Here is a 144,179-nt window from a genome sequence, read left to right as displayed (position 1 = left end):
AAAATATAAACTGTATATCCTGTTCCTATCATTTTACTTTGTGCATTGCTTGAAAGGAAAAAGCCCTGCAGAAACACACATGGGTATTTTTTCCTATCAACACACCAGGCAGTCTCCAGAGCATAAAGGGACTGCTACTCCATTTCACCCCTGGAGATAAACAAAAAGGCCATCTGCTTCTGGCTTTGAGTCACTGAACTCCAGGAGCTGCAGTGAGTCATATGTTCCCTGTATTTGCTGTGGGGCTGTCCCAGTAATGATCCCTGTCTGTCATTTTTCACTTTTCTCATGGCTCCATCGAATGAACTGTGCTTAGCTCAGCATGGGTAAGTACATGTGTAAGTAGTAGGCAAGGGAATGGTGTTGCAATTTTTGCTTTTCCCCCTCACTCCAATAGAAAGCAGCCTTCCACTCACATGGAATGTGAATGTTAGAACAGCATTAGACCTCCTGAACGAAGAGAGCCAGTTACTACAGGCACATTGGCCAGCCCAAAGCAAAAGAGAAAATCCAGCTTGCTGGGACACAATCAATTTATACACCCACCCTCAAAAAAGGTGCAATACCCAATTTATACTCAGTTGTTTTCTTACATATTTCAAAGTGACTTCATACTTACCTATAGGCATAATTTCCTGATTGTCTTTTGCTTTTTTAGCCTCAAAACTGCTGAGGATGGTGTTAGTCACACCTTCACTGTAGCTCAGGGCCTTGCATGAATTGACTTGCTCACCGAAAACAGTGATACAGGTTCAAGATATTTTCTAGCACCATATTTTCATTTTTCCTGTACAGAAAGCCTTGGAAGGAGCACAGGGACAATGCCTGGCAGAATCCACACTCATGGTTAGCTCTTTCAGCACTTCAGTATGCTGGCTCTGGCAGACTTCTCTTAGCCCCTAACTTTCTCATCTTGGATTGCCCAGAACATTCTTATCCTAAAGTAGGTGGCCTGGGCATAAATGCTCTGAAGAAAAAAAAAAAAAAGGAGCTTCAGGTAGGTTTGCCTGGAGCCAGATTTTGACCAAAGGAAAACATTTAACCAAAGCAAATTCTGTGCTCAGCAGCAGACAATTTTTCTGTGAGCTCCCTCTAGTGAAGCTGCCTGGTTTAAATCTAGAATAAGTTCCAGATCAAGGGCTCACTGTTCACAACCTTTTATTTTCTTAGCCTGATCTCATCTGACCGATTAAAATAAATAAATAAATAATGTATTATTTTTTTCTCGTGCTAAGTCTGCTTGATTTTATCCGAAAGAGTTGTGAAATTCCTGTATCAGTACAGAAAACACCAGGGCAAAGTTAGAGAAACATAAGAAAAATGAGTTTAGTTACTGAAGGACACAGTCACATATTTCAGGAAAAGAAAGGGCCTTCTGGGCCATATAGCTCATATCCCTAGACAGCAGGATGGTTGCTGCGTGGTCTCTAATGCATTTTCATTGATTTTTCTCGTTTTTTAATACTCCAGAGAGACAGCATCTCATCACACCACCCATGATAAACTCCTCTTTGTCCACTTAATTTACTGCAGAGCTGGAAACCTTTTCTTTGTGTCTGCAAACTTTCCCTTCATTTTCTATGCAACCTTTAAAACTATTTAAGTAAAGCTCCTTTCTCTTCTGGGCACTGGTTCATAAACTGAAAACCACAGTTTCTTAGTCACCTACAGTCAGCAATTAACCCAGTATAATTATGACACGACTATTAGTAATAATGGTACTAGAAGTAAAAACAGAAAAGGTGTCATTAGCAGGGTCAAGTCATCTCTTCAGGCAAAAGGACACCAAGTTTCCACCCTTAAGAAACCAGGTGTGATTCACTGTGACTTTTAGATGATCATGTGTTAAATTGTAGTTGCATACAGACATAAATCAGATTTTACAATCCATCCAATTTTGAAATTGACTGTTATTAACAAATGAAAAAGCACAGAAAATGGTAATGTGCACAAGGTCTACAACAGAAAGGAATGAAAAAGCATAAGAAAAGCAAATAGCACTAAATTATTCAAACTTACAATCAGAATATGCATGCATCATATCAGATGAAGCTTTCCTAACTTACACTATAAAAGTCTTTGCATCTTGCTATTGAGTCAGGAGATACCATCTCCAGACTTTTGAAAAGATTTCTGCCATTCCAGTAGCACAGTTCCCAAATAGAATTACAGGAATCTTTGAAGATTAAGAGTTTGTGGATCCAGAACCCCAATATTACACATAAAAGTATAGGCAGCAAATATAGATGGACTTTATTCAAAAGCCTTCAACAACAGGAAAAAACAATAAAAAACCAAATCAACACACACACTTGCTAGTGTGCACCTATTGTATTTTAGCATGCAATTAATTGGTTTTTTAATTGCCCATTCACATGAGAAACTTTTACTCAGTTTTGAAAACACAGCCACTTCTGTGTGCAGTGTTCAGGAGATACTGCAGTTGGCATGTTTGTAGCCCCCAGTGCAAAGTGTTCCTTCTCTGCTGACTGAAATTAATGCCACAAACATGGAACCATTACTTTTTCTTTGCTTCCTACATTATTCAAGTATCAAATTGAAACCTTAGAAAATCTGGCATGCTATTAGACTCAGACACAATAAATGATGACACAAAATGGTTTTGAGACATAATCCCCCAAAGGCAAGTATTCCACATAAAACCCCATGGTCCAAATTTCAGAATTAATTACTTTTTTAATTTGTGACAGGCATTATGACTCTGAATTAATTATATTAGGAATATCTGTAAATAGAATAGTGGCTTGAAGGAAGTAAATCTTTTGATAGAATTTGCCATGCATTTTGGATGCTGAAACACAGGATGTGGTTGAGGAACTAAGCTAAATTTACCAAGAAAGTTAATTGTATAATATCCTGTCCACTGGAGAATATCTTTAAATGATGGGCTTGTAACAGACTGTCATGAGAACAGTGACCTTTCCAACTGACAACAGTAGCACAAGCAACATCACTATCTTAAGAAAACATATGAGCATGAGTCCTCAAGGAATGAATTCCCTGTTTCCCAGGGGCAGGCAGGAGTTCAGCCACCTCCAGGAGAGCAGGATCCCATCCCAGGTCATGGTGGCTTGGGAAGAAATATGTCATCACTTCAAATGTCCCCTCTTCCTCCTTCATCCCCCTTTATACACTGAGCATGACACCCCGTGGTCTGGAATGTCCCTTTGGTCAGGTGGGCTCACCTGTCCTGGCTGTGTCCCCTCCCACCCTCCCAGGCAGCCCCAGCTCCTCCCCAGCGTGGCTTTACAAAAAGCAGAGAAGGCCTTGGCTCTGTGCAAGCCCTGCTCAGCAACAACAAAAACATCTCTGTGTTCTCAGCCCTGTGCTCAGCACAAACCCAAACACAGCCCTGCTCCAGGCACCATGGACCAAATTAACCCAGCTGAAACCAGCACACCTACCTTTGATGATTGGACTGTTCCTGTATGCCAAAATGCTCCTGGTAGATTCTTAATTTGTATTAAACAAAGTAGCATCATTCAAAGTCAATGATAACTATTTGAAGTGTTTGGCTTTGGTGTGTTAGAAAAACCTTGTGATTTTTTTACTCAGTTCATTCCTAATAAGAATATATGGAGAACATTTCCAAGCCTGTTTTATTCTGCTCTGGAACTCTTCAAGGATTTCATAAAGCATTTTAAAATCCTTTGTATACGAAAAGTCAGGATTTTTTCACAGATAAGATACAAAAAAATCCACTCAGTACACAAGCTCTTTTTGAAGTGAAGATGTTAAAAATGTAATTACAGTATATACACATTAGCAAATCAGTTTGGAATCCACCTTGAAATCCCCATAGGATGCATGTTGGCTCTATTTTTATGGTTTGATGTGTAAGGATCAAATAAATGTTTGGACAAGATCTGGTCCCTTTTGCTCTTGGAAGATGAAATGGTACACCAGTACAAACAGATATCTGCATGCAAACCTTTAAGCCCTCCACATAGCTAGGAAGAGCTAGAGGAAAAAGGACAACTAGAGGGAAAAAGTGTGACTGAGTTTGCAAAGAAAGCTGGGAGGGAAAGATGTTAAACAGAGTCAGCCTGCCTTCTCTCTCAGTTGCTGAGGATGAAAATCAGTGCCTACTCATCTGGTTTCTCTGTGCAGAAAGTATAAAACTACAAATCTCATGAATACACTTTCCATGAGGCAGCAAGCAAAGCAGCTGAGGAAACAGCAGAGAAGTACACTGATTCTGTAAGTTATAACAGGTCTTGCTTTGTGAACCTGGAAGCACTACAATGGAGTGTGTATCTCTCAAGTCAGTAACCTTTTTCCACTGTTTTCTTCTCCAAAGATGAGCTATTAATCCCTGGCTGCTGTCAGAAAGATTCTCTCCCCTTTGTTTTGGTTTGCTTTTGCAATATTTCACAAGCAGATACCTGAGACAGCCCACTGAGCAGCCTTACTCAGCAAGATTTTCAAGTACCAAAGATAAACTTCTGCTCTCTCAGCAGCAGGAGTTAATTGTCTTGGCTGTGCCTCGGTGACAAGAAATACATATGTAAAACAGGACAGAAAAAATTTAGAAGATATATATATAAATATGCTTCAGTGTTGGCTGTTAGTCCTAGTAGCTTCTTTCACAGCTGCTAACTTTGTCTTCAAAACACAAAATAATGACTCAATCATGCAAATTTTATAATTCACATCCATTTGTATCCATTTAACAAGGAATTATCCGTGGGTGAAATGTCCATGTAAGGTCCAGACTTGTATTCCAGAGCGTTGCTGCTGCTTCACATTATAGCCAGAAATGATCGATCTCAGCTATTGGATCCACCTTCAAATTAAGATTTGAACATTTTTGGTTTCCAGAAAGAAGGCTGAGGCCCCACCAGCTGCACCCAGCACTCTACTGAACACTGCATTAGTAAGTATGCACCAATTTACCGAATTGTTTACAGTTATTTGTACACTATTAACGTGGCAGAGGTTAATTGAACAAATTAGTGAGTGCTAAAGCACCCATCTTACAGGATTATAGAGGAGAGTTTAGTGTCTCATGTGAACACACAGCATGGTCAGAGAGGTGGTGAGCCATGCTCAGTTAGCAAACCATCACACTGCACTCGGAACTTTGGAAAAAACAACCAAAAAGGGACACCAGAACAGTTTATTTGCCAGCTCACTAATGCTCACCTGGTGTGGGTTTGCCATGGTTTCTGTGAAGCTGTTTGGATCAGTACTGGTGTTGGCTCTTCTTGTTTGTGTTTTCATTTAAGGAGTAAAGAAAGATCAGCATTCTCCCACTTGGTGCTTTCACTAATTTCCTTCAATTTGTGACTTTTATACTTCCTATACAAGGGCACAGACAGTAACAGAAATATTCAAAATCAGGTACTTGAACTATTTCCTTCTTCTGCTGCCTCAAGCACTGTGCTCAACAAATTAACCTCGTTGATTAAATCAAAGAGTTCAAATCATCTCCACATCAGATGAACACATATGTAAGAAGAGGTCATCAAGAAGGTGGCACCAAGCTCTTCACAAGGATGCATAGCACTTTGTTTTCTACATTTCATGTGCACTCAATTTCACTGTTTTATTGCCACGATCAATAATTTAATTTCTTCTTCAAATATAAATATCTCAGAGCATAGGGGAAAAAAATATGCATCACCAAAGTAAGATTTAAATATACAAGAGGTGTGGGTACCTATTGAATTGCTTTATATTGTTTTTAATTGGCTTATTTAATATTCCTTTCTCCTGGTTAGGACACAGGCCAAAATGCAATAGCTCAAATTCTGAATTTTTTCACTTTCTAATGAGTACTCTTTACTAATTAAATATCTTTAAAAAACATAAACATTTTCTATAGACTATATTCATTCTCTGAATATAGAGATCTCGGTGAAAATAAAATCTCTGAATCTGTAGAAGCTCAATTGCATCTCTTCAAATGATACAGACAAGCAGGCTAATCAACCAGCTAGCAGTAGATTTATTACTACTAAATGAAAAAACCCCAACAGTCATATTTTATTCTCTTACATATACTCTATCCTGTTACTCTGGTACACCATTAAAGTTCACCAGGCTTAAAGCAGCTATGAGAATTATAGTTCTGTAACTATGCATTACACTGGATTCTATAAATTCTTCTTAATTTTTAATTTTATTATCCTTGGGGGAGTCTATTTTTACAAATTTCAAGAAGTATGGCCTTCTACCTGACTAAAGCAGCCCATTTATCTAGATGTATTACCCAGAGGTTAGACTCCAGATTTTTCATTGAGTTAAAAGGGGTTTGCAATGCTCTAGCCACCTTCAAGTTCCACAATTACTTTTTCAGTGCATGGTTAGAAACCTATCAGGCAGCAGGGAATAAATTCCAAACAGACAGAAGCCTTTCACAGTCCAGAATTACATAATTCACTTTTACTCTGGTTTCATGCCTCCTACTTCTTTTCCTCTTAGAAACAGGATGTTGGTTAACTAGTCTTTGTTCTCATGATAAACTACAGACCTAATTTTTACTTTTAATTCTGAGCTAAACACTATTATGCTTTACACAAATCTATTCTCCCTTGAACTTTTCAATACAATTATAATCTCACTTACGTAGGCTGCTTACTTTTCTTTCTTTATCCTCCAGTTCCTGCCAGTGGAATCTCATTTTTACATAGCTTTCAAGATTGTATTTACTTTGTCCAGTCTCTACTGTCCATTTGTACTTCACCTATCTGCATATCCACAAATCCCCATTTTTCCAGGTCATAAAATATTATATGAGCTATATTGGGAAATAAGTCCCTGGATTAAAAATGCATAAAATAATATTTTGCAAGGGCAAGCCACCAGTACTTCTGCCTTTCCAGAACCTTCTGCTACATTTTAAACTCCAGTAATTAAAGCTGTGAGTATGAAAAATGTAATAGTAGTTACTAGATGGAATAAAGGGACTGGGACTGAATTGTCCAGGCTGCTTTTAATCAATGTACTTATCAATCTTCAGCACATAGTACCTTGTCCTATTGTGACAGAAGGGAAATCTTTACTCTGTCAGTGCTATTTACCTGAGTTTTACTTTACAAATAAACCACAAATGCCTCGTCTCTCTGTGCTCAAAGCCTAATCAATGTAGCTGTGAAATTTATTATACATTTTTAACCATAATTATTAGCCTACAGAGAAATCATGCAAGGTTTCTGGCTATTCTCACAGCATTAGTAGCTATCACTTGACAGAACTAACTCTGCAACATTCAGTATAATGTAAGAGCAAAATATTACTGTGTTGAACAATTATTTATTCTCATTATGGATCACATATATAGGCTACAGATACATTATTCTTTAGATGCCAAGAGACCACACTTGTTTAAGATAAATTGAAAGAAAAATCCTCCTTAAACTTGGCAGACTTAGGGAATTCAGACCCTAATGAGACTAACAAAACTTAGAGCTGTCTGTGAGTGACTCTTTAGCAAAAGAGATAGATGCTGATCACAAGGAAACAGTCTGGGGAAAGTTTTATTTTAAAGATCATGGGCTGAAGTTAATTGGATAAAAATCTTAATGATAATTCACACTTACCTCATCCCACAAGTTTAATACACAGATGCAAATATTAAATTGTGCTGGACCATGACTACTATTTCCAGTTCAAAAGTCAGCTAAAGCTGTTGCTTCTAGGACACCTTGTGGTAATGCAAGAAATGGTGAATCCCTATTATTTTGTATGACAGCTGCCATAAACAATTGTTTCCTATAACAGTATGCCAGTGTGCTTGCATGAGTGTAACAAGACTTATTCACTGTTGGAATTCTAACATTTGTTGGGCTGCACAAAAACCATATTATTGAAGATGATCGATAAGGATCCTGGACAGGGATTAGAAATTTACTGTCCTGGGGGCAGTGCTGCAATTGAGCTGTCAAAACGTTTTTGTATGTAGGAATGAACTGTCCCATTAAGACAAAACAATCCTTTCAGGGGATTTCACTGGGGAAAGGTGAAGAAAAATCACTGCTCTTCACTACATGGTCAGTCTCGGGTTGATCCACAGTCCCCACCCACCTCCAAAGAGCTAAATCACTTTTGTAAACAAATAAGAGTGTCATTGCTGACTTTATTACAGTGGCTTTTCATTTCCCCTGCCATCTAATGCTTCTGTCTATGTAAATATCTAAGGTTTATGTAAATATCTTCTCATCCTTTAAATCCATCATGAAGCTACCCAGGGACAGAATAACTCCCCTGCTTCAAAGGCTCACCTGTTCTGCATTTGCTGTCCCCACCCTCTGCCTGCACTGGCCGTGGTTTGTTTTGCAGCCAGCTCTGCACTTTGCCCCAGTGCACTGATATCCACTGCCTGCAGGACAGCAGGAGCACAGACCTCATTTCCATATGGAATTCTTTACCAAGGCAACCGAACAAAAGATTGGAGACAAAAATGTGCCCAAGCACATTGAGCTCACTGAAGTCTGAGCTCTGCCTGGATCATCAGGACAGTAATCAAAATAAATGATAACAACTCAAGTGATTTCTTCACTTCTCCACCCCATATCTCACACCCTTTGAAAAATGGTTCAGCTTATATAAAGACATGAGAACAGGTTAATAAAGATTAATTCTATAATGATCATTTCTTCAGGGCCTTAACATTGTCAGAATTGTTCACAATGACTAGTTCATTGCTTCAGAAAATTTCCCCTACAATTTCAATCAGTTGCTCAATGATCAAGTTAAATGATATGCAATAAATATGAGCTATGGTAGGTGAAACCTACGGGTATAGCTGTTCAAGAGGTACTTCAAATAATTCTAAGAAAATTTCCTAATGTTCATGTGGTCTGTAATCAAATTAAGTGACTCGCAAAGGGAATGATCTTTTAGTACATAAATTTAATAAAATTCTGTCCCTTTCTGACATGCCTACCATACAAACAGGCTGCTGATTAGGCACATTACATTTAGAATTACTTATATTGGTATTGCTTTTCAATCATGCAGCTCAGACTGGCTTATAGCACTATGAGCTCCCACAGTTCAAATTAACCTCAAATACAGGGATTAATTCTTCGACTCAGGATTGGTCTTTTTTTGTTAGCACAAAATTTCAGAAAATGCTAGCCAAAATTTTTCCTTTTTGTATAAAGACAACTTGCACCAAAAAAAATTTTCTGATAGCTCAAGTGCCTTCAGAATGAGATCTCACTTCATTCTCACAAAATAGCCAGGGTAAAGCAAAAGTACAGTAATTAAGAAAGAAACAAAAATAAAAATAGCATCTACAGTCTTCACCTAGTTCCTACAATCTTTTCCCAATCTTGATTCTGTCTATATACCCTATGTCTGTATTTTGTAACAGCTCTGAGGCTATTCTATGATGTGTTCTGCCAATTGTTATCCTTAATATAAAACAGCACAGGGAACACATCCATGCTCACTCTGGAATCCATGGGTTTTTCAAAAATCTGTCCAAGTTCCTGATTCCTTAACAGCTTTCCACTTGAAAACATGACAGATAACCACGATGGTTAAGAATCAATTTTGGCACGGTTGGGAAGCACCTCCAGTTTAACAGAAGAGTGAGCAGCATTTATGCAACATTTCTCTCAAAAGACATCCAGCAACCATGGATGTTTAACTCTTATGTGTCACTAATGTTCCCATCAAGTGTAATGATCCATGTTCCATATTGAGCCACATGGATGCAAAAAGGAGCAGCTTCCCTCAAATTAGTTTTTGAAAGCACTAATTTACTGACAAAATTAGCACAGGATAAGGAACTCATTTCTGATACTTCATAAGCAAGCAAAAAAGAGATTCAGGATATTTCCAAATATGTCAAAACACATCAAAAAGTTACCTGGATTATTATTGGCTGTTTTTTTAAGGCTCATTCCATCATAATTTATAACTAAGCAGATTTCTATTTCTCATGACAGTCAGTTGTAATGCAAACAGCATCATTATTGGCTCGGGAGAACTTACACAGAGGAAATAAATTAATTTAAGAAGTTTTACTCAGAATTCATGACCAAACTGTCCTACATCCTAGACTAGAAATGAAGCTCCCTACAGCTCATAACAAGCCCTTGTACCAGCCTCACATAATTCAGGAGATAAATGTCAGACTGTCCTTTATTTCTTATTTTGGCAGGTTTTGTTAAAATTTACTCTGTAACAAAGAGCCAGTATTCCAAAACCCATCATATGGTAAAAGTATTCATGAATAATAATCTATATATTCCTAAAACCTCCTTCTAGCCAATGGCAGATTTAACATAAATCTTAATAGAATCTATTTTCCTCTAAAAATCCAAATATATTTCAGTGTATTCAGTAATTATGAAGCAATGTTCAAGCTCTCTTCCTCATGATAAAGTGCACTGTTTCTATTTACTGTTGAGCTCACCAAAATCTTTCAAATTAGTTGCTGAAGAAAGCAGTGTTGGATAAACATGTTATTATTTGGGCAGATCAAGGTTTGTCTAAACACTCCTGCCAGGCAATATTTTCCTAAAAGGTCACAGAAAACTGTTATAAAACAGAACGTCAGATAAAATTTAATACAAAATTCTACATTTGCAAAATTAACCCCCACTCTTTCCACTCTACGTATAAAAGAAGGATTTTATGCAGTGTGTTCACACACTCAGAAAATGTCATTAATTTCTCCAATTTTAACTTTTTCCCCTTAGTTTAATTTTAATGTCTTCAATTACTTTCTTCACTGAAACAAATTAATGAGTCTTCCATCAATTCAGTGTATCACAGCATGGGTTCATAAAGAAACAGGACAGAGTTCAGAGAGATAAATTAGAATGTCTGAGCCTTCAGAAAAGAGCGTGAAAGACAATATCCCATAGACTTATCTAGTTCTAATACTATTAAGTTCAGAGGGTTTTGCCAGGTTCATCTTTTGCCTGTCTGACACTATGGTCCTTAGACAAAGAAAATCATTAATGGGAAAAAAAAATAAATCTTTACAAAGTCAACAATCCAGGAAAAATATCTGGATCTGCTGGCTCAAAGAGCAGCAAGAATTTACAGTGTCAGACACAGAAGATTAAATGTCTTCAAAAGAGGAATTTAATAATATTTTGAGATATGCATGGTAACTTTCATAATGTAAAAAGGAGATATTGAATTCTTTTTTTTTAATTTACAAAACTGCATGTTGCAAACCCCTATAACCCAACACAAAGACAAAAACCTGAATGTCTGGAAAAGATCTTTAAAATTGTTGAGTTCAACTGTGGGCCCAACATTGCCAAGTCCACCAGTAAACTGTGAACCCGAGGGCCACATCTGGACCTCTTCCAAGAATCTCCAGGAATGGGGGCTCAATCACTTCCCTGGGCAGCCTGTTCCAGTACCTGGCAAACCTTTCAGTGAAGAAGCATTTCGTAATATTCCATCTAAACCTTCCCACTGGAGGCTGTTTCATGTTGTCCTGTTTCCTGGGAGAAGAGGCCAATCCCCACCTGGCTACATCCTCCTGAATCGTTAAAAACCGGTATAATCACGGACAAAGACCCTCTAATTAATTAAAGTTAGACAATGGTATGTTTACTCACTGGTGGGATGCATGAGAAATGAATCATGGTTTTAAAGAGTTAAGATTTTTGCTAAGGGTGGAAGTAGTTTCCATGCCCAAGATGTAAGTTAGGTGGGTAAATGGTAGGTTAATAATTACTAGATGCTTAGGCAAGAGCTAATTGGTATAATTGTCTGCTATTATGAACTTACATATAGCAGAAAGTAAAATAAGTAAACCGTTAACCATGAAGCATGAAGCCTTGGATGGTGCCAGAGGGGCACAGAGACCTGATGAAGACTCTCCTGACTTCATCCTTTGGGTCCACTGACACATTTCGAGACCACCGACCCAAATTCCAGAGAACTGAGCACGTGTGAAGGACGAATGGGCTCATTTTGATATGGGATGGGGGTGGGAGGTGCTGGGGTTATGCAGATGTATTGTATGTAAGATCTTGGGCAATAAATAGAGGGCAAAGAACCTTGTTCGGGGCGGTCACGCCTTTGGGAGGTGACTCCCGTGCCGGTGAATAAACACACCACTTTGTAACTTTAATTAGTTACAGCGCCTTTGTCCGTGATTACACCGGTTTTTAACGACTCACTCCTTCCATGCAGCTGTGGGGAGGGATGAAGTGAGCCCTGAGCCTCCTTTTCTCCAGGCTGAACACCCCCAGGTGCTCCTCGTGTGCCTCAGTGCCTTCAGCAGCTCTGCAGCCTCTCCTTGGACAGGCTCCAACACCTCCGTGTCCTCCCTGTGCTGAGGGGCCCAAAACAGAGCACAGCATTGAGAGCTTGAACTGATTCTGATCAGAAGTTTTAAATGTGCTTGCTGATGTTTGATATAGGGTATGTAAATTAACCCTCCAAGCAAGAGCCATAATATGTGCAGAGATTTACGAAATGGGTATTTTGCACATTAATTATCACATCACACATCTTTTTTATCTTCAGTGATACACACACATATCATTAGCACATCACAGAAGACACATATATATGCCATATAACAAAGGTCAGAGTATTCACATACTCTCAGTCTCTCACACTAACTGCTGGTTTTGAGTGAAATATGAACATCTTGCTATGTGTCATTTCATATAACAAAAGATACCACCTTGCAAACAAATCATTTTCTTACTGCCTGTTCAATCACAGGCAACCACAGCTATAAGGAAAGGTAACATTACAGCAAGATGCACCTTGGCCAGTCTGACACCTCACCTTTCCATTCATTTTTTGCAGTTGTTCTCTGCATCATCTTTGGGTCAGGCACCGTGTGGTGTGAGGAGCAGGGTGTGACAGGTGGGGCTGTGACAGTCACTGCCCTTTCTATTAACCCAGAAAACAAATGTGCTGGGCTGTTTCCCAGCTGAGTCCCATCAACCTTGAAGGCATCTGTTGTTCTATGCCATTGGGAGGTGTCAAAAAGAAAGAAATCATCCAATACCTATCACCAAAAAACCATGGCATAGTCACACAACTTCTCTATTTTGGATGCTTGGAAAGCAGATAAAAACTGAAAAGGTTTATTTCATGGAATCTTTGAGAAAACACACTGAGCCACAACTGCATTCTCCTAGCAAAATGAACACCAGAAGTTCTGGATGCAAACTATTAAAATAAGGCTAAAGTAAAAGCCAGAACATAACAGGAGGTCCAGCTCCATCGGGTGCCAAATTGTGCTTGCTTTTAATTGTACTGCCCATTCACATTTTTGTGAAGTGCTATTTATCTACAGATTGCCTTCCTGGATTAGACCAAGTTAATTTTATTGATGCCAAATTCAGGCAGCTCACCTTTACTATTTACTTTTAATAGGTTTGATGCAATACATTTTTATTGCTGAGATAAGTATTGATTAAAGCCTCCGCCTTCACTTATTTTGATTGCCTTGTGTAATTAGGAAGCCTAAAGAGAGTGAGCATGAAGTACAAATAACATTTTACATTTGCATGTAGATCTTAACAAATTGAATGCACTTTGAAAAACATCTGCCCTTGAGGTGAACAACAGAAAATAAACAGGAAGGTATAAAAAAGGAGGATGCTATAAAGTGAAGTCACATGGTTATGTTCAAGGTCTGGACAGAATAGAAAGTCAAGTCTAACCTGCTCTGCCTAATGCAACCAAACAAAGTTTATGCTAATTAAGAGGATACATTTCTGATATTTAAAATTTGAAGTTTTTTAAGCAATGCAGAAATTCCAAAACAACAATCCTACCCAAAGCTCCAAGATGTGTGGGTGGGCAGTCACAGAGCCACACCAAAGTAGTCAAGGGTTTCTACAAGGGCAGAAACACAGAAAGACAGCAGCAAGGTCTGGGCCCAGGGCTCTCAAACAGGCACAGGAGGCTTGCCATGACTGACCAGACAATTCCTGTATGTGAGCCAGCATCCCACCAGCAGCAACTGCCAACTCTTGTTGACTCAGCTGGGACTGTGAACAAAAGGAATGCCTGATGCAAATTTTTTCCATATCTTCCAATAAACAAAAAATCAGATTTGCCACAGATAAAATCGTGTTTGCTGGATATCTTTCCAAGTGACACTACAACAACATTTAATGACATTTGGATTTTACAGAATGGCTGATAAGACTAAATCACAAAGAAGAAAACTTCAAAATACATTCTGTGAGTAGATGCAGAAGATATTTTCAAATAAAGTATTTTTATTTCTGAAAAACTGTTTTATTCCTTTTATAAAATGTGAGAAATCAAGTTTGGAAAGCACCAAGCAGGCCTATTTTCCTTCCCTTGCCTAGGGCAGGATGCATTACTCATTTACTGTACTATGTTTTCTAGCCCTGTCTCATTTTAAACACAACTTCAAAGATATGAAGCATCCCACACTTCCCATGGGAAACTACTCCAAAATAGAATGGAGCTTTATTTCTGACATTTAATGCAATCTCTTCTCCTCAGCTTCATCCCATTACACTCTATCTGTCACCTTCTAACAGAGCTTGTAAATAAGTAGACGTTTTTTCTGAAATCTTGTTTAAGTTTTGAACACTCTCATCCATATTCTGAAAAAAACATCTTGTGCCACCCCAAGCCTATGCTAACTTATTTCTCAAATGCCACCTCCTAAGCCACACAGCCAGACAGACTTACAGTCACCTTCTTCTCTCAAGGGACTCCACGGAAAAAGGAAATTTACAGCTTTTTTCCTACAGCCACAGCTGGAAAAGGCTAGAGAAATACAATCACAGTCAAGACATTTCTCCATAGCCCTTCATCAACCCTAGGGAAATTCACCTATTAGACACCTCTGCTGATCCATAACAGCAGAGGAAAGGTTAGTGTCTATTTCTCACATGAAAATGAGGTATCCTACTTTTTTCCAAAAGAAGCCTGACATATCATGTATCCTATAACATAGATTTATTTGAAAATGGGGTCAAATTTTAATAATAAAATTATAATTTCAATGAAACAAAGGTGAAACAGGTGAGATCTGCTGCAAAGAGCTGAGTTTTCCAGCTCCCTGACTGCAGAGCTGCTGCATATCCTACCACATTATACAGCAAAAATTCTGCTTTCCACATCTGATGGACAAGAAAATGGTATCATTCCCTTCAAATTGGAAGTACAAAAAGATCAGAAGGTAAAAGAATTTTAATGATATCAGAATATTTGCTAATTATATACCTATTACTAATTATATATATTTATATATATACACAAGGAGCTAATCCACCATGCTACCAGCTAATCCAAAATGCCACCTTTAAAGCAGCAGATGGACTCGAGGATACCTGTGCAAATGCTCAAGGAAAACAGAAATGGAAAGGAGAAGCTCTTTATTATGTAAGTCTTGATGTGCCCCAGGGGGAAGCACAGCTTCTGCTCTCCCTGTTTGGTGACTGTGAACCTCAAAGGGGGTTTGAGGGCACTGCAGCACTCCAAGAGCTGCACAAAAGGACCCTGCAGCAAAATGCAACATTTAATTACAAAACTACAAACCCATCAGATAAATTAACAGCAGTTTGTGAAGGCTGGCCAGCCCGTGTATAACCTGACCCAAAGTAAATGATCTCTGTGTTGTTGTTCATGGAGCAGCTAGGAATGAGTGATGATCTGAGCATGGGGCAGAAGAGCATCAGTCAGAGCTGCATCAGGAGTGTAGGCTTTCATCTTACTTTCCCTAATGGAATCTGTTTCCAATTAATATCTCTTTCCCACAGTGAAAATAATCTGATGAGATCTATAACAAGGTTTTCTTTGTCCAAAGCATAGCCTTTTAAATTTTGTCAGCACTACCACTGAGATCAGAAAACGTTCAAAAGGAATGACTGTAAATTTTCTGAATCATTATGGAGTCAAAAGGAGAACTGGTACCAGATTAGGGGTGAATGGATGGCCCACTAAACTTTTAGATAAATTTTTGCTGAAAGCGAGACTTTCACTTAAAAAAAAAATTATTTAAAAAAAAATCAAAGCAAAGGAAAACTGATAAAATTAAGACCTGTGAAAATTTCAATTACTCTTTTGTCTTAGCTGTCCATTGGATTTATCCTCCAATATTATTTTTTTTCCAAAAGATCAGCACAGAGCCTACCAGCAGCAGTAACCTCCTATGACACAAAAAATTATAGTGCTATTAGGAATTTCTTCAAGAGCTGCAGCCCAAACACATCTGTGGTTTCAAAGGAAACAGTGCAATTCAACTACCTACAGGTACTAAACAGAGGTGTGGGGTTTTAAGTGTGAGATAGTGTGATAGCAGGAATAAGACCTTTCTTATATGAAAGGAGATGAAAAAAGATACTGTTGAAAAAAAATGCTCATTAGCTCTTTGATAGATCAAGTTCTGAGTGGCTGTGGTATTTGAAAGCTTTATCAGAGCTATCCCTTCAGATATTCTGGAAAATCTTTGAGGCCTGATTATGGGCTGTGATACATTTATCTGAAATACACTGTCCAGACATTTTATACTGAAAAAATACTGATAAAAGTCATACCATGTAATGAAAACGGCATTGAAGAAGAAAATTGCAAAATCATCAGATATGTCACTGCAAAATACTGAGACAGTTCTCCAAGGTAAAAAACTTTAATGACATGGGACAAGAAAACCAACTTAAGTCAATTTTACACCCTTTAATGGTTTAAATTCAAAATTCAGAGTACAGGTTAGAAGATCGACTGAGAAAGTTCAAACTCCTCCTAGAGCTGAACAAGCACCTAAAGATTTTCAGCAATCCATCCACAGGTTTTGAAAACCAACCCATGGAGACTGAGAAACCCAGGGGCAAGTCTGTTCCAGTGTCTTTGCAGTGAAATTCATGGCAAGGCCAAAGGCCCAGGAAGATCCAATTATCAACCATCTAAAATTCACACCCTCGACTTGGAATTGCTCATTTCCCCAGAAATTGGGCTGATTTCTCTTCAGTGCAAGCACAGATAGTCATGGCAATGAAGTATTAAAGATAAGAATATCTCCCAAGGAGAGTCAGCACTGCAGAATTCCAGGGTGAGGAAGGTGTGCTGGTGAGCTGAGTCAGGCTGGCTGCTCTGCAGGGCTCTGTGACACAACCACAGCACAGCTCAGCAGGGACCTCAGCCCAGCTCCAGAGTGTGGACACACACATTTAGAGAGCCAGGAAATTACAGATTGAGAATTTTTCTCAGGCCTGGATTTCTCCTGACTCTCAGCTCCATTCCCAGGCTGACAAGCTGACTGCAGCTTCAGTTAGGGAGGAGTCTCCCAGGATGATAATATGGTGAAAAACAGAGTGGAATTCATCATAAAGAATAACACCTGGTGTCTTTCCCGTGGGACACATCCTGAGGTGCTGTCCCAAGGATGTTTTTCCCAATTGTCCAATGAGCTCCTGTCCTGTCCTGGCTGCACTGACACACTTTAAATCCAGGCTGTCCATACAATAAAGTTGGCCTTTTTTCCCCAAAGAGCTCCGTGTGTGTTGCTGTCCTTGTTCTCTCTCTCTCTCTCTTTCTAGGGCAGTGACCACAGCAGAGCACAGCAGGGCAGCTGTAAACCAGAGCAGGCTGCCCAGGGCTTTATCCAGCAAGGCCATGAGGAGCTCCAGGGATGGAGAGAGCACACCTGTGTGGCTGCCCTGCTGCAATGATTTGCTTTCTTTGTGGTGAACTTTATGAGGAGTCTGAACTGCTCTTATTCCTATTTATGCCCATTCAGTTATGTCCCCCAAGCCTCCATCTTAAACATAAGGTTTTAAAGAATTCATCTCTATCCGAAGTTACATTTGCATTTCAAAATGCAATACTTCACACAGTGTATAAGGAAGCATATTCCTTCAGTGGAGAATAATTTCCCTCTTCATACTGCTCCTAGGTCTTGTGGCTCAGCTGGTAGACTGAAGTGCTGCCAGAGTTCCAGTCTAGTTGCTGCTCAGGTCACCTATTTTCTCAAGAAACAGCTGGATGCTAATGCCAAGACATGAGCTAGAGTCACATGCAAAGTGCTGCAAAGGCAACTGAAGTCACTTAGTAACTTTCAGGTTAATAGAAACAAGAGTAGGGAAAATATTTTTCATTCAAGAATTGCTTCATGAAGAAGTCATTCTCTAATTTTACTAATATCTCTAGACACATGGATTGTCTTAACCCCTCATCCTCTTTCTCTGTGTTTAACATTCTGATTCTACCATCCTTTCTGAATTCTGACACAGATGATCTTGATACAAATTGCACACCTCAGATTCCACTGCCAAAATTGAGAGAACTGGTATGAAAATGTTTGTTTATTTTCCCACAACTAATTAAAATTTTGTAGTTTACATAACTGCTATCAAGTCCAGAGACAGAGATAAGCAGGAAAAAACATGGAAAGATCTGTATAAGACATGCATGGAATAACTTTAGAAGACAAGAGGGCAGAGCTAATAGTTGTTCTCAAATTGATAACAATCCTAAAATGCCAGCAGTGCTTTGCCTCTGCACCTAGGCACATCCTTTTATTTATATATCTGTAGCCTATAAAACAAAAGCTAATCTACATATCTAGTTGAGAATTTTTTTTAATTTCTTGAAGCCTGAGAAACTACCACTGCTTTCTGTCCCTCAGCCCAAGCAGTCCCAAAGAAGAAGTGTTCCCAGCAGGCTGGGATAGCACACATATACACTACATATACATGACAGGCATCGCCAGCAGCCACATCCTGCTCCTTTCTGTGGCTGGCAAGAGTGAGACTGGATGTTTACATGTGGGCAACCTGGGTCCCTCCAGCAGCTCACACACTCAGCCTGCCCAGTGACCCCACTGAATTCCAGTATTCGCAGTGTGCCAAGGCCACAGCACTACTCCGCTTGCTGGCACAGACCATCACACGCCTCCTAAATCAGTCAGGACTCCCCTGGTCCCACAGCCAGCACCCCACTTGCTCTCCCCCAGGCCACTGCCATTGTTCACCAACTTCTCCACTTTGATCTTTGCTGGTGCTCTCAACACTGGCACACCCAGATGTTCTGCAGCTGTTGTCTCCTGGTGGAAAGGACTTGTAAAGCCGTGTTTCCTAACAGGACTTCCACAACCTTTCAAAGCAACCTTTACTGGGGTATGAACAATCTCATTCAAATGTCAACATTTCTTTTCCCGTATGTGAAATCAGAATTTCCTTCTTCCGGGCATGCCCAAAACAAGGCACAAACTACATTGTGCCTTCTGTTTCACATGCTGAGTCGTTTGTAAACAATGCTAGGAGAATACCTGTTTTGATCCAAGCTAATCTCTGGCCCTTATAGTGCTTTCGGTAGTTAGTTTTGCTTTGTTATTTACTTGATGTCCCATTGAATTGTTGAATCATAAACAGACTACCTGTCTGTATAGCAGCATAGCAGTGATGAATAAATGCAAGAGAAGGAGCAAGGTGATTGTTTGCTAGACTCTTCCTAGAAACTGAGAAATCTGTTACTTAATGCTGACCACAGCAGATGGAGGAAGCATCCTACATGATGTCAAAGCAATGAAGCTGTAATCACTTTTATGATTACAGTCAAGGCACTGCTTTTGCCACCATAAGTGGAGTGCAGGGAATCTTAAAAGACGACACTCTAACTGTTGTCCATGCTCACTGAGAAAATAATGCTTTTACAGCAGAGCAGGTCTCACCGCAGCTAAATCATGGCTTCAACTGTACACCGCCTTCAAAAAGCCCACAAAAACACAAATGAAAGGATTTGGAACCCAAGGGAATCTCGGATTGTGACATCAGCTCACTTTGTGTTTTTTTTTTCCAAATTCTCAATTCCATTTACTTCTGAGCCAATTATCCCACCTAACCTGAGATGTAATTTATGGTTTTCCCATATCCAGTTTCCTTAGAATTTGATTGCCTTTATTTAAAAAGACAGAAACAAGCTGTTAATTTCAGACTGAAACCCACAGTGTTTAGAACATCAATACTTTGACTCAACTTTTCTTAATAAAACCAAAACTTTAAAGCCTTATCTATGTATTTTCGGAAGTGGAAAAAGTTTTTTATCCTTTAACAGGCAACAACAATATCTACTATGACACAAAAATTAACTGAGTCTCTAGATCTCAGAAAAGTCTTTCTTAAAGTCAATTTGTCTGTCAGTCCTTCAAGATTATTACTGAAAAAATGAGAAATAAATTAACAATTTCTGTATGTGATTTTTTTTTTTTTTAGTTTTGAAAGCAAAGACCAAAACAGAATCTGGATATAAATCAACAGTCTTCTTTAATATCAAGATATACAAAGATATCAGGGAGATAAGAGAGAGTGATCCTGATCCTGCAAGGCCAAGCTCTTGTGTGAGTAAGATATTTAAAGATATTTAAATATATTTAAATTATTAATATTTAAATATATTTAGATATTTAAATTATTAAAATTTAGTGCAAGTGCATGAATTTTTACTGCTAAAGAAACGTTTAGTATTTTGAAACTGAGAAGGCAGCAAGGAAATTTATCAGTGCATGTAAGCTTAAAAATATTCACGTCACTGTTGTATTACCCCACCATCCTCCCCACAAATGCTTTTGTGAATTTTCATTTTCACTTTTCTGTGTTGAATTACTCACGGGAAAAAAACAAAACCAAACAAACAGACTATCATTCTCTTCCCATAATAAGTAGCTCAGGATTTTAATAAGCTGATAAAAAAGTATTTGGCTGGAAGTAATATCGTGTGACTAACATGACCAACACAGCAACACAGTGCAGCCTGAGATGGACCATGGAATATCCTGTTTTAAGCAGTAAATTTGCAGACAGGTGCTTTTGTTTGCCGTTTCTCACCTCTGTAACCATGACACATGCTGAGACTCTAAATGGAAGACTTACAGATTAGCTGTAAAGAGTCATGAGTACTCTGTCTGTGATGGTGGATTGCATGCTGTGTAAAACCAGTCAATTTATTTATCAATGCAACAGAAATGAAGGGATTTTCTGACAAATTCAAGGCAAGTTTGCAGCATTGCTGGAGTGTGGAGGCTTCATCCATGCATGCTCAGCCCCCAGCTGCAGTGCCCGTGTGTGTGCACTCTGTTTTCTGCTGTGCACATGAATATATATATGTTCTTTGGAGCAGCATCCTGCAGGGCCTAAGAGGAAAGGTTTTTATGGCTTAAAGTCTAGTAATAAGCTCCTGCTTCTGAATGCTTCACATTTGCCACTTCTATTGTATTCAATCCCTTATTTCCAAGCTAGTGACTTAGTGGTGAGCTGAAGGAACTGTTGCTGATGCTGATGCTGGAGAGGTTTTTTGATTGGGGTCATTGATGCTGCAGAATGTGATTTACATTCAGATGACAACATCCCCATGAAGTGTTCATATTGGATGATGTGCAGCTGCTGAACAGGAGATTTCAGCAGGATGCAGTCACTACAATGCTCTGAACTGTTTTGAATTCAGGTTTAAGATAAAAGGAGGCTGCAGCCAGTGTGTGCCCCAGTGGACTCTCCCCTTTTATTTGAATAAAGTTGCAGGACTCCTCTGTCTCCTTTTTGTACATAAACCTCACGTGTTGTGAATAGTTTTCTGTACACAATATTTGAGATACAAACGCGTCCCTTGCTGTATCCAACAGATATGTTAAGGGTCATATCATGAAGGAGATAAAAAATTATTAAACTACACAGCAGAAGGGGTTAAATTATCAAATAGCCAAGGAAATAGATCATCTATCAGGTAGCAAGGCTAGATATCAGGGAATCAGAAGTACAAATCTCATAAATCCCAGGAATTTGGTAGTTTTCATCAAAAGGTGAAAGAGTAGAAAATTTTCAGATCAAATAATGCTCATGGATCAGGGCTATAAGGTTAGAGGCCATTTGGGCATTAAACGCCTCCAAAACTCCAGAGAAATGGACTGTGAATATGCAGCATTTGGGTACTTGACATACAGGTTTTCTAAGAGGCTGAACATACAATGACTGCTGAAAAGAGAAAATTATAGAGAAAATGTCATGGTGGGAAAAATTTCTAGGAGAGAGGTAAAAACATTTTGCCTGACTTTGTTAAGCAGGAACACATAAATTAGGTAAGGAAAGAAAGAAGCCACTAAGACTGAATTTTAGTGCTGCTTTGAGCAGAAACCTGTGTCTCAGAAATGTGTTGCAGGCTATACACCAGCTCAGTAACAATGGGTTTGATTAACTGAACCCAATCAAATTACAATTAGGGGAGAAAACTAATGTTTCATATACAGATTAAATACGAATTACTGCTGAAGCTGCTCCAATTTTCAAACAATCTAATTTTTAAAAAAAGGGTTAATGGTATCACAGATTTAATTTTAAGAAGTGGACAGTTTGTAGAAAAACTGATCATTTGATGTAAGAATAGATGAAATAAGTTGCATAGAGTTGTTTCTTTGGATTGTTTGGGTTTTTTGGTGTTTTTTTAAAGAATTTTTTAAACTCAAAAAGTCAGCCTTTGGGAGTTTCAAAGAATGAGTTGATGGAGGAAACTAAGGAGCTTAAAATTATATAGGATTTTTCATTTCCAGATACTTATTGCTTCTTTAATCTCATATAATGTACAACAGGGAAAACAATACAAAAAGGGACCCTGAATCTGGGGAGAGGAGTAACTCCTCCAATAATCTTAGGGGAAAATACGATACAATGATAAAATAAATGGCTAAAGAAAGATGTGCCTTAAAATCAAAAAGAGAAAGAGATTTTGTACATTGCTTCAATCAAGATAAACCAGTCTTTGGAAAAGGTGTTAAAACAGACAGGAAAAGATTATGTGGTCAATAAGGAATATGGTCAATAAGAAATAAGGAAGAAGGCAAGATGATCTGCTGTACAGTGGCATTTGAAAATGAAGCCATCCTTTAAAAAAGGCAGCTCCAAAATCAAACCATGGTTTAATGATCAGTAAGGAAGAGGTAATGGGGATGAGACTATGGTACTGACTCTAACTGGAATACCAGTTAAAGCTCTCATTGCATTCAATTAAGGGAACACAATCAAGGAACCTACACCCTCAAATTCTGAAAGAATTGATACGGGAAAACTTATTCTCCAAACAAGTTTTTAAACTTGGATTTTAAATAGGAGCCATTTCTGGGACGCTGATAAACCAATATCCTGTCTAAAAATACGTTGCTGTGTACTCCTAGAGCATGAGAAGCTTTGTTAAAGCAATGGAGTTCGTGTTTCCCTCGGAGTGTTGTGCAGAGAAGAGTGTGTTAGAAGGGGAAGAGCAGGGAAATAGTTTTGTTCTGGCCCTGTAATTTTGAGAACAGGGACGTTTGTTACTTGGCTCTGCGCTCGGGGCTTTCTGAGCAGAGCTGGGCTGGCTCTGCTTCCTTCTTTTGCAGGTCAGCAGCACCATCGTGTGGTTTTTTGGATGAGCTCTGTCACTTTTCTGTGTGATCAGCTGCTCAACGTGTAAGTCACGCACTGAGCTGCATCCACCTCCCTGGAGATACGCGCTTTCTCTTGAGCTCTGTGTACCATCCTACCCTCTCCGCTCGCAGACCCCGAACCCCTTCAAAACATCCCGCAGCCGCTTGCAAAAAAATAGAAAGTCCTACAACAAAAAGCCAGTGCTGGCTTTCACAGCCCCTTTGCAGTTTGTAAACTAGACAAAACACGCTGGTGATTCGCACTTTCCTTCTCAACTACATATATCAGCACAGTCGCAGAGTCCGTGGTTACAGGGAAGCGTTTCCAGCTGCAAGCTCAGACTGAGAGGATGTGTCAGGTCAGAAAGTGTTTGTAGCTTCACCTTCTTCCCTGTGAAATCCCATATCCGCAGCTCAGTCACTTTCACACACGTTCAGTGTGGCGGAGCCCAGGCAGCTCTCATCACACAGATGGAAGGGTCAGGACAGAAGGCGTTTTCCAAGTACCCCCTTCTCTTAGCAGCATTTAAGCTGAGCACGGTGCACCGCAGCTGTGTGTCTTCTTTTCCAGCGAGACCTGCTGTCACTTTTTCGCTGGCACATCTTCCTTCCAAACGCCCAGCAGCTGTGCTTATAGATAAAGGCTCCGGAGCTGAAAGCCAGTGCAGAGCTGTGCCTTCTCCTTGCCCCACGTTAGCCATATCAAACTCACGTGTGCACTCTGTCTGTCCTTTTCCCGCTGCAGCTATCATTGTGCTGTTTGGATCTTGGAGCCGGAAAGTTGTTTCCATAGAGGGCTGGAAGAAGAATAGGCAGCTCTCCTTGAACTGCCTCCTAACAACCACAACCATGAATTTTGCTGGCAGGCCAGTGGCAGCCAGGCTTGTGTTGCAGCTAGCGCACTGCACACACCAACCCCGTCCTCTGCTGGTACCCTGCACACACCAGCCCCATCCTCTGCGGATTTCTTCTTTGCCTTTTGTGTCCCATGGAGCTTTCATTCTCCTGGAGGAGAATCATCGTCTACTTCACGCACAGTTCACTGTGCCCGCAGCGAAGCGCTCCTAAAGCACTGCTTCTTTAGACAAAACACATCCAGAAGAAGCGGGAATTTGCTTTATTCAGTGCGCTGGGTGCGCGGGGATATCTCCTCCTAACAGCGCACACCAGAACACAGCTGATTACAACATAAGGTCATAGTTTACCAATATTCTTTTTTTTTTTTTCCTTAGAAAAAACGTGGTTATGCAAATTATTTCTTAAAACTCATTACTGTCATTAGCACACATGAAGTGCAGGTGCAGTGCACTCTGGTGCACTGAGGAAGGCTCTGCATCTTCCCCGGGGGTCCCTAGATGAAGGCTGGGCGTCTTCCTCGCCATGCACTTTTCACTTTCTCCTCCAGGCATGTGCAGTCTCTTGTTAACTGTTAACTGTTTAGTAAGCTCTGTCCCTCATTTTCCAAGTTCTGTTCCCTATTTCTTGCCAAGTTTCATCCTGTGTCTTTAGCTGGTTTCAATGTATTTTATTCTTACCAAGTATGCCTGGGCACAGTGCTTTTAACCCTTTAACTACACAACCATACTTTGTCTCTATGCTCTTCCCAGGTCACCTGTCCTAGCTTCTACCGTCTGAGAATTTGTTTCTTTCTCTTTAGTTTCAGCAGCAGGTGAACTGACTCAGCCATGTTGGTCTCTTGTCTTCCTTGTCTGCTTTCTTGCTTCTGAAGATTGTTTCGAACTTTGAACTTATATTCTTTGGTTTTTTCTTGCTTAATAGTCTTCTAAACTTCTTTGAATTAATCTCTTATCCTATCCATTTGTATCTATTCTCATGTGTCTTTGTAAGCATGCATACACATAAAGCTACACGTATATATATGAGTGTGGACATAGATTAAAAATTCTGGAGTGAAATCTCATCCACAGTCAGATATTACTTTGCCAAAATTTATAGTGGCAATCCAGTCCACATGCAAGTTTTACAAAGGACTGGACTTTTCTACTTAAACAAGAATCTCTATCAATATGAATGGAAGGAGGCTCTCACTGACTCTTGGAACATTAAACCTATGATACACTAAGTTCTGTGTCTGACCTGGTGGCTTTGGGAAAGCTGTCTCATTTCTGTAAGGATTTCAGGACAAATTATATAATACACTACTTTTTGTGATGTAAATATGTCAATATGGTCCAAGACAGTGTTTTAGTTTAAGGCAATTTACGGGGCAGAGACTCCAAAATTGGTTACCTACCCTACACCATATCAGCCCATGTGGAGAAAAGCTGGAAAAGCCATGAAAAGTGGGTCTGACTCCTCCTTGGAGTTGTCCAATCCCTCCTCGGCAGAGTGGCAGGCAGCAGGAGTGAAAGGTATTCTGAAATTCTCCGGAGCACACTGAGAACAAAAAACCCCCTCCTGCCTCACACTGCCTCACAGGAGACGACAGACGGCAGAAAAAAAGAGAAAACAAACATTGAAAATGTTGTAAAATCCCTTCGGAAGCAGTTTTGGATTGAGAAGTGCAGCTTCTCGGGTTGCAATACAGAGACGTGCCCAAGGCAATCCCCTTGGGAGCCTGGAGAGAGCAAGAGAGAGCTGGGAGCTCTGTGTGATATGAAATATATGATTTTTTTGGGTCACCTAGGTTACCTAGGACAGATAGTTTACTTTCATTTTTTTAAGTCAAACCTTCATATTAAAAGATACTATAGAAGCATGTGAACTGTTAGCACTATTTCTTATTGGATGAAAAGTTAAAATATGGTTTCTTAAAGAGAAATTCCAGAAATGGATGAATTTCTGGAAAAATCTCAAAGCAGTTAGTAATAGCTAGAAATACCTATTTTATTTGTGTGTTTTCTATTCTACATATTTTGAGAATTATTTTTTCTATATGTGTGTTTAAGGTGTCTTTGTGAAAAAAATCCCAATTTAATCAAGTTGAGGAGTATCAGGGAGTGAGAAAGTGAAATAAACTGGTGGGGGTCACACTCTTCCCCCTTGAGAGAAATGTAGTGGATGGAAGCTCAGCAAGAGTTGTGGGAGCCCTGATCCTCCTGCCATCAGACAGAAGGAGGGGAATGGAAACATGAGGGGAATGGAAAAAGGAGGTGGGAGAATCCCCTCCCAGCCTCTCTTCCTTTCCCGAGTACCCTTATGCAGCATGTGTGAGGTCTGAACATGAGGGTCAGGCAGATGATATTGGAGAAGAAGGTCTGTTGGGGGGTTTGTCTGGAACGGGCCAGTCAGCCAGATGGATCAGAACTACATGGGGAAAGAAAGAAAGAAAGGAAAAGGAAAGGGAAAGGAAAAGGGAAAGGAAAAGGAAAAGGAAAAGGAAAAGGGAAAGGGAAAGGGAAAGGGAAAGGGAAAGGGAAAGGGAAAGGAAAAGGGAAAGGAAAAGGAAAAGGAAAAGGAAAAGGGGGGAGGGAGGGAGAGAGGAGGGAGGGAAGGAAGGAAGGAAGGAAGGAAGGAAGGAAGGAAGGAAGGAAGGAAGGAAGGAAGGAAGGAAGGAAGGAAGGAAGGAAGGAAGGAAGGAAGGAAGGAAGGAAGGAAGGAAGGAAGGAAGGAAGGAAGGAAGGAAGGAAGGAAGGAAGGAAGGAAGGAAGGAAGGAAGGAAGGAAGGAAGGAAGGAAGGAAGGAAGGAAGGAAGGAAGGAAGGAAGGAAGGAAGGATGGTAGTTATGTTGGGCTGCTCTCTTCTGAGGGGAACTGGGAGGAAGGGAAGCCCTCTGCCTCCCTTGGGTGTGGGTATTGGGAGAACAAAATCACGAGAGACAGGGCAACTGGGAGACTTTTTAAAAGATGTTTTATTGCCTCGCGGCGTCAGTCTCATAGAAGGGTGAGACATTGAAGATATTACATTTAATGCCATAATATCAGAATCTGTCTAATTCTTAGTTACAATGCCTTATGTTAGTTTTTTAGCCAATCACATACTTCTATGAAACTTGGTAACATCTTTTTATACCAATCATTAATTGTTTTGCTTTTTGTGGCTTTGCCACAATGTGTAATTTTTAACCAATCATGTAACACTTCACAAACCTACGTTGATATATCTTAAGCTTCTAACTAACTTTATAGCAGCTTTTATTGCTAAACTTTAAAATCTTTTACTCTCTTACTTAACATATTGCTTTGCTTACATTATGCATATCTCTGCTTAAAACATATTTCTACTTAAACTACAAACTTATATTCTTTTTGATGTCTGCTTTACTTTAAATGTTCTAATTCTCCAAGGCCTTAGGTCAAACACTGCATCCATCTCCATCTCTGAGCCTGTATGCACAAGGCCCTGAGAGCTCTCTGTGCTTGCAATTCTCACAGGTAATGGATATTACCAGGAAACTCCCTGGAATGATCCAGCCCTCTGATTATTGCCCACTGCTTGTTGCCCAGGCTGGCAGTGCCAAGGCTGACGAGAGAAGTCCAAGCACAATCACAGGAACTTCAGAGCACTGGGGCAACTGGTTGGAGGAACAGGAGCACAGGTGGTGTTTTCTTCAAGTCCTGTAGTAGCAAGGAAGAATGCAAAAAGGAACAGGAGAATCTGCATGATCAATGTGTGGCTTAGAGACTGGTGGCATTGTTAGAATTTGCTTTTTTTAACCATGGAGTGATTTATATAGCATCAGACCTGATGGAGACAGATGTGGTTCACCTGTTTTAAAAGAGAAAAAGGATTCTAGCCCTGGAGTTAGCAGGGCTGATTGAGAGGCCTTTAAAATAGCTTTGAAGGGGAAAGGTGATAAAATCTTGATGGAAGAGATGTGCCTTGGGGGGGGCAAGCAAGTATTGGGGTAAATCTGATAGCCCACCCCCATGACTTTGAAGTGAGCCACGCTGGAATGCACTTGCAGTCCTATGGGGACAAGCTGGGGACTCCTAAGGTAACAAAAGCTGACAGGGAAAATTCCAGAAAATTATGTTGAAGGAAGAAAAGGGGTGTTCCTCTGGGAAGGTGACATGGCTGACAGACAAGCTGAGGTGCCTTTACATCAACACCTGCAGCGTGGGCAACAAACAGGAGGAGCTGGAGGCCACTGTGCTACCAGAAAGTTCTGACCTTGTTGCATTCCTGGAACTTGGTGGGATGAATGCCATGACTGGAGCATCACTGCTGATAGTTACAGCCTGCACAGAGCTGCAGTTCAGAAGGGAGGAAGGAGAGATGAGGGATTGCCCTCTAACATCAAGAAGTGGAGTGGGGAGATGTCTTTGAAGAACAGCCATGAGCAAGTCAAGAGCCTGTAGGTAAGAGTCAGTGACCAAGGCAGCAAAGGAACCTTGTGGCTGGTGTCTATTAGAGGCTGCCTGATGAACGGGATCCTGTTGACAAAAGCTGCTTTCTGAAACTACAGGAAGAACTGTGCTCACAGGCTTTTGTCCTGCTGGAGAGCTTCAGCCACTGTGCAGTGGAGATCCTTTCTTGACAGCTGACTCAAACAGTTTCAGTGACCTTTCCAGTGAAGGAGTGTCTTTTGCAAAGAAATGTTGCTTTTGGCATCACTAGAAATTAATGCCAGCTGTAGATATGACAAGATCACAAGTCTCTTGCTCACTGAAAATTTTGAAAGACAGCAGACTGTCTTCACCAAGATTTAGGATCAAATGCAAAAGCCATTTCTCTTTTCTGATTTATTTTGTGGCCACAATTTCACTTCTTTTGACCCTTAACATGGATAGACTTAAGCTGTACTTTGTCATCATTTGTTCAGCTCATTAGGTTTTTTTCTTTATAAAATTGTATTTTCTCAAGGCAGAGAAACCTACCATTCTGCAACTATCTGCCTTTGAGTAGAGGAGCATATACAAAGTGTCAGGATAAAAGATTATTCATACCAGCAAGGAAAAGGCAGATATTGATGGAGACTGTTGAAGGAGAGGTAAAAATCTTAAATGCTAAAACTGAAGACAGAGAACGACTAAGTCAAATAATAGATTTGTCTATTTGCTTTTAAACTTTTCTTAAATTTTGTTTTTAAACTTTAAACTTTGCTTTTTGATACAAAGCAAGAAAAAATAAATTAGTATAACTACTTTAAATCTAGTAAAAATGTGCTGCTGTATGCATTAAGACAAAGGTGGAAGTTTACAAGTTCCAACTGCTTAAAACACTTCTTGCATAGCATTGCATCAGGCAATTTACTGTTCCTACTGCTCCTGAAAGATTTGCATCTCAACAAGATATGGCATATGAATTCTTAAATTGGACAATAATGACCTACACACAAACAAACAAAACATTCTCTCTTCCTTCTCCTCCCTTTCTTTCTGCTTTCTTGTCACAGAATATGTGACTAAGGAAAACTGAAAGAATCCGTGGATGACAGAGCTTACTCCAATCGATATTCTTCTCCCTGATGGAGTGACCAAAGGCCAGTTGTGGTGGACAAAATAGGGCTTTACCCTTTAAAGTAAATTTTATCCAGTTGAGATCAGCACAAATATAAGATGAAACTGTCTTCCCATGGCTGCCATCCAAATTATGAAACTGTAACTCAGTAGCACTTGCGAATTTTTTTTGCTTGATTTCCCAGAGTAATGATTCTCTCTGTCTCCATCCCTTAAACTCCAATTCTGTCAGCTTTTCAGTGTTAAAAAATGGGCTAGTTAAAATAGAAGTGAGGAAAAAAAAAGAACAAAATAAACATATTTTATTGTGTAAATAAGTAGATTTGAAATAGAATTACTGAAATGTAAGTATACATGGACCCCCATGCACAGTTCTCTTTACAGTTGCACTTCAGGATTGTACTTCAAATGTGGTTACACAGATATTTCCCCACACACACTGACTGCCCCTTAATCTTAGAACCTAATCTGCACGAAATCACATGAAATAAAACAGACTGAGAAAATACTTGAGAATGCCTGTTTACAAAGAAGGTAATTTGTAGTATACAATTACTGATAAGGTAGAACAAGAGTTCAAAAACTGGACTGCATTACAAAGCATTTCTTCAAACATCCATTTTGGATTATTGCTGTAAGGTACTAATTGGTCTGTTCTAGACTAATTTACAGACATTCATAAAATAGTGAAAAATGCATGCTTTAGAAACCTGGGACATTTCATGCCTTTGTGCTAACAGAACATGCGGATGAAGTGGTTGGCATTTTTCAATGTAGATTAGTAGCATTTAGAGGTTTTTTCCTTGTGTGCTAACTGATTCTTCGTATTTTTTCTCATTTTTTTCAGGCGATTTTTTATCTTCAAGTTTAGTCCACGGAGGGCTGTGCAGCTTCTGTAGAGGTGAAAACATCATCAGGGTAAACATGGTGTATAGAATACATATATACATAAGCAAAAATTTTAAAAGTGTGTTAAAATTCCATGGCAATAGTGCACATAGAGCTTTATTTGTATTAAACTGATGCCCCACTCAAAAACCATTGCAGCAGAATATATTTGCCAACTGTCTCTAGAAAAGAGTCCTGATCTCTATTAAAGGAAGCATATTTAACAACCTTCACAGTGCAAAACCATACAAGTCTGATGCTGCATACAGCTTCATAGAATTGCATGTGATATATATAATATGTATATATAATTATTTTGGAAATCTCTCCCTATGCCTGTTTCCAGGGCTATAGGCATCACACTATCAAATTAAATCATTAAGTCACACTAGTTCTTCAAATGTTTAACAGTTTGTGAATTGTTACCAGCCAGAAAGCATTTTGAACAGAAGAATTGCAATCAGATGCAAAGTCTGAACTAAGTAGTCTTCTCTTTTGAGACAGAACTTGGTTAATAATGTGTAAGTATACTTCAAGTAATTGCATTTCACAAGCGCTTTTTGTAAAACCCCAACAATTACTCTGAAAGAAAATACCTGAAATCTTGTCTCTGTTTCTGCTGCCTTTGAACGAGATGTTGAATCATTATGATTCCCCAAACATGTCTTGGCAACCTGTCAATACAAATGTCAGAGACAACTACTTCATGTTTTTTCCTAAAATATTCAGTTAAAAAAATTTTAAAAAATAAAATCAATCAATCACCGGGTCTTCTTCTAAGCCTAGTTGATGGAATGGAACAAAGTTTTCATAGGTAAGCTTATCCCAGATTCCCATCATCCCTGTAATAGTTTTTAACAATATAATATTGTGGCAGCAAGTTTAACAACTTAATACTTATCCAGCTTTTTTTCTTCATGTTTAAATCTCATCACCAATAGTGAAGTTTACTTCTACAAGTGGTCCTAGAGAACAGAAAAGTAATTACAAGTGTCTTTTATGGAGGAAATAGTAACAAACAGTAGAAAATCAGCATTACAGTTAGAACTTCTCTATCACTATTCTCTTGTCTAACTCTAGATCTCTTAGGTATAATAATCCCTGAATGGGAATATAAAGTCACTGCGTGGGGAAGGCAGATGACTCTCAAGGTACACAGTCTTGTTGCATTAATTGCTGTCATTTTATTCAAGGAATAATGTTATATTCTTTGCCAATATGCTTTTTAATATCTGGGAAAACAAGAGTTGCACAGCATAAATAAAATTAATTACAAAGTAGATTTTTGAAACAAGGAGATCTCCAGATATGAAACCAGAGATTTCCTCAACATTGAAAATTCTACTATACTTAAATCAATGTCCCTTCAGAAGTAAGATTAAGGATGTCATAGGAAAAGGAGTTGAAACATTAAATACAGTCAAATATTTGTAATACTTGGTCACTAGCCACTTACTGTAAAATGAGTTCACATTGGAATTTGCCTATTTGTTTTGCTATTGAAACTGATACATTTAAATGGAGTGAAAATGACAGGGTTTTTAAAAGGTTTTAAGTAATCAAGACTCTTTCCAATGTAACAGTGGGGAGGTTTAGTAATATTTAAGCTACTGAAGTGAGCATCTGAGACGATGAGGATGGATTTGGTGTGGGTTTTCCCACTCTAGACAATAACAAATAAAAGTTGGATTAATATAGGGAATAATCAAGGCAGTATTGATTAAAATAAAGTCTATTGATAAAGCACCTACTCCTTTTATGACAAAAAGCAATCAAAACATCAATCAAACATGATTTATGTCTTAGATAAAGACTAAAAAGTCAGATGACAGAGTAGTAATTTTTAATAGACTTTTAATACTTCAAAATCTTATAAGTGTGGTCCTGCCAAAACTTCCATTTGAATTATTTACTATTAATTTAGATTTTAAAAAAATATTTCAAGCTGAATCATGTTCAGAAAAAAATGAGGGTTTGGGTGACTTCTAGGTGTGCAGTTCGAGGACAAAGACACTAGAGGTCAAACAATGAACAATATTGCAAAGTGTGTAATGAAGTGGACAGAAATAATGGTAATTGAATATAAGATAATTTACACATCCAGAATTTGCTCGACTGTACATACTAGGAGACTGCACATACATGAAATCAGGTTACATATTTCACCAACATAATTTATAGGAGATAGGAAGCAAAAGCTATTAATTGACCTTAATAAAGCTATATGTCAACTGCTTAAGACACATGCAAAGGAAGAAAAAATAACCCGGTCTGCCTTAGAGAAAATAAAAGTAAATGATAAAAACAATGCTTTATGAGTCTTGCATACCCTTTTCATAGACCAGATAACAGAGGCTATCTTGATAGGAAAAGAACAATAAAGACATGTCTGTAGTATTTCATATTTGTTCATTCAGAGCTCTTATCTTTTTAGTAGCACAGCATATGGATCACTGCTGGAGAAAGATAGTAGGGACTTTTTCTAAAGTATTTTTATGTTGTTAAAGCATAACATATCCATTATTGATTCCTTGTCACTGTGAGACATGTATAACATTAACAAATCGATTACAGATTGAACAACAGCAATGACTTTCAATATTCCATCAGTCAAGAGCAGTTCAATAGCAAGGATTGTAACCAGTTCCTATGGATGAGGTGTACACACACACACACACACACATATATATATATACATACATATATGTGCATACACACACACACACACACACACAGAGGTTGTGGCTTTTTATCAGTTTGGTTCCTAAACTGTGTCAGATGAGAATTAACAGAATCTTCTGCTATATCTGTAAACAGGGTTTAACAGAACCCAAACTGAATACCATCCACACAGGACCTCAGGCATATATAAACACATACACATATATATACACACACCTATGTGTGCATTCACATGCTTCTATATAAGCATATAAATATGCAAACACACACAATACATATATCTTTGTGTCCCTCAGCTAAAGACCAGTGGTATAATTTAAACCCAAAGTATAGAATATAGAATATCTTTCAAAGTCTTAGTTGATAGACAAAGAAAGTAAAATATTGAACTTCTGTTATTGTTGCTAGTTCCATCTATGCCAAGTAGTGGATTGTTTTTTATGTTCATCTGTGTGACTCTTTCTGTCTCTCACATTTCCTCCCGTGAGAGGTACACTAATTACAAAAGGACAGAATGAGAGCCTGACGTTGCAGAATCTATCAAAAAACAAAAATAATTTTCTGCATTGCTTGCATCAGTTTCGCATGCAGTCCTATTAACAAAGTATCTGTGTGTGAAATTCCAGCTATAAAATCTGCATTTTGATCAGTAATATACACAAAATTTGAGAAGTTACAGTATTCAATTCTCCTAGCAAGTAACACTGCAAAGCTGGAGAGCTTCATAGATGGATGTGTAAATGACAAAGGTGGATAAACTAAGTGTGCATCTTTATTTTAAAAAATTTCAACAAGCCAGTTAGAACTCAGCATGTCCATTGGCCATTAAACTGTGCAACTTTTATCTTCGAACAGCTGAACAATGTAAGTACTGCATCAACTCAGCAAGTAGGAACTGGCTTTATGGTAAAAAAATCATAATTTAAGGTCAAATAATCAAATCACAAGTGGACAGGAAATCAAGTTTAAATAAGTGGTATTATAACAGCTTTTGCAGTTAGAAAATAACTCTACTGCTCCTAAAATGCATCATAGAGATTTAGTTGAGCAGGCCTTGGAGCATCAGTGCTCCTTTGAATTGCCACTCCTTTTGTCTTCAGAGGGCACAAACAGCAGAGAGGGAAGCTGTTTGTAGAGCGTGATGGGGGAGAAAGTACTGAGTTAATTCTGAAGAAAATAAACCAGATACAGGAGAAAGGGATGGTGTGGTTAGGTCAACTGACAAACTCGTTATCTCAGTTGTCATTAACCAAGTTATGTTCACAGCTCATTCAAAGACATGTTTTATCAGATTTGCTCATGAATTTGTTACTGATCTGTACTGGAAGCTGCTTTAAACATTGTTTAGAAGAAAGATACAGAGAAGAAGTACGTGAAATGTGCATATACCCTTTCAGAAAACACCTCTGAAGTTTTTCATATCCTCCTCCTGTTTTAGATCACAATACTAAGGGGATGGTTAAATTCAGATGATGAAACTTCTTATGATCTTCCTGGTCCTCATTCAGAATCAAATTTACTTAAAGGATTTTATTTATTTGAAATTTTGTTAAAACAATTGTTACTTTTTTTTTCTCTTATTACTCCCTTTGGAAAACAATTGGAGAGTGCAATGTGATCAAAGCTCTGCAGCTGAAACTGATTTAAGAAAAAGAAACAAAATGCTGTGGTTGCTTAGAAATATGTACAATTTTGCCTCCAATACTCAATGTCCTTTGTCATTGAATGGTTAATGAACATATAGTGTTTGTTTACTGCAGGAAATTAAGGCAGTAAATAAAAGCACTATCACTTCTATTTACCAGAGAAGATCCTATAAAGACAAAGGAAAAAATCTAATATGACAACAGAGAAAAAAGAATAATTTTATAAATTCTTTGATGTTTTAGCAATACCAAATAGATAGTTTTAAGTGATATGTTAGATGCATACGAATCATTTGACATGAAAAGGGAACAAAGTAAATTCTGGTGGAAAAGCCAAAATTCCAAAAGCTTTTGGGAAGACTGAAAAAAGAAGGGATACAGGGGAAAAGCTCTGCAGAACTTCTGCAGAGACTTTCAGGAGCCAGACATAGGAAAACTCTGGATAAGGCTAAGAAAAAGTAGTATTGACCAGATGCCTCTAATAAAATACAAATAATTTAAATAATGGAAACTTTAGCAAGAATATTGAAGTTACTATTTTTTTGGTTTTTGATGAATTTCAGATTATGTATCACAGGGTATCCTACCTATTTCTGGTTATTACTGGTCCTATGTAAAATTTAATTACAGATAAATATCAGCAGTGTCTAATTTCCAAATGTGCTACTAAATACTGTGAACAGGCATAAACCCCATAAATAAAAAACTGCAGAAAGATCACAAATTTACCACAGAATTGCTTAGCCATACAGACTTAAAAACACCACTTGGGACCAGCAACCAACCATTTTGCTTTATTTTTTGCCTTAATAGCTGTAAGATTGTGTGCTCTTCTTTAGTTAGTCTTCGTTACCCTAATTCTTCCAAAATATAAATCACATTTTATGTATCAGAGACATTATAAAATGATCTTTGTAAAGTTCTGAGAAAGGATTGCTGAAATATTAGATTTCTAAGCAGCAGAGTTTTAAGTACATCTTCACTAATTTTCCTTAAACAATGTTGCATTGCAACCTGTCCTATGTTCTTAACCATCCAACCTTAATCTTCCTTCACTGGGAGTTAAGCAGCTGTAAAAACTTCAGAAAAAATTACACACAACTAAGTAATGACAAAAATACAATAAAAACTCTTCCCAAGTGTTGAATTTTCTCCAGCTGATAGTGTTCACAGGTATAAACTGCAGCCTTGTATTACTAAAGTAATATAATAATTTGGGAAAATAAATTCCTTCCAGATTTTCAGAACTTAAGGTGGCACCTCTAATGCCAATGTATGAAGGCTAATTGTGGAAAGAGACATTTTTAGTTCAGTTCTCAAAGCCAATAATTCCAATTCTTTTGTGTCTCTCTCTCTCTGTGTGTTAATATGAGCCTGTGTTCAGAGGGACAGTGTGTTTGTCTGCTGACTGATTAAACAGTTGCTGACTGACTGAACAGCTAAAATATTAGTTGCTAGAAGCACAAAAAGCAACCATCAGCTAATCTAAATAACTAAACCCATGATTTTATGGAAAAGTGAATCTTTTAGGCATCTTTCATTGCAGTACTTGATACAGAAATTGAATACTCTCTTGATTTTTTAAATACTTTAATGGTTATTTTCTTTTTCTTTCTCTTTTAATATATTCATTGTAAAAAAGCTGTTTAAACTTCTTTCACAACTATTTAGCCTAAATTAATTCAGTTTCTACTGAAAGCATTCTACATTTCATCAAACCTTCCATAACTTTTCCAAGGAGTAACTAACATCTATTCATAATCTAAACGGAGTTCACTTCAACTTCACAATTTTACATGTTTTACCTCTCCTCCTTCAATTTTTATTAACAAATGAAGTTTCCTTTACCTTTAGACTTTAAAAAATGTGCAAGAGCAAAGTATGTACTCTTAAAGATAGGAAATTTCTCCTTGTTCTGTAAAGGATGTGGCAGAAGGGAGGTAACTTATAACTGAAAAAACTTGTAACATCTTTGCAAAAAAATGGATACTGTGTAATTTTATTTAATTTATTGTATCCTGAATTAAATAAGATTTTCTTTTTCCCAGAATTTTCTTCACACTGCCATGATCACTAACAGCAAGCTACCCAGTTACCTCCACAAGATTTTGTTTTGTCTCACAATGTAACAATATATTCAATATATATTGAATATTTGATATATGTATTTCCCTACAAATTACCCAGAGTAATACTATATTTTTCGAACTATGGATCAGAAAATCCTCAATAGCCAGAGTAGACTCTCAACAAAATTTGTCTCACTCATTTTTTGTTTGTATTTCCTGTCCTATTTGTATCTTTAGAATTACAGCCACAATGCATGAATTTGAGATTGCTGTTTAGAGCTCATGCCATGCTGTTTGACTGAGTGCACTGTCTCAGTAAAAGTGACAGATTTAGCTTTCTGTCAGAGCTGTCATAAGAAAAACACAGCTTGCAGCTTTTCTAGACTGGCAGTGAACAATATCTCATCCTTTCAACTATTACCCTGTCATGTCTTACATCTCCTGAAAGGCTTTGCTTCATTAAATGAAGCACCTGTGAGGGCTGTGCATGATTAATAGAAATAAATAAATTGCTAATAAATAAAGATATGTAAACAAAGATTTTGTATCTCACTATAATGCATGCAACACTTCAACCAGGAACCAACTAATTCTTGAAGTGGTTAAACATAAAATAACACACTTTCTATCACTGCTCTTCCTGCAGCAGCTCTACCACTTCTATTCAGCAGTCTTTAAAAGGAACTTGGATAATATATATGCACAGATTGACAGCAAAGAGCATTTTCTCCTCAGCACCTGAATACAGAACATAGCTGGCTTATAAAATATGTCTACCATCTTGAATAGGAAAAGTCCCATTGACAGTTGCCTAAAGCATTCATGTTTTCATACAGCCTACATTAGGCCTTGTTTTTCAGGTGAGCTAATCTTACATCTTGAGAATCACACTCCTGGGTGCTTTGATTTTCTTCCTTTTTCAAGGCCACATGAAAATTCCCTTTCTCTGCTGAGACATTTTGCCAGACCTGAAAAATAAAAATATAAGTAACAATTTATAAACATTAATATATTTGAGATAAAATATCAAATAAGTCACACGTGAAAATTCAGGATAACAATGAAAAACCAAGATGTCATATACTGCAACTGTTAACTACTTTATATACTGCATTTTCAGCACATTTTATACAGAGAATGTCTAAATATGTATTCTCATTAAAGTACTCCCTTGTAAATTATTACCTCCATATACATAATCAAGATATTCTATCGAAATGCCAAAAGAGGAGGGAAAAAGCATTTTCAGAACTCGTATTGCTGTGACTCTTGTGGATTCTGGGACAGACTGAGGCAGTGAGCTGACATGTTTATGAACTGCTTATTTGACTTCAGCTGTCCACAGCCTCCCTTCTCTGCTGGCATCTCCCAAGCTGCAAGCTGGAAAAACATCTTCATTTTCATGCTTTTCACTCCTTACACACAAAACAGACTGCTGTATGGGGAAGGCACTCTGTTACTGCTTTATAAGCAGTGCATTTCCTTCCATTGAATTGTTGCTTGTTTGAAGCATCAGTTTCTCTATTTCCTGAAACTTTTAAGATTGAAAAGGACAAAAAAAGGAAGAACATGTACTAAAACTGTCCTGAAAGCACCAAATTGTCTGCAAGACATATTGAAACTCTTCATGGGGGTGGTGACAAGTAACAAAGCAAAATAACTTTTCTGTAAAGAAAAGTTAAAACTTCAGACACCATTTTTGAAACCTTTCTCATGTCACTTATACTGCATTGAATTACTAAGTAATACAAAGTTTTCAGAAATGATGGAGAACAGGCGGAACCAAACCAAGCAGGTCACTATTTACAATCTAACTCCAATCATGAAAAATAGTTCAATTCATAGTTGAAATAAAATAGTTTAAATACTCTCTGGTTAACAAGTCTCCGATGAAGATTTGTTAGTTTTATAGAGCAACTGAATACTGGAGGAAGTAATGTGGAGATTAAATTTAAAAGATCGAATATAAAGAATTGTTTTGTTAAATAATGAATGCCATTTAATACCTGTATTGAATGACCTGTCTGTTTGGACTGAAAGAAATTACAGTTCTGCAAACGTAAATTTCTTTGCATTGAATAAAATAGAAGTATGTTCAATAAATGATAAAATGTATGTTCACTTGATTTCTTGACTTCCTGACACAGTGAAATCCCATGGCATGCCAGCAAAACCAGACAGCTTTATGCTTTACTAACTGAGGAGAATAAATGCCTGTGCATAGTGCTTATTTCAGAATTCGATTCTTGCTTAAGAATGTACCTTATTAAATGATGCACAATTTCTCAGCATGTTGTACTCATTTCTACAGAACAATGGGAAGTTTGAGATTTTGGGTAAGCTGTCATCAAGAAAGTACTTTCCAAGTGTCACATTTTCAGAGTTTACAGCATTTCCTACTTCTAGGAAATCTTCAAGAGTAAAGTCCATTATTACATACTATTCTTCTTTTTTCTCTCCCATAACAAAAGATTCTATGAGGTTTTTCGATTTCTATATGATTGCCTTAGCCAGTAGGATCAGATTCTGTAACACATTTTTAAAATTCCTTACCAAAGCTGCACTGCTGAGACACCACCAAACCTGGGAGCAGTGAACTGGGCTCCTTCATTCCCTGTTTTCTAACTGATGGACATTGCATCCCTTCAGCTTTCACACAACCATCACCCCCAATTACTTTGCATACTGTTACCCTAATGTGACACTGATCTGCAAGTCTTATGTTTAAAACACCACCACACTGCTCACAGAGGCTAAAGGAGGAAAGCAGAACAGAGGGCAAGACCCTGGCTGGGTGCCTGTCATGGTTTGACACTGGCCAAACACCAGGCACCCACGAAAGTAATTTGCTTACCAAACTCTCCTGCTATAGCTGGTCAGAGGAAAGGGAAAAATTAACAAAGGGCTGGTGACTTGAGATAAGGACTGGAAGGAAAACACTCTAAGGGCAAAACATGCTCACATTTAAAGGTATAAAGTAAATTTATTATTAAGAGAGTCAGAGGAGGATAATGAAAAGTAAAATAAGCGTTTGGAACACCTTTTTTCCCCCCAGCCCCTCCCTGCTTCCCAACGACAGCGCAGAGAGGAGGTGTGGGGGTTTTGGTCAGTTCATCACTCGAGATCTGTTTGCTCAGGGAGAGGAGTCTGCTCTCTGCTATGTCCTGGTGTCCCTTTCCACAGGCAGCCTCCCAAAATTGCTGTGGCACGGGTCCCTCGTCCTTGGAGTGCAGTCTTCTAAGGACAGGCTGCTCCAGTTTGGAAGCAAGGGCTCTCTCTCTCCATCTCTGGAAGCAGGGGCACTCTCTCTTTATTTGGGTTTCCCACTGGATCACAGCCTTCTCTGGTATCCTCCTGCTCCAGCGGGAGCACTTTTCCATGGGCTGAGGGTGGATCTCTGCATTCCCTGTGGACTTCACACATTTCAGGGGCCCGTCTGTTCCACCACAGTCCTCACTATGGCTTGCAGAGGAATCTTGGCTCTGACACAGGGCATCTCCTCCTTTTCTTTTCCACTGGCCTTGGAGCCACCACGGTGTTTTCCCTCACATGTCCTCACTTCCTCCTCTTCTCTCACTAGAAGAAAAACTGATGCTTGTAGGTACCATTGCCAACAAGTTCCACTAATCCAAAGATTCCTGCAGGATCCCGCAGTGCTGAGAGGTTGATTTTGTTATAAATTCACGAGAAATTATGATCTCTCCAATGATTATTTATGAACAGAAAAAGCAGCAAGCAAACAGTGCTGGGTGTGCAGAGGAGTCACTGCCCCAACAGAACACTCACCACATAGCAGAAATCCAGCTTTTTTATACAGTCTGAGTTTCCATTTTCCTGATAACCTCCACCTGCTTTCATTTCCTTGATTCCACATTGAGAGTTGTCTTCTGCACAGGCCTTGGTTGTTGCTAGGGGGTCGTTTTGCCCTCTTTCAGTGGTCCTTTGGATGAAGGCTCGCTGTCTTCCTCAGTGCCTTTTCCTGACCTTTTCTTTCTGCATATGTAGTTATTGGCCATTTGTATAATTATAGTTACTTGCTTAATAGAATTTCCACAACTTCCTTATTTTTTGTTACCTGTAAGTGAATATAACCACAAGTTCCTCCTTTTCATGCCAGCAGACACAGCCACAAACAAACAGAGCTGCAACTTCTCTTAAGTAAGCATGTCTGTCTTCAGAGCCATCAGAGATTGGCACAGAAGCCACCCCTGTCCTCTGTCCCCTCCTCCCCACTCTTCATCCCCCTGGTATCAAAAACCCAGGCTGTGCAAAATCAACACAGTCCTTTAAATCTGAGTTCTGGCCAAAACACCAGAGGGCATACTGCATCTATTTTGGCAGTTTTATTCTATAAAATTATAGGACCAACACTGACTTTTTACATTAAAAAAAATAAAAATTAGAGGCTTATATACTTGCTGATGATGCGTGAGTCTTACAGGAAGACTTTGCAAACAGGGTGTTTTATTGTGAAAAATAAATTCTCATATTAAAATGAATATGCTATTACTTATCTGAGTGGGACCTATTTTCTAGACCAACACCTTATATAATCAAAATGACATCAAGTATTCCAGAGTGAAATTGTTTGGATAAAGATTATTAACTCCTTCCCAATTTACTTAAAGCTTTCTAAACAGTCCTCAAGTCTTTTCAATACAGGATTTAAAATGCAAATGTATTTTCAAGGAACATGAAATCTCCTATCTTGTTTTTGCCTTTGAAATAATTTAGAAGAATTTCCTGGTGAGACCTTACAAGCGTGACTAAAACCCAAGCTTTGCATTTCAGATCCTTGAAATAATAGTTTTAAATACATTGAAGATATGTGCTTGCAGAGGAAATTAGACTCCATTGATGAGTGCTTTACTTGCAGCAAAACTTGCAGAATACTTGAAGACAAGCAAACCAAACCCCTTATTTCTTTGAGATTTCTTCCAAAGTTTGCAGTGGAATAAATAAGACCCCAGTTCTCCTTCATACCTTTGAAATTTCCTTCAGTTATGCTTTATATATTATTCATTTCTAATACCAAACAGTTTTCTTCTGAAATGGTGCACTCTTGCTATAATACCCTCATCTTCACTGCTAAATAAAACTGCAAAATTAGGTCAACCATCTTTCAAAAGATTTTTTGACTTTGATATGTAGCTCAATTATTTGCTATATTATAAAAACTCTTACTGGCTCTTTCTTCTCACATGGCTCACATGCACAAGCCTTGCTCTGTAGTCAGCAGTTTTTCATGTGAGATGCCAGAGTGCTAGGGACAGAACTTGCCAGACAGCCTGCCAACACCAATATGGGTCACATAAATGCAATTTTTTCCTATTACTTAGACTGTCACAGATTAATCTTTTCTACACTAAAGGTTTTAGTGATAATCAATTTCCACATTAAAAAAAAATAAAATATGGGCCCTCATACTGATCTAACAGAAGGATTGCACAGCATTTTCAATGTAAGCAAACAAACTAAGCAGTTTCTGGCAGAGTGCAAGTTCATGATATCCAAGGACGAAAAATCCCCAATTCTATGATAGCTGTGGTGGCTTTCCTCTAATGATGTGCAATGTCTTGATGAACCTCAAATACTGAAATCACGGACTTTGTCCAGAAACACATTTTTTGCTACTGAGAGTTTCACAGACCCAAACTACAAACACTCAAAAACTACCTACAGCAAAGACTCACCAGCCTGTGCCTGGTGTGCCAGCTGCACCTGTCTGCACTTTGTGACATCTGTTTGGCATGTTGAGTGAGGCATTTTGTGACATCTGTTTGGCATGTTGAGTGAGCCAACCTGAGAGATCCCCCTGGACTGGGGTTGCTTCCCTTTACCAACCTCCACCAGGATTAATGACCAGATGGCTGCCAAGAGGCTGCAAATAGGGAACAGCTTAGGCAGGCTGTTCATGCCCACTTCTCAGGGCACTCAGTTTTGTATTCTCCTGGGACATCTTATTCTTTTGAGATGGAAGTGGCTTTTGTCATGCCTAGGATGTCACAAGTTGCTCAAGGATTTGTAGCATTTACTGTAAGAAACCGAGCAGTTTGTACATAGTAAGTGGACGAAGTTGTCAGAGCTTTCCTTGGCAAGGTGCACAGATTAAGAGCCAGAAATATCACATTTCAGGTCAGTTCTGACTGCTCGTGGAAACCAAGTCTGAACATTGCACATACACACACACACAGGCCAGCTGCCATGTTAATGCCTCATATATTAATTTTGGCCAAGGAAAAGGTGCTAAACCAATAACTTTTTCCTTCACTCTTCTTAGTTGAGTAGCATCATTTGCAATTACAAAAATTCACATAATTTTGAAGTATTTTATGGACTTTTGAGTTATCCTTCTAGCCCTGCAAGTTTCACAGAATCCTAGATGGCTTGGGTTGGATGGGACCTTAAAGAACACCTTATTCCAAATTAGAGACATTGTAAAGTAATTGAGTATCTATTCTATCTTTCCACAACCAAATTCACGACAAATATGCAATTAATAGGTATGTGTAAATATATATATAAAGAAAAAATAATTGTATTTGTTTTCTGTATATCCTGAATTAAAAATCTTCCAGAGCAACTCAAATGCAAAAATAAATGAGAAGTCAATACAAAAAAACAGTACTAAAACTACATATTTCTATAAATGATGGTCACTGGATATGTATAGACATATATTTGGCAGGTTTTACAGTAGAGATAACTGCTTTTCTCTACTGCATTGTCAATATTATTCAACAGTTAGTGCAAGAGACATACTTTAGTTCTTATATCTACTTAATGCACATCTGCAGAGATATAATTTTATAGGAAAATTCCTTTTAAAGGACTGCAAATCCTATAATGTACCAGATCTTTAAACTTCTACACAGTGTTTCTAAAGCAAACATGTTTGCCATTATAGTTATTTCTTTTTGTTCCAATTTGCACTGTATTCAACTACCTTTAATGTGGAAAATAGCTGCTTACTTTTATGCCAACACTCAGCATTGAGCAAAGCTCTAAGTTTTACAAATAACCTAGAAGAACTCCACTCCGATTAGAAGTGGAAATTGTTAAGATATATTCAACACAGATACTAAAAGATCACATTTAATTTTCTTCACATTTCACAGACGTTTGCATTGGTTATAAATGAGTTTCTCCAAGATGAACATCCACATTGAGCTCAAATAGCTGAACATCCATCAAAGTGAAAGGACTTTTCTTTCAAATAGATCATGTGGGATGATAGATGACATATCTCGATGTCAATGAATCATTCTTTTCATCTACGAGTGCAGAATTTTCCCTCATACATGCAACTGCCTCATAGCAGTATATTATGTTGGACATTATATTCATTCTTCATTTAAATTTTTGCTTTGTAGGTCTTCTGGGGTCCTTTATCTCTTGGAAAAAAAACCTATTCTAAAAGGAAAAAAGATTTAAAAGTTTTGTTTGCCAAGAGCTAGGGAAGATACTGAAGTTTTAAAACACTATTTTTAGAATTTCCTACTTAATAAGTCTTCTACTTAAAGTCTCCTTGGGGAAATAAACTAGTTCCTAACCACCTCAAACCACAGGATCTTATTTCTAACTGAACATCCTTTCTCTCTGAGAGCTAGTACATCTAGAAAGGATGAACAATCCCTGAAGTGCAGTGAGCTGGAGGATGATAGTGTCTGTCAGAGAGCAGAGCAAAGCATCCTTTCCAGGGTAGTCCAGCATGACATGCAGCAAACTCACAAAAGTGCTCAAAGATAAGAAAGTACCACAGAAACAGAAAATAAAAGTAACAATAGGTCACCTTCCATTAGTAATATACAGAATGTATTTGCATTTACAGTATGGAGTGGAAGTCTGTTAAGTGTTCTCAGGCAGCTAGTGCACCCAAAAGACACCCAAAGACCTCCAGGATAGCACGGGGCTGGTAAAGGAGAAAGGACTCACAGGAAAGGAGTGGCAATTCTAAAAATGCCCAGCTACACGCACAAAGAAGTTCCATATGTTTGTTACTGTGCTCTGGATTCGGCTGGTTTTTCTAATACAGCTTATTTTGAAAGCATAAATATTTGAGATAATTTCAGTTTTCTAATAGAACTTTAAACCAAGATTTTCAGTTGCCTCACTTGGAACAACTACAGTTTCTTATTTGTATTTTCATGCAGCTGAGGGTGTGAAAGCCCTTCTAAAAACGTATACAGCCATTTTTTCTGGATCAATAAGAGCAGCTCTGCTATGATTCATTGTACCTCCATTTTCAACCCTCAGAATGATGTATTTACTTCTATTTAACTGCAAAGAAAAGAAGAGAGAATATCTAAGTCACATGCTTAGAGAAAAATAAACAAAAGGAAACAAAGTTCTTGTAAGATTGCACAAGAGAAAGAGGTAAAATTACTTAAATGAAAACAGTTCTTTGTACTAACCTTGTGGAAGTCATAAATAATTTATATTAAACTGTAGACAAAATATCACTATCTTCTTGTTGCATATCATATGCTGGTATGAAATATATGAGACAATGAAAACCTGAAATTATTGGAGTCAGTTGTTTAGGTTGGCTGTTCAGGAAAATTCTCACTAAATAGAACCCCACATGTCACACAGTTTTGTAGCCTAGTGAGGTCAAACATTTACAGTCCAAATTATATTTTAATCAATAATGGTCAACATTAAAAAATCCAAGTTGTTCTAAGTACTGCTTCGTGAACTCATACCTGAAAGTGTTCCTCCTTACTACTTAAAAATAAACTAAGCAAAGAAAATAAATAATTTAAAGTGTGGATGGACACAGTGTGCAGATAAAAGAAGTAACCTATAAAGTCTGGAATTTATTAATAGCCTACCATGGAGAATATTCAGATGCATGCTGTGTGCAGGACAATTCTACTGCTACACACTTTTGAGTAGTTATCAGAAACATTCTTAATAAAAAAGGCATTTTTAATATTTTAATATTTTAATTTAATATTTTTACCCCCAACAATGAACATAAAATTATTTACAAATAATAACGTTAATTATAGAATCATGGAACCACAGAAATAACTATGTCAGAAAAGACCTTTGACATCATCACATCCAACCTATGACCTAATGTCACTTCATCAACTAAACCATGGCACTGAGTGCCCCACGCAGTCTTTTTTAAACACCTCCAGGAATGGTGACTCCACCACCTCCCTGGGCAGATGATTCTGGTGCCCAATCACTCGCTCTTTCAGTGAAGAAATTTTTTTGCTGTTCAGCCTAAAGTTCCCCTGGTGCAGCTTGAGACTGTGTTCTCTGGTTCTGGCTTGAGACAAGAAACGAGCCCCACCTGCCCACAGCCACCTTTCAGGAGCTGTAGAGAGTGACAAGGTCACCCCTGAGTCTCCTTTTCTCCAGGTTAAACAACCCCAGCTCCCTCAGCCCTTCCTCACAGGGTTTGTGTTCCAAGCCTCTGAGATCCCAGAGTGCTGCTCACTTTGCATGAAAGAAAAGTCTGTAGGCTTGTGTAGTGTACAGCTGTCCTGTATAGATCCAGTGAGCTTAATCTAAACCAGCACTATCATCCCCATGTGCTGCTACTATTTAATACAATGCTTTTTTTCCAGAGGTAATAATAATTTTTGGGAATGATGGTTTCTTCCTGTAAAACAGTTATTAAGGAACAGACAATCGTAATTTTAAGAGTAGCGATGTGATATCCAGTTTTATAATTATATTCTGCTTTCTGCAATTGTATTTTAATTTTAATTATATATAGAAAGATTACTAATTTTTGGCTTCAGCCTGTGCACTAACAGTGAATATCAACAGCTTCCATACACAAATTAGAAATTGGCTGTGAGTTAGCAATTCCTATTTTTATTTCAGTTTTGGAATGAAAGGAGGACATTGAAGTGTCCTTCAGTCATTCTTGTGTAAAACTTCCTTTTCACTGCAATTACAGATTTCTTCTAGATCTATCTAGTGAATCAGTTGAATTCATGAGCAAAATGCAACACTGAAGATGCAATTTACTAGGACAGTTGTTAATAATTGCAAATCTTCACTGTATTATAATGTTTGAATTTATTGACTCAAAACACTTTTCATCTTTGTTCTTTTCCTCATGCTTTCTCTGAAACTGCCCTTCTCATCTTGCAAGACTGGAATATTCCCTATGGCCTACTGTCAAGTTCATTGATCCATTTTGGCAATTTTGATTCGGGTGTCCCAGATTATGTTATGGTTTTTATATAATTTTTTTCCCACTGAAAGAAACCATGATAAGTAAACCTCATATTACTGGTTAGTGCTGTATTACCACAAATTCACTACGAGTGCCTGAAAGGTAAATAATCCTACGAATTATCACCCTCATTTATTGTAAAAGCAAACCCATCTTCATTGTAGATTTGTTGTGCAGACACGATCCATTTACCAAGTGATATAATTTTGTTACTCAGTCGAACGTAGCTGCTTCCCAACTAAAAAACCAATTTATTGACATCAGAAACAGTCTTAGAATTATCCTCAAATTTTTTCCTAATCTTCCAAGGAATTTGAAATCTTCCTTAGTTTCAGTCTGATGCTCTTATAGGACAAATTTTCAAAGATGTTAGAAAGAAACCCACCCTGGAGAGAAATCATACCTTGGTGCTTGCCACTTGAAATGGAACCTTGGAGCCCTTTGTGTTTGAGGAAGTCAGCTTCTCAGCTGGTTTTGAAGAGATTGGATTGATTGTGGGAGTCTGATTGTGCAGAACTGAAGACAGGCAAAGCTGCACAGTCTCCTTCAGAGCCTTCAGCTGTGACTCCTGGGGAAAATAAGAAACCATCACTTCTCTAAGATGTGCTGTGATGAACACAACTGCTTACTTTATCTGTATTAAAACAAACACTTATGAGGAGCTGCTGCATTTTCTCATTGATGGAAGGAACTCAGACTGTCTAAAGCAGTATTTTGCTGTGATTAGATTGCCATACATTAGACACCAAACTGCCTAGGGAGTCACTGCACTCTCTTCCCATCCCTTCATGTAGTTTTATCCACATTGATTATTGCAAATAATACTTTAATGTAATTTTTTTCTGAAAAGAAAAATACTATTTACAAAATATTGTACAGAGTCAGGCCTTTTATGCATAATATCTACAGAGAATTCATAAGTATTGCAAGACACAGACTTTGCATGGAGTTTAGTCTATAACATTTCAAATAACTGGTATTTTTCCACATTATAGATAGATTTTAATCCAGCTAAGATGGCTTCCCTCATGAGCATATTATACTTTTGCACTATGTACTAAAGAAACCATAACAGTTAAGAATATATTTGTCCAGACCCACTACTGTTCATTAAGCCAAAATAAAACTTCTAAGTGGTGAGGTGCTTGCAACTCATGTTAAAACATTTGTATTTTACTCCCAGACACACACATAGATATGTTAATGGAAACGGAAGTCTGTAATTGAAATAAGCTGAGAGAGCAAGAACAATGAGATAACTACAGCAGTGAGGAAATAATATTTCAAATCTTTGTTTCATCAAATCAAGATACATGTCAAATGTTAGCCACTGAGGTAACTTCTTACACTCATTTCAAGGGGAGGTTAGCAGCATTTGACATTTAAAAACACCTAGTTTCTAGTTTTTTTTCTTTTTATTAAAAATGCACCTCTAAATACAGAACACATTCACATTTCAATCATCATATATTTTTTTAAAGGTACATAAATCAAGGTATACCATGGCAAAAGCTGGTGGAAAATATATATATGTATGATGGAAAACGTGCATATAACATTACACACTACATATCAAGTATGTGAAATATTACATATAAAATATAAAAGTATTTCATAGTCATATTAATTCTAAGCAATGACATACACAGCATGTTTTAGTTTATTTTCTTAGCAAATATTTTAGAGAACATGACAAGTGCTCTGTTTTACATCAGATAAACTTCCCCTGAACTGAAAACAGGGATATATCTCATAACTGGAAAAAAAAATGACTGTTTCTTAAAAAAACGAACAAAACCAGTTAGTAAAGTGTATTTAAATAGTAGGACAAAAGACAATCATAGTAAGGTTATTAATCAGAGCACAATAGGGAAAATTAAAGAAATAGGAGATGAAATATGTTATGACCTTAATGCAAGGGTAACTCAGGTTCTTGTTAACAGATCCCTTGGAGCAGATTAGAGTGAAAAAACACAGAATTGTTTGTGTTTTGTATATATCTATATGTTTTATTTTAGAATAATTTGGTTGCAATGGAAAGCAAATTGTGGTTATTACTTAAAGTAACATATCAGTAGAAAAGCATAAAAATAACACAGGGAAGGGAAGGGAAGGGAAGGGAAGGGAAGGGAAGGGAAGGGAAGGGAAGGGAAGGGAAGGGAAGGGAAGGGAAGGGAAGGGAAGGGAAGGGAAGGGAAGGGAAGGGAAGGGAAGGGAAGGGAAGGGAAGGGAAGGGAAGGAATACATCACCCATGTATCCAGTTATGAGCCTTGATCATTGTAATTTAGATGTCCATTGGCCAAAGTGATCTTCACAGTCCTGTTTCCTCAGAGATGAGGGAAAGCCCACAAAACACAGAGTTCAATGTTCAGGCTAATGTGGGAGTGCCCAGGGCACCTCTCCTGAGGGAGCAGCTTACACTGTCTGGTGCAGCACTGGGGGTAATGCACAGTCCTCTGATGGAAGGTCCCAGAAAAGTCTGGGGACACTTTGACATCTTTGATGGTTTATTACCCCTTGTAAGACATGAGAGCTGCCTCTCACATCAGGGTGGCTGATCCTGCTATGCCCCATCAGGAGGGATGAATACCCTCAAGCCTGTGTGAACATCCCATGTCAATGTGAGTGTCCCACACCTTCCCCAGGGAGAGGAGTTTGACAACTGAGCCAGTTATGTCAGGGAGGACACTGGCACGATAAAAAGCACTGTCCCACTTCTGCAGGGTTTGCTTCTTGTCATCATCTTCCCTTATCTGGCCAAAGCCCAGCTTGTAGCCTCGTGGTGGGTGCTCACCCCTTCTGCCTTGTGTGGACCAGAGGTTTCTCCATCACACACCCAGAAACTCTCCTCTCTACCACAGGCTGGGGGTGCAAAACCCAGTCCCAGGAAAACACCCTTCCTGGCCCAAACAGCCTACTGCTTCAAGTCATTAACCATTAATGTTTCAGTCTCCCACAAAATGGAATTTGGTTTACTTGCAAACAGAGAAAATGGAATGTCTTTCCCTTAAGATGTGTGCAGTCAGATTGTATGTCTCTGAACTAATAGCAGAGTGAAAGGGAAAGGATTCCTTTATCCATTTGACTCAGGGACCCTTTAATTTCTAATTGACAGCAGAAGATACTTCTTTTCATGTAACATGTCTTTAGTCCTAACTTTTCAAGTTAGTGACTGCACAGACAGCAAAAATCACCATTTGTTATGGTTAAATGGGCAGAGGTAGCATACTGTCTAATTTTGCATGATGATATGGACTCAGTCTTGTCCTATATGACTCTAGTGCTTCCTGCAGATTGCACCAAACTGAAATCACCCTCCTCTCATCCAGAAATTTCTCAGGATAATTTCTCATCCTCTCATCTCTCAATCCTGCCATCCAGTGCTCATTCTGCCTTGGCTGCAGCCATTCCAATTTTGCCATTCCAAAGGTAAAAGAAAAACAAGTAAATTTGTTTCCATCCTGTAGATAGCATAATTCAATATTGACTGCTGACAGGAAATCTATAAATGAACATCATGAAAGGACAGGTGAAGGAAACACTATTGCAGCCAGGGATGTAATCTGACAAAGTTCTCTATAATCTTGCATAAATGTGACTGTGGTCAAAATAAGCTGCTTACTGGCCAAAATGCTGCCCATTTATGATGCATGTCTTAATATTTCCCTGATCCATTTGTACTCCTATCACATGATCCACAGAATCATCAAGGATGGAAGAGACCTTAAAGACCATCTGTCAATACAGCACCATTTTAATCTCCCCTAAACCCAAGTGCCACATCCAAATGCCTCTTTAACACTTCTGGAGGTGGTACCTCCACCACCTTCTTTGGTAGCTCATTCCAATGCCTAACCACTTCTGCAGTGAAAATAAAATTTCTGATTTCTAATCTGAACCTCCCCTGGCACAAGTTAAGGTAATTTCCTCTCATCCTTTCACTTGAGACGTGGCAGAAGAAACCAAGCCCTGCCTCATGATGGTTTCCTTTCAGACAGCTGTGGAGAGCAATGAGCCTGAGCCCCCTCTTCCTCACACTAACCAATGTCAGGTCCCTCAGATGCTCCTCAGAAAACATGTTTTCTAGGCTATTCACCACCTTTGTTTCCCTTCTCCAGCACTAAAATGTCATTATTTGAGTGGCCCAAAACTGAACACTATGTGAGGTGTGGCCTTGCCAATTCTGGTACAGGGAAACAATCACTTTCCTGGTCCTACTGCCCATACTGTTCTTGATATTTGGGACCTGGTAATGCAAAATTTGTAGGAATTCTAAGAGTGCATGATGGGAAATAGAAAAGTGCTCTAGGTGTAAAACTTACGAAAAACACTAAGTCTACAATCAGTACAAACAATAAATATCTAAATCTACTAAAAATCGGTGTAAAATTTTTGAGCTGTTTTCTTTTCTAATTTGACCATCCTCTTCTTAAATAACTTTGCAGATGCACTTAACTTCACGTATCATAATTAGTTCCACGGATTTCAGTAGCATCACTCCCAGGTACAATTCAGATGCAACTTAGTCTGCATCTAAATAACTGCAAGGCTTTCATTTGTTTTTGCCAAATTACACCAAAACATCCACAGCTGATAGAGGTAAACATGCTTACATTACATTACACTTCTTACTTTGTCAAGGGCTGCATTTTCCAATTTGTCTTTTGCAACTGATAGTTTTTGCTCCAGATCTGTTAGCTGTTGTGCCTGTGGGAATCAAGAAAAAAAGCTGATGCAATGTGCAATGCATTTGTTCATGTGAGAGAGGAAAGAATATAAATTTTACAAGTAATATACATGGGTTGGGTCAGATTTGCTTTTCCTGAGGAAAAAAATAATTATGGTCAAATGTGCATTCACACTGATGTGAATGCAAATTTATAGTAATTAAACATCAATAGCAAAATTAATTCCATACTATAAAATATTTAATATTATGCCATACTATCCTTCTGGAAAATTCAGGGTATTCAAATGTCTTTTAATTATTTTGTTCATTTGTCTGACTTCTGAGTGCAATTTGAACATTATTTTGTAGTTTTAAACATTGAGATGCCAACATTAAGCTAATTTGGCATAAACAGACAAATTAGAAAACACCCAAACATTCTTTCATGCAGACACCTTATGAAATTATATTACCTATTAGTATACAAGGAGGTAACTCCAGATTTTTTTTCTCCATGTCTTTTCCTGGAAATATAAAAGGAAAGTTCACAGGAATAGCTAGCTATGCAACTACATAGTGGGAAAGCATTTTGGGAGACTTGTGTTTGAAGTCAGGATCAGGCAAGGAGCCTGCACCCTGAGTGGAAGGATTCCTGGCTCTGGATAATGTATATGTCATGTATGGAGTGCAGGGGTTCACAAGATGTTTTTAAATGTTCAGTAAATAAAGACAATTATTTTCTCTCTCCTTCCCTAGGAGGTGTATAAACCCAGGCTGCTCCCTTGAAGGAAATACATTCTCTGCGAGAATTTTCTGTTTTGGGAAAGCAGGAGCTCCCACATTCCTGTGATTCTCAGCCTTATCATTAATAACACATTATTATGCAACCAAAAGGAATAAGGATTCTTTTGCTGTTGTACCTGAAAAAAAAAAACAACCTAGTCATTGTTTTCCCTGTTTGAGAAGGGAACCATAGAGAAGGATACTGGACAACCAGTTATCTTTTCTCTCTGAAATTCTGATTAAGTAAATATACATTTTGCACATGCAGAATAACTGGATGAAATTATCATTTCTCAGATAAAGAGCAACACATTTTTATTTCAACCCAATATTTGCTTTTTCCCTCAACACCATCCTATGCTCCCAGGTCTCTGGAGTTCAACCCCAGCCAGAGATTTTTTTCTTGACAGACTTTTCAAGACTTCCTGCACTCTGCTGCTTGTAGCATAGCTTAATAGATTAATGCACTACATTAATGCAGTTTAGTGTAAATCCTATAAAGCTAGTTAACTTGGTCTATGCTGAGGTAATGACAATCCTTCCAGCACGTCACAGATGGGGTGATGAGCTTAGGCAAGCCTGTACTCCTCATCAGACAGCAAATGTGATATTTATTACATTAGGCATAGGCTGCACTGCCAAATGAAATGTGAAAAGCCTGGAATTTTCAGTTCCCAACTCATGCAAAGAACCTCTTAGCTGCATTTTAAAACAGGATTAGGCATTTATTTTCAGATTTATCACCAGAGTCACAGTTTCATTAGTCAAAACCAAGCTTGCTTCAGAATAGAAGTCAACTGTTTGTTCAGATGTGCGAAAGTCTCTTGTGAATTGCAGTCCATAATTTCCACTGCATCACATTTCTTACAGCTAACACCAGCCACTGTCACAGCATACACATCAGGCTAAAGATTTAGTCCTTCAGTCTGGCAACAGAGAATCCACTACAGAAATAATCCTTCCATTTCAGCAGTTTGCAAAATTTAAGTGGACTTATCACTGATTTGCTAGAGAAAAAAAATTACTAAGATACAAGAAATTGCTAGACTTCAGTAACTTTTCAGATTTTTTCCTAAATACAGGATACCATATCATTCACAATAAACATGGCCACAGATCATGTTTGAAAGGCTGAAAATTGACTCCATGTGATGCAGAGAGACTTCTCATAGAACTAGACCAAGAAATTTCTCACACCCTTAATATTTTTATACTGTTACTTATTAAATTATTTTTCAGTACAGCTATAATTTATTTTTTTTTATGATTTTACAAGGTTGGAAGAGACCTCCAAGATCATCGAGTTCCAAACCAGCCCAACACCTCAACTAGACCATGGCACCAAGTGCCACATCCAATCTTTTTTTAAAGACATCTAGAGATGGTGACTCCACCACCTCCCCAGGCAAACTATTCCAGTACTTTATCACCCTTGCTGTAAAAAACTTTTTCCTAATATCCAACCTACATTTCCCTTGGTGCAGCTTGAGACTGTGTCCTCTTGTTCTGTCAGTGCTGCCTGGTGAGAGAGACCAACCCCACCTGCCCACAGCCACCTTTCAGGAGCTGTAGAGAGTGACAAGGTCACCCCTGAGTCTCCTTTTCTCCAGGTTAAACAACCCCAGCTCCCTCAGCCCTTCCTCACAGGGTTTGTGTTCCCCTCCCCAGCCTCGTTGCTTCCTCTGGATGTGCTCGAGTGTCTCAAGGTCCTCCCTGAACTGAGGGGCCAGAACTGGGCACAGCACTCGAGGTGTGACCTCACCTGTGCTGAGTACAGGGGAACAATGACCTCCCTGCATTCCACGTCTCCTTGCAGAGCCCTCCTACCTTCCAGCACATCAACACATGCTCCCAGCTTAGTGTTGTCTGCAAATTTACTAATGAAAGACTCAAAACCCTCATCCATGTCATCAATAAAAATACTGAACAGGACTGGCCCCAGCACAGAGCCCTGGGGGACACCACTGGTGACTGTCCCCAGCTGGATGCAGCACTGTTCACCACCACTCTGGGCCTGGCCATCCAGGCAGCTGAACATCCAAGCAGCTCAGCAATTCTCTGACTGCTTCCTCCTGGATAACAGGGGGACCATTCTGCTCCCTGACACCATTTACCAACCCAGGAGGAAAGCTGTCCTGAGGACAAATTGTCTTCCCACTAAAGACTGGGGCAAAGAAGATGTTAAGCATTTCTGCCTTCTCCTCATCTGCAGTTACTAAGTTCCCTCCTGCATCCAATAGAGAACAAAGACTGGTCTTACCCTTTATTTTACCATTAATATATTTGTAAAAACATATTTTATTATCCTTTACAAAAAAGTTACAAAAGTTGCCAAATTAAGTTCAAACTGTTTTTTTTTCCTATATACCCTAGCAAACTCCTTTAAGTACTTCTTGAAAAAACAGACCCTCCTTCCAAAGATGATATATCCTCTTTTTATTTCTAAGTTCCTTCAAAACCTCATTGCCCATCCGGGCTGGATGTCTGCCTCACTGACTCACCTTTGGCACACAGGGACAGTTTGTTCCTGTGCCCTCAAGTTCTCTGTTTTGAAGCACACTCACCATTCCTGGACTCCTTTTTTTTAAGGGCTGCTTCCCAAGGAACTCTCTGAACAAGTCTCCTAAATAGGCCAAAATCTGCCCTCTGGAAGTGTAATGTAAAAGTCTTATTGATGTTCTTCCTGATATCACCAAATACTGGGAACTCTATAATAATTTCATTATCACTGTGCCCCAACCACCACATCTCTCACCAGCCCATCTCTATTTGCAAACAGCAGGTCCCTCCCCTGGTGGGCTCACTCACCAGCTGTGATAAAAAATTGTCCTCTGCACACTCTAAAAACTTCCTGGACTGCCTCTTTTCTGCTGTATGAACTTCTCACCAGATATGTGGCAGGTTGAAGGCTAGGATGGCACCTGTGATAGTGTGCATTGCTGAAGGATTAGAATCAGATGGAAAATGGCAAGGCCCATACAGCTAGGCAACTTCTTCCTTCAGCACCATCAGTGTTACAGTTTAAATCAGTGGAAAAGCAGAACTACAGTTATGAATTAGCAGGTGTGTGGTTTCCTTCAGGACATGCATTATACAGGAATCTGAAAATCTGGGTAGTTGATAGAAAGCAGGCAATGGTGGTTAGAAGTGACTGCTGTTTTCTGCCTTGCAGGTCTGGTGCTATATAACACATTGAACTCTGCTTCCATATCAAAAATCAAGTTGGAGGAAAAGTACTTAAGTTCTTTAATAGATATTTCCTGTGACAAAGAACTACTATATTGTAGTAACACTGTCCACATATGGGAAAACATTTGTGGTTTATGGTGAAAAGCTATTCTTCCAAAGAATTGGTTTCAAATATATTTGTGAAGGTTTTCTGAATGCATCATAGACCAAGACTTATTCTCATTTTTCATAATACTGTCATGAGTTGATGGACTAAAGTTTTATGTAATGTTCATGTATATTTATTTAATTTCACAGAATAGCAAATAGCTCAGTGATATCAATCCAACTGAAACCAAGTAAGAATAAAACTTTGGCATTAAAACTGCATTTTTATGAACCATTCACTCGAAAGTAGTGATAGTTATTTACATATTAGTACCAAATCTGCAGAATAATCAGATTTTTTTTTCTTAAAGTTTTTTTTCTCTCAAGGCTAAATTCATATTGCAATAGTTTCACTGCTGCTGCAAATCAAAAGTTTTTTAAGGAGCCTAAATGAACTAACATGGCTTTGATACTGAATAAAGAAAAGGACAAACACCAACAGGACTACACAAGCCCAATTCCAATAAATTGCAAAGAGTCTTTAAAAAAAAAACTAGCCTGGAAAAACTAAAAAAGTATTAAATTCTCTTAGGTATTCTTATAGAATGAGGTCTTTGACAGGAAACAGTGAGATATATAGAAGCCTTCCAATGTCCAAAGGGTGCCTACAGGAAAGCTGGAAAGGGACTTTTCACAAGGACATGGAGTCATAGGACAAGAGGCTTTAATCTGAAAGAAGATAGGTTTGGATTAAATTTTAGGAAGAAATACACTTTCTGTGCTATTCTTTACTATGAGGCTGTTGAAGCATTGGCCCAGGCTGCCCAGAGAAGCTGTGGGAGCTCCATCAGTGGGAGTGTTGAAGGCTAGGCTGGATGGGGTTGATGGTTGGATGAGCAAAGTCATCTCGTGGAAGGTGTCATTGCCCATGGTGGAGGGAGCTGACACTAGAAAGTGTTTAAGGCCCCTTCAAACAAAAACCATTCTCTGTCTATGAAAAACTTCTTATTTCATCCTCTGAGAGAGCTCACTGAGCAATTACTGTCAGTGAAGTACACTTTTCTAACTCAAATGAATGTACTAACCTTTAATTAAGATGGATCACATTAGACTAAATGCCTACGTGTCTTTGGAATAATGACTTTGACTGTTCAAGAATTTAGAAATAGCATATTAACTGATACTGAGATGTTCATATTCCTCAAAGCCATTTGAAAGCAACAAAATGGGAGTGAGACAAGTTTTGTTATCTGAAAATACGGTGGCTAGAAGTTTTCTGCTTCTCACTTCCTTAGTCACATCAGAAAAAATAAAAGCATTCACTAGCAGGCTTTTGTGTACCATTGCAGTACCTTTTGCTCATTCTAGAAAATAAATCTTTTTAATCATCTTTCTTGGGGCAAACCTAACCATTTCCATAAAAGGAATAAATTATGTTGGATTATGTATTGTTGATGACATTGTGGTACATTCCAAATAAGCTCCAAATACAGCTTCTGAAAGTGTTCTTCTTGGTATTTTACCCTGAAAATTAGAGCTGAACTTCCTTCTTCTTCCTAAACTTAGCTAGTCAACAGGCTTTTCAATGACCTCTCCCCATGTAAGTCCTCCCATTTCTTCTTGGAAGTCGGACAAAACCTTCAGTGTCTCATCTCTGAGGTGAGTTACTCAACTTTTCTGAAGGTACAGTCCAACAAAACCAGGCTGTGGCTCTATTTCTGTGTAAGATGTAACAAACCAAACAGCACAATGACTAATTGCAAAAAAAAAAAAAATTGTATTTTCTCCTGGGAAGTGCCAGAATCAGGACCACTTTGAATCCAGCACTTGGTGTGAGCCAGAGGAGGCCACTTGTCACCTTTCAGTTGTATTTGTTCCCTAATAAGTTCACAGTTACTAGCACGATACAAAGGCTATCCCAGAGTGTTACAAGCTCAGGTCAGGGGGGAAATGCACACACAGCTGCTACCAACACTGCATGCTTATGAGCACAGCCAAAAGAGGGTTCTGACAGCATTTTAGCCCCATTTTCCCCCAGCAACTTTATACAGCATGGCAATATGGAACAGAAAATAAATAGTGTTCCCTCTTGCTATTATTGGTGCTGATATTTTTTGTGTTTGGTGGTTTATTTTAAATTTAAACGAAACCCATAAGGAAAAGGACTTAATCAATTTCCTTTGTTTTCCTTATGCGAAATTTCAAAGGTTAGTTTGGGGTTTTTTTTTCCCCAGAAAAGACTAGGTTGTGGCTCATGCTAGAAGGATTCCTCAGGTGTGCAGAGATAAACACAGTCATGTTTGAGTTCTCTTTATTTCAAGGCATGATAAATGGAATTCTATTTGGTTATTTCAAAGCTTTTAAGAACATATTTTCTTTCATGCAAAGGATTGCTATTAAAGATAACATGCTACCACACATGCTACTTAGAATTAATTAGAAAACATGATTGTAATATTTAAAACACTTGTTAAATAGATTGAATATTCTCAATTCTGTTTTATCTCTGCACAGGCTTTAAATAAATGTTTAAGAAAAAAAGATACTTGCAACTTTTATAATGGATTATATTTTCTAATGAGGACACATTTTACAATTGAAAACCACGTAACTCTAAACTTGGATAAATCATTCAATAAAAACAATTCTGCTGTGCTTGTTCTATAGGCATTATTTGTATCTTAGAAAAACTGAGACTTGTTCTTCCAAATTGCACTGTTTACTGTAGCATAAGGTGTCAAATGTAAATGAGAACAACACTTTTTGGACGCTATTGCATTTATTCAGGCATGCAGCAAAACCCAGAAATTCAGTGACATCTGAATTAGATTTTCAAGCATTTACAACAAGAAGAAAATTCAGTTAAAAATAGCATTTCTGCAAAGTCTTACAGCTTGTACATTTTATTAATGCATATTACTGCTGTAATGCTATTATCTCTCATTTTTGACTATTCTGGATGTACTTTAAAAGAGGAAATAAGTCCTTTGTGGCTTTTATTACCTGAAATTTTACTTTTCATTCCCCAATGCTCATATAAAAGTTGTTACAATGAATGGAAAACTGCGGTTTGCCAGGGTTTTAGTACTCAGCTTTTAACTAAAGCAAAATTACTGTTTTCTCTGCAGAAACACATTCAGAAAATGTGCACAAAGAGCCACATCACTCACATTTGAGCCTGGTCTGCACTTACTTCCCATGGAGGAATTTTCTTTTTTTAGATCAGGCCAGAGCACCATACATTTTAACGTAGTTGTACTTTACAATGGATAACCCATCCAAATGATCACAACAACCTGCTGCTCTTTCTTTTTTAAGTCAATCATCTTTTAAATATTATCTTGTTTATTTTAATAGTAAGAGAACAAGCACCGGGGGAGTAAGTATTTAAAAATTCATGTTTGAAAAATATTTTAATTTTAATTTTAATTTTAATTTTAAGTTGAAAAGCATTTTAAAATTCATGGCATACCAGTTGTGCTTACACCTCTGTCAGCAGTGTGCTAGAAACATATATTTCATCTTTTCTTCAAAGAGGATTAGTTTACAACTTGCTCAAAGCTTCACCTTTTTGGTTTTGGTGCTTCTTTGTAGGATTTGACCACATCATCAGGGAATAGCATAATTCAGCCAGGAAAATATGAAACAAAGGAAACAAAACTACTTTATTGGCAATACTACTTACACGTGTTTATAAAGAGGTAAATTCTTAAAACTTCCCATTTCAAAATGTTCTGTTGCTAAGAAAGTAAAAGCTAAACCATGCAGCAACAGTATTCACTAAAATCAGCATATTCATTATTGCAAACTGCTTCCAAATCAGCAACAACAAACAACACAGAAATTGAAAAAAAAAAAATTCTACCAAAATGCCAAAATTTTTTCATTTATTTTGCGGACTTTGTGCTGCAGAGAGTTATGTAGATGTCTCTGAATTTGCTGTCAGGAATATCCTAAGAAACAGGATTAAAGCATTACCAGTACCCGAAAGGAGGCTGTAGGTGAGCTGGAGCCAGTCTCTTCTGAGTGAGACGAGAGAGAGAAAATGACTTTAAGCCATGACAGAGGAGATTCAGAGTAGTCCTGGTGCAGCCAGGACAGAATAATATTTGCAGCAGGCAGGAGGGGGCATGGCCAGGACCTGGAATTATTCAATGCCACCTCAGATCATTTTCAGGGTTGGGAGATCTGGGACCCCTTCCAGGCTGGGGTAGAGAGAGTGGCCAGGGGTTTCCACGAGGTGAGCAATCTTTACTTGTACCCTCTGTCTTTAGTATGGTTGCTGTTACTGTTCATTTTGTTATCTCACTGCTTTTTCCAATAAATTGGTCTTATCTCAACCCATGATCTTTACATTTTGTGCCTTCCATTCTCCTCTCCAGTCCAGTGAAGGGCAGGGGGAGGAGAGGCAGGAGTGAGCAAGCAGTGCATTGTGTGGAGAGCTTGCAGTAGGAACACTGAATTGAAGAATACCATTCCTAAACCATGACAATTAGAAGTTGGAAAAAAAAATAATCACTGTAAAGTTATCAGCTGGGATCACTTGCTAAGGAGCCAAGCATTGCCAAAGAGATGGGAAAAAAGATCCAAGCCCTTGGCCTTCAGAGCCCTTAGCCCCCTGTGAAGTGTGAGGAAAAAGTGTTCATGTAAGGGCAATATTCGGAGTCACCCAGGAAAATAGACGGCAATAGAGAAAGATATTCAACACCTGAGAGAAACAGCCATGTGAGAAATGATATATTATGGCCTGGAAATGTGCAACTCCCCACAGGTTCAGACAAAGTCCTTTGGTTGCAGTCAGGTGGGGGTCGGTCTCTTCTCCCAGGCAAAAACTGACAGAATGGGAAGACACAGTTTTAAGCTCCCCCAAGGGAAGTTTAGGTTAGAAAAAAATTCTTCACTGAAAGATTGCATGCTGGAATTGTCTGCCCAGTGAGGTGGTGGAGTCACCATCCCTCTACATGTTTAAAAAAAGACTGGATGTGGCACTCAGTGCCATGGTTTAATTGATGAGGATGTGTTAGGTCATAGGTCGATCAAGATGAGCTTAAATGTCTTTTCCAATGTAGTTCATTCTGTGATTCTGTTATTCTGTGTACAACCCATGTGACAGAAATTTGTAAAGAGTGCAAGACAGCCCACTGTCAAACATTAATTTGTAAAGATGATGTGTCACCAGCAGTCGATGAAGCAATTTGTCAAATCCAGGATTAAGAAGATAGTATTTATTTTCCTTCATCTTGACTTTGGAGAAACTGTCCTGGGAGTTCCAGCAATTCAGCAAGTTTATGAGAGCAGTCATCCTTTTGCTCATGAGACAGGATACAGAAGGTACATGCCACAGGGCACCCTAGAGTTTTACCTGTGGGACCAAAGAGAGGCCATGAGGAAGTGGGATGGAAAAAAAAAAGAAGTGGGAGCTCTGGAAGAAGAAGTCTGGAACACCTGCAGTGCATTGATGCTGTCATCATATGGGGCAATACAGCTACAGTTTTTGAGAATGGAAGAAAATAGCCCAGATTCTCCTGCAAGCAAGGTTTGCTATATAAAAAAAAGTAAAGGGACTTGCAAATGAGTATAACAAGATGGACATGAGATCTCAATGGATGTGAACAGTAAGATAACAGCCATGTCTCCACAAACTAACAAGAAAGAAACATAAGGCTCTTTAGGTGGTGTGGAATTTTGGAGAATGCACATTCCAAACTAGTCTGACTGTATGCTCTCCAAGCCCTTCACTCTATGAAGTGACACAGAAGAAGAATGATTTTAAATAGGGCCCTGAGCAATGACAAGCCTTTGAACAAATCAAACAGTAGCCCTTGGGCCAGTTTGACCAGGGCAAGATGTAAAAGATGTGCTCTATAGTGCAACTGGAGAGGATGACCCTACCTAGAGCCTCTGACAGAAAACACCAGAGAAGACTCGAGGCTGACTCCTAGATTGTCTGAGCTGGGGGATACAGAGGATCTGAAACTCATAGTCCAACTGAAAAAGAGATAATGGCAGCTTAGCAAGGGTTTTGAGCTGCTTGCAGAAGTGATTAGTACTGAAGCTCAGCTCCTTTTGGCAATTAGTACTGAAACACAGCTCCTTTTGGCAACCTGGTTACCTGCGTTGGCTGGGATGTTCAAAACAAGGGTCTCTCTGCACATCATGTAACAGATGCTGTACGTGGAGTAGGCAGGTTGCACTAATCACACAAAAAGCTCAGATAGGATACCCCAGTTGTCCAGAAATCTTAGAAATTATCACAGGCTGTCCAGAAAGCAAAGATTTTGGAATGTCATCAGAGAAGAAGGCAATGTGCTGAAGAGGTCCCACTATACAATAAATTACCAGAAAGTGAGAAGCAATACACTTGTTTACTGATGGATCCTGCCATCTTGTGGAAAGGCATGAGAGATGGAAAGCAGCTGTATAGAATTCCTTCAACAAGTCAAAAACTGCTGGAGGAGAAGGTGAATGGAGTCAGCTTGCAGAGGTGAAAACTATCCAACTGTCTTTAGCAGATTTAAGGAGAAAAATAGAGATCTTCTTTGTATGCATAAAGGGGTTCATGTCTCTTTTGTTCCCCATTGCTGCAATAGACCACAAAGGACCAAAGCAGCAGAAATATATAGAATTTGGATTACGTCAAGTTTCAAAAAAAAAAAAGTTAAATAAGCTTTGCATAAGAATAATATACATAAACCAGAACCTTGTTAGGAAACAGAAAATATGGACCTGTTTTCCATGGTCTGCTTAGAAAAAGGCTTTTGCCAAAAGTGGACCAGTAAAGATGGGATTACATATATACAAGAACTTTTGATCTCAGCAAATACAAAGTGTCTTTTCTTATTTATGTGTTTAAAAGGAAAAAATGCGTTAAGAATATTTTCAGATTTTCATTTCATCATGTCCAGAGTCTGCTTGTATTGTGGGTACTTTTCAATTAATCTTCATCCTTTGTTAGGAAAAAACAGTCCAAAGAAAATTTAATTCGTTTTGCTAGTATAATCAACCAATAATATTTAAGCCACTGGAGATCAATGAGATTAAATTTATCCAATAGAAAATATCATAAAATAAATAAATATATAACTAACCAAAGGTGCAGTTTGCTGCTTTCGATTCGATGGTCATTTCTAACAAAGTCAAGGGAAACTTTATAGAGAGCCTTGTTTTATCTGAAGTCTTTGGTAGTTATTGTCTCAAATCAATATGCTTAAAAACGCTACCTGTAAAATGTGTATCAACAGGAAAGTCGCCTCTTCCAGATTCTATTCAGTTGTTATGCAGCATGATGAAGTCAGCCTGTAGATTATAGAACTTATTATCCCTAATAATGTGTTGCACAAAAAAAAATCTCTAATATTTTGCATTACATTTATGTTTATAACTGGTATTTTATAATAGTTTTTTAGTTTAGTCATGTCTTTCCTACACAGTTCTGGTAAATTTCCCAAGGGAGGTTGCACAAGATCCAGATGCTGAGAAAACATATTGAATAAACACACCACAGAGTAAAGATCCTGTCTGAAAGCAAGAGAAATTGCAGTATTCTCTCAGGGAAGTTAATATGACAGGCCAAAAAGGAAACTGTTCCCAGTTTTCTCTTATAATCTCCTTTTAACTACACAAATTATATTTACATTACAGGGCAATGTAAAAACAGCAAGAAAGATAAGAGCATTCTTTCTGTGCTAGACAAATGAATGCACAAATAAAGTTTTTTTTCTTTTATTTAGAAAGCCTTCTGCAAGGAAAACAGGAAAATAAAAGCTTAATGGTACTTTGTACATAATGAATAATGCTTTAAAATCTGTTAAATGGACTAATTTTTCAAATATGCAAAGTCAGCTGAATTCTGCAGCTGATAACTTTAATACATGCAGATGCAAATCATGAGGGAAGTGGATGTGAAATGGGATTTAGCATCAAGCCTAGTCATCAGCATTATAAAAATAAAACTGTGTTGGAAAGCCTGAAGCTTGCATCTTCATGTATGTGCCAGCACACAAAGTACTTCTGTAAAAGATTATCACAAACCTAAAATAGGTAATCAATTATTTCAAGCCCAGAAAGCAATCCTAATGTTTACAAAAGTTCTCTGCCAAAGCAGGTCTTGGTGGTTTTTTGCTTGTTTTTTTTCCTTTGTTTTTCTTTTATTATTTCATCTCTTTCTCTGAATATAATGTAGAATCTCATTGTCTTAATTAGAAAAATATGTAATTAAAAATTCTAGGGAATCAGTTTACTGTGGTATGTAATTAACTTTGCTAGTAGAGAGAAAAACACACATGGCATCAGTTTAACTTCAGAGGGAGGAATGGTATAGATATTTACCAAATCCAGCCAATATTTCATATAGTTTTGCATTTGACTCTACCATAGCAAATGATTCAAATGATTTTCACATGTCAAATAATGACTTAATTTGTGTAGAACTAGGTGTTTCAAAGAATTTGGAAAATGGTTTTGACTCTAAATTTGGTCCTTAGTCCTTTAGAGGCAATGAGCACTCATAATACTTGAAACATTACTGAGCAGTATGAGAGTGCTGAGGGTAAATTACAATCCCGTTCTTACTTTGTGAAGCTACACTCCAAAGAAATGTGTGAGTTCAAGAGTGCCATCATGCAAACAAGCTAAACAACCACGAGGAGCAGCAGAGGTTGCCGAGTTCTGGGAGTGCTGCCCTCCCTCCTTCCTCCCTCTTCTGTCCACGGTTCCTCTCTCCCAGTCATCCCCACTACAACCCCTGCCTGCCCTCTCTATCTGCTCACCTCTGAATTTGCTGCTCCTGATGCTGCTGACTCCAGCCACGCTCTGCACTTGGCAGACATCTCTAATTTTATGCTTTTAACTGGGCACCTGGAGGTTCTGAACATGTGGAGAAGCCTTGAGGACTCCCCAGGGCCAAGAGCAGATCTTTGTTCAGTAAACACCCACCCTGAGTTTCAGCAGGAACTGATCATGTCTGTGCACCCAACTGGATCCAACATGCTTTGCTCCTCAGGGGAAGGTGCAAAATTACAAACCGTGTCACTCATGGTAAAACCATCTACAGAAAATATATTAGCAGTTTCCTGACTTGTAAGCTAATAAATGTTTGTGAAGGTACTAAGTTCTTGTATTATTTGTTGCAATAGCCAATCCTATTTGTTTGCTTATTTAAATTCTACCATGGAACAAAGATTATGCACATTAAATGTATTAAGTACACGTAGCCCAGGTGCTCTTAGTTGCTACTCACATTTGAACTTTTTCTTGTTTTTCTAGAACTTCCTATCAATATATTTTGTCTTAGAATTTGAACAAAAGGAAAAAGAGATGAAGCAGTAGATCAAATACATCTGAAACTGAAGCAAAAGCCTTAGAAAAATGCAAAAATATACTCAAACCATACCAGCAAAGCATGGTCACGTTTTACATTTACAAGAGGAATTTTAATAATACAAGATGCTTGTATAAATTGACATTGAAAATCATTGCTAGATTTATTTTTCTTCATCTCTTATTACTATCATATATACACGTTTGCATTTCATGAACAAAAAAACCAAACTATTTTAAATTATTTCCTATTTTAGTAAAACAGGAGACTTCCTGTTTCCTATTTTCCAGGATAATATGCCTAATAATAGGAAGACAGTTAATGAAGGAGAAGTAATTTGAAAAAGAATTAGTCTGTAATGCCTGAAACAAATCTAGCAAAGCACTTAAACTTAGGAGTACTTCACTTAATAGGATGATAATTTAAATTATTGCAATTAAAAGTAGTGTCATTCAAAACTAGTAAGTACTTACATACAAAAGCAGTGATAAAATTAAGAACATTCAGTGGCAATTTTTATTAATAATTTCTTGGTATTCTCATTATAATACAAAGAAATTTCAACTTTGGTCCATTCTTTAAAGATAAGATGCTGCCTGCTTTAAGGGACTGAAATTTGACAAAGAGACAGGAGCTCAAATTTTAATCTCAGTAGAGATACTGACAAACCCTATAGCCTTGGGTACATGAATTAATTTTTGTGATGCTCATTACTTATCTATCCCATGGCTTTATATCACATAGTGAGAGTTTTAAAAATATAAACATACACATATATATGCTCCCTAATTAATCAGCTAGATTATAAAATACCTTGAAAACATAAGAAGTGGGATATGATATAGAAGATATGATCTACCAAATCACTGGAGTGTTAGAGAAAGAAAGCTGCCCTTTTCCCCTTTTCTTTTCCTCTCCCACTTGATCCCCACAGGTCTAGTTCAGAACAGTCATTGACAGTAATAGGTACCAGACTTTAAGAAATAGTTTCTTGATGTCAATTATACAAAATAAAAATCAAACAATCCCTCCCTATTTATTTCATGTATATCTGTAGAATCAATTCCTTCAGAGAAAGCATTATTTTATTGAACATGAATTATAGCTTTCCTTCATGCCTTTTGGAAGTCTAATAGCCTGCATCTTACATCTTTCTGGTGAACTGCTCCAGGAAGCTTGCAATATTCAGATCTATATGGAGAGCAGACTTCCCTAAAGTCCCAAGTAAGCCATACAGAAAAAAAAAAGTTTAGTGGGATGGGAAAGGAGTGGAAGGGGAAAAGGTAGAAGTCCAGTAACATGAAAGTAGCTAGCAGCTAGGATTTTATCCCAAACATTCATGCTGTGCTGTCAGGAAGACTATCCATTTCATTTATCAGAAAGAGCAAGAGCTTCATAAAACAGCCTCAACAGCAATGCTAACATTAAATCTGCTAGGTTTCCAGTATCAAAGCAATTAGAAATGAAATATCACCTGTTCTTGTCCAAACCTAGCAGCCTCTCTGATCCAGCAGAGTCCTGGGTTACAGTATGGGGTGTAACCAAAGTATCTATCCTGCCACCATCTATTACCTTCTGATGAACTGTTAGGTGGATGGAGCATTCATTGTTTCTCTATCTGTGCCATGGCTCAGCCATGACAGCTCCTTCTGGGGAAGCAGCAGCCACCCTCAGGGCTCATCTCTGCTAATGGGCCACCAAGGACTCCCCAGAATGATTCACACAATCACATCAGCCCAGGGGAGGTACTGAACATTCCTGCCTCTTTATAATCTGGGGTTTGGGACTCAAGGATACCACCACTGGATTTCCAGAGGACATCTCTATCACCACCACTGGACCTCCAGAGAAGGACCAGACCTTTCCAAAGCTCACTGCTTCAACAAGGCCACATCCATCACTCCAATGGGACTGCAAGCACCATTTAATTAGACAGCTACCACCACCCTGACCAACAGGGTACCAGGTCGTGTTCTGACTTTGTCAGTTTAACCCAGTGTTTCTGTACTACTGCCTCCACTGTAATTTTCCTATTAAATTGTAGCTCTGACTTGAAATCTTTCTCAAGGTATTTGTGTGGAGTCCATTCTTCTCACTGGTTTACCTTCCACTCAGCACAAGCAGATACTTAAAAAACTTTCCATACTACACCAAATGGTTTCTATTCTGCCTAGTGTGTCTGTCTTCAGACATGAAACACACACACAAAGAAGCACACTGAACCTACCCTCCCCCCATCTCACAGGATTTAGGAGGATAGCAGAAGGTTGCTGCTCCCTCTGCTTCATAAATCAAATTTTCTTGGCCAGAAAAAAAGATTTATGTATAAACCTGCAAAAAATATTTCTGGTTATGTAGAAAGGATATATCAATATTAGCAAAGCAGGCATTCAGTCTCATACAGAATTGCACACAGTCAAGAGATGTTTCAATTATTTACATATAAATATATAATACATAGTTCTCAGTATGTGTGGCTTTGGAATCCACAATTCAACATTCTCCATCATAAGTTCTCAGAGTGTTTTTAATTACATTAGATCATAGTTTACCTAGAAGGCAAGTAACTATCCTTATTTTGCAGTAAGAGCACTCAGAGGAGAACCCACAGTGCCTAACTTGGCACCCACATCTCAGCTGATGGCTCTAGTGTTCATTCATTTGGATTGTTTAAGCAACAGATGTTTCTTTTTCTTAAATCTTCACACCTAAGGAACATTACATTGCTTGAGCTTATCATAAACACAGAGATTTGCTTTAAATGTTAACAATACTTGACTTTGCCATGGAGGAGTGCTAATTAAAGGAAAAACAAGAAGCATCTGTAAAATATTCTATCATTCAGTTAGAAAGATGAAAAACATGTTACAGAATGTATGGAATAGGGCAACAGGTTTTATTCATGAGCAGTAACCGAGAATTTTGCTTTTTGTGAGCACAAAAATATAGATATATTAGATTTCTGAAAATGCATTATGGGATTAAGTGTGTCTTGGTGTTTTGAGCTCTTTTCAGAACAAACTTATTCCTTAGAAATGCAATAATAAAGGCAGCTATCATACTCCTACTTTACTCCAGTGCTATATTAACCCTAATACTTTAGCCAACTATAGTGAAATAAAACTTACCTTGAAAATCAAATCCTTTTTCCCATAACGGAGCTCTTTCAGCTGGGCTTGGATCTTTTTTGACTGAAAGTGAGGATAATGAAATCAGGTTTTGAGTTTTTAAAATTTTAAATATTAAAAAAACATAATGAATTCTGAGAACAGCAGAATCTAGATCAGATTTAAAATGTAGAATGCCCCTCTCCAAATAATTGCCACTTGCTTTTCCAGGCTGACATGTCAAACCAACCAAAAGTACCAAGGAAAATGTAAAGTGGCACCCACCTAAAGCACCCACTTGAGTCAGTACTATAAACAAAAGCTGTTGGGCTTACACATTTGACACATGAGCTGTTATTAATACTTTCCATGAAGCATAACCTTCGAAGTAAACAATCTTATTCTTAGAAGTAAAAAGGCTCCATAGGCTTACACAGGTCTTTGTAAATATCAGGGTGTTGCAGGTGGTATCCAAAGGAACCAGGTTCTCAGTTTGTAACCATGCCTCTGAAAACAGGCATAGCTATGCTTATTTATATCAGTTTAAAATTATATTGATTTTGTATATTGTTAAATATATCCTTAAAATAATTCTAGGTAATAGTCTATATGTTATTTTATTAATGTAAATAAAATATAATAGAAATTTATTTTTTGCAGTAAACCCAAATCTCCAAGGAATATTACTTCACCATTTATCTAAGAATCATCTCAAAATAATAATTTGTTCTTAATAAAATCTACAGTCCCAACTGATAATAAATTTTCTTGTATTAATTAATGCCAAGTGTTTTGAAGTCTTTGGAATTGGTCAGAAGTCTGTTTCACATTTACTAAAAGAGCATTCCATAAACATAACATATTACAAAAGTAGCATATCTTTCATAAGTTGGAATTTTTGGAAAGATTTTCTCTCTTTCCAACTGGTGCAGTCAAATTCAGAGACAGACTTTTGGGAAGACTGAATGAATCTAAAGATAAAATTTTAGAACCTGTTTTAAATGTTTAAATAGAAAGGCCAAAAGGGTTATGATATTCTGTAAAATCTGAAACAAAGAGCCAAGATCAGCCCAGCAGAATTCTTTGTTCTGTGACTTTATCTGCTGCTATTTCATTCAACAGCACTGTCCTCTGACATGGGCAATGTAATTGGTTGAGCTATGGAATATATTCCACATCACCTAAAGACCAATGAGAAAATATTCACTGATTTTAATTGTTCTGAGGGTTGTGTTTAATAAAATATACAGTTTCTGTAATATAAAAAGTATCCAAATAGGCTGTAGAGGAATCTAAGAGTTACAATTAAGGTATAACTCATTTGGTAAATATGAAGCCTAAGTAGTCATAAAGCCAAATACATTCAGTGCAGGTCAAAAAGCATGCATATGACCTGTCACTCTTTGTGATAAAATTTGGTTATTTTGCAGATTTTCTGTGCTTCAAGTGAGAGGACCACTTAGTAGAGTCAGACAAATAAAATTACCATTAAACACAGGACTCTAAAACACCAGAGTCTGGGAGTATTGCCCTGGCATGTGCCCCTTTCTGTGAACTGGAAACCCCAATGTTTGGACCATTCTGCCTTCCTCTCTCCAGGGCCTTGACTTCTCAGAAAAGAAAATCCAGCCATGCAAAAACTGTGCAGGATCACAGGCAGGCTCCCACTGATGCATCTAGACAACAAAGAATCACTGTCTGTGTGTCTGCACTCAGCCTGAGAGACCAAAACGAAGCAGCAGCTTCCTGGTAGGCATTTCTACCCACAAAAGGCATTCAATATATTAACTGAAAGGACACTGAGTTCATACATTTGTTATACTTGGTGAGCATAGTACTTAATTAAAAATAGAAAACACGCTGTGTTTCTCTGGCTGGCACAACCTAACTGGCAAAATGATCATAAAAAAAGGATGTCTCTGTAGCATTTCTGTTTGTTTCAATGGTAATGTGCTTAATAGATGCAAATTTGCCAGGATGATTCATAAAGTAAGAGATTCTCACACTTTGAACTACACTCACAATCTGCTGTCTTGACTATTAATTTTTGTCTAATTTTCTGAAGATCTCTGACTGCCAGAGCTTGTCACATTGTAATAAAATTAAATTATCCTTAGGCTTCATCCTTATATGCAAATATTAAAAGAGACATAATCAGAGAAAATATCTTTAAGTTAATTACCAAAGCTTCAAATATTATGCAGCTAGGTGTGGTGGTTTGACCCTGTCTGGATGCCAGGTGCCCACCAAAGCCACTCTATCCCTCCTTCAACTGGCCAGGGAACAGAAAATACAGCAAAAGGTTCACGAGTTAAGGATAGAGAGAGGCTGCTCACCAATTACCATCATAGGCAAAACAGACTTGGCTGACATTGGCACTGTTGGACACTGGGGAAGCTTCTGGAAGCTTCCCAGAAAAAGCCACCCCACTACCTCTCCCCACTACCAAAACCTTGCCTTGCAAACCCAATACACTGAGGAAAACAAGCTTGAAAAAGAGAGGAAAACAGAAAACTATTTGCACACACTGCTGTTGTTTTAAGCAGTAAAAAAGGGAAGAAAATACATCTGTATTCCTACACTGTGACAAGCACAGTGTTTGAGAGTAAAAATGGGGATAAAGGAAGATAAAAGATTTTGAAAAACTTAAAAAAAAAATACTCCTAACTCTATTATTTCCTGCCTTTGAGAATTTATCAGAAACTTGACCTTCTAAGTACTGATCTCTAAGTTAAAAGATAGAGACTCCAATGAAGAAAATGAATTCAACCCTAATTAGAAAAATTTTAGTACAGAAGAAATATTTTATGCTTTGGTTTCATTCTGGCAAGGTGCAGTGACCTTAACAGAAATTATATATGCGAAAAACCCAGACTAAAGTAATGTGAGTAAATCAGATTCACATGTAATAACTTTTATAAATGAAAAGTTAAATAAAGGGAGTGGTCACATGAGTGCAGGTAGTTCTACATTGAGGAATTTGCCAAAAATAGGGCTTTTGTATCATTTTGTATCACTTGTATCTATCTCTCTCTTCAGTAGAGGGAAGATTTCTTTCCCTCGGTTTTATAAAGTGACCCTTCTTCCCTTGAAATAATGAAACATTCTGGGAATCAATATTATTATTGATTATTATCTTTCCTGTCTCTATGCTAATTTCAAAACAGGCCTTTGGCAATTCCTGTCTTAGTGTACACATGGAGATCACGGAAACAAAATCAGTTTTAAATCCGTTATAGATGTATATATCTATAGAGTTCTATCATAGGCATGCCCAGATGATTTTATTTGTCTAAAACTTAAGTTTGCAACTTGCTTTCTACTACATTTGAGCTGCTTCTTGTGAAGTCACAGAAATGAGTTGGGATGAGAGCACTTTAGGAACACTCAGCATACAAGCATGATATATATTCTGTATTCTGGTATATATATATGTATGTATATGTGTATATATATATATATGCACCAGAACCTCAGGTTTTCTACTGACTTTGATGCAAACTTCTTTTGGGTACATTAGATTTCGAATAGAGAGGAATCTTCCTTACCTCTTCTGCGTGAATACCACAAAGCTTGTTTCCTGACAAGAGCTTGTTTTTGAGGCTTTTGTTCTGAGAGTGAGACAAAATAAAACCAAAACAGTTAATTAGTAAGTGTTACTAAAACACTAAGGGACCCTTTAACTATTTGATCATACTGGCTTTATTAAATACATGGATAACAACTTCAAGTCACCAACAAAGATATAATAAGACAAGAGAGACTAATCAAGGCACAGTACCCTCTCACAGAATTTTAAAAGGCATTTGTATTAAAATTTGCTTCAATGGGAACAGCACTGACCACAGAAACCTTTCCAGAACACTAGCAACTGAAAGCAATTTAGATTTAATTTATTGAGGTACAAAAGGGCAGGAAAAAAAATCCTCTAATCCTTGCTTGGCTTCAACTTCATAGCTCAATATAATTTTCTGTAAATCATTTTAACAACTCAGTAATAGGGCCAAGGTCTCATCACTTGACCTTGGTGATCAAAATCAAGGGGTGTTTTTGCTAAACTTCATAATTTAAAACTGCAAGTAATCAAAACCAGCAGAAAGTTAGTTATCTGATACAGCATTTTGTGAACTCAATATGTAGGAGTTTAAAATGTCTTTCTTCTCATTTTCAGGGAAAATAAAAAACCTTGACAAAATTAATTCTTCACAGTAATTATTTTTCCACTCCTCACTGTTATTATCCCATAACCAACAGTCAAAGGTAAAGATTTCTCTGCAGTGTGAATATTTTTAAAAACTGGTCAAAATCATAAGTATTCAATAAGCAGATATACAAGGGCTGATTCTAACACGCTTAACACTAAAAAGAAATTAAAATAATATGAACATCAACTATTCCTGTGTTAATGAACTGTAAATATACAAATAAAAACAGAACCCACCACATTTCAGGAATGTATTATTACTGAATAGCAATAGCTTTCCTGTACACTGTGCACATGAACAATCTGTCATTAGAGCAAAAAATGCAATTCCATCCAGTTCAAATTTAGGTCCACATCCAAATGAAACACTGGAAGATCTAATTCCATAATCAGAAGCTTTGAGTTTCTCTTGGAAAAAAACCTTTTTTTATTAAAGCAAATGCAAAAAACCTAAATTTTAATTTTAAACCTCATTTTCATGATTCCAAAATAAGGAGGAGATCTGATATAATTTCACATCTCACTGTTGCTGTCTACCATTCAACAGTATACACTACTACAGAAACAATAAATTTTTCCCAGCTGTTTGACATGGATGCCCATGATCTCTGATACAACAAAACTAGGATGTTACTTTGAATGAGACAATCCAACAATCCAGATTGTATCTTTCAAAACATGATTTGCAAAGAGCTGGGTGTTGCTCTCATAAGTGTCACAGTGAATTATTTATTTAGGTTCGTAGTTTGAAAATTTATCTTGTAACTCACCAAAGGGCAATACCTTATTGTACTAACCACTATAGAAACAGAATAAGATAACTGGCCCTGAAGAAAAAGTAACTCAATAGCAGATACAAGATGAACAAAGGTAAACAAAATAAAAATCAAAGACATGAAGCACACCTGACTTATGTCCTGCTCACCAGGGGTACACCTAAAGAACTGTGTTGTACTTGTGAACATAAAGTGAAGGTGTTACACACATCTTAATGGTTTCACATAAAAATCAGCATCACCATTTGGGATGATGGTGAAACAGATGTGCCAAAGGCACTGTTTCATCAGGGACTTGCACTTAATTAACCCAGGATATCAAGTCATCCCTTTGGTCTGACTAACTCATTATCCTCCAGTCCCTCTAGAGATTATTGATGGTTGGTTCAGTAGCCCTCTTCCATATTTCAGAACCAAAGTAAGAATGACATATAATCACCACATTTTTTTTCATTTATCTTCCTTTTGCCCAGTATAAACTATTTTAAGAAATAACTTCTACTAATACATTAGTCTTTTGTAAGTAATTTCTACATAGGCTATTTTGAGAATACCGTGCAGTAACCCAGAATGTGAAAAACTGTTTGGCAACAGGACACACAATGTACTAGACAGTTGTAGCAATTTCCACATTTTATGCCAAATAAACCTAGCAAAATTATATAGTTATACATACACAGAATTTGCCCAAAACCAAAAGTTAATGAAAATATCTAAAGTTAGGAGATGGAGTTCATTTTGGAGATTTAGCTAGGTTTAACAATTTACCAATTCTGTCTCATTATCCAGTCTAGTCACAACAAAAACACCCAGCAGGGTTATCAGAATACAAGCAAAATAGTCTCGATTCAAATTGAACTTAATGATGTTTTTAGAAATGAGAGCAAGCATTAAAAGTTAGTATTATTGAGAGTCTAATAAGTAGGAGCTTGTCAGAAGTAGATGACAACTTCTTGCCTACAATTTGGGCAATTTTATGCTACTTAACAAATCACATATCACTGTTAAAAACAACTTTGCATCCTGATAAATAACACTAATTTTTATAGCAGAATATGAAGCATACCAGTAAAAACATATAAAGTACAACAGAGTTGTTTTTTGTTAAATTCTGAATTAAAATCTTATTTCTTCTTCTGAAAGAAGTCTGATTAGGTACATATTCTGGAAGAACACGTGTCTTTTGCTACAAAGGAGCTATTCGAAGTCAGATTAATTAATCAGTGAAATCTTAAATTTACAAAGGCCTATTGATTCAGAATAGAAGTTCTGACTTCTAAGAATTATAAAGATTAAAGGTTATACTCATTTTCCTATTAAGCATTCCTCAAAGAGCATCAACAAGTAAACTAATTAGAATTCTACACAGTTTTTATTGCAATTACTTTATTTGTAATTAAGTAGGTGAACGGAAGATCTTGGACATTTCAAGCTAAAAAGTAAGGAATGAAGTATCTGTAAACATAACTTTAGTAACCAATTAAAAATTATATAGGATAATTGTTTTAATTAGGAAGTGTCTTCTAGACTTAGAATTAAATTATGATTTTGTTCAAAATAAATAGGTATTTTAATGTATTTGAACATCTTAGAATGCTTGCAGCAAAAGCTGTAAGCTGGAGCATTTGCATGCAATCATATCATGAAGCCAAGTTACTGTTCCACGTAATTCTTCCTTTATGAAATGTTTTAGCTCATTTGCTCCATTGACACCAGCAGTTTCAGTGCATTCCTAAATTCAGGTGCAAAAATTTGCTGTCAGTGTGTTGGGGGTTGGTTTTCTCCCTTTCCTCTCTGTGGAATTTTCCCCATTGCCATGCTAAGAAGCCTGATGGCTAGTGACAGGGGGAATGGGGGGGAGAGGGGAGGAAAAAACTGCGAGGTCAGAAGCAAGGAAAGGAGAGGGGGAGGCACTGGTTCACCCCATTTGCTCGTGGAGTGGGACGAGGATGACCAGCACTGCCACCCCCCACCCCTGCCATCCCAACACTGGGAGCCACTTTTTCTGCTGTCAGACTGAAACATGTATGTGTGATTTGGGTTATAAGGTTGATATCAGAAGTAAAACCATGCACATGCTGTATGTTAAGTGCAAATAGTGCCTGGGATGATTATAAGAATCAATTTTAAGTCAAATAAAACATGGAATAAAAAGATTGTATTTATGCTTGTTAAGAGAAATTGAAACTGCTTACTTAAGAGAAATGGTAGCTATGTTGGTGTCTTGGTTTAATTGCACAGTTGAGCTTAAAGAGCTTTTGTGGTTATGTCTGTTTGTACAAAAATGAGGAACTTGTGGTCATATTTTGCTTGCACATAGCAAAAAAATAAGGAAGTTGTGGAAAATTGTATTAAGCAAATGACCATAGTTATATAAATGGCTAATAACTACACATGCAGAAAGAAAAGGTCAGGAAAAGGCACTGAGGAAGACAGCGAGCCTTCATCCAAAAGACCACTGAAAGAGGCAAACGACCCCCTAGCAACAACCAACACCTGGGCAGAAGACAACTCTCAATGTGGAATCAAGGAAATGAAAGCAGGTGGAGGTTATCAGGAAAATGGAAACTCAGACTGTATAAAAAAGCTGGATTTCTGCTATGTGGTGTGTGTTCTGTTGGGGCAGTGACTCCCCTGCACACCCAGCGCTGTTTGCTTGCTGCTTTTTCTGTTCATAAATAATCATTGGAGAGATCATAACTTCTCGTGAATTTATAACAGGACCCCTCACTGCTGCCTTCTCACTTCTGCCTGCTATCTCCAAGCACCCTGCTGAGCACCAGGGCTGACACCAGGAACAAAAAGTCTCTCTTCCATCCCTTTCCCACCTGGGACACTGCTGCCATCACCCCAGAGCCCCTGCAGCCACCGGGACCTGCCCCTCCACCCTCGGTACCTGCAGCACAGGGAAGGCTCCTGTGGCCAAGAAGGAACTGGGCTCCTGTTCTGTTTGTTGTTCATTTCATGGTTGTTGTTGTTTTGTTTGTCTTGTTAGATATACCAGTAAAGAACTATCCCCATATCTTTGCCTGAGAGCCCCTTACTTCCAAAATTACACTAATTCAAAGGGAGGGGTTTATAAGCTCCATTTCCAGGGAAGGCCCTGCTCTTCCCTAGCACATACCTGTCTTTTCAAACCAGTGTCAGGAAAATTAATTCATCTACAAACACCAGAGGTTTCTGTCCAAAAAGGAGACAGAGGAGTCCTTTTTGCTTTATTCGAACAAAGGGAGAGGCCATGGGACATTCCCCTGGGAACTCTCAAATTTTTGGAGGACTCAGCCTCCTTTTTTATCCTATTTTCCCGGCCGCATTTCCCTCTCTCTTTCCCCGTGGGCTGAGGTACCTGAGAGGCACAGACTTCCCGGAACGCCTGATACCTGAAATTCCCCTCTAATGTATGACCCTCTCTTTTAATTTTCAATTCTTATAGAATTCATAGTTTTTCCCCTATTGCTTCTTTCATCTTTCGATATCCAATTTCATTTATCAGCAGCCCTACAGTTTGTTTGTAAAGGAAAATAACTTTTTCCATTCATCAATCAGTGCAATCCATCCCATTGTTTCTTTTACCTCACAGTGCTAGTCTTGTTTACAAGCAGATCCAGAGCTCGTTTGTAAAGACAAATTCAACATTCCTCTCACCAGGACAGTGTTTGCCTCATGGGCAAGAATCTTGCTGTCTCATCTCATGCAATTTGTTTTTCCTGTCCTGGTACCTGTGCTCAGTAATACCACACGAGTCCAGAGTCCATTCCATGCTGTCCACTGTGAGGGAATGAAACATTATGGCTAATGGCTTAACATTGTTATGAAAGGACTGTGCTGGTTTTGCACATTTGAGATTTGGTGAGGAGGGAAGAAACCACCCACAGGAATACTTTTTCTGTGTCTGACAAAAACCAATCAGTGATTCGTTTTGAGAACTGACAACCTGTTAAACCACTGAGAAAGCTGAACATGCCTCTGTGAACACCCATGTTTAAAATGAACAAGCCCAGGAAAAATCTCTCTTGGTTTTGGTGAGAGGTTCTTCCCCCTCCCAGCCTGGTGGCTGCAGGCCCTGGCTGAGGCTGGGCCATGGCTGCTAACATCTTACCCTGATAATTGAAAAAAGATTCGTGTTAATCACAGAAGTATTGGGGTTTGTATAAACCAGAATACTAAGGTCCCAAGTGAAGCATGGACACTAGATAAGGGAAAATATATGATTAAATTATTCTGTTTTAAATGACCTTGTTATGAATATTATGTTTTCCAAATAAGTTGTATCTACTACCAGCTTGCAAAATCAGACTTCCAGATAGTCTTTCCTGCCTTTGTCTGATCAGTGCTGCCTACCTCAAGGACCAGACTTCCAGATTTCACTGGTGGTTATCTGCAAAGACCAGATGGATATCTGTGACTGACTATCACCCAGAGACTTTGTGAATTTGGATACAGATGTTTATTCGACCACCACTGCTTATCTGGCAAAATTATGACAGCAAAAAAACCAAAAATTACTGATTACTATGAGAAACCACAGTATAAGAAGAAGCTGCAAACCAAAGTTCAATGGAGTGTGGAGTGGGCAGTGACCCCTCACGTTCCCTGCTTGCTCTGTCTATATCAAATAAAGCAATCTAAATTTGGTCGATTATCGAGACTTTCGTTTTTAATTTATAACAATACTGACGCTAAGCCCTGCCCTGCTGGCAGCCCAGGCAGAAGGGCCCACCCAGTGATGCTGTCCAAGAAGTCTCTGCTGTAAAAAGCTCTGGCTGTTTAAGCAGTAACAACTCTTCCAGTGCACAGTGAGACCTGCAAACCTTCAATCCTCTCTTGAGTGAGAGAAAAGGACAGAGGGAGGACACCTAGAGAAACAGCATGAAGACACCAAGGTCAGTGGAGTAGAAGTCAGGTCCCAGGTGGGAGGGATTGAGGAGATGCCTCACTTTTGGGCTGAAATCCTCTGGTAAGGCTATGGGGAAGATATAATGATACATCAGATTCTTTTTCCCTGTAACTCATTGAAACGCATGGGGGGATGAGGTGTTCAAATTGTAGACATGAGCAAAGGCATCCATGCTGAACAAGCAAATGTTGAAGTGTGATTCCATGAGAAGCTTGAACAGAGAGAGATGAGAGTGATGAAAACCCTCTGCCTCCAGGGAAGAAGAAGAGAACCTCTGTTCCCAGAGATGAAGACGATCTCAGAGAGAGATGAAGACAACCCTTGCTTCTGAACAGCTCATCCTTAAAAGTGTACCCCATTAGCCAAAGACTGAGCCCTTGAAAACAGTTGTGAGGAAAGCTTTAAGTTGAGAGGGGGGACTTTTACAGAGTGATCAGATTTCCATTCTCCTGGGTGGCTGATTTGTTGTGACACTGAAGCCACAAGAGAACGGTTTCCTGTGGAGAATTCTCCATAGCATGGCAAGACAGACTCCTGTCTCTAAGTGAACTGAAGAAAGACTCTCCTAGAGGTGATAAACTGACTGCATTGTTTCTCTACATTGTCAGTGAGAAGGAAAAGAGGGTGTGGGGGGGAGGAGAAGTGTTCTGAAGGTTTTATTCTGATTCTTTTTATTCTTTTAGTTTTGTTAATAAAGTTTTTCTTTATACCCTTTAAAGTTTGAGCCCGCTTTGCTCTTCCTCCTAATCCTATCTCACAGCAGGAAATGAGTATATAATTCTAGTGGGTGCACTGGCAATTTGGCCTGTGCTAAATCCACCACATAGATTGGTGCATTGGTGACTTGGTCCTCTTATAAGGATTGGTGAACCAAACTGGTGAACTAAAACCACTACATAAATTGGTGTTTCCACCCAGTTTTTGAACTGAAACTGCCACAAGGACTTTATACCCATCATGCCAAAACTGTATAAAGAAGCTGCTGTCACCAAAGCCCAACCCTTCCTGAACATGTCTCCTGACTGGAACTTTGGAGTGGGAGCTGAGCCATGTAAGGGAACATGAGATAAGATGAAGGTGACACTGGTATCCAATTATCTCAGATCTAGATAGAAGAAAACAAGGCTGATGGAGAACACATCCACAAGAAAGTCACACCCAGTCTATGCCTTGAAAATCAGCTCTGGCTGGTTCTGGGAGAGGTCACAGCCCACAGCCTCATCTGCTGAGGCCAGGTTTGCACACACTCCTCATCCAACCCAAGGGGGAGGAGGATAGTTTGGGGTGTGTGGTATAACCTCTGGTCAGAGGCAGTGAACACCTGAAGTTAGGGGGATTAACATTTATCTGATGAATCATACATTCTACTAACAAAAGGCTAAACTTACACCACCAAAGTGAAGGTCCCAGAATTTCAGATGTCATTTTTTGAAGTTAGTTTATCTTGATTCCTGGTCACACAATGACTGCTTTAGTACTCTTGTATTACATTTTATAATTTGAAGCACCAGTATTATCTATTTGAATCATCATCAGGATCTAAACCCAAAATGAACAAACTATATAACCTAGACATCATCAGTACAAAGCAATTGAAAGCACAGGACACAAAGTATGTTCAAGCAAAGACAATAATTTTCTCTCTCAGAAAATTATTCTCAGCAATTCAATTCAAACACTATACCTGAGCTCTGACATTATTTCTTTTTGTTGTTTAAAAGGTAAATTTGGATGTTTCCCCTTGATAAATAATGCAAATCAAACCATGCTAAGTGCCTGCTCATCATTGAAACATTTCTTTCTTATGTGCAATACATTAAAAAAAACATACAAACCCAAGAACATAAAAAACCCCTGGACTCTGGTCAGCAGGAGTGTCAGGGCCAACTGCCAAGATGAACGGTTTTACATCTCCTGTGAAGCCAGAGTTGCTCACTGTGCCTTTAGGAAAGAAATCAGAAGACATCAACAGACTAAAATCACGTAACCAGATTTATCTGATATCACAATGTACTGGTATCTGGTTTGCTTTGGATATTAGTTTTATATTTCACAATGATGAAAAATGTTCTGTATCTCATGAAACATTGTGAGTGCTTTAATCTCAGCAGGGTTGGCTGAGCCCTTCATCTTTCTGAGACAGATAAATCGAGTTTCCAACACTTAAGTTTATTAGTTAAGATCTTTCCAACTGCTTTTCAACCTTTTGTTATGGTCAGTGTAGACACTGATTTTTTGTAAAGGGTGTTTCCCTTGATATTCTTGAGCATGTTTCAGTTTATTTTCCTCAAAGTTTTTCAATGGCCAAGTGTGTCAAACAGCTGAAAGACTCTGTCCCATCAATGTATTTTAGTAGTGATGATGCATTTATCCATGTACATGACTCTTCAGATCTGTCTGAATAGGAATTCAGTAACAACCATTGTCCTTCTAGCTCTGAATTCCTGGGAAAAGCCCATTTTCACTATGGTCAGGCTTCAGCCTCTCTGCATTCTAATGCACTCTGTCTGTACTGTTATTTAGGATGCAAGTGCAAAATCCAGAAGCTGACAGCCAGACTCGGTAACCCCAGCAAACACATCACATTGCCACTGCTGCAAGCTTTGACAGATTTGGACTGTTTTGTGCATTTTGAGCTTCTTTTCTATAACCTGTCCCCCAGCCTCACACTCTTATGTTACAGGAAAAGGTACTCAAGAGCAAGCTTTCCAAGATAAGCAGCATAGATTTTTTTTTTTCTCTGCCTATCTCTGCTAATGCTAAAGGTTTACTTTTTTTCTTGTACTTCATGTAGTCCAGTGGACCTGAACAAGCTGATAAGCAACACACAAAAATATTCTATTCGAGCTTTAGCAGGAGGTTTGTGTTGGTTGTGCTTGTGTTTATGTTCCAATCATTTCAAATGATTGCTCTGGGAAAACAACTGGTATTTCTAATTCTTTCCATGTCAGATAGTCTAATTAAAAACAGCAGCATATTAGATACAGAATTCCATTGTACAGAATATATACCTGCAATGAAAGGCAATTGCCTATGCCATACAGGGTTTTTTAGATAAAAAAGGTAGCAATTCTTTGATCTTTCCCTTTGGTAGCAGTGGCTAAATCCCTTGTGGATGATCTGCAGGATCAACAAAGCAGAACACCTAGTTTAGTAGATGTTAACCTGAAGGTCTTTTCATGTTTAACATTTGTGAACAGAATGATGACAAGAATTTGGTGCTGCTGAAAGCTGTAGGTTGAACATTAAAGAAAAATCACAGTGAAAGTTATATTAAAGCAGGGTTACAGGAATGAATATATTTGTTTACAGTGTGCTGTAAAAAATATGTAAATAAAATTAATTTAAATATAAAACACATTTCTGACTTTGAAAAAAATCAGGTCCTCTATCACTAGTGGAGTAATGGGTCATGACTTTCTACAGCAGCAGGACACTGCATTAAGCAGAATTGTCAATATCTGTCTTAAACCAGAAATGACATATTATGGAAGATATGAAATGACAGTTATGAAAGGAGAAGGGCAGGAGATGACTAAGGAATGCCTGTGGAGTCAAACCATCCAGTTATGCTTTAATTTTAATAGGCTATGTCTCCTGAATTCTCTCAGTAGCAGTACACTATTTGTTGTCACAGAACTTTTTGGCAAATATATTCAATTTTTAGAAGTTTTGCAAGTACAATCTACAGACATCTAAATTTTATATCAGCTGTATTGAAGAAGCTACTACAGTATCTTTCAATCAGAAAAAAGATATTCCTGAGGCAGTTTTATTGGACTGATTAATGTACTAAATGTATTTTCACCATGCCACAGTCATTCAATATACAGAGCAGTATGTACACAATATGTACTAGATAATACCTTCTTCATACTTCCATCCTGATATGGTCTATCCATACTTAGAGAATACAAGGAGATTTCCATATTAGGATATTCCAGCCCTTTCTAAAACATTATTTTTAATTCACAAATCCTATGCAGGCACTATCACCAGTGCTACAATGTTTGGAAGGTGAGAATTCTCTCAGCACAGAGTTCACATCAGGGGGCAATGTGTCTGGCTCCATCTTTGCAACAGATGAAGTAAAAATGAGGTCACATACTCTTATATCTTGATAAGCAAACCATGGGAGCAGTTTACCACAGTAAGAATATGAGCAGCAAAATCATAAGTTAAATCCGTGTATCCTTTTCTGAAACAAGATCTAGCAAAGGAAATACAAAGACTTTCTACTCTGAGCCCTTCAATTCAAATGTTCTGGCTACACTTTGAGCTCAGCTGGTTGGAACATGGTCCTAAGCACACCAAGGCTGCAGTTCAATCACTTCAGAGTTGGACTTGATGATTCATGAAGTTCCCTTCCAACTTAGAACACTTTGAGATTGTTGTGCTAAGAGGCATGAAGAGTGAATATCACTCACAAGAAAATAAGACTAAAAGGTTCATCAGAGAATCCTAGCACCTCCCTTATCCAAAGATCTATACAACCTGATTTTGGAAATATTTCTAGGAGTTGACCTTCAATATTACCACATTATGTAGCATTGGTGTCCAGAAGCACTAGTCACAGAAGAAACTTTCTATGAAAGGAAACAAAGATTAGAACTTAATCATTTTCTTCGTGGATCATATTTTGTTACAAATGACAACGGAAAAAAGCTAAGCTTCAGGGATAAAAAGTCAGACTATAAAGATTCAAGACTAGATGACTGAGGAGAAAAAATAAGAATTCAGATCCATTTTGGAATTTTGGACTTAATGAAGAAGGATGTCAGAAATAAGAATTTAAGAGTGTCCTGGGCAGCATGAGGAAAGACACCAGAATGACTGATTACTAATGAATATTTCTGATTTTTTAATAGTGCAGTTAACTGATAAGACAACAGAAAAATAATATCAAGTAGAATCCAAGCAATCCAAGTTAGTGTTCTAAACATTGTGGTTAAGTACCAGTTAAGAAGCTAATTTAATCTTAATTTTTAATCTTCTAATTTGTTAAGGATATATTTTACCTAAACATTCTTATTTGATCTTCTCCTTCACTTTGTTGCAGCTTATGAATGGGAATCTTTAAGCCTTGCACCTGGATGTAAAGAATGAAGAAAGAATAAAAAAATATAGTGTTCCCTACGAGTGTGGGGTCCAGACACAGCAGATTCATTACATTCCTGTAACTGATGCTTGGATTCTGATTGTCACTCAACAGCACCTGAGAAAATGTGTCCTATATTCTATCTCTACAAGGTCAGGAAAACAAAGCTTTTGAAAGTAAAAGGTATTTAATTTTTGCTGCAGTTGCTACTGTATCACTATAAATATATCTCACTGACAATCATGATTCAGTGTTAATTTTTTCTCATATGTTGTCCCCTAAAATCCATTTCCAACTGACTGAACTACAATTCTACCTTTTCCTGGTCACATTCAATAAAAAAAAAGTCGTAGAACAATATTAAGTAAATTATTTTTTAAAATGGGACTTTTACTTCAGAAGGAGGTGGAATCAATCAATAAACAATATTGAATTCAGTAGAACATGATACCTGCAGCTGCTCCTGCACCCTTCCTGCCCATTCCCCCTTTCCTAGGCACTGCCCCCATCTCTGACACTTGTGGTGTTTCCTGAGTTGCAGAACCACCAATGCAGCATCCAAGAAGGGCACAGGACTTTACCCAATTTTCTTCCCAAGCAGACAGGATTTTATACTTAGGAACAAAAAATTAGTTTTATCTGCAGAATATGGAAACTGAAGAAATCCAATGTCAGTATCAGCATACAGTCTCAAAGCCTTAGAATTTAACTTCTGCTTTACTAAGGGACATTTTTTGTTTTTTTTTTTTCCCACCATAATTCAATGCAACTCGATTGAAGCCACCCTGCAGGGCATGACACTCCCAATATATCAGATGAGACTTTAAGCTGCTTCAGCTTAAGCTCTATTTAATTTAGGCTTTATTAGTGCAGCTACACACAATGAGAATGGAAAAAATTCTGGTTTAGGATGATTTACTCAACATTAAAGCTATAACCACAATTCATATATGAATAGTGCACAATAATTGTTTATATGGTTGTGATTTAAAACTATCCTTCTTAACAACCCCCCTCCACAGTAGTGACAGCTACAGCTAAAATTCATTAATGTTTTTCAAATTTCTACCACAGTCTAAACAGCAAAACCAATATTGCCTTATATAAACCCCTGCATCAACTTTACAAATACATGGGATTATTGCAATCCCATATACTATAAAGCTATTAACCTTAATGTAGATATTCACAGAAATATTATAAAACCCTTTGCCCAGAGGTAGTATGTTAAGGCAGTCAGTCACTTCTTGTCAAATGCAATAAAATAGTTAAAAATTGTTAACCAAATGTAATTAAATGGTTTAAATAAGAGTAAATTTTTTTGTTCTTCAAATTTCTAATTTCTAATTTCTAAGTCTAATGTGGGACAAGTATAGCATCCATGTGAAAAAGCTGAATTACAATTCTCTACTGTTCAGTAGAGAAAGATGACTTTTATAGGTGTACCAGTAGGAAAAGAATAACAAACTTAGAAAATGTACCACACACTTCCATGTAGAAAAGACATTAATTTAAGAAATTAATCCATCATGTACATACATATTCGGAGTTGCACCAAAACAATTAGTTCTAAGTGCCAAATTGTCAAGACTCATGTTTATTTCTAAACAAGGGTTAGAAGAGCAGTCAGAGCATTCTGCTTCAGCTCCATTTTCAGAGCAGTTTTGGCACTGCAGTGCTTTGACCTTGGCAGGGTGGCAGATGCCCACAAAGCCATTCTATCACTCCACAGTGGAAAAGGGGAGAGAATAAGATGGGAAACAACGAGTAGGTTGAGATAGGGCAGTTTACTAAGGCAAAGGAAAAAAACAAGTGAAAGTTTGTGCATGCATAAACAAAGCGAAAACTTAATCTCTATTTCCCATCAGCAAGCAATGTTCAGACACTTTCTGGAAGCAGGGCCACAGTTTGCAGAGTGGCTGCTCTGGAAGGCAAACATTGTAGAATAATGAATGTCCCACCCTACCCTTCCTCTCTGCCTTCACTTTTACATCTGAGCTGATGTCCACACGGTATGGAATATGCCTTTGGTTATTTGGGTCAGCTGGCCTGCCCGTGCCCCCTCTCAGAATTTTGATGGGGGAAGGAATGTCAGAGGGACAGTGCTGCTCAGCAGTAACCAAAACTCTGGTGTGTTATCAGCATCATTCCAGCTACCAATGCAAAACACAGCCCTGGGAGGGCTGCTAAGAGAAAATAAACTCTATATCAGCCAGACTGAACACAGGCACAGTTTCCCACAGACCATATGATATGCTAGAAGTGAGCTGCTCACTGTGTAACAGGCCATCTCCAAAAGTGATCATTTTTAAAGTAGCTCTTTTTATCATATTCTATTTTACTCCACATTTTTGTAAGCTTCTTAGTTCTACCAGTGATTCTGCATTTCCAAACTTCTTGATTTCTTTGTCAATAATAAAAACTGTAATAAGAGCATATCTGTTTACATGCCAATCCTTTAAGACTACATTAACACAATCCATATGATGTTACAGCTGCAAGTCTGACAGATATTTTGTGCTATTTTCAGGAAGCACCTTAAGACCTCTATAAACCAGATGATTTTGAGATACCTGATCCCTTTGTGCTCTACCTGGCACTTCTTTTCCTCCATACCACAGACAATTTTTTGTTATTTTTTCCCCCCAAAGCCTTGAATAGTCTAAAAATTGCCTTTCTGTGCAATGTCCTCTCCTGACACACTACATGACAGCTGCTGCATTCAGCTGGAAGGCTGTTGCCATCTATTTGTATCTTCAAATGGCAAAGCTGAATGGCACTAGGGTATACACTGAAAGAGCAGAATCAAATAGGAAATTATTTTTACAGCCGCAGAAGAGCCTAAGATTGCAAAATTCACAATTTGGCAATACAAAATGAGGGATTTTGCAATATTTGAAAGAACAAGAGCACCCATGAAGGAAGCATCTTCATTATCTCTCTCTTTATATAATCTGTATGCAGATTATTCTTTCAAAACCTACACATAAAATGCTATCAATTATTTAAATACATAGCACATCCGAATTTATGAGATTTTTAAAAGCAATGTGTATCAGTGTTTGGAGGCAGGACGTAAATAACATAATATTTCCTCAAGATCATATAATTTAAATTCAGTCAATTTCCAAAAAACTGATAGAAATGCTTACTTTTAAGGAACTAAGAAACTTGGTACAAAAGTTTAATAGAAAGCCATTAGGCAGGTGTAGCTTTTGGTTCCTTTTCCACACAGTAGCTGATATTTGGTGCCAAGAGAAAGATCCCTTTCAAAATAGATTTTCTAAAATTTGCCATAAATGTGGTAAATATTAGAGAAGTTTGCTTACCTACCTAAGCAAATCATTAACAGTCAGACAGTTTGAATGTTGATTAATTAATGAAGTATTTGTGTTCAGTGAGAGAAAAGATTTTTTTAATGGCTGGTCAATAGGATGAGACTGATATGATTTATTAGAGTTTGCAGGCCCAATTGCAAAGCATCCAATGATAACAGGTGACAAAAGAGAGCAAGGTATTTTTGACTGTAGATGAAGACAACGGAGAGCATGGCCTAAATAACAGGAGAAACTGAAAGAGACATTTGCAATTGTGTTTTAGGAATAAAACTCCCCAGTGAGAACTCTCCCAAACCAGCTCACCCCCTTCCCCTCCACTTTCCACTCCAGGAATGGAGTTGGGAATTGGAGGCACAAAGGTGAAAATTACAGATTGAGATAAGAGCAATTGACTAGAAACAGCAATGAGGTAAGAAAATGAACAGTAACAGTAACAATATTACTATCAGAAGGTATAAGAAAAACAAATTACACGGACAGTAAAACAGTACCCTACCATTTCAGTCACCATGCTTTTCTCTCTCAAACAGAACCAGAAATGAGAGTCCCCTCTTCAGTACCCCAGAGAGAACTCTCCCAACAATCTCAACATAATACCAATAAACGTTATTTAAAACATATTTTATATTTTATTTGGAATTTTGAGATCAATCTGGGATTGATATTCATGGCATACAAAATTTAAAAATACATTTTAGGAGTTTGAGTTTTTTAAAATTTTATTAAGAATCTCAGTTCTGAGATTGCATTTCCTTTCTCCTTCTCTTGCTATTAATTTTTAAAGCAAGATATAACAATATGAACAAAGTTTCACTGTGTGTCAATAACCTACAGAACTTCAGAGAAGTACAGAGGTGTGCTATCAACCTAAGCACCACTAGCATGGAGTCAACCATTGCATTCAATGAAACAATATTTCTAAATGCACACAGTCGTTTTCATTTGCTTTCCTGTTCAGAAAATTGCACTGGTGCCTTTTTTGCATACTACAGGAACATGTTTTATATATGAAGCCAAATCACACTCTCTTCCAGTATGAAATCTGAATTGAGATGATAATCAAATGTTCCTCTTACCTCATTTTGGAGGTCTCGTATTATTTTGCTCTTCCTTTCCATTTCAGTCTTCAAAAAGTTAATCTGCAATTTTAAAGAAATGTTGAGTGGGAGTTGATGAGATGCAATTGTAAACACTAATTATTTTTTTATGCTTTACAATGTCTTGGGAAAAAAACAACCACCAAACCAAAAAATTTTGTTTACATACTGAATTGGTATAGGCCACAGTCAAGAATTTGCTACATCTACAAACATTTAGCATATTTACTAGGAAACTTATAATCAAAGGAAAATTGCTGTATGTAAATAGGGTTACTTTTGAACCAGTAGACATAGTGTTCATTTTCCACAGTTCAATGTGATAGTCAAAGAACAAAGGAGTTTTAAAACAATATTGACTGAAAAGTATTTTTTGATTGTGGAAATACTGATTCCACATCCACCCACTGGCTGAGAATAATGCTTTATTCAGCACCTGCCCAGCAATGACATCCACAATATTGACATTTAGAACATGTATAGATAATAAATATGAAGATCTTGCACAACAGAAAAATAAAGGTCATAATCAGAATATCAGATCAAGATGAATGGGGAGAAACACAATACAGCTACTTATTGTGGTTATTTTGTTTTTTCAGCTGTTCAAAGCAATTGCCAGCTACCTACCATTAAATACTGAAAAAAATTATATACTGACCTCCATTAAAGAGCATTCCCTTTCTTAGATGTATCTCTCAGGAATTTAATATTCCTTCAAGGCACTTCACTTCTAGCTATTAATATGTATGAAATAATTAAAGAGATATGATACCAAAATTATTATCTCTCCATAGCTTGGATCTCTTAGGGAAGAGACATTTAAGACAGCCCAGTGCTATAAATTTATCCAGTAATCTATGTTGGTTAAATTTTGTTCATTACTATTCACATACACTTGCACCTTATATCACTGATATGGACGTCTTAAATAGTGCAAACATACCAATTTAGCTTAGCTGAATAAAAAAAAAAAATCTATATTTTTACATCACTTCCTTTTCTAAAAATAACAGAAATAATCTTTTGGAATTCATTAATTTTTGCATTTATATTATAACAGCATTTGAAGGGTCTTCTATTAAGTCTCAAACAAATGAAGAACCACTTATTCACAAAGTATAGATATGGAGAGTTACATGGGAGGAATTTATATGGCTTGTCTACTAGAGCCAATAAAGGGATAACTTTACCCATCCATTTAAGTGTATCCATGTATATAAAGCTTCATGCTTTAAGGCAGATCAGTCTGTATCAGACCTTTTGCATGGTCTTTTAGTAAGTGTCAAGGACAAGACATAAAATAACTTTCCAGAAGAGATGTAAAAATGCTGCTTTCAGTCATCAGATCCCGATAGTATAATAAGCAAGAACAGACATTTATGCTCAGCACTCAATTAATAGCGAGAAAAATAACATTCACCTCTTTCTATATGTTGTCTGCCTTTAATTGCTATGTGGCTGCAATTATGACAATACATAATGAAAATATATTGTCCTAAGGGTGAACTTTTCAGTACTAAGCAAGGACACTGCTTCCATATCCTGGAGACAGTCATCCAAGATATTCAGAGCTTTGTGTGTTTTGGAGCTCATTATGTTTATTAAAGATAACAGTTTCCAACCAGTGGCCTTTACTCACAGCAGTTGGTGACCTCGAAATGTTTAAATTAAATTTTCCCCCATCAAAATAGAGAATGCTTTAGCAGATGGTAGAGATCTAATTCTAAGAGTCAGGCAACAGTAGCTATTCATGACAGGATGGAAAAATCCCAATATAACATCATTACTGCACAGCCAAGACTCAGCTGTAAGCATATTCACTTACCTCCAGACTCCTTATACCTTGCTCAGGATTAAAATGAGCAGTTAAGGTGAAATTCTTTCATTCAAACTGGCCCAAGACAGACTGCTACTGCTCTTTGTCAGTGCCCCAGGTGCAGGACACAATCCAGACAGGCAGTGCCCACTCCTGTTAAGATGCCCCAGCTCAGCCCTCAGTGTGGTTACTACTCTAAAGGACAGGAATGTCCTTTTACTTTCCTCAAGCCTGAGTTGCTGCTTCTATCCTCAAAAGGTTTTGTTACTACCTAGCAGCAGCTCCCTGTACCAGCTGGAGGTGGTGCCCACCAACACTTCAGCTGCTTCTCTAGTCTTAAAGGGTCAAAAAATGGATATGTAAACATAATAACATTGATATCTCTGTTTCTGATGAATCATTCATGCAATGCTAGTGAAAAGCCTTGCCACACATTGCACAAGAAGACATGAATGTAAAGTCTAATGTAGAGCTCTTGTGTCTCCTTTGTTCTTTTGTTTTGGTCAGAGTCCTTGAGCAATTTCCCAGTTATTCTTCATTTAATTTGAATTAATTCTTCTAAATTCTTACTTACACTTTTACATTGACCTATTAAGGAGCATTTTCAGGCAGGTGTTACCTGTTGAATTTATACAGCCAATTAACACACATACAGTAATGACTGTACTGTGCCTCCTTGGCAAGTGCAGAAAAGAAATATGTAATTCCACCCTTCCCCCTCACACCAGTGCTTTATTAGTCTTTGTGAAATGTAATTCTACTTTCATTTACTCTGATGAAAATCAAGATTTACTTCACCAAGTCAAATAATATCAAATGTGCTTAGATTGGATTAGAAACAAGTTTCACAATTCATTAAATTAGAATTAAATTCAAGCTCCCATCCTCTCGCTAATCTTGCATTAAAATACTTAGACCTTCTTTCATAGATTTCACATTATTTTCCGAAAAAGTGTGGAAAACAGAGAGAAACCGGGTAAAATATAACTTTGTGTGTCAGTAATAGTATCTATCTCCATTTCTATTGCAATTTTCATCTGAAGATCCTGAGGCACTTTCTGAATATTCTTTCTCTCACTGTATTGTTGAGCTTCACTATGTACATTGTACCCTGAGGCATAAAGAAGTAAATGTCATAAACCAAGGACACAGTTCTGATTTCCTTTGAATTATTAGCAAGTTTAATATGCTATTAGTGGTGAGTATTGGAATACAGCTCGAGAATTCAGATTCTTTAACCATCTGCCACCACTCCAGCCAGGCTCTGTTATACATTCAGCAGCTTTTCCTGGTTTCTACACCAGGTGATATTTTGTTCACAGTTAATGGTAGATGTTGTTTTTTGTAGAACAAATCTTTTGTTCTTCAAAGTGCTAGAGTAGGACTGTATGTACACAAGGCATTATTGCTCAAACAAAAAAAAAGCTATATAACTATATATATAGTTATATATAGCTATATAACAATCACCAACAAACCCATTCACTACATCTGAGATTTATGTAATCCACACCTGAATTAGTCATGAGTATCAAAATCTAGTAAAGAGATTCAATAATGAAATATGTATTCCACTTCCCTTTGTAGGACTAGAATTCATTGTGCTGATAAAGCCAATAGGAATGCATTCAATGCACCTGAAAAAATGTTATCTTTCAATAGTATGTTCTGAATACTTATCAGAGACAGCTAGATTTTTTTTTTTCTTATTTCAGAACTATATTGAAGGAGGTGATTCTCCCCCCACCCTGCTCTTGTGAAACCCCACCTGGAGTGGTGTGTACAGTTCTGGTGTCCCCAGCACAAGAATGACATGGAACTGTCAGAGCAAGTTCAGAGGAGGGCACCAAAGCTGATAAGAGGATTGGAACACATCCCCTATGAAGACAGGCTGAAAGAGGTGTAGCTGTTCAGCCTGGAGAAAAGAAAGCTTCCAGCCTGGAGACCTTAGAGAAACCTTCCAGTATGTGAAGGGACCGACAGGGAAGCAGGAGAGAGACCCTTCATCAGGAACTGTAGTGACAGCACAAGGAGTAATGGCTATAAACTGAGAGTGGAAATTTTGTTTAGGTATGAAGAAGAAATCTTCCACTGTGCTGGAGGTGAGGCATTGGGACAGGCTGAGTGGGGAGGCTGTGGATGCTCAACCCTGGCAGTGTTCAGAGCCAGGTTCAATATGGACAACCTGATCCAGTGGGAGGTGTCCCTGCCCATGGCAGGGGAGGTTGGGATTTGATGATCTTTAAGGTCCATTCCAACCCCTTAACATTCTATGGCTCTAGGATTCAGTACAGACAATTTTTAGATTTTCTCAGCACAAAAAGATCTTAAAACAAGTGCAGTTTATTTCGGTTTTTTTTCTGGATACATGCTGTCCTGGCTAGAAAGACCACCAAAATATGCTATCCTTTTCTAATTCAATACAGCTTTCAGATTACTTCCTTTTGCTCCTGAAGAGGATAAAAGTTCTTTTGCGCTAGACAAAAATACAAGTCCTAAAAATACACTAATTATATGTTGTGAAGTACACAAGAACAAAAAGTATCTTTACTCTTCAGACTTTTGAGCAACAAAGGGAAGAAATGTGTTTTCAAAAGTCAGATTAACTGAAAGAAATCTGTAAAAGGAATCGTTTGGTCCATAATCTATGCTGTTTCTAATCAGAAGGTAGGAAAACACACTCTCACATTTTGTTCACCAAGGGTGTAAAGCCATGTACAAATCATAGTCATATGAAATAAGGCATTGTAAATATTTTTTACATTTAATAATTACATTTAGACCTCTGTCTTGGACAAACCCTTGCTTTGTGACCCCGAAAGACAGCAAAAAGCTTAGTAAATAAATTAATAGTAGTTATCCAATATAAAATATCAAATAGATGTATAAACACTTCTAGCAGGTTGTTTTCAAGTCCAGAGTTCAAATCATAAGACACTTAAGATTTGAAGGAACCTCTAAACATTATCTAGTCAGCTAGCTGACTAGAGTTTCACTCACTTGTGTCCATGTTACAGGAACATTACTAACCACCATAGTATAACTTTCCTTCTTTCATCTTAAACATGATTCTACTTTTTTTTCCCCCTACAGTAGCAAAATTGGTCTATTTATGCTCCAAAACCTGCTACATGAAAGTCAAAACAATTGTGCAGTTTGTCCAGAAATAGAATTTCCATGAAACATGAAATCTTAATGGGACTTAATAATACCTTCTATAGTGATAATTAGTTCTACTATGGTCAAAATCAGACACTCTATTATCTATCTCGTTGCTGAAAATCCATAGTAATTCCTAAAAAGTCCATGGATGTATGACAGTGTATATTAGTATAAATGAGACACGACAGCCCATAAAGATCATCTCACCAGGGACAGGACTTAGGCCTAAATTTCCTATTTAAAGTCTCCAAAAGTATTTAAACACACCTAAATTCCACAGAAATAAGGGAAGATGGGAATCTTAATATTTTAGAGCGTTAAAACTTTTTTCAGTTCCTTTCTTCTGATGCTTGCAGAGTACGAACACATATGTGAAATCCATTCATTTTTTACAAAGTTTTTTCAGCTAGTAAATTCTCAAGGCAAGACTAAGAAAAACCAGAACAACAAAAATAAGGAAAGAAAGACAATCACTCACGGTAGCCTGCTGCTTCTCTGCTTTCTCAGCTGCCTCATTAAGCTGCTTTTGAAAGGCTTCCTGGAGAGATTTCATTTCCCTAGTTTGTTGAAAACACAGAATACAAACTTCAACACAAGTGTTCATTAGGAATTAATTCTTCAGATTCAAAAAATTAGACCTTTAGTTATTCAGAGTAGCAAACAGATGTACTGTTTCCATGAGTCTTGCAAATAAAATCATAATGACTCCATGAAGTATAGTGCCAATGCAAACAAAAATTATCTATGATGCAAAGGGGCCACTGTTTATTTCTGCTGAATGGTCTGCTATGCAAAACATCTGCCAGTGCATAATTTCTAACAAAAATAATTGGGACCAAAAAAGTGAGGAAAGTGGCAAGGGAAAATGCACTGACATGGAGACATGCTATTATCTATAAGAACTAGTTAATATCTCTTTAAAATAAACAAATAAATCATGCTCTGATAAAATTCAACCTCATATGGCACTTTCTGGACATAACGAACAAAACATTCAGGAGAAGATTCTGGCATTAAAAGAAAAAAGAACAGGATAATTGCTTGGATTAGGCTTTATTTGAATCAAGTGAAAACCCTTTGCATTAGTGATTCAGTCAGAGATTTTCTCCAAATTGCAAGAATTTTCTACCCACAGCATATGACACACTTTGAGTTGTAGCAAAGTAGTAAAATGACATATATCATAGGAGCTGTAGAGCTTTTGGAGGGTTACTGCTCGCATGGATAAACTCTCAGTGAAGATCAAGCCAAAACTGGATTTACACACAGTAAAACAGTAATTTAACCTGTGAAAACTAAACTGGATGGAAACCACCTAATTTTAAAAGAACTTGCTACCTGCTGGATCTTTTTTTTTGGCTGATAACCCCTACTACTTTCAGCAATTTCGGCAACACTGGTACAGATTTAATAGAAAAAGTGATTGAGCAGCATGAAAACAATATACTACCAGCACTAAGAGATGCCATCATTTCCACGTGTTGATGCACAGGGAGAATAAAACTGGGGGCATCATAGTAAGCGAGCAAGTTTTATTGCAGTTTGGGAATTACTGAAGAATTTGCACAAAAAGGAATTTAAAAAATCAATTTTGAAGTCAGCAGAACATTTACTTACAAAAGCTGAGATTCTAGTACTCTAAACTTCACTGTATCACCCAGCATTGTAAAGCGTAATCAAAGTGGTGCTCAGATCAAATGCAGCTCTTGTTTGTTCAAAGAAAGTTCATAACATTAATACTGGGATATATTTTGAATTTTGGCTTCAATGGAATAGATTTAAGCATAAGACTATGTTCACTTTTCTTCATTTACTGCAGATAAAACATGGCCTGAGGACCCTGGCAAATAAACTGTGACCTTTCCTTAGTGAAATTCTATAAGAAAGATTCCCTGGCACATTTTTAACACCTCTTTCATACACTGAACTTCTACACCTCTCTGGAAATGAAATCTAGTAAGTCTATAAACGGCTGGCAACAGGAGTAGCCCCAAAGCATTTCCTTGTAGTGTACAGCAAAAACCTTTCATTTTCTGAACGATGGAGTGCTGCCCAGCAGGAGATTGCAATGATCCACTCTTTATTTCTGGGAACTGCTCCTGTGCAGTACAGTCAATGACTGGATGCCTTAGAAGCAAAAGTCAAAATGTAATTTTGGGTGGATGTTGAGAGACAGCAAGTGGTGATTCAGGGAGGAGATTAGGAAGAATATTTGAAATATGCAATAAAATTTTCTTTCAGCAGACTCAATTTTCTCATCTGCAAATAAGACCTATTTACTAAACAGTCTATTAATACTTTCAATCAATTCATGTCTCAATTGCAGAAAGGAAAGTTGCACAACAATCAAACCACCACAAAACTGCATTCATGGATGATGGAGGATTTCGTCTGTGCAAAGGACAGCTATGATGCTGAGATGTACACCTTCAGTCACATCCAAGCCACCCAAGTATTTAAACAGGACACTAGCTAAAGTTTTACCTTTATAATTTAATATATTTGTCTAGAATGCCTGAAAGATTGTTATGTATCACAGTAAAAAGAAGAAATTCTGCTGGTATTGCACTGTGGACCTTATAAATTGGGTATTTAAGACATGAAGGTCATTTTCTGACAAGGTTTCTATGTAGCAGTGCAATTTCATATGTACTTCCATGTGCACTTCTACAGTGAATGTAGAGGTAAGACCATGGAACAGTCTTACATGGAATTTAATTATTGCATTTTTAATAATGAAGGAGGTATGAACTTAACAAAGTTTCTTACTAAACATTTTTCCTAGAGAAAAAGATGAAGTATAGATGCACTCATTATATACTTTTTTTTCCAGCAAAAGTGGTCACTATATTAGTTATGTTTTCTTGTTATTAAAATTGTATTGATGTTGCTATTTGCTGGTCTGAATTTCCAGAATTAAGAGACACAGAATGATGAGACTTACTTGCAATAAAGCACCAGGGAAATTGAGACTAAGGACTAGGCTGGGAACTTGCATTCCCAGCCATGGGAACTAGTGTTTAAGTGTTCAATGAATAATTTAAAATTAATACTTTTTTCTCCTCCTAACTCCATTCATCACAAATATCCAGTGCAAGTATTCCTGTTTGCACATGGACTAGTGATTTTGAGTATCTACACACTTAAACATTTAATTAAGAGGTTTGAATAAATGTCATCATCTCCAAACTTAGAGATTTAGATACTTCAGTAATTTAATTTTCAAAAAAATACTCAATTTATTTTTAAGGAATACTTCATGACTAAATCTTCCTTTAAAATTCAAAATGTCTTTCTTTAGCAGATATCTCACCATACCATTTTAGTACATTTACCTATCATACGTCCAATATCAGCAAATCCATCATTTGTTTCAAAAAGAGCATTTTCCTGCCTTTATTTTACTGTTACAATCAGCAGACTCTGGCATAGAGCAGTGTTTGCCTATATAGTAAAAGGAAAAGTGGAATTTGCTAGTCTGACAGTTTTTAGTCAGGAAAAGAATTGAGAGTCTTACCTTTGGTTTTGGCCCAGTTCCAGAAGTTTCTGCACATCCTTTTTGGTTGATGTTTCATCATTTTTTAAAGACTGATAGCAACAAAAAGAAACTCCATTAAAGAGATCTTTTTTATTATTAATCTGTGAAAGTATTTGGCCCTTGTTCATAAAATGGTCCTGGTGAATTGCAGACACTTAAGAAAACAGGAAGAATAGTCTGATTTTTCTTTTAATGTAACTCAAACACAGTTAAGTGTACACAGCTGTGTATTTTTCAAATACTAAATGAGAGCTAAATACAATAAGCAGATTTAGAAACAGACAAATGACTAAAACCATTAGAATTTTATGACCCAGTAAGTGTGTATATACAGAAAATAAGACTACAGCTCTTTGCCTGTATCAGTATCTCTGTAGTGTCGAATCTAAAATATTTCACAGTGTAATTTTGCTGAATACTACCTTCAACTGTGTCACCTTCTAAAATAAATTTGCTACAAGGAGAAGCATATTTCTCTAAAAAGTAAGAAAAAGCCTACAATAACAGTGATAAAGCACTCAAAAACCCCCAAAATTAAACCTAACTCCCAAACCAAAAACCCCAAAGATCAAAGATTAATTAAAACCAGAGAAGTCTGGAACATGTGACAATATAGCATAATAATATAATATAGCACAGCACTGACACAGACCACTAGTATTCTGTGAAAAGATAGAGTGCTTCTTCTCCCTTCATTTCTCCCAGCTAGCTTACATCAATGAAGATTAAAATGTATTGTCAGAAAAAAAATTTCCTTTAAAATGGCATGAAATACCATGAGAGACCAATTTTAATTGATAAAGAGTCTAAATGTTTTCACCAGACCAACAGACTCTACTGGGAAAAGACAGGTGCTCCCTCAGCTGAATATCTGGACCTCAAATCCAGGACAACATTTTCAATCTACTTTTTCATCTGAGGAGCTGATTTGAGTTCAGAGTTAATCTACTGCCCTTTCAGCCTAACCATGACACCCAGAAGTTAAATGCAGAGAAGTCTCAGGCTCATCTAGCACAGTTTGTCAAGTGAATCATAAAGCAATGCCCTGCAGTAAATCCAGTCAGACTGTGTAGATGGCATGTCAGAAAGATAAACTGAGCACCTAAATTGAGTGTATGGAATTCAGCAGCAAAGACTCAAACTGCAACAGCAAAGGACATCCTTTGCAGTAGCTGCCAGTGTCAGCTCCATTAATATTGCATATTTCTTGTCCTTCCTTTCTTTTTTCTTTATTTTCTTTATTTTTACTGAGTTGACAAAGGCCCCAAGACATTAGGATGAAATTTTCCATGAAACCATCAGGTTTATGTTAAGTAGAAGATCAACAAAATAAACAAAATAATAATTATTCACATATTTAATGATTTTAATAAAGAAACACATTTTTTGTAATTAAAAGACACCAATAAGAAAATGTTGAGGTAAGTAGAGTAATCCTACAGAAACTGAGACAGAGTCTAACCTGGAGGTTTACTTTAATTCCCTGAAGTTCTTTAGAAGTCTTTAAGAGCTGCTGAAGTATGTTGCTCCTCTCCTTAAAGACTTCTTTTAGCTGTCTTTCCAGTTCTTCATAGCCCTGTCTAACACAAAGAATAAAAGCATGAGATAATCTCAGAACATTAGCCAACGCACCTGAAAACATATCTTAGTTCATCCAAATTTAATTCATTCCAGCACCCTGCATAGATTTCAAACTGGACTATGCCCTCTTGCTCACCTATAGAACTTAATTTTTCCTAGTATAGATAAATACACGTTTCATACACTGAAATGATGTTCTGATTCTGAGTGAGCAATTACCAGCTTGAAACACTGCAAATAATGGATTGTCTGTGAGAACAGGAGACAAAGGAATGTACTTAGCACGCCTGACAGTGTAAGATTTTTCTTACCTTAAACATATACCATACAAAAAAGAAAGCAAAACTTTGGAAGTATGAAGTTTTGAGACATCAGTAATCTGAGGTGTCATGGGTAACCCAAAATGTTATTGTATTCTATCCCTAGGAAACACAGGACTCCTTTAAAACAAGCACCTTGGTATAGAGTATAGATTAATAAATGTTAGGTGTTAGCAGTGTTAGCAGCTGTGCTAGATTGCAACTACTTTTACAAAACAAGGAACATACAATGATAAGCAAATAGTAGATGCTATGCCTAATGCTAACTGCTCTTGGAGAAAAACAAAAAACCAAGTGGACTAAGATGATAAGGGAAAGGAATGGGAGCGAATGGGTTTGGTTAACCACTTCTTCTGCACGACAAGGGCTCAACCTGCGTGAGAGAAGCAATAAGGAAGAACGCCTACTAACTGCTGATTTATGACTAATAGAAGAGCTGTCACAAAGGACAGGAAAATGTAATAAAAGAGTTGGAGCATAATATATAATTACGGATGAAGTACAACTGATATAGCTGTGGACACACTGTTAGAAAGCTAGCAAAATTACAACCTGAAAAATATTTCAGGCTGGAGCTTTTCAGCTTCATTCCCAGGCTGATAAGCTGGTTCTAGTTTCAGCTGAGGAGAAATTCTCCCAGGATAATAATCCGGTCAAAACAGAATGGAATCCAGTGAAAAACAAAATAAAATTCACAATAAAGATCAACACCTAGTGTTTTTATGTGAGACACATTCTAAAGTACAGTCTCACGGATGTTTTTCCCAATTATCAAATGAGCCATTGTAGTGTCTTAGCTCTCCATAATATGCTTTAAATACAGGCTGATTGTTAATAAAGTCATCCTTTTTTCCCTAAAGAAGTCCATGTGTGTTGCTGTTCTTGCTGTCTCGTTTCCTCTCTCTCTAACACAGTAACCACATATAGCAATGAAGTGTGTAAGAATACAAGCTAGTTAGCATAAGCAAAATAGGTGTGATGAATGTATTAGATAAGAATAGTGTGCCATGTTTGTAACTGTAAGCTAAGAAAACCACAAGTTATGGAAGATCCCAACCCCTAAAGACTGTAACTTTTAGATAAACAAACAAACAGGGCAGATGGCAAACTTGTAAATGTATAAATAACTGCTGTAAGATGAGCGTGGCAGAGACACCATGCTCACATGGAGGTGTGGTGTTAACCCTGGTGCCTATATAACTCAGGTCAAAGTTACAAGGTGTTTATATAACTTGAGTTATAAAACATCAATATAACCTGAATCATAACTTTCTACACTTATATAACCTGAATATTTTTATACATAACCTGTAGCTGTTTATACTTATATAACTCTAATCATGTTTTTTTTCTACCTGTATAACTTGATAAAAACAACTGTTTAGATAATGTGATGGCTAGTGTATGGCTAACTACTTGCTTAACACCGTATAGACAAAAGAAAAAAAATGACAAATTCACCAGATAGATCGTTTCAGAGATAGATAAGTAGTACTAAGGAGAAATGGGCAAATGTAAAGCCAATTAGCCACAAAACAAACAATTTAGACTGGTTAGTACCAGACAGACCAAGGACCCCCATGACTGCACATGCTCTGAAGACAAAATTGAAAAGTTCAGATGTGAAAAAGATTTTGGAAGCCCTCATCAAAGACCCCCAACGACCCCTGAGCTGGGGAAGCCCAAGTGCAGTGCAGAACTATCTAATAACCACGAGATCAATACTATGTACATTAGTTCTGGTGTGTATATGACAATGTTATATTGACACAGGAACACTTAACAATTCTTACTGTGTAAATATACCACAGCACTCCACAGAGGTGGCTGAGTTAGGAGGAAATATCCCCCTTACCTTAGTGCTGCAATAAACAAATACCTGCCCCATGGACACCACTCTATGGGGGTTTATTTCCAGCCTCTCTTTGGGGCATCAACCCCCTGCATGACACAGGTTCCCCCCAACCAGGCCAATACTGTGGAGTAGAATTCTTTGAATCATGAAGTTTAACTCATTCTATAATTTCTTTTCACTTAAACCCCACAGTATAAACTAGAACTGACAAATAGGCTCAGTGGAATCAAACCTAGTTATTAATTAATGGATGAGTAAAAGCATTCTACCCTTTTCAAAATGGAACTTTTACTTGGAATGAAATGTTGTATTTTAAAGTTTTTATAAAATCCCCAGTGAAATAAATCCAATTCATATTGCTTGAGGTTAAATGAAACACAGATCTAGCTCCAACATTTCATTTCAGAAGAACTTTACAATTAATGCTAATGCAACATACTTTTTAATTTAAAATTGTTATTTCGAGAAAGACCAAACAGTGAATTTTTCCTTTTGCAACTTTATTTTTTTCTTTCATGCAGTACCTCTGGTTCCAAAAGGGGGGGAGCAAATATCAAATTTGCAGAACAGTTGTATTTTACTAGGAGATTCAAGATCTTGAGGTTAACCAATGGACTTTGAATACACACTTGAGCAGAGAAACTTAGGAAAGCAAATTAAATGTCTTGTCCAATATCAGTATTGTCTACTTCAGCAATTGACAGCTCACAAAATATGACAGACTCATGAAAAAAGAAAATTATTCTACATTAAATGATACTTTCAGTAACTAGAAATGATGAGAGTGACTTGAATTTCATGAAACAACTAGATAACTGGATGTTATCAAAACCTAAGTTCAAGGCCAGCTGAATAGAGTTTTGAGTATCCTGGCCTAGTGGAAGGTTTCCCTAGCCATGGCAGGGGATTGGAATTGAAGTCCCCTACTAATCCAAACCATCCTATGATCAAAAACAAGTTAGCTCCAATAGAGGTAATGCAGCAAAACTCATATAGATTTACAGGAAAATCTATATGCCAAAATTATGGACCTTCCAAATTTAGCATTATTTACATGGAAGGTTTGGTTCAAAGGCCATCACTTCCATTCATTTCTAAACAACAGAAAAATGTGTGTTAGTCCTGATGGTCTCTTTTTGTTATTGATCTGTTGGGCTTTTGTTTTAAAAAAATTACATGCTGGTGGTAACATAGAGTTTTAGCAATCACTTTGAACAACCACCCTCTTTCCCCCAGAAATGTTTGAGCATTGAATGGTCATCTGTCCATCCCAGGCTGCCCCATGGGTATTCAGCTGACACATGTTTTGTTCTATTGCCTGATAATTAGCAATTTGCAGAAACAAGGAGATTTCCAGAACTTGAAAATTTAATTTAATATAAATTATGCATGCACTTCTCTTTTCCTTCTTATTATCTTCTGTGACACACTGTGCAGAGAGCTGGAGACAAAAAGCCAACTGCCAATACACCACAGTGAGTCACAAATCAAATCAAACCCTCAGAACTGTTTGTGTCAAAGACACAGAAGGAACTTGCCACAAGAAAAGCCACTACAGCAGAAACTTCGGATAAGCACAGAAATGAGGAATTCACAACAGGAAAGTTCTAATTGCAGGCCTGGCAGAGGTGAGATCTGGTTAGCACATCCTGGTTCATGCATCTGGACAAAAATTTCCACTGTGGCAAACTGTGGAAAGGAAGCCACTGTTTATGGACATATTACCCCAAGTTTTGGGACAGATGTCACCAGCAAGCACCAGTGGCAATCAAATTACCCCTGTAATTATTTCTGGGGCCTTCCTCCAGAGGACTCTGCATGATGCACAGTGTAAAACTCCCACTGGGGAGGGAGCTGGGCATTCCCACCTTCACACACTGAAATCTTTGTTTCATGGGCTTCCCCCACCCCTGATCAAGACAGTGAATATCACTTTTAACAACAGATATTGAAATTGCAGCAATCAGGTTTTCTTACTGGATCCACAGGTAGTGATACCTTTTCTCCCCACCATCTACTCTTAGACTTTCTTTTTCTTTTTCTTAGACATTTTCTTAAATGATATCGTTATACTTTTATACTGCTATATTACTATATATAATAATAACCAAAATGGTTACAATCTCCTTCCCATTGCAACCAAATTGTATATTTATACACATATATATATATATATATATATATATATATATATATATATGTATGTATAAAATTGTCATTCAGTGCTCTTTCACTCTGATCTGCCCCAAGGGATACATTAGTAAGAATGTCAGTTACCCTGCCTTCAGGAACGAGCTACAACACTATTAGAAGATTTTTTTTTTTTTTAATAGCAATGAAGATGCAAGACAGAGTAATTAACAATTAGGTCTCAAAGGTTTCTGTTCTGGGCAGTATTATTTCTGATATCCAGCTCTGACTGCATTGTGTCCAAGAACAGTACCCATATATTTGAATACAGTGAAATTCAACTCTGCACCCATGTGATAACCAACAAACCCTCAGATCAGGCCATTTGTTTTGGTCACCTCAATTTCTACATTGAGAACTTGTGTAATTTAAACCAACAAAGTTCAATTCAAGTGAAAAAGGGTAAATTTGTAAATACAGTGATCTAATCATGAATCGCTTTGATTATTCAAGAACTCTCACAACAAAAATTCTCAACAAAACTGGATATATCTTCACTTTTAGACTTCCCAGAATCACTCAATTAACTAGATTGAAAAAGACCTTCAAGATCATCAAGTCCAGCCTATAATCTAACATCACCTTACCAATTAACCATGGCACTGGTGCCATGTCCAGTCTTTTTTTGGACACCTCTGGAGTGGTGACTCTGGGCAGCCCATTCCAGTGCCTAGGGAAGGCAACTGCTTCAGGATTCAGGTGAGTGCCCAACAGGACCCTTCTCAGGGGGTAATCATAATTGACAGTCATCAGATGCTGTATTAAAAGCTGCATCTGACAAGTGCAACATACAACTCACCTTTATTAAAGCTGACTGAAATGAGATTTGGCATTATTTAAGCCCTTTGGCAAGAATCAGTTTTTACTCACTAGCAGGAATATAGATCAGCAACTATATGGAAATTACAACAAAAAAAGTGGATAAAAATTATTTTGAAGAAAGATTCCTGACTCCTTGTAAGACTTGCTTGTAAATTTAACACTTACACTGTTTTTGCAGAACTATCAGTTAACTCAAAGCAAATGTCATCAGTTCTGCTAAAGAATCTGCTAAAGTACCCAGGTCTGTGTGGCTCTGAATGGAGAAATAGAATTTTCAACATTTGAAAAACAGCACTTTATATTATTAATCTCACAGCAGAGTCAAATTAACATGTATGTAGACAAATAAACTGCAGATACACATAGCTAGAATTAGACTTTAATTTCTTCAAGTTTCTCTTCCCTTTTTCAGTCCTTTAAAAGTATGAGCTCAAGTTAAAAAAACATTTGTCCAAAAGACCTATAGAGATGGAACACAGGAAAATAAAGGGTCGGAACCAAAACCAGCAACGAAACTGAGAGCACCCAAAAGGTGGTGCTGGTGATTTTGAAAGGCAAGATTGTGCATAGATATCTCTAAATATTTTTTCCTAGAGACAATAGTCTACATCCTCATACATGTTTCAAAATGGCTGCTAGGCTGGTTGACCTAACACTTCCCACAAGTCACAAAAAGTAGGACATACAGGGACATTTTTACATTACTCCAGTATTTCTTCTTTGACATTTTGGCCAATGGCAGCCTTTATCAGACCAAGCCTTACACCACAAAACCAACAAGATAACATTATCCTGCTGCTACTCCCTCCTCCCAGGGAAGCAAAGATATGCTAATTTTATCTGGAGCTATAACTGTGATCCTTTCCTAGAATGCTCATCAAGCACATTACTGAGCTGAAGCACACCATCAAACTGAGCCAAGGCTATATTTAAACTGCTTGGTGTCACTTACATAGGAAACAACCAAAGTCAATCAGAATATCCTGACATCCTGTTATAAATTAGGAAAGGATACATCTTACATCAATTAAGTCAGAACCACACCTCCCACTCCCCACACACCCAATCACAGCAGAACAAAAAAGCCCCAAAATGTCAGGGGAAGAAACAAAGTGGCTAGGGGGAACAAAATGGTGCCCTGCTTTTGTCTCAGCAAGGAAAAAAGTTAATGCAGCAGCTTGGGCAAACAGATGGGGAACTTTTGAACCTCTGGCATTGGTCTCCTCCTCAGGGTAGATGAAGCTGGTGGGTTTTGGTGTCCTTTCTCTAGTTGGTTCAACTTTTCCTGAGGTCTGGGGCTGGGCAGAGCAGTTGCCAAGGCTCCCTGCAGGTCCCCAGGGACCATCTCTCGGGTGCTGCCTGGTCTTGGACCACAAACAAGCCTAACAGCTCAAGAAAAAACAAAAGCTGGCTGAACAATTGCTGCTGCAGTCTCTCCAGGCCAGAGAAAGAGGAAAAAAGAAACTTCTTGTTAAGCTAACAAAAAACCAAGCTAGCTAAACAACAAACAGGCTAAGGCCTGGGAGTTATTTCATGGCACCTCATGTCATTGCCAGGGGCATGGGAAGAGACTCTTGCTTCCCAGAAGAAGGACATGCCTTCTGTTCCAGGGAAAGCAGAGTGGTGGACAGCCAGTCATGATATTTAGTGGTCTTTCCATGTAAATAGTTTCTTTGTCTTACACCTTTTGCTACTAATATTGTTGCTTTATTACTCCTTTTCTTACATCTTATATATTTTCTTATAAATTGGTCTTATTTCAACCTCTGATTCTCACCTTTTTTTGCCCCAATCCATCCCACTGGAGTGGAAAGGGGGAGTGAGGAAATGGTGTTGGGTAAGGGAGAATCTCAGTAGGGGCATTGAATTGAGGAGTTTTATTCCTAAACCAGGACATAAAGGTATCAAGGCAAGAAGGCTGTAAATGTGTTAATCTCACCTGACTGAAGATTTCCTTTCCAGGCATGGGGCATCCACAGCCTTCTCTTTGCAACTCTTTCCAGTGCCTCAGCACCCTCAGAGTAAGGATTTTTTCCCCAATATCTAATTTCCTTTTCTACTAATAAATATGCAAGAAAAGTGCAATTTAGTATGGGAAAGCTTACTAAAATCTATAAATGTTACACACCTAGAGTTGAATACATTTCCTAAAACAGCCATGTAAATTACTGTTATCACAGGCCTAATTCTAATTTTTTGTTTTGTAAAGAGATTCCTTTTTTCCTCACACAATCTCAAAGTTTAATCGAAAAGTGATCAGCATGGAGCTTTGCTAATTAAATCAGTTGAGGGATATTTGGGCTGACACCGTGGTAGGTGTTCAGATTAAGAGATTGTTCCATCGCACTACATATAATAGATGATAGATTAACAGCCTGTTAATTTGAATTGGCAGATAATGGAGAGGAAAAATTAATCATTACAGCACTGCATGCAATACACACACTGCTCTACTAACTGTAGCTTTACAGATTTCTGAACAATTAGAAGGGGTGTAAATGCTGTTTTCAGTTTGAAATGAGAAATATAATACCCCTCACTAGTATTTTACTTATGTGACCATATAATTAGCAAGGATCTGCACCTATTCCTCTGTTGACTAGATTACTAGTAAGTAAGAAACCTTAGAAAAATCCATTTATGTTTAGAAACTTCAACTATGCAGCTTTAATAAAATTGGCTGTAAATTATCTAAATTAAACCTTATCTCTAAATTATTATCTGGGCATTATCATCTAGATGGTGGTATTCAGTTAATGTGAAATGCAGAATTTTCATCCACTCAGTCAATAATTGGCCTTGCAATAATTATTCATTATTGTTGCTATGCACTGGATAAGCCTTTCTTACTAATGAAAATATCTTCCAAACAGATCAGTCCTTCATTCCTTTCAAAGTAAACTAAATCAATGTAAGATAAACTCTAACTGCACATGAAACCTTTCTCCTACATCACCTCTACCTGACACTGAAATTACTAGGATTTTGTGGGCTTTTTCAAAACTTGCATAAAATGATGGTGATTCCAGCTTTCAAGTGGATCAGGACAAAACTGCAGGCACTGGGAAAATGCTAATATGCTTGAAAAATGTCCCAAAGCTTCCTCTCCATTTCATAGCACCCACAGGAAAATTGTATCATGCATCATGTCCTATAGCAGATGCTAAGCCATTTCTGTAAGAAGAGGTGCTCAAACATAAGCTGAAATTAAGGAAGCTGGATCTTTGGAGGAGATCCAGCATGTAGAGTATTCACAAGTTCTAATTTGCTTGTTCTGTAAGCTGTTTCATACCTAGCATGTCCAGAAATAAGAAAGACCATTATAATTTGCAGAAGTGACTAAAGCACTGTTGGATTTCACCTAGAAAATTATGTTTTCCAGAGACTAATAAGCATTTACAAAAAAAATAGAGTTGATGCTTTTTTCAAAGTTGATATTACATATGCTAAAATAGCCATTATGCCTAAATGTCATATCTATATATATAGAACATATAAAAATTCTAGATAACTCATTCTTCTGATGGAAATTTAGGAGATTTCTCCCTTCAATAAATCCACATTCTGAGCTCCTACCTTGATCTGCTCTTTTCATTCTTTACCTCTGCTTCTCAGAGCATCAGTCATAACTTCCAAACTTCGTTGAAGCTTTCAGTGTTTCAGGATGCAAATGCAAACTTTTATTTGCATTAGCAAATAACTGCTGTTTTGGGTAATCTCACTGACACTGCATCATTTCAGCAATATGAAGTATTTTTGTGGGTTTTTTGAAGCTCCCTATTATTGTCTTGCTCATGAAACACAAAAAACTTCTGTTTGTGCTGAATGGATTTTGTTTTAACTATATTCAGCAGAACTTTTCAGTCACTTAAATGACAGGTAGCACAGACTTGGAGTCTTCACTGTCATGGTGTATTGGTTGTATATGTTATTTCCCTCTACTCTCATGCAAGAACATCAAGAACAAAATGACCAAAGACTTTGCAGTCTTGCTGTGCTTAAGGAGAGGTTGACTAATGACATCCCAAAAAAAGAGCCAATACACATCAGAGAGCATCTCAGTAAACAAGAACTTTCAGTCAGTCACTGATAACTTTTTTGAAGGAATTTTGGTATAAATAATTTGATGCAGGCAGCATAGAGTATGCACTAGAATGAATAGAACAAACCTTGAGTCTGAGAAGAGTTTATTATTGTACACCTGCAAAACTACATGTATTTTGTATAATGGTTACTGCCTGATATTTTATTGTTTTGGGAGAAAGCATTACCTGTAGTACTTAAGCATTTAGATCTCAGAAAAATAGGGGTGGAACTTAATCAGGACAAATCCATAAAGAAGTCACATCATTTTAAAAGCTATGTAAAGTCTAGTCAATTTTGTTATTAATGAAGTACCACAATTAACTACTTCCCACTAATACAATTGCATTAGTCTTAATGACCAACCAGTTTGAACTTTAAAAAAGCACTAGCTAGAACTCAAGAGATTTTTCAGGAAATGTATTCATTGAAGACATATATATATATATATAACACTAGGAGTACACTGAATATATTTGTCTCATCTAGTCTATGATTTAAGATAAACAAAGTTTATAATTTTTCAAAGATAACGAAAATCTAATTGGAGAATGGTGGCACAATCTTCAATGGAATAAAGTGCCTCAGTGATAAATGTATTGTTATTTCCAAACCTTAGAGATTAAAGCTATTAATTTCTGATTTTGTTTTTCTGATAATCAAGTTTTGCAGGTAAACAAGGGAAAGAGAACTATTTCTAACACACTCAGTAAAAACAAGATAAAGTCTCCATCATAATTTATTGTGAAAAACTTAAAACTCATATATTCTTTAGGCACTTATAAGAAAGGCTCAACTCCATATACCATGGAAATTATTCTGAATTATTCAGAATTATTTCTGCCCTACACTGTTTAACAGATAAACCACACAAGTGACAAGAGGCTTACAGAGGAACATGCAAGTGCAGTAACTTGCTCAAGATTATGTAGCAGGTCCATAACAGAGCTGAGGATAGGAACTGGTTATCTTGGTATCAACTGGACTACCATATTTACTAAAAGAAGCTGATCAAGTGTGATAAAAAAGAATGAATTGTGCTTTTTAGAATGAAGTTCTTGGTAAATGAAGAATATTTCAATAACGTTTTAGGATTAGCAGCCTTCAAAAGCTGATGGTACAATAACAGCTCCACTAGATAAGAACTCTTTCATAAAGGATGTATAAAAATGGCAGTTTCCTTGTTGTGAAAGGCCATTGACTTCTAAAATAATTACATTGAGGAAGATTACTAATTTGTAACCGTGGCCATAAAAGTCCATGTACTGAATGACATTCCTAAATTTTCAGGATTTGTATCTCCCTAAAATTATAGGGGAGACTGTTTTAATAAACTAACATTTCTATTACTTTTCTTTAGAGGGCACTACCTTATTATAACAACTTAAAAAACCAAACCATTAAAAGTGCCTTCATTTTTAATTGGGTGCTAGTTTAAAAAAGAAAACAACCACTCCAAACCAGCAACAAAAAAATGCTTGCAAACCACAGCCATGAGAACCCTCAATAAGAAAATTAATTGTCAAGCAACTGGAATGTTTATAATTATCGAGTTCTATTTGCAGCTATTCTGTGTCTCTACCTCTAATATTACTGTACTACTGTATATGAAAATCCTGTATGACAAGGATCAAGGTTTCCCAAGATGCTATACTAATATCTAAGGAAACAGCTACTTCACTGAGGTCATAAAGTGAAATAAAAGAAATTACATCAATGGCACAGTTGTACCTACCTGAAACCTGACATCCATATTAATAATTACTGAGATTTTATATGAGATGGGAAAATTGAGACAAATAAGGGGAAAGGAGATAAAGACAATCTGGGCAAGATTTCTGGAAGCACAGATTACCTGTGTTGTTGTTGTAGAAGATATCCAGGTGAAATAAGGTATTGTATCTGAACCAGCACAGCTCCTTGCTCAGTATAGTTTTCTCAGTTTAAGGTACTCAGAGAAACCCTCTACACCAGCAAAAATCTGGAATTTATACACATCCAACTTTATCTTTGAGAAAACACATTTCTGTACTAGGGAAACTGTGCCTTCACAAGCCTCAGAATCTTCCCAGAAAGAGATTCTGTGGTCCAACTTTAGTGATACTTAAGTGCCTTTTGCACAGGAGATGGTTTGAGCTTTTATGGGTAGTGGCTATATAACCTAGGAGCAATGGAGGTATTGATACTGCTTTACAGTCATCTCAAAACAGATTTTGAAATTTTGAGCATTTCTGAGAATGCTCTTTCTAGGCCTTATGTGATTTATAGTCCTACCTACTGCACAGTTCTGTGAATCTATTCCCCTGTAAAGATTAAAATATAAAAGGAAAAATGGATGTGCAAGCATTGTGAATTGGTGTTTACATTGCATTCTTTCAGCTGTGATTTGTACTTGTAAAGACATTCCTCTTGTTGCAAAATTTGGTTGGCGTGAAATTTTCTCAAAAAAGGATGATTTTGTATTTGTTCTTTTTATACTTTTCAAGCCTCATCAACAAGAAGGGAGATTTAATCCATGGGACAGAGAGCAGCTCCCAAGATCTAAGTGAGGTCCAGGTGTTAGAAAAGCAAATTATTTGTTGGCAGAATTACTCTGCTACCATTTAGGGCTGGACACTCTCCAATTATCACAGACCTAGGGGGAGGTTAACAAAGCTTGGGAAGAAGGATGCACCCCTGATAGTGGACACAAAGAATGCAGAATGTGCAGGCCAGAAGGACATTTGGCAGAACCCCCAAGATAAAGAAGAAACTAGTAAGGACAATTCAGCAACTGTGCTGAATCAGTTCCAGCTGGGTAAAAGGTAATTCTGGAAAGGAAAGATCACAACCACGGAGCCAAGAAACCAACCAACTTGAAAGAGAAAGACCGTGCAGACTCATTAGCATAAGAAGTGAGAGAAATACTGATCAATAGAAGAGAGAATATAAATTATCAAAAGAACTAGGTAACTTGTATGCAATGAACATTGATGCTTTTGTTTATTAAAACGTATAAACAGTGAAAAGTTTTGGTAGTTTTTGTGCTGACTTTGTGGATTTGCCATCCAGCCCCCCTTTCTGTGCAGAACTGTAAATAAATCCATACCTCAGCTCTGTGTGTGGATTGGGCTATTGCATACCAGGTGAAAAAACCTATTTTGGGAATCTCTGCTTCATTGAATCTGTACTAGAAATATTATGTCTTATTCTAGTGCTTTTTCACATAATACTGCATGTCTATAATTGCAGGTACTAAATAAAGAGATGTAGATCCCTGTAGGTAAGGACAATTCCACTGAGATCAGTAAGAGCAAAAATGAGCAAAGTACTATTTTTTATTTCCTATTTTATTTTACCACACAAACCTCTTTCTCTTTTACTTAATTGCAGGCATATTTGTTAATCTCACCACACAGATTTCTCACTCTAACCAATGAAATAGCAGATTATCTCTTCCTTAGAGAATGCCTGCCAAGGAATAATAAGTTTTAAAAAACTAAATGGCATATAAACCCAGTGCAGATTTCTTTAAAGAAAAAAACCTCCACATTAGTATCAACTCATACAACTGGTGTTTTTGTTTAAAATTACATTTTGCTTGTACAGTTCTTGTTTTGTCTGCTTTCCTAATTAGCACATCATTTAGGAACCTCGTTGATCATGCCAAATTCTAGCATTATTCATTCTTACTACAGAGCAGCATTGAATAGGCAGACTGTATGGATTCCTCTACAGTTTCCTTGACCATTTCAGGGATATTCACTTTCTTGTCTACTGGAGAGTCATTTGTATGCAGAGCACTGTCACCTCTCTATGTAGCATTGTTAGTACCAGGATGCAATTTTATTTATTAAAACACAGAGCACAATTCCTGTAACCCCTAGGAGCCTCCATCAGAACGAAGACAAGAAAAAACATTTGACATGTGCAAAGTGAACAAGCAGGCTGGGTTGTTTGTTTTTTGGTTTTTTGTTTACAATAAGGTATTTCCTTATAGTTGCACAATCTTATGATACATGTGATGCAAAGTTATAAGATATTTCTACTGTCCCACCTTCCTCCAGAAATAACTGTAATAGGGCTTTTCTTGTTCAATCAAGACAGGCCAGAATACCCAGCTCTCTCCTGACAACTTTTCTTCAACTAAATTTAAAGGTCTGCTTACATTGGTAGGCAAAGATAAAACCTGTGCAGCTACTGCACAGATCTAAACCAATTCTGCTGAAAGCTCTGCTATCCTTGGCTATTTTGAGTGTCTGCATTTAGCTCTACAGAGTCACACAGTCTGAAGATCTTGGTCCCCAGAGCAGGGACAGATGGCTTGCCAGGCAATGATTTGCAAATCGTTTACTTTGAAATCTTCACTCTTCACTAACCCACCCTGCCCACCCTCATACAGGAAGCAAAATCTTGAGCACAAGAAATTCCACAAGTAGAGAGGATCTCATGTTATTTTCCTAATGTTTTCTTCCATCAGTACATCCTTCTCAGTTGCACCTTTCTATTGCCAGAAAACTTGGAAACACATTGAACACTCTTCTTTTGGGCCAAGAAATAAAATTACCAGAAAAATGAACCATAGACATGAAGAGCTGGAAAACAATACATGTACATGCAATCAAAAAACCATTTAGTAAATACAAAGAAATATATGTGATCCTAATCAATGTGCTTGATATGCTACAATCGGTTACTAAAGTACTGTCATAAAATCCGAGTTGTTCTGGGTTGGAAAAACACTTAGTAAGGTAAAGAAAGAGGCCTTTCCAAAAGATGAGACATTTCAAATCACCAGTCAGACCACAATATTTTTAATACTGCACTTGAAAAATTAGTTTATATCTTAAAATTGACAAGGAAATTTAGTTGGCATCTCAAAATACTCCAAGACAGAACAATCTAGCTTTTATTAATTCCTCTGCTTGAGTTTGATGGGGTTTTTTGCCTTTGGGTTTGTTTTTGTGTGGCTTTGGTTTGTCTGTGGTATTTTTTCCTCCCTCCTTAATAGTTTATGAACTAAAATTGCTTAAAGTTGGTGGTTTAGCTCAGCCTAAATAACAAAATCCTGGCTATTTTGCAGATTCAAAATTGGCTTCAGCTTCTAGATAAGCTGGTTGAGTGCTTTTCTGTAGGGTACAGACCTATGGCCAAGAGTTTAAGATGTTTGATGCATCTAACTTAAAATTTAATTTTTTAATTGCTCATTGAGGAAAAAAAGGAAAAAGAAAAGGAAAATATTTGTACATCAGATAAGTATATTTTCTAATTTGAGAGAAACAAGAAAAAGTGGTACTGAACTGTATATAAAATGAAAATGAAAAATTTAATTCCCTACTAACATTAATTATAAAAAGGGTCCAACTTCACTTTTCATATTTAACCAAGATCACTTTGTGTTCCAAAACTGAATTTTTGAACAATTTCTAGAGTATAAAATAAGATCTAACTTTTAGGGCTCAATAAAACAATATATAGCAGTAATTCCACCAACTCAAAATACTATTTTTATGAAGGTCTTACAAATACATTAGTATAAAAACCATTACAGGCCTCAAACTGCTTGCTGAGCTTTGTGCAAGGGGGGTGACAGTGCTTTCTTACTTCATTCTGTTTGGAGAGAATGACTGACCATTCTGCTCAGGTGCATTAAGTTCTTAATTTTATTTCAAACCAAATGTATTCTAAAAGTGCAGGGAATGGATTCTCAACCTGAAACTACTAGTTTTCTGCAATAGAATATAGAGATTTCAGATTAACCCCAAACCAAAAAGCAGCTTGTTTTTAGTCCCACAATTAACTTGTTATCTTTTAGATACTTTTATAATTCAATTTTCAACTGGTCTGCTAGTTCACATTTTACCACTACAACAGAGTTGTCCTCTCCTACATGAAGCATTTTGTCTAATTTATTACTACAGCTGAATCCTCAAGCATTTTTCATGAACATACTCTAAAGAACAGCGAGAAGAAATAAATAAAAAATAACATCTCCTAGGAAAAAAAAATGCAGAGTTGGGAATACATCCCACATTGTTTGAATTCTTGTTTTCTATATTATTTGATGTTTTTCTTGTACTTGTTATTCTCTCAAGAGATTAAAATTACTTCAGTCCTTATGTAACTCTATGCGACATAGTTTGCTGAGAGGAGGTACAGAAAATAACAGAGAGGAGATACAGAAAATAACAGAGCATGAAACATGTGAATGCAAAACTAGCTGGCTTGCTTTCTGTTGTTTCTTATACATGAATTTGAAAGCTTAAGCACATTTTACATTTATAGCGTATTTTTACAGTAAGATTAAACCTAATGTGAAGACAAACAAAATGAAATTATACATAGAAACTGAAGAAACAGCAGATGCCAGCAGAGAATCCCAGCAGAGGAACTGCTGAACACTTCCAGTCCTTCTTATGTACCAGAATAACCCCAGTACATGAATGATTTTTTCTGGCATAATTTCAACAACTCAAGGAGTCAAGTTGCTCAAGCTTTCAGTGAGACCTTTAAATACTTTCTGCCTTAAACTAACTCACAAACATATTTTCACAGAACTACATTACTTCCATAAACCACTTGTATTAATACCTATGTAGAGAAGGAAGGGGGAAAAATCAGCTTTCAGGGATCATTATATTTGTTAGCCATTCATTAAATAAGAATTCCTCTACCAACAAAAATCCTCTAGACAGCAAACCCTCCCTCTACACAGCAAAATAAACTCTCTCCAAAGAAACCCCCAAAGTCAGAAACATCACAACCTCCTCTAAAGAAAAAAAAACTCAACGAAAGAACCCCAAAACACAACAACAAAAACAACTACGCCCCCACTCCCCCAAAAAAGCAAAACCAACAAAAAATCAACAGCACCTATTTTCAGAGGAGGAAATACCAAGAGCTTCTGAGCTCTCCATAGAACAGAGGGGTAGAAGTACAGCAGGACTGATGACGATGCCAGCCATTGATAAGTAGTAAGAACACAGTGGCTATTTTGGACATTTTGGCACTAAAAACAACAATTAATTATCAACTGATTAGTTTCAGCATAGCATCTCAAAGGTTCAGCTACTAAACACCTAAACACAGTGTGCTGATTTGCACTCTTGCTGAGTTTCACCCCATACTGAAAAATACTTCTTAACAAAAAAACCTAAGTGAAGCAGTATAAAAATTAATTTTATTTCTCCATTTTCAAGAGAGACAGTTTCTCTTTGCACATCAAGCACACATTTCATTGCTCTGCCTCAGGAGGAAGAAACTTCCTTAACAATCTAATGCTACCTAGAGCACAGCTGCTGCTTTTCAGTCTTGTCAGCTCAATTTTTCCACATATTTTTTTCTTTTCTCTTCCACATTTCAGTAAAATCTCTGGGTTTTTCCCCGTGTTTATTGTCCCAGACTAGCCTGAAACAAACACATGGCTGCAAAATCCTTCAAACATGATGAGGATGACATATGTATGGTGGGCATAGTGTAATTGCTGGGCTTGTTGCTACTCTTGGTTCACCAAGCAATTCTGAGGTACAAAGTCACAGCTCCTACTTCTGTGGTCATTGATATCAACAAAAGCACAGAATCACCTGAAGAACTGCATCACCTATAGAGAATTCAACAGGACAAAGCATGAGAAAACTATCTTGCTTACCAGGTACACCAGGTAATTTGTCTCCCTCCAACTACCAAAACAAGTTATATAAACACCCCTAAAAACTACTGATGATTTGTTTATGTATGATTTCACTATGGTGAAATTACAGAGATTGGGCCCCACCATAAATCCCTGTTTCCCTGTTGTTGCACAGAAGGTGTTTGGATGCTGTCAAAGCAAGAGCATATATTTGGGTCATGGATAGAAGTGTGGCCTGGAAGACTTTTAGATGGAGACATTAGAAAGATATTCTGCTGCAGTTCCATCTCCAACTGAAAGGGAAAGGTTGTGGTTCTACAATAACATGTGACTCAGTAAATCCATGCTCCATCTTCTAAGTGTTTCCATCTGTCCAAAGTAGGTTTACTTTGTTTTTCAATCAACTTCCACCTTCATAGCTGGCAAATGCAAAGAAAGCCCATTTATTTCCTGCAAGGAAATGACCACAAATTGACCAAATATGACCATTCATAAATAACAAGAATATGTAAATGGTTGGGAAAATCAACACTTTGGGTAACATATACTAGCCTGGCAGCAAATGGGTCTTTTCTTCCTAAGACAGCACATGAAGACAAAACTCACCAGAATTTTTTGACATTTCTCTAATTTTTTCCAGAGAAACTATTAATATCAGCAAGTGAGATATCAAGAAATTCTGTACACACCTATTTCTTCAGCTTTAGGATTAATGTACTGATTTTTCTACTGATTGACTGAAGTATTGTTTGTATTTACAAATACAGCAGAAATTTAAGAGGGGACACTACAAAAAATACTGCTAAGATAAAAACCAGCAAAAGTAAGCATTAAAAAAACCCAGAATTATGTAAAAGGTAAGATGAGTAAATAAGAAAAAGTGTAAATAAAACTATAGTAGCACTTAAAAACTGCTATTTGATGAAATGTAATATTATCCTTCAGTATTTCTAAAAGGGACTTGCTCTCCAATGTGTTTGAAATAGCAAATGTAACAATGCACATCTTAAACCTTTGCACAATATTAAGACTTAAGGATAGTATGAAATTTTTTTTGTTTTCTGACAAACATATTACTTGACTTCCAAATAGAGAATATTTACAATCTGACCCTTGGAAGACAGACTGCACACCCATTGTGCAAAATTACACAATGGGAAGAAACACTGCTTTGGCAAGTGGCATAAATGAGATTTCTTTGCCTGCAGAGTGGAACACTGTCTGTGAACAGTTTTCTATTAAATATAGAAAATAATATTGAGTCCACTGAAAAAGGGATTACAATTTAAATTAAGATATCATTATCTTCTGTCCTTACTGTAAATTAATTAAATGAGGCACATTTAATGTGTCAGCATTCTCATTTTTCTCAACACAAAGAATACATTAAAATGTCAAAAGTAACTCCATGGCAAGTCTCCTGGGCAGAAATGCATTATACATAGCATAAGAAGCAGAATTCCAACATCACAAAAGACTTTTTTTTTTCGTTTTTATGGCCAAACTGAGGCTTTCTTTCTGGATTTTTAATTTAGGTTTATGATCTTTGATATATGGAGCACCGTTGATATTGCCAATGCATTTTTCTCCCTTCCTTTGGCAGCAAGGTGCAAGTGGCTTCCAGTTTGCACTTTCTTATAAGTCTTTAAAATAAAGCCATCAAGCCAAACACATTCCATGAAATTGTGGAGTTGTGCCATTGGTTTAAGCGCCCTTTATGCTTAAACACAGTCCACAACAAAAGCACATCGTTCACAGATACAGTACAAGTCACATCCTAAATACTATGTCTGTACCTCAGATATAAATCCTTACAAGCCATTTACCAAACAAGCATCATCATCCATGCTGAAATCAGAAAGCTTTTAGGGCCCAGAAAATTCAGACAACAAAATTGTGAACTCTATGCAGGAGAAAAAGAATATTTATTACCCTTGCACTTCTGAAAGAATTCAGAAAGCGTATTAAGAACCTACAGCAAAGAATGGATGATATTTTCTCCTAAAGAAGTAGTCTGCTACCACTCTGCAGAATTAATCTTCAATTGTGGGGAAGAGAAGGGACACTACTGGACCTTAGTCTGAGATCTCACATGTGAGGATCAGTTCTGGCTGATTCAGACGGAATGTTACAATGGCACAGCTACAGCCAGAGCATGAACATTCAGTGAGCCTCACACTTCACTTCAAAGTCCATAAAGGAGGGTTCCATCTACTTTCATATCAGCCTAAAAGAAAAACAGTGACTATCAACATCTGATTATAGCCCAGTGTTCTTAATACCAAACAGATCTTAAAAACTAGAAACAAGGATTTTCAACTTTCTCCCACTCCATGCCAGCACAGTAACATCAGATATGCTCCTCTTTATCTTTTCCTCAAGTCACAGGCTGAGTCATTTATACACCTCTATCCGAAAGGAGGGAAAATTTCTTTTCATATCCCTGAAAAAATAATTACCAAACCAAACAAATGTAAAGAAAATAGTTGAGCTTAAAAATACATCCAAGGAAAGCTCAATCAAAGCTTAATTAGGAAATTCATAATTTTTTAAATCACTTCTAACAGACATATACCAGATCAACACCTGCACATTCATTAACCAACTTAAAATGAGCACACTTTTTTATCCTGCTACAAACAACAGAAGATGCATTATTTTGAAGCCATTGTATTAGAGATTGCTTTGGAACACCAGTGTAGTAAGACTGACAATAAACTGTACTTCTAGAAAAAAAAAAGACCACCAGCTCCTTCTCTACAACTAAAAAATTCTGCCTTTTACAGCCCTGTTATTTCTACATGCATTTAATGAGCTGCTGTAGTAGAAATATTGCCATTGTTATTGAAGTGCATCTTGTTGGGTTTATGGACTTGTTCCTGCTTTTAAGCATTCTACTGCAATCAAATTATTCAGTGTCTTGTATCTTTGTCATATTTCACATGTGACAGAAAGGAATGCACTGTCACCAAAAAAAGGGAAAGAAAAGCTCTGTTTCCCATCAGGCTTCTTCTAAGGAGTTGTATTTTTGTTGTTTAGACAAAAAATTTTGGTATAGAGCATTTCAATAGTAAAGTTCAAATATTATTCAGAAAGCTGACCTTTTAATTAAAAGCAGGGAGGTGTCACTAGACAAGATCATAAATCGTAGTTACTGACCCCAGTGACTGCCTCCATGTAAGATTCCATTTTACAAGCAGCATCCAGTCAGGAATCTGGGTTTAGGTGTCTGGGGCTACAAAGGCATGCAAGTGGCCACAGAATAATTGTACACTGTGTCTACCCCCTGAACTCTCAGGGCAGCAAGACTCATTTCTGATATCATCAGAAAACCCTATGTTGTCTTCAGCATGATTTGAAAAATATCAACACATAAAGTCTATCACATTAAATCTGCCCAAATCGAAATGTCAAAGGAAATATAGAAGTGGACAGGAAAACACAAATTTCGTAATTTTTACCAAGCTAAATTAATCTTCAAGAATGTTCCACTTTGCATTTTGAGAGACTGATTTTAGAGCAGTAATTTTTACTTATGTCATCAAAACATTCATGTTGAACTGGATAGACAATTTCAATTAAATCTTATGACCTCTTTGGCACTACAACTGATGAAAAATATGATTAAGACTTATTATCATTGTGTCTCAAAGCCATACCAAAATCCAGTTTCGATAATGCAGAAAAGATCATTCTTTTCAAAACCATGAACTTTCTATAATTTTATGGGCATTTGATTAATGAGTATGATTTTAGACCAAGTTTAGAAGTTACATACAATTATGAAATAATGGTGATAGTTGTGTACTTTCCTCTTCTTAACAATATTATCAAATAAAGAAAGATTACACGTTGCCTTAACATAGCTTAACTCATCAATTCATATTTGTTTGAAATTAATGCTTGAAGACATGCTGAGGTCTTCCAAAACTCTCACCATGACATGATGCAAAATAGATGGCATCACCACCTGAAATCCCTGAGTTATCCATGAGTTATCCACCTCTGCCAACAAGTACTGTGCTCACTCATTTCAGTACCAATGTATGAAATAGAGTACAAACTTTCACAAAAATAAATCCTCACCATGGAAAACTCTGTCCTGAGAAGTTAATATCTTGCCTTAGCTAAGCAATTTCACATGGTAAGATATTGTACCCTACTTTTTTTGCAAGAAAAGCTGGTCCTGCAAACCTTCTTTGTTGGGTCCAACCAAGGAATCAGCCATAGGTTTACAACCAGTATTAACTGCCAGAGCCAGAACTGCCTCTGCTGAAGGAGATTAAAGCACAACCTCTCTCCAGTAAATGGCATGTTGACAGCATTGCATTTTTGAAGCTTCCTGTATGTGCTATTGAAAAATTACTCCATCTTCTACACAGCCAGTTAAAAACCAAGTGACTGCTGAAGAGAGTAGACCAGGACTTTTACAAATCTCCAACTCTACAACAGTTTCAGCCTCCTTTTGTAATGGGGGGACCAATCTGGTACCAAAACTCACTTTGCAACACATACTATACACGGGTGGAATTTTAACTGGAATTTTTCTCCCATTTATCATTCTCATTTCTCAATTACATAAGAACATAAACCATCACAGGCCACAACATTGTGCTCTTATGAAAATATACACACTCCTCAGAATTATAATTCTCATAATTAGCATCCACATGCCAATGTCAACTTCTTGATATTCTTTCCAAGTATTTTTTAAAAGTTGAGGGGGGATTTGAATTTATTAGGTTTTTTTTACAATTATCCAGAATTAGCTATGCTTCATTTCTCATACTGGTAACATTTGCTCAAGAAGATAACAACTCACTTTTAGGGCTCTACACTAGATACATTTACTCCCATGAATGTTGGAGGAGTTTTTAAGCTTTCCATATCTCTTTTCAGAACAGGTTAATCTGCACAAACTCATGCAAGTTGCAAATCTGCATCTGCAAAAGCTGGTTTGGTGCTTCCTCCTCATTTTAACTCTTCTTCCAAGGATGCATCACTCTTTAATGAGCATAAAATTCTTAATACAAATCAATTCACATGACTGCTAGTGAAAGTTTCCTTAGCCCTTTTATTACATGAGGAGAATTGAACCACAATGTATTCCTGCAAGTGCTAGACTCCAAAGCACATCAGCATGGCTCACATGGACCAGCACTGTGGAACCCCTAACCAGAAATGTTACCAAAAAAGTTCCCTCCTTGTGCCAATAGAAACCCATTCTAAAGTAGGGAAGTTACAGCATAATTGAAGCAATTTCCTGATTTCTCCCTGCATTCAGGCATCTTCCTGTTCAGAGATTTTCAGTTATTATTTGCCTGTGTATGTAGCTCCTGCTGTCGCTTACTTTGACTATGTAGCAGGCACATACTTTTCTCTTTTCTTTTTACATCTCAGTGAACAATTAATCCTTAAAACATGCAGTGCTTCTGGAAAAGGCTGCTTTGATTCCCATTATACAGGAGGAGACACAGCATAAAGGAAAAGGTCACATTTCCCCGAAAAATTTATGTGCACATATCCTCCAAGAACATGCTTTATAGACTCATTACTATTTATTATGCACTTATTTCTGTGTCATTATTCTAACACAGCAGAGAAATACCATAGTCAAAATTTGGGCTTGATTTACTGATGAGGAACTGGAAGTTGAGCAGTCTAAACAGAGAGCAGTATCATAATAGATCTGCTCTGTACCCAACATGAATTTCTCATCTGTGTACATCAAGACAATGGGATAAGGTGTCTCAGCTTTATCTTTTCTTTGCTGAACATATTATACTGACAGCATAGACAATATCCTATCTCTGAGCAAGCAAGCAGAACACATTATCTTATCAGAACACTGCATGGTCAGATCAGGTTTATTTTTAAGCTGCAATAGATTTTGTTCATATTTTCCTCACACTCATACTTTCACAGAATTAAATTATTCTAGATTGCAGATATTTTTTAAACATTTACTGGCATTGAGATAACACTTTAATATCTTACAGTAAAAAAACCTGTAAGCCCCGGGTCTATATTCTGATATAGAATCCTAACTGAGATGAGATTGTTCAAGTGTTTTTAATTGTTTTGCACTCTATAAGGGAAAACGTTAGCTATTCTCAGTTTCAGCTGTTTTCCTTTCCTTACAATGAAACAGCCTATCTGGTTTAACTGCTGTGTATATAAAGCTTACATTTGTCACTGCCTTGTTACATGCCACAAGCTGTGAGTCAAGTTATACAGAAGCACCTTTCCCAGCATAAAAAACAAACAAACAAACAAACAAACAAAAAACAAACAAAAAAAAACCACGAAAGAAAAAAAAACCCACCAAAAAAACCCAGGACCTACCAAAAAAACCCCCCACAAAACAGAAATATCAAACCAAAACAAAAATCGCAAACAAGCAGAAACCCACAAACAACAACAGAACCAAACCAAACACCAAGACAGCATTCAATCTCGAGTGGATCAGCAGCAGACAGACAAGAATCAGAGACGATCTTTGCTCTAAACTTAACACCCCAGAAAAAAACTGAAATCTGTATTATTTCTCTTCAAAGCGCTGTAAAAGGAAAGAGCAGGAGCACTCTGAGCTGTGGGTACTCACCCAGCGCCCCAGACCAGCGCAGGAAGCAGAGGCAGCACGTAACAAGCAGCGATGAATTTCATCGCCGCGCTCCGGGGTCTGCTGCGCTCCGAGCACCGAGCCCGCACAGCCCCACAGCCGGGAAACAGCGCAGACGGACACACGGACGGACACACGGACACACAGACACACAGACGGCGTGAGGAAGGAAAGGAAGGCCGAGCGGGATCTGAGCTCGGTAGGGATACCGGGAGGCAGGGACACCGGGAGGCAGGGACACCGGGAGGCAGGGATATCGGGAGGCAGGGACACCAGGAGGCAGGGATATCGGGAGGCAGGGATGTCGGGACGCAGGGATAGCGGGAGGCAGGGACACCAGGAGGCAGGGATGTCGGGACGCAGGGATACCCGGAGGCAGGGATGTCGGGACGCAGGGATATTGGGACGCAGGGATATCGGGACGCAGGGATACCCGGAGGCAGGGATACCCGGAGGCAGGGATATCGGGAGGCAGGGATATCGGGACGCAGGGATACCCGGAGGCAGGGATATCGGGACGCAGGGATATCGGGACGCAGGGATATCGGGACGCAGGGATACCCGGAGGCAGAGCCCGCCCCGCAGGCTGCGCCAGGACGCGCCCCTAGGGCCGGCCGAGCCGGGATTATTACGGTGTGATGATGCTCGGAGCTTCATTCCAAAGAGACGGCGGGCCACGGCTGAGAAATCCTCTCTGGAAGAAAGGGGAAAAAAAAAAAAAAAGGTGTTGAGAAAGCTGCAGTAAAAACAGCACCAGTATTTTGCAGTTTATGTGATGTAAGGCAGGTGACAGAGAGGAGCTGTTCCAGCCCAGAGCAGCCTGTCACTGCGTGTAGCCCGGTGTCATTTCTGCAAACAGGAACACGCAAGCTACTGTTTCAATCAGGTGTTCATTCAACCCATATCGAGTTGAAGGTAGGAGAAGAAATAGATTCCAGAATAGGATTTAGAACAATGACATCTCTAAAAGCCCTTCATCATCTGAAACAATGGACAAGACCTTCAAATAAATAAATACCCTTTTCCTGTTTCCTGTGTTTGTAATCTCCCGATCTTAATGATGGATTACATAAATCAGCATTGGTTAAAGATGTTTTCAGTGTGTAGATAATTGTCTACCTTAACACAAGTTCATCTGATGGCAAATCATATGAAAGTATAACATTTAAAATGAACTAATCTTTCTCCACAATACCACAAAACCCCAATTAAAAAAAACTTGTCTGCAAGTGAAGGAAGTGTGGTCATTACAAGAAAGATATTTGGTTACCTATGGACTTCTCTGTTCTTACAAAAGGCATCTAGAAACTACATTATACATCACGAGCATAAAATAAAAATTTCCTTAGTTTAAACTGGTTTGACATCGCATCAGCTGTTTGTTGTGGAGTAATTTTGTATTCCATCACAGAATACAGAAATTCAATGTCTGTAAGAAATAGAAGACTTTTTAAAATCAGTATTGTCCCTTAATAAGATATGCACACGGTGAATACAAATAAAATAACAAATTACATCCTTCAACAGCAAACTGTGAATGATGGGAGGTAAAAGAAAAAAAAAAGGTGATATACACAGCCAGAAAAGGAACAAAATAATTAATTTCTCACTTTCTGTGTCCCAACTCAAGTATCTTTTTCAGCACCTGGCAGCACATTGTGTTCAATCACATAAATTAAATCTGTATTTATTGTTATTTTGATGCTACATACCAGCTTGAATGAACAGTCATGTTACCATGGATACTTATGATAGCATAGTAAAAAGGTCATAAAAGGAACTGTTAGCTTGTCATTTTCTCTTCTAGAAAAAGCCAAGCTCTCCAGTCTACCAGGCACTTCATAGTCATGTATCAGCAGCTAATACTTCTTTCACCTTCCCTTTATGTGCACTCATACAGGGCAGAACAGAGGGGAAGGCACTGGTGCATCAAAGCAATAAAAAATGCTGAGTGGTCTTAAGTAACCTTGTGAAATTTTGCAACTCGAGGAACAATTTTTTTAATTCCATTACTGCTCTGCCCCTTTCTTTGGGAAGTGGGGGCTGGAATAGAGAAGCCTGCTGCTGCTTCTTGGTTTCACCTCAAGGGGTTTTACCAGGCTGGCATGGGAGAATGTCTCCACAAGTGGTTGAGTGACTTCAGTACAGGTAACCTGCAGCCACTACAGTGCTACACATCACCCAGACATAACATTGCTGTTCCTGGCATAATTTGTGATCCTGTTCAGAATTGAACAATCAGGAAGTTTTCATGCTTACCAGCACTATTGCATGAGTCCTGTTCTGATGTGAATCTCCTATAAAGACTGTTTCAGCTCAGTTTGAGCCTGCAAACACCTCAAGACCTCAATGTACAGGACGTGTAAGAAGCTTTCCCAGCTCAGGTCAGCCCATGGCAACCTTCAACCGACTTGAGCACAGCATATACACAGCCAGGCTAAGCAGAGACTGCAGTAATTGCACCTCTAAATACTGAATTAGGTACAACTGCATCACTGTGAAGACAATGCTCAGCAGTAAATGCATGTAGGACAAAAGGAAAACCTGCCTTTTCAGAGGTAAATTTCTATAATTAAGGGCTGGGCACTTAATCTTCAACCAGTCTCTCCCATTTCCCATTTCCCATTTCCCATTTCCCATTTCCCATTATCCCATTCCCAGTCCCTCCCAGTTCTCTGCCAGTTCCCATTATCCCATTCCCAGTCTCTCCCATTTCCCATTATCCCATTCCCAGTCCCTCCCAGTCCATCCCAGATCCCCAAGAACCAGCTGTTCTTGTCAGACCTGACTGTACTCCAGCTGCTTGCCTAAAGACACAAAAAAGCATCTTCTTCCTCCCTCCTATTGAGATAAATGATCTTGATCTTGACAAGTTGGAGGGGTTTTTGTGTTTTTGTTTGTTGGTCAGCTGTTCATTTTAAAGGAGTAATGTGCATCTTAACAATAATATATCAATACCAAAAAATAAGAGAATCTCTTGTCGATTTTTCTTAGACAGAGACTGTAGCTGATTTATTGTGCTGTGTACACTTAGAGACTGTACAGAGACTTAACTGGCTCGTGATTTTTACCCATAACAGAACAGGTGTGATGGAAACATTAACTCCCTCAGTACATTATTTCAGCATTTCTGCTGGGATTTGTTATTAATCTAGGGCAAATCATGACATTCCAAATCTTACCCTGGCTACCCTCTGAAATCTATTGAGGGACATATTGGTTTATGAATAAGTTTTTATATAATCTTTCAGCTTTTTATTAGCTAGTGAAGGCTAGAATAGAAAAGTGCTGATCTTTTCAAAACAATATTTAACTATGGAGAGTTAGGATTATGAGTATGAAAATGAGTTATGAGTAACTTTTTAAATCAGTATGTATGTACAAAGTTCAAAATTATACTTACTGTTCTTTAGTTTACTCATTCCCTTAAGAAACATCACAACTTACATTCCACATTAAGTAGTTAAATCCTCTCTAATCAACTTTCCTATATTTTCTTTGACCTTTACACTTTTGTACTAAGTGGCCTTTAATATTCAAGGGTCCAAGACTTTGTAGTTTCTTAATTTGGGCTTGATTCTGTCATAGCTTTTAACATGAAGAAGAGGCATTGAGGGTCACAAATCAGGTTTATAATTATCTGCTTTTCCACTCCCACTCCCACACAGAAATTTTAATTGTGCAGTCTGGTATAGCACTGTAAGAAACAAGTGACAATTTACCAAAAAGTTAATTTTATAACATCTACATGATTGAGAACCTCAATACATAGCATCTAGAGTAGTTAGGTTCTGTTTTGTTGTTCACTGTCCTCCAGGGAAACTGTGCTCCTTTACCAAAATATTCCAAATGCCAGTGTCCTGACCTTTAAACTCTTCAAAGCCATCATGGACTTCTCCCTGTTTGCACTCTTCCACACAAGGAACTACTGAGCTTTCTTCAGAATCAATAATTCTAAGCAGAAAAATCTTCATATTTTTTAAAGTTACAGATTTTAGTGCACAATAATGTTATTATTTCTCCCCAACCCTGGGCAAACCTTCAGAACCATAATTTCAGTAGGCCTGATTGCAGAAATGCTCTGAGGCAAGTAAATATTAGGTAACTTAGATGGCTTTTATATATAACAGCAGACAGAACTAGTGTACTCACTCCATTTTTCCATTTTATCTGTTTAAATATACTCACATTAAGGATAATTATAATGTCTTAAACCAAACAAGCCCAACTTTGCTATTTTGGTATTGTACTTCACAAAAGTACTTAAGTCCAGTACAATAAAAAATGCCCTTTTATGCATCACACTCATTTTTTTCCTTATGAATACAAAAAAGCAAGAATCTAAGCTCCATTGGATAGCTTTTTGATCTCCAAGTGTCTTGATTATTTGTAACTTTGAAGCCTATCTACAGTGACAAGTGATCTAACCCTTTTTAAATGGAAGTCATACACAGAACACACAGACAAGCATTGCTTATAACACCCATGTTTGCAATTTAGGTTTGCTATCCCTGCACACTTTTATCCAGACTGAGTATCCTTTGTGAGATCACCTATCTGCTTTGCTCAACTTTTTACAAACTTTGCCTTCCTACATCTGAGGAACAGCACCTTGTTGGACACCAGGTACTCACACTACATTTCATTCTGCAGCTCTTGCTAGAAGCAGGCAGGGCTGAACAATATCCAAAATCTAACAGAGCTTTAGATGCTGCTTACCATGTTCTTCACCTGGAAAAACAGTGCCACACAGTATCTATTGAATCAACCAATCCCAAACAAAACAGTCAATGGGATTATGTCATATATCAGACTCATAAACAATAATTCATAATCTCTCTTGTAATTAGAGTGTGCCAGGTCTTGCAAAGATCAGAAGCTACATAAGGAGGGGCTATGGGGAACAGGCAAGGGCATGAAAGAAGATCTGAAGAAAAGAATTCATTCTGAAGTAAGGTCTTTAAAAAACCACAAAAAGCTAATCAACCTGTGGAGCAGCCCAGTGGTCTCCATATGTAGCCATTGTTAAATTATGTATTAAAAACCAGGCACTTTTTGACTTAATTTATTAAGCTCTCTTTATAGAAATCCAGATTGCAGGAGTTACTATAATTTGATTTTGAACAAGGCAATACTGCTTATATTTTCCATATAGCCTCACAGCATATCTTTCAAATCCAACTGACATGATAATGATGATAGAAGATAATTCGTTATATGTGATTTATGGCTTTTTTTCCCCTCTTCTTTAGTCATTCTCTATTTTGGACATTTATTCTCCTCAGCCATGTACCAGCTCTGTTTCTTGCTGCTCACAAAGCAGCTGGTAGTGATGAATAACACTGCTGCTTTGCTTTCTTGGAAGAGGCATAGCTCTGTACTAGCCATTTGCACAGAAGTCTCATTGTATATATCAACTCAGCAGACAGTAGATGTTTCAGTGTAACTAGATTAGTGTAATTAGATGATCAGAGTAGCATGCTGATTTTGTTCCTCCTCCACACTTGAATTTAGCTCTTTTAGTCTGTACTGAGAAATATATCCCCACCAAATATCAGTGGAATTGCCTATTCTCTCCTCCTCGTCTTACATTCACTCTGGCCATGTGTATGCTGTTCCACTCCTCATCCCTTTTGCATCACAAAAATAATTTCCTGAAAGGTTTTCACAAAGAACACTTTTTCTTGTTTCTTAGAACACCTGCAGAAATTATTTGTCAATATTTTTAAGAAAGTAACAATTAGTGAGACTTCCATACACATATTTTGCAAGCTTGAAACAGTAGCAGAGCATAATCCATCATTCTAGATCTTAAAACACCTATGTCACTGTAATATATATTTAGAAACGTTTGGCCTCAAATGCAGACTAGTCCTGAGGGCAATTCACTTCAGAGCTTTGCCTTTCATACTTATTCTCAAAGGCAGTAGCTGGAAGATAATAGTTCATAATACAGAAACATAAAAATATCATTTAGGCGTGGCTGGTATAGAATAATCTTTGGAGAGTTGCTTGTTTTGATTTTTTTCAGAAGAACGTTCAGGAATCACCAGATAGATTAATTTCAGTTAGCAGTTAATTTCCTTTTCCAGATAGAAATCTGGCTCTATCTTCCATGTGGTTCTTCTGGGGATGATAATTCTTCATATTGGAATTTAAGGATCTGGGTCCTTGAGTCACATAAAATAGAATTGAAAGATTCCAAGTGATGTATTGCTGAAGCATGGATGGATAAGACTGTCTAAATTCAGTTCACAGTAGACACTCTACTCTCAAAACAGTTTTTTCAAATACCTGTGGAAGTTTGACTTCTAGGACATATACAAATTTATCAATTCACACGTTCCCAGTCTCTCTAAGACTTCACCTTTACTCAAGTTCAATATTCAGTATTCATTCAGATCTATGCTACAAGCAAGTTCTGGTTCCAAGATCTGACTCTCATGACCATGTTTCTCTGTGACAGATTCCTTGTACCTGTACCACTCTCAAACTTTAACTACCATCCCCAGGTGACCTGAACCTCCACACCACATGTAACTTCTCTGCAAGTCATATAGCCTGAACACTTCGCAAAAATTCAAGTTCTCTGGAAGACCTTGAAAGCCCACTTAACTACAGATTAATTTATTTGATACTATTGTGTAGCTGTATCAAAGAAATGTTTAGCAGATTAATGTACAAGACTTTATGTGTCTATTTCATACAGGCAAATATCTTGCATATGCATGCAAAAGCTTTAAAAGGAACTATGTTCATACATTTCAGTTCTTTCTGAATAATAATGCTCCAGTACAGAAAAAAAAACCTCCAATTAAGAAAGAAGCTGATAGGATTTTCCTGGTAAAATTATGTTGTAACGGGTTCTAATTTGCTTTACTTAACAGCGTATTTCACTATTGACTACTCTTAGTGCTGCTGTGGTGTTGCACAATGAGACATGATAAGCAGCTTCTCTTCCAAAAACAATCGCTCAAATTATTGATGAATTTTTCTACTGTGCAGTCCAGAGCAATTAAGAAACAGGCTCTCAGCTGCTCCAGCTGTTGCCAGTCTCTCGCAGAGCTAACACAAAAGCTGATTAAGTTACTAGAAAGAACTGCCAACTTTTAATTGTCCTCCAATGTTCAGGATGAATATTTGGAAGATCAATTGCACTTGAATAACTATCCTGGAAATAAATTCACATTGCTGGTTCAATTATCATGTATTCTAAACCAAAACAGACATCTCTTTGTTCTGAGCAAGCTCTTCCTCTCTCTCTATGTATCCTTTTTCTGGCACCTCCATCATCAGATGAAAAATAAAGAAATAAAAAATAAATAAGACAAAAATCCCTGGACTCCATGGAAATGACAACAGCTAGAGATTTGCAGAAGCAGTTGTTATTCAGAGTAGTCTTATTCCAAAAGGTAGGAAATAATACAAAGTTACAAAATAGATTTGAAATTAATCTGTCTTTCTATGAAAGGGTAGGGGCCATGGGGAGCTCATCAGGAGAGCCTCCTTGCTAAGGGAACACCAGCTACAAGCTGTAACTTAGAATTTTTTGTTTGTTTGTTTGTGGGGTTTTGTTGTTGTTTTGCTGGTATTTTGTTGTTGTTGTTGTCGTTTGTTTGTTTTGTTCTGTTTCAGTGTCTTATTTTTTGCTAGCTGTCATTCCAGATCATACTTGAAGTAGTGATAATGAAAATTCTTGGAAGCTCTGCTCATATATTTTGTCTGTCAGGGGAATAGATAAAATTATTGATGACTAAAAACCTGTAATACAATTTCCAATTTAATTTACAAGTGTAAACCATATGTGAGAATGCTAACTTCCTGTTCAAGTCCCATCTTTCTACAACTTAGAAATCTGTGAACTGCAATATAAAGGTTAAACAGTCAGCTTTTTCACAAGGAACAAATTGGTAAAAGAAATCTGGTTTTAATATGTTCTCTTTACATCATAGCTTTAATCCTTTTACTATTTCTGCAGAGAAGGAAGGAAAAAGTGGAACATTTTTTCTTCAGATATGGCACTTTGTATTTTTTATTTCATGTAGCTTGATGGCAGATCTTGAATAAAAATCCCTGCTGACTAATCCAGAAGAATGAGCTTGAACTGATGTTGCTATAAACCAACTTAACTTTCCCTTTATATACGTCAAGTTTTCAGGGAAAAGGCTGTTCTTGATGCTTGGATGCTTGATATAAAAGAAGGTGTTGCAAATTTATTCCCACTCCCCTGTCTCTGCTTCAAGTGATAAATACATTAGTCAGCTAGAGACTAGAAATCCAGTTCTATAAGAGGTTATAAACAGTAACAGCATGAATCATCATCAGGATGCTTAGGGAATTTGGAACTCAAAAATTCTACAGCTGGAAGCATTTACAATATTGGAGAAGTCAAGTGACATGACTGAGTCATCAGACACATCACTCCATGCAGTGCAGGTTTTTCATCAGAGGTGTGTCTAACTTACACTAAACACCAACCAGACCTCGAGCAAATTACTGAACTGTACCTCAGTGTGCTTTGAGTCTATCAGAACCGAGTCATCCAGAAAGTTAATTCAGCAGACTCTATAGAGGTGATTTATTCAGATTGAAAATTTCCTTCCTGTCCATCATTGAACAAGCCTTACTTTACATTTCTTTCAAAACAGATTTCTTTATAAAACACTGAGATCTATGCATTAAAATGGCTATAATTTTGCCACTTCAATCATCCTCTTTTATTCATACTTCTGAGAAATACTGTTATAGTGTACTTCAGTACAGCTGGCTTGAAAATAAATTTCCTGTCCCTAATATGATAGTAAGATTTTAAATGTCGTTCCTTCAATTTTTTGGTCCCTGACAACAATATTCAACTAAACCAGAAACAAGTTATACATTTTCATTGACACTTTTTCAAGAAGTGCCAATACTTTATCTTTTATTCAGAGCTTATAAAATTAGATTTAGACAAAAACCCTACAAAGCACAAGGGAAACTTTTATATTAAATGACATGGAAAGAAAAAGAGTCCAAACCGCCTCCTACCAAAACCATAAATTCTTGTAACACTCATCAGCTCACCACCTCTACTCTTTTAGTTGATCATATTTGTGTTTTAAGATTATTCTTTACTGGACAAATACATTAATGACTTTTTCTGCAATTCAGAGACGGGTTTTTTTTCCTGCCATTAGAAAAACCAAATTTTCTTCGCTATAGAGAAATTTCTGATTTACTAATGATGTCAATTAAGATCAGTACTTTGTAAATTGTTGTTGTGGTTTGACAGTAGCCAAATGCCAGGCACTCACGAAAGCCACACAGTCACCTCCCCTGCTACAGCTGGGCTGAGGAGAGAAGATTTAAGGAAGGGTCCATGAGTTGAGATAAAGACTGGGAGAAAACACTCCAAGGGCAAAACAGGCTCAACTTGAAGATATAAAGTGAATTTGCTACTGTTCATGACTTTGAATACATTTTGGTTTGACTAAATAATATTTTTAATAATGTCTGATTAGATATAAGAAGATTTTCCTTCTTATTAACAATACTCTAATATACTACACAGTAGTGTAAGAGAGACACCCCCAGAAAATCCAGAACAGCTTAAGAACATTGTTAGGCTTCACACTCAACTACTCTCAGGAAGAGTTTTTATTTGTCAAAACAAACAAAACATACTAGAAACTCATTTAAAATGGAACATTCAGAAAGAGGCAGCAGACTGAGTGACTCAGGTCTGTAAAGCAGACCAGCTGGATTCCAGTGATGCACTTCACAGGCACGACTCTGCTTCATAGGCACATTTCCTTATAATCTAATGAAGTTATACTGAAATAGTTCCTAAGATCCAGCTTTAAAAAACAACCCAATAAATTCTACAAGGTATAATACAAGTATCAATTAGCTAGCCACAGAAGAAGTGGAATCAGCACACATACAGTTCACAACCCTCCCCCAAATGCTATGTATACACACCCCACACATACTGATAACTTCTTCTGCCTACAGCAATTTCCCAAAACATTATTTATTTTCAGTGGGTGGATCATCTGCAATAGTGGATGCCGTGGAGTTGCAGAGATTTTATAAATTTTCTCACTTCTTAATTAGGATAATGTATCTGCTAGCTCCAGATCCTCAGCTAGAAACCTTGTTTCATGGAGACTACAAGGCTGTGCCCTTGAACTGTAGCAGTTTAAATTATCCGAGCAGAACTAAGAGCCAGAATGATTAGGCGAAAGATGTGCTGGGATTATTAAACTAACCAGACAGTCTGAAAATTCACATCTGTCCCACATAGACCTTGAAAGCTGATGTTGGAGGTTAGGATTTTTCCTTTTTTCTCTCTGGCAATTGTATCCCATTAGTTGCCTAAGAGATGATAACGATGATACTTAAGAGACAAAAGATGTATCTGGGAGGAGGAGGGGGAAGGGTACAGTCTGCTACCATCTGTTAACTGGGGGGCTTTTGAAACGTGGAAAACACTCTATAACCCACAAAAGGAGTTCTAAGAGTAGGTATGAATTTATTCAGAGCTGAGGTGCATGGGGGATAGCTCCTCCAAAAACACGCACACCTTTGGCGACCTGCGCCTCTCCTTTTATTCTCTACGAACTGGGAATAGACAATTCTCCTAATACACATTCAGTGCCTATCCCCCACTTCATACTGAAATTAGTTCCACGCCTCCTTTCGACACTGCTCCTTTTAGGTTGCTCTGGTGGTCGTCTGGGGGTCTTTGGGATGAAGTAAATAGTCTTCCTCTCATTTTGAACTTTTCCCCTTGCCTCCTTGGCCATGCTCTCTTTCTATCCCTTTGGATACCAGTTTTCCTGGTCTCAGGGGTCCGGGGACCCCCTTATCCTGTGGTATCTTTGTCCTTGCATCCTGTTTGCACACTCTAGCCCTGGACCCCACCTTGTAGCCTTGCTCTCCTCCTGTTCTTGTAAGCACCATAAATTATAGCAAACACAGAGTTTTGTCAGGTCCCTTTTTAGTGAAAGCATTTCTTGATGCTTGATTCTTAATTCTCAATTTCTCTATTTCACTTTCTCTTGGGAAATGCTGGGGGGTGAGGGACTGGGCAGACTCAGCCTGAAAGAGACAGATGACTGACTGAACCCCTGGAGCCATGAGCACCCAGCACCCTGCCTGGGCACCCAGCACCCTGCCTGGGCACCCAGCAGCCTGGGGACCATGGCCCCTGCACACCCCGAATGACAGCCCAGCAAGGCCCCTTTCAGGAGGATGCTGGAGTCATGTTTCAGCAAATAAAAATATGCTTCAAACGGCCCTTAGATTTTATATAGTCATGATAGTATCAGTCAGCATCCACTACCTGTCCAATGTAATTTTTTAAGTATGGAAGGGGGCTTACAGCTGGTCTGTGAGCCAGAGAGGGTTAATGGATAAGGTTTATTTTTGACCAAGGCCGTTGGTATGGAGACCGAGAAGAGAAGAAGATAAGGAAGAAAAAACCTGCAGCTGGGAAAAATATTTTTAGAAAAGTTTGGTGGAAAACAGAGGCCTAGATGGTTTTACACCAATGAACGTTATGTTGATCTATTGTAACCAATGGAGAAAGTGTAAAATTTGTAGAGTGTATAACAGACAGCCTGCTGTTGTAATAAATGGGATATTAGCCTTCTGAGACGTAGTGTGTTTATTTGTATGTCTTGTCTGCCCCAGCAGCGACGTTTAAGTAATATAATGAGGGGGTTTTTTTATCAGTCTGACTGCTGTGTGCCAGGCTGCAAAGGCACCCTTACTGCATACTTGGCACTGGTTTTCTGGCATCAGCCTCTCAGCTGTGACATCTCCCATTACCAAAGAAAGAAAATGTGTCTTCCAGGGGAACAGATGCAGTAGAGATGGATGTGATCAACAAAGCAGCAGCAGAAATGGTCAGCTGAGATGCAGGGGATGCTGATCCCATTTCTTGCTTACCTTTCCCTACTGAGCCCATTACTTCATTGTGAGGTTCTAGAGGGCACATCCCTCTTTCCTCAGAGGATAATTTGATTTATTGTTACCCTGAAACCAGAAGCAAAATTTACATGAATGCAAGGACAGATCATCTATTGACTGATTTTGCTGCATAACTTAAATCTCCAGGTCTAGGTGAACCCTTTCAAACACACACAGAGTTTTCAGGATTGGGATGTGCAGAAGGATTAGGCGTTCAATTAGCACTTTAATCCTGATGCAGCAAAGTACTTAACACTTGTTTATCTTTAAACACATGAAGACTTACAGTAGCTTACTCAGACCTACTGAAGTGAAATAAGCTAATGACATACTTCACCATCCTGCATTACCCCAGAGCTGAACTCCTCTCCTCCTGATGGGATCAGGGTTCATATCCTTGTCTAAGTGAGGATTTCAGACCTCAGTAAATGGGAGAAGTTGCAGTTTGCACTGCTACTGAGCTGTCTGTGACAAAAGTACTGTATCCCACAAGAGCAGCAAATCTCATGGCTTGTTTACAAATTAAGAAATAACAAAACCTACTGTAATGTTCACACAGTGCATAGGTACAGGCTAATTCAGGATAAGATGACTCCTAAACTATATTCTGTGTAAAAACAAATTATAATAGATGTTCAGGTAAAAGCTACAGACCCATGTTAACCCAGCTGAACTATTCCAATTATGTCTTGGCCTAGAAGAAAGAAAGGAAGATCTTTGATATTTAATAGAGATTAACGAACGTTTCCTCAATGAGGATTTACTCACAGTCAAAATCTTTACTTTCTTTGGACAAAATTAATTTTTGCTGCAGCAGGAACTTGTCTCCTGTGCCTGTGCATAAGAACATAGATGAACATTTGTCTGGAGAAGACATTTCTGTAGGACACAGGGATGTGTTTCAATAAACAAATTTCAATATTTTAGTTATGTCATTAAATGAACATTTCATAAATGGCATAAACGCACTTCCTATTAGAATCAAGAGAAAAATGCCTTTCATTTCAGAAGCTCCTGGATTTGATCCCAGAGAAGTCAGATATTTGCTAATGAAAAAGCAATTTTACTAATGTAATTAGAGATAATGACTGAAATCAATGCTGCTGTTTTTTCTTTCTTTTTCCCCCCGATCAAAAGCACAATGATATCACCCTGAACTGAAATACCACCTCTGCAGAGTTTCTCTATCATCATTTCTGATTCAGTGCTGCTTCTACTGCCACGATAACTAAACCAGACAGAATCAGTCTGTTATAAGGTCAGTTCCTTTCTCTAACACCTAAGGCTAACATTTAAAAAATTTAAGGACTTAAGAAGAATATAAAGTCCTGAATTTAAGGACCTAAAGTGATTCTATAGCACCTTATACCACATGCAAGGGAGTGGGGGGAAGGGGTCCCTTCCCTTTGGCAGTGGTGAAGTCATCAGTGGGACAGGGCCATGTCCTGGTGCTGAACACTCACATTTCAATTGTTTGTTGCTTTTGTGAACTCTGCTATCAATATTTTTGGTGTTCCTGGTCATTTCTTATCTTATTGCTCTTTCTACTAAATTTTTCCTATCTCAGCCTGTGATATTTACCTTTTGTGCCTCCAGTTTTCCTCTCCAGCATGCTGGGGAGGGGAGAGGAGAAGTGAGCAGCATGTTTGGAGTGTTTCAGTGGGAACAGTAAATTAGGGAATATCATTCCTAAACCACAATAACTCATTATATTTCTCTGGACTCAATGACAGACAAAAGGCAAGGATGCCAGCAAACTCCTGTCTGAGTGCACTCTGCAACAATGTGGAAAGACAATTCACTAAAAGTTCCTCGTTCTTAAGAGTACTTTGCAAATATTTAATCTCGCTCATTTTTAGGAAATGACTGGAAAGCCTAGGAGCTCTTTAAAATGGAGGCAGAAGGGGAGCAGAATCATGCTGGTAATATCACAGCAACACTTGCTGTCTTGCCCAATCTATTGCCTCATCCAGTGTAAATTTTGGATAGATATGAGGAATATTTGAAGCAAAACTTCTGGCTCAGTCATTTATATTCAAGTCCTTGCAGACAAACTCTTCCCCAAGCAAGGTGTCAGTCATCCAGGTTTCCCCAGTATTGCTTCTGATGAAGAAATGCAGATATGCTTTAATCCAGAAAGCATTGGACCGATTTTGATGGGAGAAGTACTCCAAACTTCAACCAAAGCCCATGGAAGTAAACAGTGTTTTTGTGATTTAAAATGGCATTACACAAACACATTAAAGAGATAAAGTATAAGAGGATATATGCATTCATGGAAAGTTAATGACTCCACCTAAGCAAGGAGGAAAGGTAGAGGAGAGTTTCAATATGAGAACCTAAACTGATAAAAAGCTGATTTGGATTGGAAAGTAGAAAATATGAAAAAGGCAGTAGGGGGAAAGTACTAATAATGAGCTGTCTGCAGCCAGTCTGGAACATGAAACATTCAAGAGGAAAACAAAACAAATTTCTTCAACATGCTGTTAGTATAGCAAGATACCAGGGTGTCATTCTGCACCCCTGAGATCAGTGAGTGCTTTGGGTCAGACTAAGAGAAAATAAAGCTTTAGTTTTACTCTACTTCAGGGGTAAATGAGTAACAAGTAAACGAATTTGTTAAGAAATTATGAATTTGCTATTTTACACCACATGCAATAGTTCTGAGGAAGTTATTAGGACTACTCCTATGTACAGTGCATAAAGTCCTTCATAGAATCAAGATTTCATAAATCAAGCCTTCACTTACAGTATTAGGGAAATAAATTGATGATGTGGACACCCTTGGTACTCAGACCTGTGGAATGGAGATGTTTTTTCCACTTTTTTGAAAGTATGACAGATAGAAAAGGATGCATTTTGCTGTTAATCCTAAAATCTAAGCACTTGGAATCTCCTTTCATTGCTACAGGGCAACAGAAGTTCTAGCAATAAAACAAAATTTATGCTGAAGTTCCTGTCCCAAGTATGAAATAAAGCAATGTCGATGTAAGAGAGTATTACACTGAATTTGGCTGACAGCTGCTTAGTTACAGCTGACAATTATTATCTAGTTATGTCTAATTTGTCACAGTATGATAAGATTTTCTGTTGGAAATTCAGTTTCCCAGGGAGCTTCTTGCCAGAATTGTTATTAAAAGTTAGCTCAGAAATTCATTCTTCAGATCAAAGTAAAGTTACATGTTAAACTTTTAGTCTATTCAAAGTTCAATCACAGCAGTGTAGAATTCTCTGTTTTGGCAGGATGAATCCCACTGTGTCTGTTGGCACCAAAAACGTAATTTATTCTTGTAAATGTATTCATAAGACTTAATATTTAACTATTCCTTTAAATTAAATATAATAATTAATTTTGTATGTTAATTATCTATTTGTCTACAAACTATCTTTTTGGATATAACTACTTTTGAAAGAAAGACATGTTTATCTATATTGCTGCTAACATCTCTGTTAATTAGCAGAGTTAGAGATGGAACAAAGCAGAGTCCTAATCAGCAGAATTCTTTGTTCCATCTCCCACCATCTCCCCATGTATTTTCCCTTTCATTTTAACATACAAAGTAAAAACTCTAGAACCTGGTAATTCCTCACAATATGTCTGGTATTTGTTTCTCTTTAATAAATACTCAGATTACAGACATTATTTTCCCATATTTTACTCAGCCTCTTCTTTATGACAGATAAATTCAAAGAAGGTCAATAGCAGTATTGTTGCTCTCACAGCAGAAGCCAACAGAAATCCTTTTCATTGTTCAAGCAGTGAATGGAGGACCTGATTAATTTTTCCCTTTGAAACCTTAATCCTATGTAGTGAAGATTTGAGGAGATAACTGCCTGCTTGTAAATATTTCAGAGTGATAAACAGCAACATTAGTAAAATGAATTATTTATTGCAAATAAGTTGTTCATTTTTACAAAACACATCTCACATCATGTATAATTGTGGTTATACATTTTCCTCTGTGTGTTGGCTATTCTTCATCAAGCTTTCCATTCTCCCCCATGTTTTTCCTCTAATATGATGCTCTGTAACAAATGTTTCACCAATATAAATTTTCACAGCCAAAATCCAAATTGTTTCTGTGTGAGAAACAATACCCACTTTCTTCCACTGTCCAAAAGATGTCTTCAAATTAAAAAGAAAATAGTTACTGTGATCTAACAAAGATATGACAAAGGTAATAATGCAGGGCAATATTCATTGTGGAGGCAAGGAATAAAAACAGAAACTTGGCAAACAGTCCAAAGCCAGACACTGAAATGAACGAATATAACACAATAGCATCACTCTACATATCTGCAAATGAAACCATGAAGACAAAGCTTTAAGACAGAGAGCTCTGTAAGACTTTATTAGCTTTATTGTCTTCTCTCCAGTACAATTCACTGGCTGAACCTTATAGATCTTTAACCTCAATGTCAAAATCTCAGTGATGCCAACCTCAGGACTCCCAAGAAAGCCTCCTCTACCATCTCCGTGCTTTAGATTGCATTTATACTTCTTGAAGCATCTTGTTATTCACAGGAATCTGCACCAGTTTTGCTCAGCCACATCACTATGCACAGGGGACAATGTGAAGAAAGAAAGGGTCCCATGGTTGTCAGTGACATTGGCACAGGTTGCCCAGAGAAGTTTTGGATACCCTGTCCCTGCAAGTGTTCAGGCCAGGCTGGGTGAGCATTGAGCAATTTGCTGTGCTGGAAGGTGTCCCTGTCTTAGGGGTTAGAGTTAGAACTCGATAATTTTTAAGGTCCCTTTCAAGCCAAACCATTCTAGGGTTGTACAGAAGAAGAGAATAAACACAGATGTGGTTTCCTTAGAGTTACCCAGCAGGCCAGCAATAAAGGCAGGAAGAAAATCCTCCACTTTTATCTGTGTCACATATCTGGAAACAAGAGGAATTCAGAGTCTTAGGACAACTGCAAACTATGTGCCTGTGAATGTATCCAGAGGTATTTATTTCCAGCCAAGACTCTGTCAGAGGAATTTTTCTTTGGTTCTGCTATTAGCTGCTTCTCTGCTTGACTTCCTCAAAGACCAAAACAAAAATGGTATTGATCTAGTCACAGTTGCTTCATTTTACAGGAATTTCAAATTTGAAGATCCATAATGTCTCTCCTTTAAGGAACATCCTGGTAGTTCAGTGCCATCCCACAAATAACAACTCAAAATAACAAACACTCAAGTCTGCTGTATCCTAATGAGGCACAGGAGTAAAGGTACTAAACATGGAACAGTACATGTCTAATTCACAGGCTTCTTTTTAACAGCGTGTTTAGCAAAGCAGGTAATCAATACTTGCATTAGTAAAAATTAATTTTAAGTAGTCTAGTTAAGGCTTTCTTTGGATTATCCCAGATGTCTTTACAACTCCATTTCCCTGAATAAAAATCAATCTTCTTGCCACAGAAGCTATGTCTGCCAGTGTTAACTAGGACAAATATTTTTTTCCAGGACTGTGTGGGATTTTGAAACTCAAAGGAATTTTAATAAGCAAGATGCAAATTTCCTCTAATGAGAAAAGAAGAAAGTCCTTCTGAGCAGGAGTACATTCTTCAATTTATTATGAAAATTCTTCACAGATATGTCAACTCTCACAGTTGTCTTGATTCTTCTGAATTTATTGAAAAAGCCTAAAATTTTATATGCAAAGACCATGAGTTCTACGCCACATATTTAGATTAAGTCTCTTTTTGGTCATCTTTTCTCTTATGCCAATTATTTAGTACAATTTAAATACCTTAAAATTAATTTAAATTAATTTAATTTATAATTTAATGAAACATTTTACAATTTTAAAAAGTAGTTTTGCGTTATAGAGGCTTCCCCCCCCACAACTGTTCCTACCATTTTGAGGAAAAAGAGGATACTTTAGAAGCAGAACTTCAGAGTTGGCAGCAAAAAAGAAAAAGCAGCTTACATGCTTTGAAGTTGGTAATGACAGAAAAAATTTGAGACATGCTACCCAGAAATGAGAATTATAATCCAGATTTAGTTGCTTAAATAAAAAGGATTTTAACTGTCAGAGGTGTTATGCAGAACAGCATCATTTCTGTTCTGAAGTCACTCTTAGCTTTCTATATATACTAAGCTGATTTTCTCCACTGCTCAAATCCCATCTGATCTGCTCCTCATGGCAAAGCCACATTACATCTTCTCTGAGGATAAGAGAAGCCCTTTGCTGAGCTACCCCACCATTTCCTAAACTTGGTATTTCCATTAACTGCTGGACTCTATTTCAGCCAGAAAAATCTTTTCAAACATTTTACATTTTGCCATCTTGATTCATAAAATAAAGACGTGGTTGGCTGAGATCTCTTTGGAATGAGATGCAGGTGCATCACTGTAATGCCTTCTTTAATAGCAGCTCCTTCACTCTGAGGGTAATTGCTGTTTGAGCACAAAACACAGGAAGCCTGGACTCACCAGGAAAGCATGAGATGTGTAAAGAATTGCAGACAATCTACAACAGCAAATTAGACCTTCACAAACAACTTGAAAATGTAGGATCTGTAAATAAATTTGCTTGTCCAAATATAGGAAGGCAAGAATAGGGATTATTACTTTAAGTGAAACTAATGAAAGAAATACACACAGCAGTATGGTAAATACAATAAACTCCCTTTCTAAACATGATAGAATCATTAAAGTTGGAAAAGACTGCTAAGACCATCAAGTCCAACCATTAACCCAATACTGTCAGACCCACAGCTAAACCATGTCCATAAGCAGCACATCAACAGGTTTTTGTGAATGGCTCCAGAGATAAGGATTCCACCACATGCCTGGGCAGCCTCTTCCAATGCCTGACCACTTTTCCATGAAGAAATTTTTAATAACATCTAGACCTCACCTGGAGCATCTTGTAGCCATTTCCTCTTGCCTAATCACTTTGCAAGCTGGTAGAAAAGACCCCTACCTGTCTACAAGCTCCTTTCAGGGAGTGGCATAGAATGATAAGATTCCCCCTGAGCCTCTTTTCCTACAGGCTAACAACCCCTGCTCCCTGGGCCACTTCTCATTTGATGAAACTTTTCAAGTTATCTTATGGAATCCCAGTCTCATTAGCAAAGTAATTTCTATTATGGGGTGTTCAGAGATGACATGAAGGAGAAAAGGGATCTGTTATGGTGGGTATCACTTTGATCTTTTATTCCTTAAATACAACACCCGTTTAAAGGCATTTGATCACAGGTAACCCTGCAGTCATCCAGCTTTGCTATTATAAATGAGTTACTTAATATTTTTCTCAGGGTTGGACAATGAATATCTACATCAATATTTACTGTGGATCAAAGCATCATCAAGTAGGGATTTAAAGACTAAAGTAGTTGCCTTATGATTAATATAGACTTCGTGCATTGGTGATTAAGGACACATTTAATTAATTCCCTTAATTCTTTTAAGTTAAGATGCAGAACTCCTAGAGAAGATTTTACACATCTTTACCTATCTATCTTAAAATAAGCAATTGGTTTCATTTACTATTTTAAAGTATATATCTACTCCTTATTTTTAGTTAGAGTAATTAAAGCTGTCAATTTTTATTTTACATTAAGCACATTAATGTTTAAAAAACCCCACAAAATTCCTCTCCCAAAGAAAACAAAATCCAAACAAACACCCCATTCCTCCCCTAGAAAAAAAGTCAAAGCATCTCCACTGTGGTAAATTTTGTTCATTGGGGGTTTTGTTTCCCAGGCTGATGAGAGGACTGCCATCCACAATGTTTCTATTTTAGAGAATTAACTCAGCTGAGCTATAGCCTGGTACAGATGGCCCATTTGCTGCAGAGGCACACAAGGGTGCACTGAGATGCAGACCACAGTGATAAGGACAAATATGACATTGCCTTCAAAGGACATGCCTGGTCTAACCTAAACCATACTTAGTGGTTTCCACTGTTTTCCATTGGATCTGATTGAATGTCCTCTTACAGATCAATTGCTTCCAGTAAACTCACTGAACTATACCCCTGACAGCCACAGGATCATGACAGCACAACTGTTTTGCATTTCAGTGTCACATCTGACACTATTAAAATTCTACAATAACTTTCAGATATAGAGACTGTCAAAACATTGCAGACTTTTTCTGATTAAGGGGGAAATTCTGCTATATGCTTTTCAGAACTATTATAATTCTAAAACCTTTTCATTCACTCAATACACAAAAGAGTTGAAAGAAAGATTTTAGTGACATCTTGACAACTGGAAAGAAATATACCTTGTCATTTTCACATCTGTGACTAATAGTCTTGTGCAAGCTCATGCTTCCTTATTTGCCTGTATCGATGATTAATATGTACTAGGAGCTGTCTCATTTTTGGGAGCAAAGAATAATAAGAGAAGTGCATCATGACCTGACCACATATTTGAGATACTCTCCAGGAGAAAAAATTCATTAGAAGATGTGGAACCACAACAGCAAAATTTGGGAAATGGGATGTCCTCAAGTGACCACTAAAGAACCTCAAAAGACCCCTAGTCATATTCAAATAAGTCCATGGAAATAATTAACATGCATGTATTCAGGAAGTGTAATAGAAATGTAGGGAATATGTATTAGTTTCATGAATATAACCGGTCTGTTAGGCTGCTGAGTGCACATTTTAATGGAGTGATTCCCCAAGTACTCAGTGTGCTAAATAAAGTAATGTTTGCCTCCTACCCTAACAAATTGGTTGGAGAGTTTATTTCCTGGCTTTCAGTGACACTTCTAATCACTGTTTTTTTGAAATAAGTTAATGCTTCAAAAGCATAGCCAGGTGGGGTTGTCTGTTCAAAAGTAGCTGCAGATTATTATCCAGTGCATGACACAGCAGTAACAGGACTCCAGCCTGCTTAATATCCACCTATCTGTTTTCACATATATTTCACATATCACATATGTGACCTAAATGGTCCTTAAGAGGCCAGGACAGAGGTGGAGGCTCCCTTCCAGCCTGACCTTCTGGTCTGTAACCAACAGGATTCTGGAAGTAAACTCACTTGTATTGCAAGTGGCATTTACACAGACACAAGAACTCTTTTAGAGACAGGAATTGATTGTTCCCTTTAATTTACTGCTCTGCAAGGATGGTAGCATGTAACCATACAGCTAGAGAAGTGTGGGACACATATTGAGAAAGTAAGAAAATTACAGCCTGAAAAATATTCCAGGCTGGAGCTTTTCAGCTCTGTTCCCAGCCAATAAGCTGGGCCAGCTCAAGGCTAGGGAGAATTTCTCCCAGGGTGATAATTTGGTCAAAATAAAAAGGAATTAATAACAAGATAGAGCACCTGTTGTGGTGTGTGCCCAGGCCCTGGCAATGGGGTGTCTTCTCTCTGAACCAATCACCTTTTCTCTACTCTTGGAGTTGCAGTCATGCCATAAAACCAAGTGTGTTTGTGAATAAACTTGTCTCTTTCTTCCTGTCATAAAAGACGGCCATGTAGCTGTGCATCTTATTTCTGCCTCACTTAAAGGGTTAAAACCCCTTTCCACGGCTACAGAGAAGGAACAGCAAAGTGGGACTGAGTGAGTGGAAGTGCTGTGGAGAGTGTCAGCCCTAGAGCTTTGCTAACCCAAGCAGACAGAACCAGGCACACATCACTGTCCACCAGGGCTGCAGCTGCTCCCATGGAACCAGCACTGATGAGCTTCAGTTCTGCTGACATTTAAACTGGTGGCTAATGACTCTGAGTAACATCAGGGTCACACAGATGTGTATAAGCATGCACAGATGCTGCAGTTACTCTTCCAGCAGATGGCCTGGCACTAAGCTATTCCTTTGCTCTTCCTGCAAAGCAGTCTATGTCTTTATTGCTTTAAGAACTGCCTATAGCAAAAGCAAGAACTTCTGATTCCAAAACTACAGCTATAATTGAGTCCTGGACACTCTTATAGACACTTGTCTTCTCTTGAATAAAGATTCTTAAAGTTTAAAATATAAATAACCACATGATAAGTATGATAAGTAGGTATGATAAGTAGGAGATAGGTATGATAAGTAACTGAACAGTCTCAAGTTAAAATCCAACTATAATTTAATCACAAATGAGTTTTACTTTTTAAATCATGAAATAAGCATGGTAACTTTATAAACCATCAGCCAGAAATGGTTTTTCTCTCCAGATTTGCGTGCAATACAAATAATACAACTGCCTGTAACATCAAACCAAAACAGTAAATTGAAGGTGTGGTTATCGATTTGGAAAATACAGGTTATTTTTGTGTCAATAGTACCACCTGCTGGATACCAAGGATATAAGAGGTAGAGACTAATCAACATTTATAAAGGTCAGATTATGGCACAACTCAACACTAGTCTTGCACAAATGTCAGCATAACTAAACTGTTACAAATGAATCGATAACAAATTATCAGGTCTTCTAATGCACTCCCAAAACCCTGCAGAAAGGTCATGGACATTTTAAATACATTTTTGTTAAATCTGATATTCAAAACTCACTAAATATAATTAATCAGATGAATAAAAAATTCAAAGCAATCAGCCCAGCAGCCTCATTTAAAAGCAAAACTACTCCTATAATGACAATGGTAAGTATAGGTATTAAACTTAATTACACATGTGATGTGTTATATCACTACAATGTTAATTGGCAGGGTAGGAGGAGTACACCAAAATGCCCACAAAGCACTACAACAAGCAAACACTGCCCTCCCCCATCTATTACTATTGAGCTACTGTGAAATCCCAAAGTGTGAGAAGCTCAACACGACCCAGCAGTGTGCACCTGCAGCCTAGAAAGCCAACCACACCGTGGGCTGCATGAAAAGCAGGGTGAGGGCAGCTCGAGGGAGGTGACTGTCCCTTTACATGTCCTTGTGACACCCCACCAGGAGCACTGGGTACAGCTCTGGGGGCC

The 144,179-nt window shown here is 37.7% G+C and overlaps 1 protein-coding gene across 14 annotated transcripts; it reads right to left on the bottom strand.

Annotated features, from left to right (window-relative positions):
• Positions 1–29,980: 29,980 nt before the first annotated feature.
• LUZP2 (leucine zipper protein 2) lies at positions 29,981–122,377 on the bottom strand. Of its 14 annotated transcripts, none has more exons than XR_015807450.1 (13): positions 121,985–122,367; positions 121,335–121,415; positions 97,733–97,850; positions 96,250–96,320; positions 93,211–93,289; positions 87,731–87,793; positions 71,890–71,952; positions 68,363–68,425; positions 51,820–51,894; positions 47,590–47,754; positions 37,858–37,950; positions 31,182–31,550; positions 29,981–30,590 (listed from the first exon to the last, which is right to left on the bottom strand). XR_015807450.1 is itself a non-coding variant. In XM_088175286.1 (13 exons), the coding sequence occupies exons 2-13, from the start codon at positions 121,394–121,396 to the stop codon at positions 30,486–30,488; spliced, it is 1,035 nt and encodes a 344-aa protein (XP_088031412.1). In that variant the 5' UTR covers positions 121,397–121,415; positions 121,985–122,377; the 3' UTR covers positions 29,981–30,485. The 14 variants fall into 14 exon arrangements, 12 of the variants coding, with proteins under 12 accessions (XP_088031412.1, XP_088031413.1, XP_088031415.1 ...); XM_088175286.1 differs by having other exon boundaries at positions 31,182–31,259; positions 121,985–122,377; XM_088175287.1 differs by having other exon boundaries at positions 31,182–31,259; positions 121,914–122,207.
• Between the last annotated feature and the right edge of the window lie 21,802 nt (positions 122,378–144,179).

Source organism: Sturnus vulgaris, chromosome 18 (assembly GCF_052056855.1).
Source record: "Sturnus vulgaris isolate bStuVul1 chromosome 18, bStuVul1.hap1, whole genome shotgun sequence".
NCBI lineage: Eukaryota > Metazoa > Chordata > Aves > Passeriformes > Sturnidae > Sturnus > Sturnus vulgaris.
The sequence above is the reverse complement of the archived record's forward strand: the minus strand, read 5'-3'. Positions and strand labels throughout refer to the sequence as shown.

Excerpts from the sequence above, each read along its gene's own strand:
- LUZP2 (XM_088175286.1), bottom strand. The coding sequence starts at position 121,396 with ATGAAATTCATCGCTGCTTGTTACGTGCTGCCTCTGCTTCCTGCGCTG. Across the intron at positions 87,794-93,210 it reads CAGAGAAGCAGCAGGCTACC|ATTAACTTTTTGAAGACTGA; the intron begins GTGAGTGATTGT and ends TTAAAATTGCAG. Across the intron at positions 30,591-31,181 it reads AAACAGAGACAAGATTTCAG|AAGCTGCACAGCCCTCCGTG; the intron begins GTATTTTCTTTC and ends TCACCTCTACAG.